Raw genomic sequence first — 144,179 nt, forward strand, 5'->3', positions numbered from 1 at the left:
TGCACCATGTGGGTCAGCTCCCTGGCTGGGGATTGAACTCAGCCACTGCAGTGAAAGTGCTGAGACTTAACCCTTAGGTCACCAGGGAGGCCCTGGGTGCAAGGCTTCTGACATACTCTATCCTGGTGGTTGCAAATGGTTTGCTTTACCTTCTGACCTCAGGTAACTAACTGGTAATGTTTACATCAACACTGTGATTATATCTTGCCGTCTTTGTCTTCCCTCATCAACATGCCCCTTCTCATCTTCTATTTTATTAAACATTTCCTGTGAGATTCTGCCAGAGAGCTGCTTGTTTCAGTTACTTTGATTTTCTTTTAAGAAAAGTAAAATTTATGGAAATCCAACTGGTTTTGACACAGGAGCCATGACAAATAAAAACATCCATTCCTCAGTGAATATAAATCAAGGGTTCTGACATGCTGCCTTTGACGTGAACCAGGGCAGCTGTACTCTGGAGGATACAGGTGTCAGCTCCCACACAGCAGGCTGCAGCTCTTCACTGGGCTGTGAATCACCCAGAGGTGGCATCCGACCGGCAGTGTTGACACAGAGCTCCTCGGGAATTTTTTTCTGGGATTTTTTTTCCTTCTAAGTTCAGTCAATATTGCTTGATTTTAGTGTTTCTTTGGCCCAGGTGCTCACTGCGGAACTAAAAGGATCAGCTTGAGATTTTCTGTTAACCCGTAATCCTTGCCAGGGGGCGTCAAAATGGCAGCATCTTGGCCAACACCACACATGAGGGCTTCCTTTGTTCTGTAGTTGATGGAGTCGGGTGCTCGAGGGGACTTGAGTGGGCTCTGCAAATTCTTTGCTGCTGCCGTCGGCATTGTGGACTTCGGTGTCCTGGTCTAAGAGCAGAGAAAATAATGCCTTTTAAGCAGAAACCTCTTTAAAGCCTTTCTCTCCCTGTCATCCTTCCCCAACCCACCACCCCACCCCGCCCCCATCCCCGCCCCCAACTGCCCCATCATCTCTAATCTGGGAGTAATTGAGACGCAGCTTTACATCAGTACGTGCTGCCACAGGGGCACCTGGTTTCGGTTGTTGGCATCAAAGCTGAAGGACCCAGTGATTATCACCAGACTAGCAGCTTTGGCTGATTTGAAAATACACCAAGTCATCTTCCTGGGAGTGCTTCACGCACCTACTTTCCTCAAAGTTGCTCTGGCTTGTTAGGAGATGTAGAAACAGCAGCCTCGCTGCAAAGTGAGGCTTCAACTAAGGGGACATTTTCTTCGGTGAATTGCATTGAACAAACATCGATTAGAAGCCCGCTGCTCTGAAAGCGTTAGGCTACGTACTGAAGTTTATGTGAAGATGGAACGTTCTGGCCTGGAAAAAGAGTAAGAGACATTTGTTTAGAGTTGTTGAGTGCCAGTTACTGTGCCAGGCTTTGTATATGTATTTACACATTGAACCCTCAAAATGCAGGCATGGGGTGAAGCTTTAATGTTGAGGATCGATGCCTAGAAACATGAAGTTATGTACCCAAGGTCACATGGTATAAATCCATTTGTTTGTGCATTTATCAGTCAAATTATGGTGCTTCTTTTATGTACCAGGTATGAGGATACAAAGATGAATTAGCTGCAGCCCTGCCCTCACACTGGTAACAGTCTACCTGTTTGCCTTATTAATTCCATGGCAGGCAGATGGACGTAGCAGGAGTAGGGGGCTTGGGTTGGGGCACTAGGAAGCCTGACTCAGAGTCCACACTCTTGCAGTGATGGGAGACAGACACAGAAAAGCCCCCTCCTCAGTCATGTTCCTTCCTTCAAAGGGAATCCTCCAGTGTCAATTGCCTGCAGCCTCTCTTCTGTCTGTGGGAGGCAAGATGGAGAGCACTGCACCTGGAAGACACAGTGGTCAATCTAACTCAGTGTGAGACTGCCAGCGAACACTTGATGATCTAGATAGCTTTTCTTGTGGTCAGCTCTCATCCTTTCTCTCCAACCTGCTTTTCACCCTGAATCCTCTGTCTTTGGGGTCATCACCATCCCATCCACCCAGTGCACCAATTTAGAAATGTTGCCTCATCTCAGCTACTCCCTTTCCACCCAAATGACAGGGATTCCACATTAGAATCTTATCTTTTGGTTGGTGCTCACCATATCCCTGTCCTAAATTGGGCCTCCTCATCATCATGGAGGCAATTACTACCAGGACCTAGATGACCCCCCCCACCCAGCACCCTCTTTCACCCACCACAGCACTACGGCCACACGGCCACAAGCATAACTTTCTTAAAAAGCAGATTAGATCATGCCCTTTCCAAACTCATACATCTCAACGACTTTCAACTGCTTATTAGAATGGAAAGAAAATTGGTGTATCAGGTTCTTTTAGCCCATCTTGTCTCCCTACCACATGCAATCTCTCCATGCACTCCTCTGCCCCTGCACACATGTCACCCCTTGAGCCTGGGGTGAGAGTATCTCCTTCACTGCAGCCTAGGAAACACCCACTCATCCCACAACACCCAACTCAAATATCCCCTCCGATGCATTCCTTTATTTTTCCAGAAGACCTACTCTTGCCCTCCTCGGTGATCCTCCAGCCCCACATTTATGCCTTTGTCTCAGAGCTCGTTGTAATGTATTGAAATCACCCCTCCACGTAAGTCTTCTGACTGGACACTAGCTCCTCAGGGGCACCAAATGTGTTTTATCTTTTATTCCCAACATCTAACTATAGGTTCTGCTATGTACTAAGTGCTCAATGAGTGTTTGTGCTGTGTTGCAGGATTTCCCAGAAGTTCTTTTGTCTGTGTACATTGCCAGAGGCCTTTGGTGCCCTGGTATTCTCTCTTCAGTGGGGTAACAGGAAGCAGAGAAACCCAGCAGAGAAGGAAGCCTGGGGGCCTCTCCTTTATCCTTGGTCATAATTGTCCAACTTCAAAATAAATTCTGTAACACACCTAGTCACCAGGCTTATCATACAATCAAAGGGCGTTTGATGTTGTCAGTTTAAGTAAAAAAAAAAAAAAAAAGGTAGTAGATGCAGAAGTACTCCTACACCACGGGGGTGGCAGCAGCAGTGACACAGGGAGGACCTTCCGTGACAGGCGTCTGATCACCTACATCAGATGCTGAACAGCACTGGGCATTATCTGGGCCAACAATGTTCCCATGGTACAAAGCCCAGATATATTTTAATGGGCCGATGTTAGGTTGGGCTAATAGGGGGCGGGGTGGGGTACCACTTCTAAGATTAACATTTATGGCATGGAAAGATGCATTTTTAGATTTTAAATAGCACCTTCCACCCAAGGTATTGGGGTGAGTCTACACTGAGAGCAGTAAAAACAGGAAGGGGGAAAAAAAGTGTTACAGATCTAGCCTGATATACCGTTAAAGTTCTCAGGCAGTGATAAGCACGTATCTACATTACATGGCTTCTCTAAAATCTGCCTGAAAACAAAATTAAAAAAAAAAATGAAGCAGAAATTTTTGTAAATTCAAATTAGGAAAATTGAAAATGCATGAAATTTTACCTGAAATCAGCTAGAGGTTTGGACCTGTCCTGATTAAGTTGATTCAACAAAATGCCTACAAAATAAATACATTGCTTATAAAATGGATATAAAATTTCCTACGAAATTATATAAATCTGTATAAAATGGACTTTTTGTGGTTGTCCCCAGCATCAAAAAAAAAAAAAAATGGGATCTCTTGAAATCTCATTATTTTCCTACTTAACTAACCCTAACTTCAAACAGTTTAATTTCCATTTTAAGGAAAATTATTTTCCAATTGACATTTAGTCAGAACAGGTGCTATTATGTTCATAGCTTTTAAGCTATTGGGACTTTTACATCTGGATGCCAGAGCTAATGAGAGGCATTTTCTCTCTTTTCTATCTGTCTTCACTATCTGAAGCACAGTTTGAAGCTTCTCGGTATATTTTGTAACTCATTAGTTTTTGGCATCCTTTATAACATAGTGGCCAATATGATTCATTCTTTCTTTGAGCACAATTAGCTGTGAAAACAGATCTTAGAACAGACTCCCTCCACCCCCCAAAGGATTATTGAAGGTAGGAAATGCAGGTGATTATCAGAGCTTGCTTTGATACAGACATCCTGCTCTTCTGCTAGCCCTTTGAACTAACTTTGATATGCAATAATTAAGAGGGATTCAGCCCCTGGAGGAGAAGGCGCTGTGGCTCTGCCTCTTCGCTCCCTCTATTGAGTCCTTGTTTTGAACTATTGATCAAACAGATTTGGAGGGATTTGTTGAAGCCTGTGTGGGGTAAGAAGGAAGGAAATGAGGGAGGAGGAGAGATGAGGGGGCGCATGTGGCTATAAATCGTTTCAGGAGGAACCTGCTGGTCAGACATTGCTCATCCTCTTTCACACACCTTGCAGACGAAGATTTGCTTCTCTTAAAAAAAAATTAGCAGTTTCAGACGGCTTGCTCTATTTCATTTTGGCGAAAACTCCACTGGGAGTTTAGAGCAGTCTGATTTCAGAGGAGGGGCCGGGGAAGCACTGAGAAGGTGGAGACCTGGCCACTGAGAATGGTGGTGGTGGTCCTGCTGGGGCTCGGCTGGTTCTGCGCTCCCCTGGGGGCTCTGGTTCTGGACTTCAACAACATCAAGAGCTCTGCTGATGTGCAAGGCGCTTGGAAGGTAAAGTGCAACTAGGAGAGCATCAGTGATGGGGGGTGCTGGCTTTGGGTTTGAATCATTCAAATTAATGTCTGAAATATCTAGAAGTGAACTGGATTAAGGAATTGGGAGGGCACCCTGGGAGAATCTGCTCTCCTTAGAAATAAATAACGTATTAACTAAACAAAATGGCTTTGGGGGGTATTCAGTTATACATGTGTCCATAAATCAGGGAGTAAACATTCAGAAATTTTTACCATGGCTCTGGACTTAAATACTTAATATCTTGTTTAATCTTCTTCACATCTTTAGATAAGCATCACACCTCCTACTTAAAAATGAGGTGAAATTTAGCCAAAGCCACACAGCCATGAAATACGGGCTTTAGAATTTAAACAGGAGTAAAGGCACATGGTCTTGTCACCTGCTTGCCTCGCATAATTGAATTGTTTTAGGAATCCTTTTATATATATATTTATGTGTGTGTGTGTGTTTGTCTGTGTGTGTGTATAAAAAGGCATCAATTGTGGGTAAGAAAAACTGGGTTTTGGTATCTGTTTCTCTGTGCAGATGAGGCATCATTAAAAATCAAAGGACAGTTAACTTGAATAAGGCTCATTGAGGTGTCAATGGACAAATGGATGCCATGATTGATGTGACTCCCTAGAGTGAAAATCAAATAAGAATGCCACATCCCAACATTATAGTTAAACTGCAGCAGTTTCTGTATGTGTGTGTGTGTCTGTGTGCCTATGTGTATCTCAAAAGGTTTGTATCATTTGTAAGACACACATGGGAAAAAATTTTCTTCCATTTTCACAAGGAGTATAAGAAAATTAAATTCTGAGTTTTGAAGGTAGGACAGTTTTACAAACACAAATAACCATCGCACCACATGGGTCCCCTTGCTGGTGATTTGTTCTTCCCTTTGTAAGAAAGAAAGCAATTATATTGAAATGAAAACACTGCCTAAGATTAGTCACAGCATTCAAAGTGTCTACTGTGATTTAATTTCATCTGCCTTCTGCCCTTGATTAAAGTCATCGTTGGATTCTCCAGCCATGTGACAACATTTCCCCTTCACAGGGTTCACAGTGCATGTCTGACAAGGACTGCAATACCAGAAAATTCTGCCTCAAGCCTGAAGATGAGAAGCCGTTCTGTGCTACCTGTCGAGGGTTACGAAGGAGGTGCCAACGGAATGCCATGTGCTGCCCAGGAACACTTTGCATCAACGGTAAGCTCACACCCATGTAGGACCTCTGGCTTCTGCGGAACATGGTTTTGAAACTGAGAATAGCATCTCAATTTGATAGGCCAGAATACTTCAAGACAGGCACTCACTCTTTAAAGGCTTTCAAGATTCATACTTGAAGTAAATTTATGCAACTGCCTTTCTCTTAATGCATCAAAATAATTTCCTGGCAACACATTTTATAAGAAACTTAGAGACAATGATTTTAAAGGGTTTAACTTGCAATCTTTCAAATTTTCCATTTTTCACTTGGATTCCATTATTATTTAATGAACTTTGTCACATGTGAGTCTATAAAAAATATTTCGTGTGGGCCTCTCTGGTAGCATAGGGGTTAAAGTCTCAGCACTATCATGCTATTACCAGCTACTGCGGCATGAGTTCCGTCCCCAGCCAGGGAGCTGACCCACATGGCACAGCAGACCTCTCCTGCCTTGCCCCTGCTCCCCACAGCAGTGTATTTCAGTGGATGTGCCTGTTTTGTTCCCCACTCTGTCTCTGGTGAATCCTCACCCCTCCGCCCCAGCACCTCTGGCCCATACCCCAGTATATGCATAAATAGAAACAAATCTTTTAAAAAAATTTAGCGTGTCTGTCCCAGAAATCTAGAAAGCTCTATGTAAAGTGAAGGCAGAGGTACTGCCAAACTCTATATCACAGTATGATCATGAGCATGTCTGTGGTTTTTATTCCTTGAAGTTAATACCTCTAACTACAAATGGCTGTCTCTCAGATGTTTGTACTACCATGGAAGATGCAACCCCAATATTGGAAAGGCACACTGATGACCAGGAGGGCATAGATACAAAAGGAACAAGTGAACATCCAATTCAGGACAACAAGCCCAAGAAGAAGCCAAGTATTAAGAAATCACAAGGCAATAAGGGTAAGAGCAGCATTCTGTTACTTTTTTTTAAATTGAGGTAACATTGTATTAAAACATTACATAAGTTTCAGGAAGTTTTTAAAGAACATTTCTACTTCTAGGTTCTTAAATATAGACTGAAACTGCCTTTATTCCTCTCCACCCCAGAAATAACTGGGGAGAGAGCACGTTCTGTTTCTTGTTTCTAATGCCTTTCTGTAAGCAGCTCCTGAGATCACCTACAGAGCAGTATATAAGGTAGCAGCCCGCCAAGGGAATAGGGAATAATGGACTGATTAGCAAGGAAACCTTTGTTTACTTAAATTTTACACACACATTTTTACAGCCTACAATTTAATAACTGACAATTTTCCTTTCTAAATCCTCAGGAAGCAAAGTAAAAGAGAAATTAAAGTAGACACATTAAGTTTTCATCCTTGTACAAAATATAAACTCCACTAAGACATAACTTTTTACAAAACGGCAGTCTCAGATTTCAGCCATTGACATAAAGTAGCCAGAATATTTGTAGGTGGTGAAGTGGACATTCTTCATCTTCAGGTTATCTAGTCCCTTTGTAAATAATGGTCTTTTTGTGTATAAATCCCATTTTATGAAACACTGACAAGTGATATTTCATTTCTGAAGACTGAAGTCCCAAGTTTCTTTTATAAATATTTTAACATTATAAAGTGTTTTAAGATTGAAATGTCTTAACTTTATAAAACAATTAAGTTTTTTAGGTAAGGCTGAAACTTACATTTTATTAATGCTTCTAGCATATGCGCTAGCTCTGACCTGCCTGATGTTCCTATTTTTACTTTGTGGATACCAATCCTATATCCCATGGCTTTTTCCCAGTAGCAAGCCCCTCTCCCCCAGTGCTTCTCACCATTTATTGATAAAGCCCATATTAATCTTGTTACAGGACAAGAGGGAGAAAGCTGTCTTAGATCTTTTGACTGTGGACCTGGACTTTGCTGTGCTCGTCATTTTTGGACTAAAATGTGTAAACCAGTCTTATTGGAGGGACAGGTCTGCTCCAGGAGAGGGCATAAAGATACTGCTCAAGCTCCAGAAATCTTCCAGCGTTGTGACTGTGGTCCTGGACTGTCTTGTAGAAGTCAAGTGTCTGGCAATCGGCAACATGCGCGGTTAAGAGTATGTCAAAAAATCTGAAAAGCTGTAAATACTTCATAATAAAGATTCCTTATTGTATTCAAGCAGAATGGTTGGACATTAATTTTTAAATCTATCTATATGAATATATTTTAAAGTCAAATATATTGTAGCAACTGAAATAGGTAGCGAGCGGTAAGATGATGCTTGTAATAAATGAAACTAATTTTGCATTTTTGTCTAATTCTGCAGAAAAGTAATATGGTTCTCTAGCAAATAGTGTATTTTTCCTCTAAACCCCTATTGCTTTCTTTCTTGGAAGGGAAATGCCAATTACAAAATAATTTGGCTAATAAGTAAGATTCAAAAGATATTTTTCTGGTCCTTGCAAGTTACAAAGCATTTACATATACTTTGTTTTCAATAGCTCATGATTTGATAATCTTCTATATTTTATATTTATATTTTAGATTTCAAAGCTATAGCTTTCAGGGAGTGTTTGAACTTCAAAGTTACCTTGTAGGAAAACTAGGGCAAAAAAGTGAAATTTTTGTTTGAAGTCTAAGAGTTCATATTATAACTGTATGGGTACCTATTAGAAGTGGTTTTGCCTAGGGAAACTCTCTAATAGATTACAACCCATCATACGCCTGTGTTCTTTTATTTAAGTTTTAAGTACATATTACAAAATTGAATATGGGCCAACCAAAGGAAAAAATTAAATTTATGAAGGTCCCTAATTTCTAAAAAATAGTGAACCATCTTCCACAGAGGCTAGCCTCTGGGGGCACCTTAACTGACTAATTTGTAATCAGTAAATAGGAAGAAAGATAGTGGGGATAATGTGGTATACTGTATAAGGCAGAAAATGAGAAAATAAAAAGTCCCATCAAAAATCTGTTATCATATTATCTCTTAATTCTATTAAGCCCTTAGTAAAGTTGGATTATGAACCTAATATGTAAATATAAACATATTTGCTAATAAAATAAGAACAAGATCACCTGATAATAGTACATGACATTTTATTACTACAATGCAAGCTAAAGCATGAAGCGGAACAATCATTTAAAAACACCAAAGACCCTTACATAGCAAAGGTTAAGAAATAAATTAAGACTCCTATTGAGCTGCACCCGGGAGTAAGGATAGGCCTCATTCACTTCGATCCTTGGGTTCACGGTATTTCCACTGGATATAGTCAAAGATGTCTCTCTCACTATCCACTGGCAGGGGTTCTCCAGCAACTCCTACAAGTAAAAGGAGAAAAAAAATTGGGGAGAATTTGAAATATAAGGTAGAGTTGTATGGATTCATTTTCAGGAGAAAAAGGCAACGGTAACTAAACCACTGAAAAACAGATATTGACCACTGCCATTCCCCCATGTGAGATTGTGTTTCAGCTTCATCACATGTTACCAGTGCTACAAAAGGAATCAAAATGTCCCTACTATGGCCACCTAATTCATGATTTTGCTCTCTGCTGCATCTCCATTGTAGCTAACATATGTTACATGAAATATTCTAGTTACTGCCCTCACTACTCTCAATGTGTTCCTTGGATGAGCAGAACTGGCATCAGCCGCAAAATTATTAGAAATATAGACTCTTGGGCCTCACACCAAGACCAGTGCTCAGAATCTGCGTATAATGAAGCCCAATGTATTTGTATGTACAGTGACAGGTTAGAAGCTCTGCCCTAGTCTACCAGAGATGAAAGCTCTGTTTTATACTTTTAGGACACAATGACAAAATCTTTATTTTCCTAGTCTCTATTAGGAAATCACAGTTTATTGTAAATATTAATAAGATCTATAAAGCATAAATTAAGCAACTGTTACTCTTTAAACTTGCAAAGCATGGAGCAAAAGATGCCAAGTTTGTACTGGCACTAAAAGCAATGGTACCTGCAATGGCTCTTCAGATGTCTTGGAGATATATTTAGAAAATCAAAATCACACTTTAGATCAATAAGATTTTTTATTGATCATCACAAAAAGGATTTAATCCATTTTTAATAGCGCCAGAAATAACTTTTGTTACTATTTCAATTGAGCACCTGAGAGCACTGTAAGGATTAAAGTCCCCTTTGCCGCCTTAGGGACTAACAATATAAAGAAACTACAATTAACTGATGTAGTTACTAAAGGCTTTTTAAAGAAACCAAAGTTGCTAAACTTCTTTGAAAAGTTTTCTCCAGATGACCAGGATTATCTCTAGTGTACACACAAATGCTCACCAGTGACTCCCAGGGGGCGAATTGTGTATTCATTGATTGTGAAGCCCTTTTCTAGGGCATGAGTTCGCATATTCTTATTGAAAATATCACTCCCAGTGAAATAGAGAACACCACAGTAATACTGATCCTTGGGTATCAACCTAAAAAATAATTAAACAGAAAGACAATCTTTTATTAAACATTTCAAATTTGGCAAAAATAGGGCTCTTAAAATCAATACAGCACAAAACATCTAAAATAAGTCTATGTCTCTAGTAGCTTAAGAAGAGACTATCATTAGGTTGACTATTCAAATCACCCTAACCTTGCAATTAGTTTAGGTTTCAGTAAACTATGCTCTGCAAGAGGAGTGGAGAAATGAAAAGTCCTATCACTCACTACAACTAACCTTCCCTAAGAGGAAACTTTTTTTTTGAGCTGTAGAAGGCATCATGGTGAGATGCATATCTAGAGAAAATAAAGGAGGTTCTGCAGACAGCCATTGCTCTTGACAGTTTCAAGATAACACTGATTTTAGCAGGAAACATAACACTTTAGAATGAAAAGAATTTCTAGCCATTCATGTGAATTTGAAGATATACAGAGTGAGAAGGGAAAAGGAGGAAAGAAGGAACAAGTTAATAGGTCAACAACACATTTTGAGTAATACCTGATATCAATTCTCCTGTGCGGATATTCGTTTTCATCATTTTTAGGGGGAAGCTGGCAAACACCCTAAAATGAATATTTTAAAAGAATGTTTAAAAGATGATTTTAAACTCAAGGCTCAATTTTAATTGTGTTGTTAAATGTGAGTTTATTTTTGATTTGAACAGAGAGGTGGTTTCGGGATTCCGAGCTTGTCTAATTTAGCAGCTTTTCCATGCTATGCAATACATAATACTATGTGTTATTACCTTTTTATTATTCTTGACAACTAAAGAACAACATGAAACAACAGGCAAGGATCCTAGTTACGAGGATTTGGCCTTTGTGTGATTCTAAACAAGAAGCTAATCCAGGACACTATCAAACAGGAAAACAGAGATCAAAACAGAAAACAGCAAATTGAAGAGAGAAGTTGTTGGGGAAAGAAAACAAACAAAAGAGCTATTAGTAATATTCTCAATTAACAAAGATATTCCATCCATGAAATAAGGGCAGAATACTATAAAAAGAGAATACTCAGGGACAAGGTTTAAACCAGAATGAAAAAATATGATAGAAGTAAAAAATCTGAAATTGAAGAAATGTCTCTCAGAAATTAGGACAGATGGAAAATAAGGAAAGCGTAAAAGCTAACAAAATTCAAACAAAAATTAAAGGAACATTATCTTCTTTTTCTACAATTGAGATTTCATTAATGTTCTAGAGTTTTCAAACAAAAATTATCAAGGTCTGTTTTGTTATCTTCTATTTTTCTTGTAAAATGGAAAAAAATCTAGACTGGTCAACAACCTCTAAAAATATAAAAAGAACTATAAACATCAACAAAATTTAAATTAAGAGTTTCAGATGGCACATTCTACAAAAATACACAAGCAATGGGTGTCTGGTCCGAAGAACAGTGGAGTTGGTATATATACCACTAAAAGTCTTTTTCACTCAGTAACCTGGAGAAATTAAAATCTAAATTGTGTATTTTCTTTAGCTGTTCCAATGACTTCATGATTAATGAAACCTGTTTATCTTCAAAATATGAAACCTACCTTCTTAACAAGTCCCAACTCAACCTTCAAATGGATCAGAAACGATTTCCATCTGGAATTAGCATGAGATATTACCTTGCGGATATGGATGTTTGGATGCCACAGGCAATGATCTTGCTGTTTGTCACATCAGTAATAGGATTTCATCTAATGGCTTTGTTCCTTTCCTCAAGGCTAATTTTATTTCCTGCACTTTTTCTGAAGTAGTAATGTTAAAGAATTTCTCTGTATTATTTTAAATTCTTTATTAGAATGAGTGGATTAGTTTTGTTTGGCATTTCAGTTAGGTAGCCCATGCTGACTGTCTGCAATAAAGCTTCTTTTATTTTCTTAAGGCAGTCAGTTATCTTCCTATTGTCCCTTGAATCCTTACTGTGGGTATTTCAGTGAAAATCATCCACAGCCAAATCTGAACCAAATGCTGAAACTTGAATTGTACTCACCATGTATGAAATGAATAGATATCTAAACGGAGAGTAAATTTTTCTTTTTTTTCTCTTCCAAATGTTGTTATACTCACAGGAAGAACACCTCACTTATCTAAAGACCATAATTTCACAAAAAAAATTTCCATAATAACCCTGGCTTACCTAAGGTTTGATTACTATTAAAGGAATTTATGTTTTGAAGATAACTTGAAAACCACATGGATGGTCCTATCTTTAGTTAGCGGTTATAGCAACAAGAGGTTTTGAAATCAAGTGACTACTGAGTGAGAACGGTTTATTTCACTATATAAACTGAATTCATTTTGCAATCTATTTTATTTCAGAAACCTAGAGATCTTAAATTCTCTGGATAGGTCTGCTATCACTATTCATATACTTAGGATCACCACTCTAACTCCTGCCTGGCTATCTCTTCCCCATTATCTGCTTGGTTAACTTCCTTCCCTTATTTGTATTCCCAAAGGGCTGCTCCTGATAATCTTATTTAATACTGTCTTCTGCATTCCCATCACCTCATACCATGCTCTCCTTTTTTTTTTAATAGTACTTATTCCAACATGCAATCTACCTTTTTATATGTTCATTGTTAACAACCAGTTCCTTTGTACCTCCAAATATAGGTTCTATAAATTCATAATAAATCACAGCTCCTAGTGCCACAAATTTAGTAGAGGCTTACTACATATTTATTCAATTGATTGTATCTTCTCATCCTACTGGTATTCATTCTCCCCAATTTTTTCTCTCATATTCCTATCTTCTCTCGCTTCTTTCCCTTCTGCTGTTTCAAATTTAATCCTTAGTAGGTTGCCATTCTCAATGAAATCGATTTCCAGACAGAAAAGTTATTATATCAGTACAGCTCTCTGTACAACTCTGTGAAGATTCAATATCTTCAAAGATACTTGTACAGACTCTTCAAAGTTTCCTGTATGTTACTTAATTTGATCTGTAGAATAGTCCTTTGACAAATGGCAAGTATATAATTTTATAGATAAGAAAATTAAGGCCTCATGGAAGTAAACTTGCCTAATATCACACAATGAAATTAGTAATGGAGACAGAATAAGATCTTATATCTTCTGTATCCAAATGTATTTTACAATGCAACAGACTAACCCCCTTCTTTGCAACAAGATACAAATCACCTGTTACTGCCTCCAAAATTGATCTGAAAGATGAAAGATGACCTGGAGTGCTTCTTATCCTAACAAATACTAATTATAAATGTTAAAACAGCAGGCCCAAACATGGCAACTTTCAAGCTTCAGGGAATACATGAGTCAATGGGTAGTATCCAAACTGTATACACAAGCTATCCACTAAAATGGTTTCCTATGTCACAAAGGGCACAAAGGACTTAAGTTTCTTACTCTTATTGTCATCTGGGTCTTCTAAACTTTAAAAACAAACAAAAAGCCCATTTTCATATTTTTTAATAATCGGTTTTCTTCTAGAAATCGATCTGGGGGATTTCTTTCTGGCAAAACCTAAAAATGTGCTGCTAGATACATAACTAAAAGATAGGAAGGCAAGATAGAGCAAAATTTTCCACAGCCCCAGCCTATGCTGGGATGGAAGAGTGGCCTGAATTTTTCCCCTCTTACATGTGTAACAAAGTCTGATGAGGCCTACTCTGTAGTGGCAACTGGGTTTGCTCTTGTACTTCCTAGGCAAAGGGCTTCTCTTCTTTGTGCAGTATCCAGGATAACCCAATTCCACCACTGTCAGCAGCTCTTCATAGTCACACATATTTGGCTACCGCCTACGCTTTTCTGGGTCTACTCAGCCCACTAGCTTGTAATTTTTCCTTGTATTCTTTTAGCTGGATTCCTACAGCTCTGTTAGTTTTCCTTTAGATCTCGTTTATCTTTTTTTTTTTTTATAGAGGCATGTTTTATTTATTTGTTTGTTTTGTTTATACATGCACTGGGTACAGTCAGAAGCGCGGGAGGGTGAGAGAATTCACCGGAGCCAGAGTGGGGAGCAGAGCAGGCAGAAGGACAGAAGCACACTGCTGAGGGGAGCAGTGGGCGGCAGGAGAGGTCTGCACGCCATGTGGGACCCTCCTCATGTGGCCGGGAGCAGCTGGGGATCGCACCAGCGCTGCAGAGGCCGGGGCAGCTTCACAACGCCCTAGATCTCATTTTTTTTTTTTTTAAAGCACAGCAGGACACTATTCAGACTATTATTGTATTACTGGTTTTATTTCCTCGTTGCTAACTCCAAAAACCATCAGAGCACTTCTCAGATAGGGAGTCCCAGTGCTTTTCCAGAGACAATGACTGCAGGAAGTGAGTTAGGTTAGAAGGGTCCACAAAATATGCCTGTGATACTTTATTATGGAAAAAATTTAATATATCTAGCACATCCTATTTTTTATCTGACTGAATGATCTTTAAATGTAAGATTTATGCACATTCATTTTAAGTGAATTAAAATCAATCTAAGTTTATAAAGAATATTCATGAAGGGGCCTCCCTGATGGCCTAGGGGTTTAGTCTCAGTGCTGTCACTGTGATAGCCTGAGTTCAGTCCCTGTCCAGGGAGCTAACTCGTACAGCACAGACCTCTCCTGTCTCGGCCCTGCTTCCCTTAGCAGTATATTTCAGCATTTACAAACCTTATTTTTACTGACATCTAATGTGCGTACATACATTTAGGCACAGAGTAAGAGCTCAAAACCTGATAGATTTGGAGGAACAGATCATAAATTTAATTCCCAAAGACTGACTAGAATTATTACCATTCCCAAGTTCTTTTGAAAACACTGATGTGGTCTATGGTAAAGGACTATGGGTTTTTTTTTTTTTTTTAAGTTTTATTTCTTTTTTTTTTTTATAGAGGCATGTTTTATTTATTTGTTTGTTTGTTTGTTTTGTTTATACAAGCACTGGGTACAGTCAGAAGCGCGGGAGGGCGAGAGAATTCACCAGAGCCAGAGCAGGGAGCAGAGCAGGCAGAAGGACCGAAGCACAGTGCTGAGGGGAGCAGCGGGCCGCAGGAGAGGTCTGCGCACCATGCGGGACCCTCCTCCAGTGGCCGGGGAGTAGCCGGGGATCGAACCGGCGCCGCAGAGGCCGCGGGCAGCTTCGCAACCCAGCGCTCAACCGCTGCGCCACCGGGGAGGCCCAAGGACTATGGGTTTTAAGGTGGGTGTAGAGTGGTAACATACATCGGATGAGCTATGAACCTATATCCTTAAATCATATATAGTGCTGTAAAACAATGCTACCTCAATAAAGGAAAAAAATGAAAACTTAAAAAAGGAAATCATTGATAAAGTGTGACCTACTTAGGCAACATACTCTCACAGCCTATTAAAATTACCATGTTTGAACTTAATGACGATTTTTTTGTGTATATGATTAAATATACATTAAGATTTATCATTTTAAACATTTTAAAATGTGCAGTTCAATGGCCTTAACTGTATTCACATTATTGTACAATCCACTTCAAAATGTTTCATCTTCCCCAACTGAAATTCTGTAGTCATTAAATAACAACTTTCTGATTCCCATCTCTGCCCAGGGCCTGGCAATCACCATTCTATGATCTAAATGACATGACATTTCTATTATCTTTCTCAATCATTTTCTTCTACTTTTGGCCAAATTGTTGCAAATCTATGAATTGAGATTTGCTGATTTTAGCATGTCCACTCTCCAAAACACAGTGTCTTTCCTTTTGGCCATATAACTTGGGAAAGGGAGGACACAGAAAAAAGGGATCCAAATGATGTATTTAAGTAAGCATTAGAATAAAGGTAATCCTTTACTACCTTCATCCTAGATTTCCATTTGCCTTCCTGTGGGTTTTTAAACAAAGGGCCATTTATAAATCTGCTTTCAATCTATTTGCTATTTGTATTGAATATTCAAAATTTAATTTCCTAGGATGACTACAAGATTTTGACAGTTCATCTTAATGGGTTTCATTGTGAAAATCTCTGAAAATATCCCCAACTATTATTAACTTCTCTACTATTGCTCCACGTTTCTTCCCCTTTGTGTTCTATCTTATATACCTTAGTTCCTTTCTTTCTTTGGTGTTGTAACAGATTAATACTCTTCAGAAAACTATAATCTCACTTAAAAGAATTCTGAGTCGGGCCTCCCCAGTGGCACAGTGGTTGAGTGCTGGGTTGCGAAGCTGCCCGCTGCCTCTGCAGCGCCAGTTCGATCCCCGGCCCCGAGGTGAGGGTCCCACATGGCGCACAGACCTCTCCTGCCGCCCGCTGCTCCCCTCAGCAGTGTACTTCGGTCCTTCTGCCTGCTCTGCTCCCCGCTCTGGCTCTGGTGAGTTCTCTCACCCTCCCGCGCTTCTGACTGTACCCAGTGCTTGTATAAATAAATAATCTTAAAAAAAAAAAAATGCAGCGAATATGACAACATGTGTTTTTCAGGGAAAAACTTTCTTTATGTCAACATAATTATGGATATTTAAAAAATAACATTATGTTTATTTATGTTGGGGGCACAGATTACTTACAAGCAAAGAATTTATTTATTTAATTTTTTTTTTTAGCTTTGAAGTATTTTATTAAAAAGTTGGTATTTATACATAAACTGCTAAGAACTTAAAATTCATCGTAACATTTACTTCATTTTTTGGCTTGACCTGCTAGTAAATCTTTAGCTTCATTGATTTTTGCTGCTATGTAAGGAGATCCTTCCTTGTCTGGGTGATTTAAAAGCATAATTCTTGATGAGCATCTCTTATTTTCCTTTATTGGCAGTAGGGCTTACACCTAATATTAATGCTGCTTCCCATTTTGTCATTTTTGGTTCAAATCCACCTCTGTAATAGCCACCACTGAAAGCAGATTTTGGTAGGCTTTGAAAAACTTGTTTTACTTGAGGCTCCATATGTTTCATGGCTTGCAAAACAGCGGCCTGCAAATCCTGCAGCAGCAATGGTTAGTCCAACTGCTACCATTGTACTGGCCATGGCTCTGGCTCAGCTCTCCTGCCTCCACCGAGAGCGCGGCTCATCCCAGACCAGAGGCTGCCGCCACCAGCCCCACGTCCCCGCCAGACACCTGCGTGGCCACCACTGGCTGGCACAAGCCCTGGTGTAGGCGCTCCGGGAAGTACCCAAGCAGAGAATTTAAAACAAAATTGTTGACTAAAATACTCTGAGATCAGTATTTGCTAATTCTTGTTCTCTAAGATCTCATGGATATGCCATTTATTGACTAATACTAAGTTACAGAGGTTACACACTTAGAATGGTTCCTGAACAGCATCCAAGGTTTTTGTTCAGATTTGTTAACTCAAATGAGTACTTACCATGAACTTTGTTTCACCCTTTGACAGAGTATCTGTAATAAAATGGACCTTTTGTAACTGCTCCACAACACGATGTAACAGCTTTGGCTACAGAATTGTAATTAGGGAATAAGAAAAAGAGCAAACTCTGTTACAGCAAGACAACAATTTTAACATGAGTTTTTTGATTATCAGGAAATGTCTAGTTTTCCTATATCCTAGAGGAGTACATTTTTCTTCTAACATAAAATCTACCTTATTAAATGAAACTTTTTTTTTTTTACACTGCTGAGGGTTAACAGCAGGCATGGCAGGAGAGGTCTGCACGCCATGTGGGACCCTCACTGACAGCCGAGGATGGAACTGACACTGCAGAAGCTGCGGGCAGCTTCACAGCCCAGTGCTCAACCGCTGCGCCACCAGGGGAGGCCCTTAAACATTTTTAGAAACCATTTTTACCAATATCATATTCCCAAATAAGCATCGATTGTAATGCAGTATTATTTAGCCATAAAAAGAAGGTAATTTGGGGGCCTCCCTGGTGGCACAGGCAGTTGAGTGCCACGCTGTGAGGCTGTCTGCAGCGTCTGCAGCGCGGGTTCGATCCTGGCCTGCTGGTAAGAGTCCCACATGGTGCGGCAGACCTCTCCTGTCTCGCCCACTGCTCCCCTCAGCAGTTGTATTTCGTCAGTCTGCCTGTTCTGTTGCCCGCTCTGTCTCTGATGAATCCTCTCACCCTCCCGCGCATCTGGCCTGTACCCCGGTTCTTGTATAAATAAATCAATCTTTGGGGAAAAAAAAGAAGGTAATTTTGCCACTTGCAACAATATGGATAGAACTTGAGGACATTATTCAAAACAAAATAAGTCAGGGACAGACAAATACCACAGAAGTTACTTATATGTGGAATCTAAAAAGAGAAAAAAACAACCAAGCTCATAGATATGGTTGGTAATTGTAAGAGGCAGGGACTGAGGGCTGTTTTAAAGGGATAATGGTGATCAAAAGGTATCAACTTCCAGGTCCTCCCTGTTAACCTAAGGATTAAGGTTCAGCGCTATCACTGCGAGGGCCTGAGTTCAATCTCCAGCCAGGGAGCTAACCCACATATGACATAGCAGACTTCTCCTATATCACCCACTATTCCTCTCCCCTTAGCAGTGTATTTCAGTAAATCTCCCTGTTCTGCTCCCCACTCTGTCTCTGGTGAATCCTCTCATCCCCTTCATTGCTGGTCTATACCCCAGTTCTTCTATGCATAAAATAATTATAAATACATCTTTTTTTAAAAAAGGAATCAACTTCCAGCTATAAAATAAGTCATGGGGATATATGATGTACAGCATGGGGATAATAGCTAATACTCTATTGCATTATCTGAAAGTTGCTAAGAGAATAGATCTCTTAGAAGTTCTCATCATAAGGGACCTCCCAGGTGGCGCAAGGGGTTAAGACGCAACCTATGAAGCAATCCACAGCCACTGCAGCATGAGTTCGATCCCTGGCCAGGGAGAAACCCACATGGCACAGTGGACCTCTCCAGGCTCACCCACTGCTCCCCTTAGCAGTGTATTTCAGTCAATCTGCCTATTCTATTCCCCCCTCTATCTCTGGTGAATCCTCTCACCCTCCTCCACACCTCTGGTCTGTATACCAGTTCTTGTATGCATAAATAAATCTTTTTTTAAAAAAAAGTTCTCATCATAAAAAAATTTGTAATTATGCATGTGATGGATGTTAGATTTATAGTGGTTATACATATGAAATTAATATAATTTCATGTCAGTTGTATCTCAACTAAAAAAAATTTTTTTAAAAGCTGATTCATTTTTCAAAGCTATATTCCAAAATAAAAAATATTTATCCCTCATGGGTTTCCTAACAGAGATAAAGTTTCTCAAAACTGTAGTTTTAATAGAAAAATATTCCCGGGGCCTCCCTAGTAGTGCAAGTTGGTTAAGTCTCAGTATTATGAAGCTATCGGCAGCCACTGTAGCAGGAGTTCAATGCCGGCTAGGGAGCTAACCCCCATGGCAGGGTTAGCTCTCTTGTCTCGTCTGCTGCTCCCCTCAGCAGTGTATTTCAGTCAATCTGCCTGTTCTGTTCCCTACTCTGTCTCTGGTGAATCCTCTCACTCCTCACACCTCTGGCCTATACCCCAGCTCTTGCATGCATAAATTAAATTTTTAGAAAAAAAAAGAAAAGAAAAATATCACTTTATTAAAAACCTGACTATTGTACTGAGCATTTCTAAAATATCTAATAACAGATTAATATTTTATTAAATTTCATTTCTTTCAAATTTAGATTGTCCTCCCAATTCCTTGCAGAAAAGCCATGTGTGTCCCTTTCAACAACTTATTTGGCCTTTTATCTTTTACAGAATGCAATCAGTACAAAATACTCTGACTTTCCAGAAAGACAGAAATAAAAACTTACTGATAAATTATCTATTTCTCATTTAGAAAAATGATATTCATTGCTATGTAAGACTGGTCACATCTGAATTCTGTGGTACCTGTTTGGCTGATTCAGAGGTAAAGCTTGGATGGGTTAGAAGGACATCCATGTCACCACTGGACTCTGCACCTGTGTTAACAAGGATACATATGGGATTCTCCATGTAAATTTATCAATTACATAAACACAGAATCAAGGTGATGACACACATAGAAGAGCCTTACTTCTTACAGCCTAACTTTCTATTTCACTGTGCTTCATATTCAGAATTACTTAAAAGATTTCAATTTTCTGTCCAACTATTCAGGTATATTGATGTAAACAGCAGAATCTGGGATAACAACAGTAATTGGCATTAGACAAAGATTGCATACATTTGTTAAATTTCATGTCTTAAAAATGTACCTTATATACATAAAATATATGCACAATAAAAAACATTTGAAAATAGCTTTAAAATACATCTATGAACACTGTGTATATAAAAATCTTAAACTATATACTCTAACTCTGTAAAGGTTAATCAGAAAACACAACTCAATTCTTATAACTGAATTCATTTAATGAATATTAATAAATGCTACTCTTATGGTATCATGAATAAGAACACAGCACTTATCATAACTTAGGCTTTTGTTTTGACCTTGCTCTACAACTACATAAGTTCACCAGGTTGTATACTCTTGTTGAAACCTTTCTTTTACTAGCATACTATGAAATTTTGTCTCCATTTAGATGTTTTTTTATTTTACTTAAGATGTCTTTAATTTTTTCAGTATTGCAAATGAGGACTGTTTTACTAAGTCTTTGTTTCCTTGTCACTAAACTATTAAAAACTACTTTGTAAGCATTGTACAACTAAATAAGGACATATGTAAAAGCATTTAGACAGTAATTGGCACATGTCATAAAATAATCCTGTTGATAATCCTTTATTTTCACATTTAAAAGTATAATAAAAGTATAATAAATGCAAAACATACTTTTGGTCACTTTTGCTGTATCTCTAGATCATCATCCTATATGTCAATAACCTTAACCAGATATTTACATGGAAAGAAGACTAGGGTCTCCCCGGTGGCACAGCAGTTGAGCGCTGGGTTGCGAAGCTGCCCGCAGCCTCTGCAGCGCCGGTTTGATCCCCAGCTGCTCCCTGGCCACCGGAAGAGGGTCCCACATGGCGCGCAGACCTCTCCTGCCGCCCGCTGCTCCCCTCAGCAGTGTACTTCAGTCCTTCTGCCTGCTCTTCTCCTTGCTCTGGCTCTGGTGAATTCTCTCACCCTCCTGCGCTTCTGACTGTACCCAGTGCTTGTACAAATAAATAAATAAATAAATAAATCTTTAAAAAAAGAAAGAAAGAAAGAAGACTAGACTGAAAGTGCGCAGATAACAGCACATTATGGAAGATATTTTAAAATGTCATTGTCTTCTTCTTACTTATTTTTGTTAAAAGTTAAATGTCTTTCACCATTCACCCGCCGAAAATATTGTATTACTAGATCTATTTAAAAAAAAACAGAAAACAAACTAGTTGAGCAAGAAAATGGAAACAACCAAGGATCCACTAATAGAGGGCTACATAAAGTATGGAACATCCACACAATTGAATGTTTTGCAGCTATAAAAAGAATAAGGGAGTGCTCTATAGACTACTGTGAAAAGATCTCAAGGATATATTTTTTAGTGAAAAAAAGTGTAGTACTGTGTGTGCGTGTGTGTGTGTTTGCCTTTGTGAAAGAAAGGGAGAAGAAACCAGGAATATATAATATATTCTGCATTTAGGTATATTTACATTAACAGATATTGAAAGAATACACAAGAAAATAGTTATAAATGGAGCAGTGGTGTAGGAAGTGAAGAGAGTAACTGGGGACAGGGTAAAGGAAAGATTTCCTAGTGAATACCTTTTATGTATTAAAGCATATAACTCTATAACCTATTCAATAATAAAAGTAAAAATGAAATAAATATTAAAATCCAGAAAAGCTGTCATATTCAACTGAACATATAATTGGCTTGTTGTGCTTCAAAGTCTATGTTTTAAGATTATAGATCTCAAGGCCCTACCTAAGGAGATTCTATTTAGTAGGTTTGTGGCAAGGTACAATGTGTGTGTATGTATGTATGTATATATGTGTGTGCACACATACATATGTACACATACACACACGTATTTTTTTTTTTTAACTTCCTTGGTATTTCTGAAGCACAGACAGACCTGAATAGCTGGTTAACTTCAATCCCATATTTTGCAAATATGGAAAATGTATGTGAGAGATTTACTTAAAATCATGTAGCAAGTAGATTTGGCCTCAGAACCCAGGTCTCTTGGCCTCAATCCAATGTTCTACTTTTCAGCAATTATGGATTTAGTCCTTTTCTCTCCCCAGCTCTAGATTCTAAAGCAGCTATTTAGAGCATTTGTGATAGCCCATCAATTACTTCTTTTTTTTTTTTTAAGATTTATTTATTTATTTATACAAGAACCGGGGTATAGGCCAGATGTGCGGGAGGGTGAGAGGATTCACCAGAGACAGAGCGGGGAACAGAACAGGCAGACTGATGAAATACACTGCTGAGGGGAGCAGCGGGCGAGTCAGGAGAGATCTGCCGCACCATGTGGGATCCTCGCCAGCGGGCAGGGATCGAACCAGCACTGCAGAGGCTGCGGACAGCTTCACAGCATGGTGCTCAACTGCCTGCACAACCAGGGGAGGCCCCCATCAGCTACTTTCTAAGTAAAACTCCAGAGGCAGTCAGAGAGTCAGTCAGATATCTATTCCACAGTTTTAAATGAAGTTTTCCTATTCCATTTTTAAAGTTAATATGTTTAAACTGATACTACCCTTCCAAAATTTTCAGCCAGTCAGAGACCAGGATTGTGTGGTTCTCATTTTGCTCACATTCACATAGTATATGGCTTTCTTCTGAAGAGCCTGATTGCCATCTGAAATTGGTTTTGAAGTTGCACTTCTGAGATACTATTCTTAGAACCATTATAAAAAACTTAGAAAATAAAAAAGCAAAGATAAAAAAACTACTCACATCTTCACTAATATCTAGTTGAATAACCATTACTAGGATTCTGATATACCTAAAATTTATAAATTTTCAGGATGATAAAAATATCTTCCTATAATAAAATCAAGATGAATTTCCTTTCACTTTAAATACATATCCCCATCTATAAACAAATAAACAGCTACCACCACTGGATCTTAGTAAATTTATGAAGTAACATAAATTACACTATTTCTCATATACATTAGGGAGTTTTAACATGAAGGCATGAATAACCTATTAAGAAGTATGTTACCTCTTCTGAAACTGCCACAGACCGTAGCAATGTACTCAGAATCCACTTTTTTAACTTCATTTAGTACAATATCCTAATAGAAAAAAAATTAAGTCAGTATTCTAAAAATGCCTTTTCACCGGTGTCATTCTCAATTCTAATCAATGAATACAATTTAGCACACTCTTACTTGCATTTGTAACATCTCTTCACGAGGAATTCTTTTCTCAAAGTCCTCAAAATATCTATAAAGACAGAATAAGTAGATAAAATATTTTTATGAAATTTAAGTCTTAAAAATTAAATTCCTATCATATTAAGTATGCTTATACAAGATCATTACAAAATCGAGACTAAAATTCATTAAGAAGACAACAGCAAACTTCGTGGGGGATGGGGTATTTCCTAACTTGGATCAAAATCCTTAAGTGTCATCATTTGTGACATTCCAGATACTACATTTAAACTTATTTATAAACTTCATGTTCACATGCCAGGAGTAAATAAGTATCTTAGGTTGTTTCAAATAAGACTGCTCTCTACTGGCAAGTCAAAGGATTACAGTCTATTGCTCTTATCGGCTAAATTAATATAATTGAAATAGTCATGGAAGACATGGAAGAATAGACATGGAAGAACTCGGATAATCTTATGCTAAGTGAAATAAGCCAGTTCAAAAAGCCCATCTGTTGTATGATTTCATATGAAATCCCAGAATAGGCAAATCTATAGACATCGAAAGTAGACTAGTAGTTCCAGGGGCTGAGGGGGTGTTAAGGATGTGACTGAGGAGAAATGGGGAATGCTAAAGGGTATAGGGTACTTTAGGCACAACAAAAATGTTCTAAAATTAGTTATGGTGATAACTACAACTCTGAATAAACTAAAAACCATTAAATTGTACACTTGAAATTGGTGAATTACATGGTACATGAATTACATTTCAATGAGGTTGATACAAAATAGTTTTTCAACATGAAGTGAAATTTAAGAATGATAAAGGATCTGCTAAAAACCAATTCCCACAATAACCAAGTTCTTCAGAAGATCTCTACTGACATTACAAATACCAGGAAAGTGAGAACTACAGCACTCAGGTCTCTTACTGGCTCACAGTTTTTCAAGAATAAGTTAACAAATATTACAGTAAGGCATCAATTGAAAGTTCATTAAGGCTATTACTATTGTATCAACAACCAGACAATATAACACCAGAAAAGATACATGCATATAGTTGATATACTATAAATAATCAACTAGAAGGATTATATTTGGTATACAAGATAATTACTGATGCTGATATACAACATGCCTACTAGTTATTCTTACACTCCTAGTTAGATTTTGGGTTATTTTTCCTTTTGTCTTTTCTTTTTAAAATTTTTCAGGTTCATGTATTCTCTGGATACACTTAACTTTTTAAGAGCTACATTGAACCTGTTTTATATTCTTACCTCAGACCATGCAGTACTTTGATAATGTAAGCATGAAATAAACACCCAAATTCAGTTCTATGTATTTTAAGAGGAACCTCCCAGCCAAAGTAAAAGAACAGGGCAAATACCCCAAGCAAGCAAACAAGCTAGAGAGCAAAACCAAAACATATGAATATAAGCATATTCTCTATGGAGTTTGCAATAAATCTTAGTATTTCTGAATAGATGGTTGTGCTTAGGTAAGTGTAGAAACTATTATAGTGCATGGAAGAATGGCTATGAAAATTTTACTTTTATAACTCAAGTGTCAAAAGAAAATTGCTATCTTACTTCAGCCCAATTCGCTGATGATGGTTCAATTTATCTTCATTTTTTCTGAGATCTATATAGAAGATAATGTTGAGATAAAATTTAAACATTTTTGGAAAAAAGTTAAGATCAGCAGTCAGTTTGACAATACCCTGAAATGATTTTAACTAGGCAATGAAAAAATTTCAGATATTAAAAACTAGATAGAAATGATTCTTCAAATCAATGGAGTAAAACCCAACAGTTGATCTAAATGTCACTTATATTTACTAAATATAAATTTCAGTAAATTTAATGAATTAAAATTTCAATTATAGTTATATGGAATAGTGGATAAAATACACCAGGATTATACCAAATTTCAATAACTATAGCAAAAAGCAACCATATGAGAAACAATATTGTCCAAATTATGGTTAGTAGCAGCAGTAGTAACCATCATTTCTGAAAGTATTGCTAGTTAATATTAAGTTCATCCCTATTGCTCATTTGTTCATTCAATCCTTTATTCAATTAGTATTTATTGAGTATAGCTTTGTGCAAACACTATGCTAGCAATCCTGCTGAAATGAGTATTATCTTTATGTTTTACTTTAAAAAACTGTCATCATAATATTACATCCTAAATCTAAAAGTGACTTAATTCCTTTGTTGTTCCTTTACTGGACAACAGCATAGGAGTGACTCTTGTTAAAGAAACAGCAAGGTAACAGCAAGGTAAGTATTCTCAAAAGCAATTCCTGTAATCACCCTTACATTCACAAATATAGATTCTCTCTAGAAATATAAAATGGAGAAAAATAAACACTTTTGCAATATATGGAGCACTTAATATTCACAATTGTGTGCACACAGAAAACACTAAAGTATATGATTGAAAAGAAAGCACAAAAAATTTGTTACATATATTAATGGATAATTATAATATTACATATCTGTGAACTGTGAAATAATGTAAAATTTATTACAGATCTTTGAGGGATGTACTAAATGCCCTTGAGAAACACTTTTGACCCCTTTAATCAATATTTCACTCAGATAAACTACGTATCTGAGAAGCAGAAAAGCAAGAACCCTGAGATGCTGTATTCAGTCTCTAGCTATGTGACTGACACAAATTCTTAATTTAGTAATATTACCAATTGATAAGTTCTTTTAAGAATTAGTTACTATTTTTAAGTACTTGCTAGGCACCGACCACTCCAAGCGCTTTATCTATATTATTGCCTTATATCACACATTTCAGCAGAAATTATGATTTTATTTTGTAGCTGAGAAACCAAAGCACCCCAATCTTCCATCCTAATAAAGAGGTGAATATTGGTTTCAAACCCAGGTGAGTCTCCAAATCCTTCTGGGTTACTTGCAAATAGTTGAAGCCACAAATATTAAACATCAAATGCAACAGACATATTATAATGAATCTCTCCATATATAGATTATGTACTTTTGAAAAGTATGAACAGATTAAATTACATTTTAAGGATTGTTGTATTATCTTCAAGAAAATGTTCTGCAACCATTTAACTTAGGTTCTACTTTCATCTCTTTTTTTTTAAAGATTGATTGATTGATTGATTGATTGATTTATACAAGCACTGGGTACAGTCAGAAGCGCGGGAGGGTGAGAGAATTCACCAGAACCAGAGCGGAGAGCAGAGCAGGTAGAAGGACCAAAGTACACTGCTGAGGGGAGCAGAGGGCAGCAGGAGAGGTCTGTGTACCATGTGGGACCCTGCCCCCTGGAGGCCAGGAATGGAACCACACTGCAGAGGCTGCAGGCAGCTCTGCAACCCAGCGCACAACCACTGCGCCACAGGGTAGGCCCTTTCATCAAGTAAAGCAAAAATTTCTTTAATTAGGGCCTCCCAGGTGGCCTCAGGGTTAAGTCTCAATGCTATCACTGCTATAGCCTGAGTTCAATCCCTGGCCAGGGAGCTAACCCACATATGGCACAGCAGACTTCTCCTATCTTGCCTGCTGCATCCCTTAGCACTGTATTTCAGTAAAATCCACCTGTTCTGCTCTTCACTCTGTCTCTGGTGAATTCTCTCACCTCCCCCCTCTCCCTGCACCTATGGCCTATCCCCCAGTTCTTCTATGAAAAAATAAATAAAATCCTTAAAAAAATACCTTTAATAAGAATTGAAGTTCTCTTATAGAATCTTTCTCAATTTACTCATAACTTGGCTTTTAGGCTGCAGTGTGTAGAAAATTGTCTAAAATTTTATTAAAGAAACAGACAATTTATTGCCTTTAATTAAACCAAGAAGCTACTTCTTGCTCTTTATTTTCTTTCAAGTTATAAATAAAACATGTTTAATATAGGAATATAAACTATACTATAAACCTATTCTCTACTGCAGATTTAAAATCTTATGATTTGTATGTGCTAACTACAAAAAAGATTTTTCATGTTTTAGTTTGCTAGAACATTCAATGGTTTTTCAAAACCATACTTTTTTTTTTTTTTTTTTTTTTTGTGGGACCCTCGCCAGTGGCCAGGGAACCAACTGGCACTGCAGAGGCTCTGGGCAGCCTCACAGCCCAGCGTTCAACCGCTGCGCCACCAGGGGAGACCCTTAACCTGTAATCCATGACTTACTGTGTATACTCACCTTCTAATGTTTTAATTCCTTCATCTACAAACTTTCTTGCAGCAGATGGACTACAAAGAAAGAAAAGTATTATATTCCAATATCAAGTGAAATTTAGGATCCTTGTACCAATAACCAGTTATGTCTTCTCTTGTCAAACAAAAAGTTACTATTGACTTGCTAAAATGTTGCATAGTTACTTTGGTATTGTTTGATTTTTTTAATCCAAAGAGTAGAGTTCTTGAAGCCTCAATCTAGGTAGACAATCATAAACTTCAACACAAAAAATATTTCTAAGCAGCCTGGTGTCATAATGTTCCAGCACTTTATTCATAAAACAAAGACATAAGGCACTTGAAAACTCTTCATTTAAACAAGAACCTATTATGTACCAGATTCTAAGTGCTGAAAATACAGCAAGAATAAGGAAAATACCTACATTCAACTGGAAAGAGAGACAACAGATATATAAATAAGTGAGAACTTCGAGTATTTTATATGACTTCCCAATGAGTCATGCTCATTTTCAAAATATTAAGTTTAAGAAGCTAATAGATTTTAAAATAACTTTCATCAATATGTTGTCATTTAAAGGAATAAACATAATAAATCTAAAAGAGTGCCTCATTCCATAAAGATAAGGGTTAAGTAAAGCATTGCAGCCTTAATATTTTATATGTTTATCCAGTGTCAAAGAAGGCCCCTTTGTTCAAATTTTGCTTAAATTTTAAGATAAAGAGTCCTTCATTAAGAACTGCTGAGTGCTTATTCCAAATTCATAAGGTGCTATGTTAGGTGCTATGGAAAAAAGCTTGTATACTTAAGATTAGTGTAATGCTCAAAGAGGCATAATCTGGAGGTAATAATAAAATGTACACAGAACAAGTGTCAGTAGAGTTTGAGGAAGTACAGATTATTTTTGGCTACAGAATCAAACTAGTTTGACAAAGGAGGTAACATTTGTCTAGGATGGGGCTTATATAGTAGAGGAAGCATCTGAAGAACGGGCCTTAGACATGTAAACAATAGAAGAGCACAGAGGTGGAAAGGCACAGATTCTGAAGCGAAAGTACATGCACTTTAATTTGGCTGACATAAAAAAACAACTAACCCTACTTACTATTGTGTTGGTTTAAAAAATGGTTCTTACCCGATGCCAGTAACTCGAGTGAGGAAATTGATGGATGAACTTGTATCATCCTGTCGAATCTTTAAAGAAAAAAAAAGTCTAACAATGATTTAGGAATGCTTTGAGGACTCGAATGATCTTATTGGAAATGCAAATGATCTTTTTAGAAATACACCATCTGCTAAGAGACTGGAAGAGTTTTTATATTTTCCTGACAACCCACACAGATGTATTAATATAACTTAAGTGGTTATAGGTGAATTACAGAGCAGCATATGATGTCTCATCTCTAATTTATCCAATACTTTTAAAAGGCTTAATCATAAAAGACCAGAAGTTATCTAATTACTATCATCAGGATGAAATAAAACCATAAATATGCTTGGGAAAGTTTAAGCACAGACATTCTAAAAGATAATAATCATTTAGTCTAAGTTTATAATCTCCCTTCTGAATGGTACTAAAAATAAGGAGCTTATTTTATCATAGATGCTAAGTCACTTACATGCACATGAAATAAAATAATATTTTACTGAAACAACATTAAAATTTTTAAAAATAGAACATCGAAATCCCTAAATTTCACTCCTCTCCTTCTAAGTCTCCCCAGGATAACATCAATCACCCTTCAATGGTGCTCCATGATAGTTGCCATAAAGATAGATACTATAATCAAATAAGCAAACAAATAAGTAAAAATTTTACCTTTTCCAGTTTACGCAATTTTCCAGTTGCTAAAAACTCATCAATCTTTTCAGCAATTTTTGTTCCTACTCCAGGCTACACAGAAAATTTTAAACATAGAAGTCATGTAAATATGCTTAGTGAATCACTAAAAGATAAAGTAAAAAAACAGGAAATGAAAAACAAATGATTGTTTTGAAACTAAGGAAAACCAAGTCCTAGTAAAAATATTTTCTCTCACAGACAAAATGCTTAAATATTGAAAAAAGGGAAGTCCTAAAAGAACAAATCTAAGTAACTCTGCTTTTATTGTAGAAAAATTAAGAAATAGGGCCTCCCTGGTGGCGCAAGGGGTTAAGATGCAACCTAAGAAGCTATTGGCAGCTTCTGCAGCAGGAGTCAATCCCTGGCCAGGGAGCAACCCACATGGAGCAGCACATCTCTCTTGACTCACCCACTGCTCCCCTCAGCAGTGTATATCTGTCGCTCTGCCTGTTCTGTTCCCTACTCTGTCTCTGGTGAATCCTCTCACCCCCACCCCCCCACCGCACCTCTGGCCTATACCCCAGTACTTGTATGCGTAAATAAATAAATCTTTTTTTTTTTTTGGTGGGACCCTCACCAGTGACTGGGGATTGAACCGGCACTGCAGAGGCTGCGGGCAGCCTCGCAACCCAGCGCTTAACTGCTGCGCCACCAGGGGAGGCCCATAAATAAATAAATCTTTAAAAAAAAAGAAAAAAGAAAAATTAAGATATAAAGTTGCATAAAGAAAAATATTAAAAAAACATGTTAACCTTATCACCTTGAAAATTAAAATAACATGTAACCTCATCACTTAACTTCTGTCATATACTGACTTCTCTTTATTGAGTTATGTATGAGGTATAGATATATACATACTTTTTTCTTACAAAAACAGAATCATGGGGCATTTTAAAGTTTTTTTTTTTTTTTTTTTAACTTAAAAATACATCATGGCTGATGCCTGTTAGAATACCCATCATCAAAAAGACAAGAGATAAGTGTTGGCAAGGATGTGGGAAAAGGATCCCTTGTGCCTTAAAAAATTAAAAACAGAATTATCATTTGACCAGCAATTCCACTTCTTGGAATATAGTATATCCAAATCAAACAAAAACTATCTCAAAAAGGTATCTACGCCCCCATGCATATAGCAGCATTATTTACAAAAGCTAAAACATGGAAACAATCTAAGTATTTGTTCATCAATTGGTAAACAGATAAACTTGTGGTAGACACAGACACATACACACACACCACACATACACACACATATTCAGTCACAATTATTGTGACTGAAAAAGAAGAAATTCTACCATTTGTGACAACATGAATGGACCCTGAAAATATGCTGAGTGACAAAGACAAATGCTGTATTTCACTAATATGTGAAAATCTCAAAAAAAAAAAAAAATACACAAAACCCCCAGCACACTCATAGAAAAAGAAACCAGACTTGTAGTTACCAAGGTAGAGGGTGACAGGAAGGATTATAGGGGAGAATGGGAGGAAGATAGTTAAAATGTATAAATTTCTTGTTATAAGACAAATAAGTACAGAGATGTAATGTGCAATATAATGATTATAGCTAACACAATTGAATGATGTATAGGAAAGTTATAAGAGTGGGAAAAAAATCATGACAAAATTTCCATATTAATAAATAAACCCAACTACAATGGCTGGCTGCCTATTAATGTATTATAATTTACTTAATCAATACCCTACAGGTGAATATTTAGATGGCTTCCAAATTCTGATATAACAACTCTCTCATGAACTTCCTCTAGAGCAGAAGTTATGCTTTTGCACACATCAGTATCACCGTAAAACACAAAATGCTAAATCCTACTCTTAGAGTTTTTGATTCAATAGGTTGCATTTCTAATACGTTCCCATGTGATGTTGATACAGCTGGTCTAGGTAACCAGTGGGAATCACTGTTCTAGAATTGCAAAATCCAGTATGAAACGAGCTACATGTGACCATTTTAAGTTTACATTAATAATAATTCAACTCATCAGTTACACTAGTCACATTTCAAGAGCTTACAAGTCAAATGTAGCTCATGGTTACTGTATTGGACAGCAATGTTCTAGAATATAAGCTGAGAGCAGAGAGCCTGTCTTCTCAATGCTTCATCCCTAGTACTTGGATGAATAGCTGGCACAAAGGTGCCCAGAATTGATAAACTAATGAATCCTTATATACACATATCTCTATTGGTATCCTTTCAATCAATCCCTCAAAATGGAATGGTTGGAACATAGATTATATAGATTTGCCAACATTTTGCCAAGCCATCATTCAGAAAAGCTGTAAACTACCAACATTTCTACCAGCAGTAAATAAGTGTCTTTTTCTCCGCCACATCTATTTTCATAATGCTTATTTTGATATTTCAACATTCACTATAGAGGGCTGTATTTTAATTTACATCTCTAATAATGAAGTTGAACTTTTTTCACATTTTGGTCTTTTTAAACATTCAACATGCATAATAACATGTGTGTCAATTATTTCCTACTATCTCTCAGCTCTAAGTTCACCTTTCTGTAGTCTCAATTTATTTAACATTTAATCAACGTCCCAAGACTACTGAATATAGATTCAGCTTTGCAAAAACAGCAATTACCAGAAAGAAATGAACAAAAAGTTCAGGGAGTAGATTAGAAAAAGAATAATCTCAGGTTTCTCACTTCCTATGTTAAAAAGATACGTACTGACCTAAAGCAATTTAGTCCCATACTATTTTCTATACTTAACAATAAAGAATAAAAAACAACACTCATTCTGGAAATTTCAAATTTCTAGAATTATTGAGAAGCATTAAAATGTATCACAAACTAAGTCCTATGATTTATCAATAAAAATATAGTGAAAAGGAATAAGGATGAGATTTTCATATTGTTTTATGCAAAAGGAGTTTTGTGTTCATTTTAGAATCACAAGTTCAGATTGATGATGAGTGCATCAGAGTTTGTCAGACATTTTCTTCTAATAAATGAGTAGGCTATTTGCAATTAACATTATTTGTAATTAACAAAAAAATTCAATGGTGACAAAGGGGAACAAAATGGAAACAAAAGGGGTTCCATTTTGCTTAAGATTAACAGTGTGTCAATTCAGCAAGATAGAAACTCAGAATTTAAGTCTAGTGCATTTATAGCTTGCTTTGCTAGTCTATTTGAGGAGGACACACAGATGCTGAGACTTGTGTATGGCACAAAGGACTTAAAACCTATACACCAGAGCATGATTTGTACAGGATAATAATTTCAAGATGAAGATATAGCACATGATTAATGTGGATACTCTGTCACGCAATCATAAGATGTACAAAACATATGGTAATGTTATGATTCTGAAGGGTGAAAATATAAGGACAGGATGGTTTCCACTTCTGAAAGTTCTTGTGACATAATTAAGGCCAATCAAGTATTACACCTAAATTCTACAGGATTATTGTGAAACACACTGGATAAAGAACTACAAAAGAAGGAGATATCAGGACCGAACTAATCAAAAGTCATGTCAATTTTACATCTTCAACAAAAAATGAATAAAATACAGTTATTAATTTTGAGGAACTTAACATCTTTTAGTGATATTTAGATGAACAAAAACAATCTGACTATCAATAGGTAGACTTTCCCAGCAATATCATCACAAATTACTAAGAGAAGTAACTTGCTAGAAACTGTGACACTATTCACACAGGGTCTCATAGAAATCACAGAGAACAAGCCTAAATGCTGTAATACACACAGGGACCAGTCATGTGCTTATTGGAAGGTAAAGTTTCTTTGAGAACAGTAACTTTCACTAAATCAGTTAAGTTACAGGTTGGATTGGGGATCAGGAAAAACTGGGGACCAACATGCTAGTGCCACTATGTCACCATACCCTTCTTGAAGACTAATACACAGCTGAAATTCAATGTGAGAGTAAGCAGATGTATAAATGTCAAAGTAGAGAAAGAAAATCGAAATTAAATTAAAATACTTTTAGGGCTTCCCTGGTGGCCTTGGGGTTAAGTCTCAGCACTATCACAACAAGACTTTTGTGAAACACAATGGATAAAGAACACTACCTGGCCTGAGTTCGATCCCTGGCCAGGGAGCTAACACACATATGGCGAAGTAGACCTCTCCTGTCTCACCTGCTGCTCCCTTTGGCAGTGTATTTCAGTAAATCTGCCTGCTCTGCTCCTCATTCTGTCTCTGGTGAATCCTCTCTCTCACCCCCCGCACCTCTGGCCTGTACCCCAGTTCTTCTACAAAATAAATTTTTTAAAAATGCAACTATAAAAAATATATGTATTTTTAAAACCACTTTCCCTCTCCCCCTCCAATAAAAACACTAATCTTGAAAAAGTGTATCTGAGATAGCACTAATATCACTCTAAGAATCAGGGCAATGAAGTCTATTTGTGTGGGCCAAGGCAGCGCCAAAGCAAATTTAGTTTTGTGGGAAACCACCAAATTCACACATGTGTGAACTCGTCAATCAATTTGCTCACTAAACTTACCAATTTCTTAGCTTCTGCTCCACTCTTTATTTTTTGTGGGTATTTTGCTATCACAGATGCTGCTTTTCTACAAGAGGGAAAAAAAGGAAAATTAATTAGAAGTTCAGTGTGGTCTTAACTTTTCTTACACTAGAATATACATACAGCAAACAAGCAGCTTAAACTTTTACCAAGATAACTAAGTTTCCATATCCACAAAAAACTTAAAAAACTCAGAGGAGCTGACAGATTACCTTAACTCTAACTTCTGTATATTTTTTTAAAATTCTCGCATTTGTGGATGATTTTAATTGTATATGTAAAATTAGGGAGATTTGGGAAACCAGTAGCCTTTCCTTTTTGGCAATAGCCTTTCCTTTTTGGCCTTTCCTTTCCTTTCCTTTTTGGAATATTTCACTGGGTCTTTAAAAAAACAGCTAATTTGGGCCTCCCCGGTGGCGCAGCAGTTGAGCGCTGGGTTGCGAAGCTGCCTGCAGCCTCTGCAGCGCAGGTTCGATTCCCGGCCCCTGGGGTGAGAGTCCCACATGGCACGCAGATCTGTCCTGCCGCGCCCGCTGCTCCCCTCAGCAATGTGCTTCATCAGTCTGCCTGCTCTGCTCTGCTCTCTGCTCTGACTCTGGTGAATTCTCTCAACCTCCCGCGCTTCTGTCTGTACCCAGTGCTTGTATAAACAAATAAATAAATCTTAAAAAAAATAAACACCACCATATCTGATATTTAAAAAAAAAACAAACAGATAATTTTTAGAAATTGTTCACAGCTTCTTTCACAAAAATGTACAACCTACTAGATTCTGCTAGATACCAAACTGGGTTACGGATGACTATTTCAAATCCATGGTTTAAAACTGCATTTCCCTGTGCCCTTGTTCTAGTTCTTTATTCCACTGCTCCCATTTTAGTTCTGCACAAGCAGTGACATGTGATTCTTGCCTATCTCCACCCATATTCAGCTCAATAATCTGGTGACAGAATGCGAAATGTAGTTCAGCTTTGCTGCTGATAAAAAGTCATATTACATCTAAGTCTAATGTGCTGAAGAGTCTTCGGAGATTTGATATTTAATTCAACTGTAGCACATATAAACGTTCAGATTTGGATTTCAATTTCTCTATTAGTATATTATTGATGATGAATCTCAAAAGGAAGGTTGTAGGGCAGTTTGTAGACGGAATTGTTTTGGTAAAGGCAAGGAGTTCCAAAAAATTTAGGATGGAATATCTTTCTGATTTCAAAATCATCAAATGTGAATGATAGTACAATCACTTAACACAGGAAGTCATAAGAGTTAAGGAAAGGAGGGATTTGATGAGTGAACTATACTGAAAGAGCCAGGAGTTGAGTTTAGCTTGAAAGCGTAGAGATAAAGGGAACATAGACTTAGAATATAGGCTTAGGAGAAAAGCCCAGTGAGATACAGATTTAGAGTCATAAATGATATCTGAAGCCAAGAAAGGGAAGATTCCCAGGAAAGTATGAGAGTGAGAAAGAGCTAAGGGCAAGCTTCTGGGAACTACCAACTTTAAAAGGTATAGCAGAAAGGTGAAAGTACGAAATGTTGTGCCATCATAGAAGTCAAGGGTAAAATGCGAAAGGAATACTCTAGTGGCGAGTGCTACTATGAGTCCAATAAGATGAAATGTAGGTGAGAGCACATTCAGAAGTAAGGTAGGACGGGAATTATACTGTGATAAGGAATGACCAGGGATGAGGCATTCTGGGAAGGTACACAGATTACTCAAAAGGTTAACTCTAAAGTGGCAGAAGAGAGTGTTCTTCTAGCCAGAAGGAAGTTATGATGATTGCAGGTGCATGTGGGAATAATGGTTAGAATAAGGGCCCCGTGGTAATGTGAGATGGACAAAGATGGGATCCAAAAAGATGACAGGACCAGTCACAGGAATCAGATGGAAAGATCTGATTCCTTGAATCACCATCTATTCCACACCTTCTAATGTCTTTATAACTTAAAATCACACTGCATTTTCAGTAATTCATGTTTAATGATGGGAAAAATATGTATCAGGCGCCACTTATTTTCAAAAAGTGGAAACTGATCACAAATGATCCTCCAACACTCTTCCCAAATTCTCCCAGAAATACAGCAGTAAGGTACCACCAAGAGTCAACATCCTTGGCCCGTACTTTACCCACTGGACCCCTCAGTCCTCTTGATTGCCACACATGCCAGAACGCATGCTACCAGAAAATGTTGCACCGTCCCACCTGTAAGCATTGTACTTGTGGATAGCCTGGTTCACGTTCTTCTCAAAGTTTGCCAGTTCTGAAAAGGCAACAAGAAGCTCGGTAAACAACAACCATAACAACAACCCATAAACAAATGGGCACTGAGATTCTCGGAAGGGGGACATGACAACCTCTTAAGTGGCAGACCAGAACACCACTTCTTCATGGGTCAGGCCAAAGGCAGCCCAGCTGGTGACGCAAGAAACCCCAGCAGGACTAACCAAGGGAAGATTCGCACGGAAGACGACCCGCTGCGAGGGGCGGACCTCATCTCCTAGGCTGTCGGGAGGCGAGCGAAGGACGGGGCTGGGAAGAAAGGAGAAAGCCAGCTGCCCCCGGGCCAGTACGAACCTGTGAGCATGTCGGTAATTCCCCCGTTGAGAGTCTCCTGTGGCGCCTTCCGTTTGCTCATGGCGGCCTGCACCCGAGGTACTCTGAGCGCTCAGAGTCCAGGGCTGGCCCCCTCTCCCACCTTTACCGAGGGGCCGGGACTTGGAGAGGGGGGCAGGGCCAACCCAACCCCAGCGAAAGCCAGGGCAACCTGCAGAACAATGGCTGCCTGTGACAGGGGGCGCGGCGCGCGGCGCGCGTGGTGACGTCACACGCTCGGGGCGGTGCCGGGGCGTGGCTCCAATGGCGCGCCCTCGGCGGGGGAGGCCGGGAAACGGGGCTAGAGCTTGGATTTGGTAGGGTGAAAGTGGGCGCCTCCGAATTGCATTTCAATGGGCTTCCTGTGAGAAGACTTGGATTCTTTTTTTTTTAATTTTGTATTATTTATTTATTTAATTATTTATTTATTTTAACATTTATCACTTTTAAAATTTTTTAGACAATATTTGCTTCCCCACCCCCTCAGGTTGAGTCCCCAAAGAATCTTCTTCCCCAAGGCACCCGTGCACCATCACCTCAGTCCCCTGTGCTCCTCCCTCCATCCCTCCCTCTCACCCCTCTCCCTCCTCCTCCCCTGCAGCATGTCTCTGGTTTGTAATTGTCTGTTTTTGCTTTGTTGTGTTTTGCACTATTATTTTTTTTTATACTGATGTCTTATTTGGTTCCCCTATATTCCTGCTATAAGTGAAAGGACCTGGATTCTTATCCTAAGATATTATCTCTGTTTTCCCAGTACAGTTTCTCTAGAATCCTCTCCCTGGAGTAGGAGAAATAGTCCGTTTTTGATTCCGATGTCAAAATTTGAAATGGTCGAGTATGTAGGTGCGCTGGAGAATAGAATACTGAAGCGAGTGTTCTTGTGCGTATATCTTACAGTAATAGTGGATGCATCACGTGTTTTATATGTGATAAGAGGCTACATCAGGGCATGCTTATAGTCCCAAATTTCTGTATGAAGTCCGTACACACCACCCTTCAGTGCTTCTCCTGTACTAGGGAGCAGCAGGGCCCTGAAATGAAATACGCAAAATATAGGAAAATCTCCCATACAAAATTTGTCTTTAGTAGATAGGCCAGCCAGCGTCAAAAGATTTTTTTAAATTAAGATTTATTTATTTATTTATTTATTTATACAAGCACTGGGTACTGCCAGAGGTGAGGGAAGGTGAGAGAATTCACCAGAGCCAGAGTGGAGAGCAGAACAGGCAGACTGACGAAATACACTGCTGAGGGGAGTAGCAGGAGAGGTCTGCTTGCCATGTGGGTTGCTCCGAGGCCGGCAGGGACTGAACCAGCGCTGCAGAGGCTGCAGACAGCTTCAAAGCACTGCGCTCAACTGCCTGCGCCCCCAGGGAGGCCCCCCAAAAGATTTTATATTTTATTCTCCTGCCTGTTATGGTAGGGACCAAATAGAAAACAAAAACATTAGGAAGGGAGAATTGCTTAAACTAGATAATAATCAATAAAATTATAAATTGACCTGTATATGAGAAATTTAGTCTGCTTGAGAAATGGAAATGTGATATCAGCAAGATTTATTTTACAAGTGTAACTCCTGGGGTTCATACTGAACTGATTATTCCAGGCAATTGCTTTATGTGTAAGTAAAACTAAAAATTTATGACAAAGTGAGACACAATTGTTGTAGGAATACCTGAAGAATGTATAAAAGGAGAAAAGAAAATTAAATGATCATCTCATCATCTAACTTAACCACTATTGATATTTTAAGATGTATCTATCCAGTTTTTTCTAATCCAGTCTTTTAAAAATTCCTGTCTTTTTTCAATAATGTAATAATGAGCTAGATAGAATTAGCAAGGTTCTGGTTGGTTTTTATTTTTAAAACAACATCAGTATATGTCTTAAGTTATGTTTATTGGGCATTTGTATTTTTTGGTGAATCTCCTACTTATATATCCTTTGTTAATTTTCCTAATGGGGTAGTTATTGAAAGACAGATCTTTTATCTATTACTAACCTTTTTTTGTATATTGTATTTGTGTATTTTTGTAAATATTTGTATCTTTCCCAATTTATCCCTTGCCCTTTAACTTTATTCTTCTGGGTGGTTTTTTTTTTTTTTTTAATTTTATTTATATTTTACCTCACTCTTCCTTTTTGTACAATGCATGCATTCTCTTTTCAGGTGTACTCCCTTCACCAGTTCACCCATGCACTATCACCATAGTCCCCTTGTGTAAGAACACATTCTTTTCTGCTGTTTAACACCTGAATTCCCACCTTCGTTTAAATATACAATTTCTCTTAGTATTTTTCTCCACTTACCTTTCTTTCTATCCAATCTCTATTCCAGGTTATATTCATATTATTTTGTTCTGAATAATGATCATCCTTTATTAAATAAAAAAGTTTGCATTCACCACTGCAACTTTAGGGAAATACATTTTTTTTTTTTAATGAGTATTATGCCAACTTTTAAAACATCAGTGCCGGAGACCAAGAAAAATGATCAATTTTCTGTCCTCATCTTCTGTATCAGCCAGTAATATTTTATTCACTTAATCACTCTCAAAATAATTTGTTTTCAATTTCCTTGTAAGATAGCACATGCTCTGGGTTTTTCCTTTTTCCTTACTAGCCACGTCGTGTGTGTTTGTGTGTGTGCATGCATATGGTGTATGTGTATGTGTGTTTGTTCCCAGTTCCTCCTCCACTCTCTAACCTTTATGGGAAAGTGCCTCAGGCCTTAAACTTCTAACCAGTTTTTCCACTTTGTCCAGTTTCATCTTTTTAGATACCCTGTCTAACTTAAAGACTCCTAAATTATGTTTCCTATCCTGACCTTGCCCTTGAGCTCCAGTCATATCCAAGTGCCTACAGTATACATCTTTATGTAATTTAAAACACGACAGGATTAAATCACTTTGGGAGTAAGGATAGATTAGAGAATTGCCGGGGTGGGAGTGGGATGGGTGGAATGGCCTCTGAGTAGCTTTGCAATCATGGAATCTGCCAAGAAAGCTAGAAGAGGCACCAATGAGGATGGCCAAGATTAGATTAGGTGAGGAGTGTGAAAACTTCCCATTAAGAATAAACAGCAATGTGTATATAAAGGAAATAGAGTACTACATGGAAGTTGGTGGAATGTGAGATTAGAAACCAAGAAAAAGGTCAAGTGTGCCAGATTATGGTAGTGTTTGGGTGCTGTAGGGTCACTGGAAGGTTTCAAGTAAGCCCGCTGCTCCCCTCAGCAGTGTATTTCAGTCTGCCTGTTCTGTTCCCCACTCTGTCTCTGGTGAATCCTCTTACCCCCAGCATCTCTGGCCTGTACCCCAGTTCTTGTATGCATAAATAAATAAATCTTTTAAAAAATAAAAATAAAAAGGAAAAAAGACTCGATGATTTTGGACTTGGATCCAGTAGGAATGAAGATTCGGATCACTCTATCAAGCAAAGAATTCCAACCAATTGTGACTGAGGAGAAGAAATATCCATAGAATGTGTAGTGGGAAAAGCCATGGCTAACAAAGCCTCATGGAAGGCATAGATACCAATTATAGAAACAAGGACTGCAGTAGGTCTATGTATTTTCTCTTTGCTTGTTAAATGTGTGCTACCCATTTTCTTCTCTCTATATTTTATGTACAAATTATTGAAGATAAACTTTAGAACAGTGTGGCTGAATTTGGGGAGTAATAAAAATAAAGAATGATAGGCACAGTGACTGTTAAGTCTGTGCATGCATCTTTCAACTTGGAAGGAGTGAGGATTTTTCACTTCACTTTTATGAAGGGTTGCCATATCTTGCTAGGTGGAAACAAAAAAATCATATGGAAGTTTAAATGCATGTAGAAGGATGCTTACGCAAGTTGAGTAGTCAAAGGCATGGGCTGTGCCACCTCTGGATTATCTCTCCTTTGGCAAGTGGTACATTTGAGCTTTGTTAGAGGGGACACTAGGACACTGGAGGAAGAGGGGTAGTCTTTCTGGCTCTGATGTGTTCCTAGTAGCAGTTCCTGGAGTATATGGCACCCAGCAGGAAGATTCCCCTGGCATCCTCTAAGGTTTGGCCTCCTACCACCATCCATGTGGGCAGTTACTCAGTGAGTTTTGGGGTGTGTATGATACCTTCCCCATGGACACTTTCGCAGTGAGGTCGGCCAGCACAGCACCTCTCCAGATTGCAGTAGCAAGCAGTGGTAAGCCACACTCTCCAATAAAGTCAGATATCAGTCTGGGCAGTGTGGAAACTTATCAAGATTTGCTTGTTCCTTGCATGCTCTGCCTCAGCCATTGGGATAGTGTGTTTGCTCTCTATTGCTGTTATTCCTGTGTTCTTAACCATTTTCCTTTACTCCTTTACCCCTTAGAAGCCAATTTCCTGTTCTATTAAACTTTCCTTGTTAAAGGTACTATTTTCATTCTCTTGACTGGACCTTGGCTGAAAGAATTATGATAATGGCATTGTATTTATGGTATTTTTTTTTTTAAATAGAGGCATGTTTTATTTATTTATTTATTTGTTTGTTTGTTTGCTTGTTTTGTTTTATGCATACACTGGGTACAGTCAGAAGCCGGGAGGGTGAGAGAATTCACCAGAGCCAGAGCGGGGAGCAGAGCAGGCAGAAGGACCGAAGTACACTGCTGAGGGGAGCAGCGGGTAGCAGGAGAGGTCTGCGGGCCATGTGGGACCCTCCTCCGGTGGCCGGGGAGCAGCCGGGGATCGAACCGGTGCTGCAGAGGCTGCGGGCAGCTTCGCAACCCAGCGCTCAACCGCTGCGCCATCGGGGAGGCCTGTATTTATGGTATTTTTTAAAAGAGGACTAATCTTTTAGAGATGCATACTGAAATATGTTTGTTGACATGATGTCTGAGATTGCTTTTATTAATAGATCAGTAGGTGAGGAAATAACATGGTTGTTCATGTGCTAATATTTGTCGATTCTGGGAGACTAGAACATAGAAGTTAATTATACTGTTTTGTCTTATTTTGTCTACCTCTCAAATTCTCCATAATAAAAAGTTTTTTTTTTTTTAAGATGTATTTATTTATTTATACAAGCACTGGGTACAGTCAGAAGCACGGGAGGGTGAGAGAATTCACCAGGGCCAGAGCGGGGAACAGAGCAGACAGACTGATGAAATACACTGCTGAGGGGAGCTGAGGGGAGCTGAGGGGAGCAGCGGGCAGCAGGAGAGATCTGCGCGCCATGTGGGACCCTTGCTGCCGGGGATCGAACCTGCACTGCAGAGGCTGCGGGCAGCTTTGCAGCCCAGAGCTCAATCACTGCGCCACCAGGGGAGGCCCTAAAAAAAGTTTTAAAGAACACAGCAGTTTGTGCAGGAGCACAACTTCCCATGGGAACCATCATGCCAACAAATTAGGAGGCAGTTGTGTTGGTAAAAATCTGGCTGCTGCCCCACTCCCATGGCCAACTCCTCCTGAGAAAAAAGTCACTAGAGACTTCTTGACGCTCTCAAGGTCAGATTTAATATCAGCTTATTAAAGCTCTCTTTGCCTCTGTTTCCTCATGGATAAAAGGATAGTAATAGTATTGACCTGATTAGAACTGTTGCGAACACTACAAGACTATATTTTCATAATCTGAAATCTATCGTGTTATAAGAAGTACCATTATTTTATATACCAGGAAGGAAAGAAAGCTATCAATTAAACTGTGGCACAATGTCTTAGCAATAATTTTGCATGATAAATGGATTGGTCACACCAGCCTCTTGTCACTTTGACTTTTTTCCACTATTTTGAGTGATTTGGCCATTTCTCTTGCCTTCAGTTACATTGCTTGGCATGTGTAATAGACCTATGGATTGTATTTTAATAATAAGTAGGTGGCCTCACCTACTTATAGGTATATTCCTTTCTTAGGACCCATAAGATACTGATTATTACTTAGAAGAAAATATGGGCTTATGGTCATATCTTCATAAGAATGGTTTGAGTAACGTCAGATTTATACTTACTCTTCTGTTGCCATGCCTTTTTGTGTTCATGATAAATTTCTATTTCAAATAGAACAAAGGTACACTCCTTCTGAAGATATTACCCTTTAAAAAGTAATTATAGTCAACATGAGTAGTACCAGGTATACACAACACAGCTGAAAAACATGTATGACCAAGTTCACGCATGCAAATGAAAATGTGACACCATTACCACCTTACTTACTGTAATTGAAACATGCCATTAAGGGCCACCCTGGTGGCTCAAGGAGTTAAGTCTCAGTACTCTGAAGCTATCAGCAGCCACTGTAGCATGAGTTTGATCCCCAGCCAGGGAGCTGACCCACATGGCACAGCGGACCTCTCCTATCTCGCTGCTGCTCCCCTCAGCAGTGTATCTCAGGAGATCTGCCTGTTCTGCTCCCTACTCTGTCTCTGGTGAATCCTCTCACCCCTGCACCTCTGGCTTATACTCCAGTTCTTGTAAGCATAAATAAATAAACAAATCTTCTTTAAAAACCCAAAAAGCAAACATCGTGACTTTTTAAAATAAATCAATTTAATAATATTGCTAGATGATACGAGAGGCAGGCACTTTTCTCCCACCCCACCACCACCCCACAGATGTGTCCAAGCAAGGACAGGAATTGAGGGCACAGTGGTTGGCAGGGGAGTGGTTGACAGATAGCCTTTTCTTCTCTCCTCCGTGACAACTCACCCTACATAGTCTTTGGTGGGATGAAATATGGAAGAGAAGTTGCTTTTTCATCCTGACTCTGGTAAGTCACCCTGTGGCTAAAGGACTAGACAAGGGGAACTTCAGATTCACTATCGTCTTGTCAAAGTTGTAGGTAAAAGAAAAAATTTAGCAGCAGTAAAATGAAAAGAGGAAGAGAGAGAATAGATCAGACTCTGTCTGATTTAAAAGTATGTTTTAGAGAAGCCAGATCCAGATGAAACACTGTGAGAACAGGTGGATCAGGGCCTCTGGGGGTCAGGAAAGGACAGGCAGGCACCAAGTGCCACCTATGCTTTGTACTGAAAGAGTCACATTAGAGATTTGCATAGTAGTCTGTGGGGCAAACCATATCTTGAGTTCTTTTTTTCAGAGCAGAGAAAGTAGCTGCTGTGGCTTGGTCACCCCTAAATGCCTGGCATTAACATTTGCTGAGCCTCTGAAGTGGAGGACTTCCAGTGTTCAGACAGATGGTGGGCAGTGCCCACAGAGGGCCATGCCCCATATGTATGGTGCTATTACAGCTGCTGGGGAAGTGAGAAGATCTCCGTCTTTGTGCTGATGACCTTGGGGACATCCTTACAGCAGGTCTCTGTGGAGAGCTTGGGCTGGCAGTCCCATCAGGGGTCAGGGTCACTCACAGTCATGGGGCCTGCTCCAGGCTGTTCTGCTCTTTCTCCTCCGTCTGTAACCAGCTCCAGTCTAGAGACTGAAAGTCAACAGGCATGTTAAAAATACAGCACCCCATGTTTCCTTCAGCAGCACATATACTAAAAAAAAATACAGCAGCCCCAATACACCTAAGGTTGTTTCTTCTCTAGGAGACAACCATACAACTTAGAAGTCAACTTGAATCCTTGCTTTAATAACAGTCTTTTTTTTTTAAAAAAAGATTTATTTATTTATGCATAGGCATACAAGAGCGGGGGTACAGGCCAGAAATGCGGGGGATGCGAGGATTCACCAGAGACAGAGTGGGGAAAAGAACAGGCAGACTGATTGAAATACACTGCTGAGGGGAGCAGCGGGTGAGTCAGGAGAGGTCTGCCTCGCCATGTGGGTTGCTCCCTGGCCGACTGGGGATTGAACTCATGCTGCAGAGGCTGTGGATTGCTTCATAATGTGGTGCTTAATCCCATGTGCCACCAGGGAGGCCCCACTTTAATAACAGTCTTATTACTGTAGGGTACCCTTGAGCACCAGCTACAAATTCAGAATTGGATGGGATCTCATCTTTGGACTGGTTTAGAGTCACGGAGCTTCTGTGACTCTGGAAACTACAAAGGCAATTTTAGTATTCCTTGTGGTTCACAGCACTTATTCTCACTGTGGGTAAGCAGTACTGACAGCTAATCTCAGCTAGTGATTCCAGGTGAAATCACCAGATGAGACTTCCTTTTTCCCTCTGGCAAAGTACAGATAAGCAGTGAAAGGATCAAAATATACTATGCCAGGAAGAGGAAAGGCAGCATGAAAGATCTAGAAAGCTCCAAATTGGAGAAGGATACCTGAATAAATAAGAGGTGATAACAATTGGCCTGGGCATCCTTTGATACTTCCAAAAACTGAGAGGTTCGGGGGGGCTAGCAATCGATTGCATTGGGAGGAATAGGTCATTTAAAGACTTAAGGGAATGACTTAGGATCGGGTCCTTTCAGTAACTTAAGTTTTGTCTTAATGTAACTGCATTTTGACTTGTTTTTCTTGAGGTCAGCATCCCTATAATTAGCACTACCTATTGCTCAGCTCTAAGTCCCTAATAGGCAGGGTTGTGACAAGCGCTTGCTTTATCCTCAGAGTCAGAACAGAACCCCCTGGCCTGTATACACAATTGGAGAAGGACAGAAAGACCTGCTGAGAATATTACCTTCCTCATAAAGATTAAGTATTGAAAGGATGAATGAGATAATGCACATAAAGTACATTAAACATTCAATAATTGTTTATATCATTATAATTATAATGGAGAATAATAAATATGTACTAAGAAATCACAAATATATACTGAGATGGAGGAAACGCTGGGTTGCTTTTCTAGTTTCTTTTCTCTTTTGCTGTAGAAAAAAGGACGTGAAACAGCTAGAATTCACACAGGCCATTACCTTTAAACTCTGGTCCTGTTCTTTCATGGTGTCTTGAATTGCATTTTCGAGCTGGGCACAGAGAGTATGTGCTTCGGCCACCAGTTCTTCACTAAAGAAAATGATTGAATTGTTAGAAAGTGATCATTATTTTTTCAGAGATAATACTGTTTGACACATGCTAAAGACCATTGGAAAATACTTTAAAAATTAGATTGCAATAATTTTGATGCTCAAACGTCCTAGCACATTCATTCATGTCTGCAAACACTTTTCAGCAGCCCAAATTGCAGTCATAGTCATTAGCATTGTAACAGGGTGGTCCCCAGGAAAGGGGGAGGTTCCCTGCCCCACCCAAGGGAGGGTGGAGCTGAGCAGGAAGAAGAGAAGCAGCAGAAGAGACTGAGGAAGGAAGCAGGATGGAGCCAGAAGGAGACCTGGAGGAGGCACATGGAGCCTAGAAACACTTGAAGAAACTGCGCTTGCCTTTTGGTTGTGGACTGGGTGACACAGATGTGGGTGAGACCCGTGGGGAGGTGACAATGGCAGTTTTTATCTTGATGTTGATTTTGCTCTTTTCCTTCCGGGCTTGTGTGGTTGTTTCTGACCCTTTTCTGTGGGTCCCCACTGGAAGATGCTTTAGACTTGTGGCAGGCTTTGGGGCCTTGCTCTGCGCCATTTCCATATGGATGGACTTTTACCCACGAGGGGACGGGTAACTTTGGGTGCTTCATTTAGAAACTAGACTCTTTGCCTTTCCGGTATTGTTTCCTAATTAAAGTTCCTTCCCATTAAAGTCTCCTATGTTTTGTGTTGATGTGGCGGATGGCAGAACCCATTTAGAATAGGCAGGTTTGCGGGGTTTGGGCTGCCCCTCTCCCTGTCCTATAACAGCATCACTGTTACAACATGAAAAGGTCCCTGTTTAATAAAAGGGTCAGACATAAAAAGAGCTCTTTCTGACATAATTAGATAGCTGAATTTAATTCTCTCCAAACTGCCAAAATCCAGATACCTCCCAAATCACCTATTTTCCAATTTTTGAAATGAAAACAAATATATAGACTAAGCAATTTCACCAAGTTCCCACAGTTCCTTGAGACCAGAAGAAAACTTAAATTCTGTAAATTTATTTCATTTAATTTTCTCTCTCTTTGATAAGAAAGCACAGGTGAGAAAGAGGAGAGAAAAGGGAGAATATAATAAATCGCTGATCCTTTTCTCATATCACCTCTACAGCATGGAGAGACAAAGGGTAACCTGTGCTCCTGGGTGACTTCTCTAGAGCTTTGCGGATCTTACTGGAGAAAACATGCCAAGTAGAGGGTGGTGCCCTGGAGTTCTTCTCACTGCAAAATGTGACTCCAATGCAATGTATGAGCCACAGAACCTTGTTTCCATCCTCAAGGGGCTCACAGTAGGCTGGGGAAATAACTAATAATCTAAGGTTATGTCTGATTAAGTACCAAAATTGTATACTATGAACTCCCAAAGGACAGGAATAAGATCCTGAAAAACAGCATTATTCAGAGAAATTTACATGCCATAAATGTTCACTCGTTTCAAGGATGTATTTAATATTTTAGTTAGTATATTTATAGAGCTGTGCAACCTTCACAATAATCTAGTGGAATATTTTCATCACCCCCAAAGTCCTGTACCCATTATCAGTCACTGTGCATTCCCTCTCCTACCTACCCACAGCTATCATTAATCTAGTTTCGATGTCTATGATTTGCCTACAGGATCTGATATTAACCATCTTCAGGGCTTAGGACCTGGCACCTAGGAGGTGCTGGATAAATGCACGTGGAACTAAACTGGAAACAAAAGGTGGTCCAAGAAGAGAGTGATGATGGCTGTATATGAGTGTGGTCAGGACTTTGGAGGAAGTGAAAGCAGATGTGTCCCTGTAGCTGCTTCAGGGAAGGACAACTCTGAGCTGAGGTTCTCACACTTGTGAGTGCACCAGCATCAGCCAAGGCTTGTAATCACGAACTGCTGTACCCACACACAAGGTTCTGCTTGCTGCATGATCTGTTTCTAACAAGTACCTGGATGCAATAGCTGCTGCTGGTGCGTGAAAGACTTTAAACCATCTGGGCTGGAGGAAAGAAATTATACAGCACAATGTGCCAGCCTGGAGATACTCTGAGAGGCCGCCAATGCCTTAAGAGGCTCAGGGTGATCCTCTAGGAGTAGGAAGCCATGATGAGTTACTGATCAAAGAATAGTTTCATCAAATGGAATTCTGGGAAGACTAACTTGAACAAAGAGGGCTTGGGGCACCAGACTGAAAGCAGGGGGCAAGAAGCCTGGTCAGAAAGGGCAGAAGTGTTCTGCTTCCCACCTGTGAATGTGGTCCAATCGACAGAAGGGAGAGGAAGCGATGGACAGGGGATATGAGGCAAAGGGAGGAAAAGGGAACTTGGGAGCCCCAAGTGGTTGTGGGGGGAAGGAGGGGCAAGGGGATGAAGTGTGAGGAAGGGGGAATTCCCTCCCTGCAGGATTTGAAGAACAGATAATGACCAGTGGGCTGTGCAACGGCTTGGACTGCCTAGCACTTTCAGTATTCTCATTAAGCAATTAATAACCCAACCCTTGGACAAGATCTCTAGTTAGCAAGTTCCAAGGTTAACTGTGAGGGCACAATACCATGGTGCCTAGCGTATGTAGGTAACACAAAGAAAAACATGTACAAAATTGTGAAACACATGAAATGGTCTGTTTATTCAATAAACATGACCTGGCATGCCCCCAGCACTGTTCAGGATGACATACCTTTTCTTGACTGACTCAGGTAAGCTGTCAGGGGCAGTGGAAGGTTGGGACATCGGCTGACTGGAGTTACTAAGGCGAGAAGTGTTCATGCTGTCCGGGCTTCCACTGACAGGACCACGAACCTTGCTCTAAGGGACAACATCAATAAAGAAAGTCAACAAAATGACAGAGCACAGATGTGACTCAAATGTTGCAGTCACACCATGGTAGTTTCTCAGGAACAATTTGCCCAAAGATACTAGCTCTCCTTAGAGAATATTGGTCAACATCTCTATCTGGGACAACATCTGAGAGTTTGCTTTTCGGTGTAGAAAATATTTCTGGATCTACAGGTGTAAAGGGAGATTTGAGCACCTATAACAGTAGGCTTTGTTTCATTAGTTTGTTTCATGAACTCTTAGAAGGAACTGAAAAGGAGATGTTTATACTCTTCCAAATGGAAGACTGAGTCACACGCAAAGGTTCTAAGTAACTTTCTGTGAATTGTACCATATGTGAGACAACTGAGAAGTCAAGCAAAAGTTCTGACTCCTGGGCTGCTGCAGCCATACATCCCCAAAGCCAAGATGTTCAGCCAAAGGCTCCAACTACTTGTACCTCCTCATGTGGAGCCCACTGCTGGGACCTACTGACTGCTCTTAGCCCCTCAAACTCACTTCAGTCTCCCAACAGTGGGACCCATCCTGGCTCCACAGCCTGCCTCCCTGGTGAACATCAAGGTCCAATCAGGCATTCCCACACACAGTGTGCCCCGTTTTTGTCCGTCTGCCAGGTCTTCCCTGCTGATCATGACCTGTGTATACCCAGCCATCCACCTCTTCCTCACTTCTGCCTGTGCCTGAGAACATGGCAGTAGCTTTCTTGTGTTATCTGGCTCCCCCAATCCTTCCACCAGCCTGTCCTGTAGCCACAGGCACTGCCCAGCTCCAGCCCCACCAAATGGCCCTCACACTCGGTAGTGAGGTCTGCCAAAGTTGCATATTCATTCTCCAGCTACCATCAGAGTGATTTCTCTAAAACTCAAATGGGGTCATGCAATCCCCATACTAAAGTCCTTCACCACGCTAAAGTCCTTCAACATGAAAGTGAAAAATCCCGCTGTTTCCGCTATGCCTTTAAAACAGGCTGTGGCCTATATAAGCCAGCCATTGCCCACCTACATTCCCAGTTATGCCCTTTTCCCAACACCTCCTTGCCGGCCCATACCACCCGAACATACTGAACATACCACATTCTTTCACACTTCCCTGCCTTTGATACAGCTTTGTCCTAGAAAGTCCTCAGCTCCACCTAGTCACCTACTTAACCCTTAGTCATCCAAAATTGAAACCGCATGTCCTGTGAACATTTTCTGTACAGCCCTCACCTTTTAGACTGAGGCTAGTGACCCTCCTCTGCCTCATGCTACAGCTCGTCCTTACCATGGGGCATGGGGTACAGTTCAGTGGCACTATCCATCCTAAATGGCTATTGTTTACTTCCTGTCTAAGCCGCTCAACAAATTCTGAGCTCTTTGGATCAGGTGCCATGCTTTTTGACCCCCCTGTGTCTCTAGTTTTCATCACACTGCTGGGTATACAGGCAGCACTCAATAGGTGTTGAATGAACGAAATGCCCAGTCAGACTATCACCTGTGAATGCCTTAACTTCCTGCTCTTTCTCAAATCCTTTGGCCTTGTCATTTCTCCTGCTTTCTTTCCCTTCTTCCTTAGAGGAAGAAATGTCATTCACCGTTTTCTAAGGCAAATCCTCCCACTCATGCTCATGATGTTGACCTTTCCCTTGTTCTCAGGACTCGAGATGGAAAGTCTCTGTCCTTTGATATTGTGACTCCCCTGAGACATGGTCTTCTTCTGCTTGGTCTGCAAGTATGCTTCAGCTTCCATGACTTAGAAACTAACTCCACCCTCATACCCTGCCTGCATCTTATGCAACTGTCTTCCCATTCTCCTCATACTCTTAAAGGTTAAATTGCTTTCTTTTCACCCTCTGATTTTTCTGCAGCCTTCACAGCAAGGGTCATTCCACCATCAGCTCAGGCTTCCATGGCATGGATTTTACCTGGCTCTTCTTTTTCTGTCCTTGGCTCTTTTTTTGGTGTGTGTGCTATATTTTCTCCCTGGGCAACACCCAGTGGAATCACAGAAAGTATAAGACAGTGGGCACAGAAAGTATGGACTGTAATACTAAGCAGCAGATACAGATGAGGGTGAACCTCTCCTGACTGATATGCTTATAACAGGTTGAATACAAGATCCCAAAAGGTTAGTCCAGGTCCTAACTACAGGAACTTGGAATGTGAGTCTCTTAGGAAAAAGATCTCTGCAGATATAGTTAAGGACCCCCAAGAGGAGACTATTCTAGACCAGTGGAATGAGAGCTATATCCAGTGACAAGTGTTCTTATAAGAGACACCCGGAAGACAGCCTCAGAGGTCATGTGAACACAGGCAGGGATTGTACCTGGGGCCACCATAAACAGGAAGAGGAAAGAATAATTCTCCCCTGGAGTTTTAGATGGAGCCCTATAAATACCTCCAAACTGAGAGATAATACATTACTTTGTGGTAATTTATTAAGTAGCCACAGGAAACACAAAACAATGGGTCCAGGCCCTTCTCACTTCCCTCCTCACTCTTAAGTCATGAAGAAGGAAAAGAGAAAACCAGGCAGCAGCAGCTGAGTGGTTTGTAAGAGGCTCTGCACTCTGCTGTGTAGGGCGGTGCACAGAGTGGAAAAGTCCAGAGAGGCAGGAGCCTAGGGTTGTGGGCCTGGTCAGGGGGCTCACTCACACAAGCGATCTTCAGGAGATTCCAGAGCTCCTTCTGCCGCTTCTCCTGAAGCCGAACAACAGTCTTCTCATCCTCATTCATTAAACTCACCACCTCTTCCACCTTGGGCAACAATTCTAGAGCTTTCTGCTTGCAAACCACAGTTTTACTGTGAAGAATAAATACAATCAATTCCAATGGATAAAGTGGAAGAACATAATCCCTGGCAATCATGAACCCAATAGGTAGCTGCGGAGAACAGAGCTTCCTGGGGTAATGAGATCAGCACAGGTTGAAGAAATGGGCTCACAGGCAGCCTTGGGGCTTTTCCACACTCCACCCTCCATTCTCAAGGAAGAATGTTGGGGTTTATACCTGAGCTGTGTATAAATTAATCGTACTTTCTTCTCAAAGCCTTGAATTGCCTGAAGTAGCAATCGGACCATTTCCTGACTGTCACCTTCATTTCGTTGGTCTAAAAAGAGGAAAGAAATGACATGATTCTTCCAGGTGACTGGTAGAGAGGACCAATGCCTCCAACCTGAGACAACACGGAAAACCCCCACTTACCTCTGGGTTTTTCCCTTAGTTTTCTGTAAAGCTCCCTTGCTTGCTCTTCTCTGAAATACACAAAGAAGAAGCTCTGTCTACATCTGAACTCAAATAAGCACATCTGAGCCACTGTGAGCTAATTCCTGCTAGCAGAATCACTGATTTCTAGAAGCAAGACTGGCAATGTATCTTGACAGGAGAAAATTATTATTCTTGGTGATATTATAGGTGCTACCTATAATGAGGCAACAAGCACCCTCACTCTCAGAACTCTAAGGTTTAATGAGTGAGAATCTTAAGGACAGGAATCCCCATTCTTCCCTGGAATTCCCTGTCAGTGTGGCTTCCATATAGTGGTTCAAGGTACTCCCAATGAACCTGAGCCCAAAGAACATGGCTGCCCCCTGAAAACTCAAGTGCAGGGCAGATGCAAACACAGTGAGAATAGACATCTTCAAAGATGACTTTCACTTGAACACCAGGGGGGAATAAAGGCTTAAGTAGAGAAACTATAGAATACACATAATCAAATTTCTTCTGTTTGGACCTCCAGCCCTAAAAATGCCAATAAAAGCACCAGAGGACACTACTTAGCCCAAATGAGACCACTCTTGAGAGGCTGATGCAGTTGGCCTGCTCCCTCCACCCCACCCAGTGCTGGGGGTTGCTGGAGTAGGGCCTGGGTTCAATTTCCTTCTGTAGGCCTGCTGGGCCTAGGGGCCTCATCCCTTCCTGGGACCAAGGCCAAGCATCTGATACAGACTCAATTTCCAGATCCAAATCTCTAAAACAGGCCCTTTCTCTGCTCTACTTTCTCCAGGGTTTATGAAGTACACCTCAAATGTGTCCTCTGAACTGACCTCACAAATTTGTGAGGTTAGAGTTGTTTGTTTGTTTGTTTGTTTTTTTAAAGATTTATTTATACAAGCACCGGGTACAGTCAGAAGCATGGGAGGGTGAGAGAATTCACCAGAGCCAGAGCGGGGAGCAGAACAGGCAGACTGACGAAATACACTGCTGAGGGGAGCAGCGGGTGCAGTAGGAGAGGTCTGTCGCGCCATGTGGGACCCTCGCTCGTGGCCGGGGATTGAACCGGTGCTGCAGAGGCTGCGGGCAGCTTCACAACTCAGCGCTCAATTGTTGCGCTACCAGGGGAGGCCCAGGTTAGAGTTTTTATTGCCAGTTCCCAGACAAGCTATGGCTCATAGCAATGGTGATCTGCCTTTGCTCATCTTTGAAATGCCAAGATGATTCACCAGTGTGGGGGTGGGGAGCAAGCTCTACAGGAGAATAGTCTCACAGAGCTTCTGTAAGAACCACACGTGGACTCTTAGATGGTCCCAACACTCATATGCAAACTCTGCTTGGAGCACCTGTGTATTCTAGGGGCAGTGTGAGAACCCCACCCAGTTGGTACTCACAGGTCATCCAGCGTCCCCCCCTGCTTCCGCCCCATTGGGCTCCTCTGCAAGTCCACAATGTCTGTCTGTAGGGCCATCATCCGTTCCACCAGATGTTTTACTTCGTTCTCCTAATGAAAGAGCTGTGCTAATGTCAACTGACATAATAAGCTTTCTGAGATGCAAGATTTGGGGGGAACCCTCTAAACTCATGGCAGACTCTCAAATGACTGGAGAGAAGGATACAGACTTTGGAGACAGAATGACCTGGGTTTGGGTCTCAAGTGTACACGTTCCAGCTGTGTGACCCTTGGGCAAGTTACCTGACCTTTAAGTTACAGTTTTCCTTCACCCTAACACAGGCTTCTACATGGGCCACTGTAGGGGCCACAGGCTACAGAAGATCAAGTATGTAAAACATCTGGCACACAGATGCCCAAGTCACAGGCCTTTCTTTTCTCCACTTTATCCATTCCAATGACATCTTATGTTTGACTGCCAGGATGGAGGTGGAACACTCTCACCTGTATTTACGTTAAATAGGAATTGTTTATATCACCAGTAACATCCACTTTTAAGAATGCATATCAGTATTAATTTATACAAGGAAACAGAGATGCAGGGGTCAAGGTCCTTGCCCAAACTCACTGGGGAAAATATGGAAAAGTCCAGAAAAAAGCCCCAGAGTTCAAGGTTTCCAATTTTTGTGTGAGATTCATCATACTTCCCTTGCCTTGTCTTGCCTTCATCGTTAACATTTTTCAATGACATCTTGCTTTACACTGTCCTAAGATTTTCTGCTTAGGCCTTTACTTTCTTATGGGCTTAGCATTCCAACAAGATTAGCCAAAAAACTTTGAGAAGAGGCATGTTGATCATTTGTCCCAGGCCCCTTCTAACAGGAAGGCTCCCCCAGTCCTCTACTGGGACACTGGACATCTCACTCCTTATTCAAATCTTTGCCAGCTCTATTGTGAGCTCCTAGAACTGTTACAGCAGGCTCCTTACTGGTGATTCTCCAAGTCTCTTTCCAGCAAGTTCTAATTTCGTCAAAGAACAGGAGGAGGAAAACTTGATTTCTCATATACAAGAGCTCGATGTGTTCGAGGAGGAAGTGGGAAGTGGTAGTAAAAAGCCTCATCCCTCTTGGTAAAGAAAGAAACCTAAAATGGGTGTCCTACCCGCCCACAGAGCTCCACAGCCTGTTCCATTTCCCTCCAGGCCAGCAGCAGTTTATCTGATGCTGGAAAAAAAAACAATTTAGGAGGGGAAAAAAAAGAAACACAAATGAAAACACCACAAAAACAAAACAAATAAACTCAATTAAAAGAGGACAAAAGAAACCTCAAGGAAACAAAAAATGGAATGGAATGGTCTCTCTGAACTCACTGCAAAGAGTACACTCACTGATCCCAAACTCAGTTTGCTCACTGTACTTCTCCAGGTCAATCTGGATGCTAGTTTTAAAGAAATCCAACTTGGCCTTGAGCTGCTGAGACATGGAAGCCATGGAATTCTTCATCTTGGAGAGGCAGCTGTTATTCCGGAGGAGATTCATCCTGCAGAGACCACAAGAAACACAACCTTGGGGCATCTTTGGGATCGAAATAGCATTCCCTGTACAATAATAAAACGTCCTCAAACACCCAGGCAGGTCCCTGCTATAATTATTATTGAGAGTATTCATTATAAACATAAAGGCAATTTCCTAGCACTCAGCAATGTATGAGGTTTTGCACCAAAATTGGAATTAGGCAAAGACCTACACAATAACCTAAAACAGTCATATCCTAGTCAGCCCCAACGTGACAAAGCAGGGCAACCCTGCTAATTCAAACTGCAGTGCACTTCTCCAAGTTCCACACATCTGTCCTAGGATTGGCTGGCCCCACCCTTGGTCTACACTCTTGCTCCACGTGCTAACCTCACTCACCTCATCAAGACTAACAGGGCCTCCCTGCTCAGCCAACCATGTCCCGCCAGCCAAACCAGTGTCTCCCTGTTGTCCCTCCTAATTGTTGCTTCTGGGCCCCTGCCACCACCTCCTCCCTGTAGCAAAAGCCACTAAGCAATTTAAACTCAGTCCCAAAATGCCTGGCACAATACATGGCAGCTCGCTGTCCCTGCTGCAGCCGGTTGCAGTCCTCCTTGAGGGTCTGGATGCTGTGCCACACCTGGCCCCACACTCTCCTCAGCTGGAAGAAAGGGAGGTTCTTCTTGGGCTCTTGAACTATAACAAGAGACACATGTAGTAATTGTCAGAGAATAACTTCCTATGATTAACCACATCCAGCCTTCCCACACACTGGCACTTTTATGTTTTTAAAAGTTATGTAACTAAGATGCTAATAACATAACTCTTGGGTGTTATGCCTGGCTATGGCCTCATACATTTTTGTACCCTATAATAGCACAAGCAGGTACTAGTCAATAAATAGCTGTTGATTTGAAAAAACACTCTGTGAACCATATTGATACACTCACATGTATACAAGCGCCCATATTTTCAACAGGAACTCATGTTCTCAATATAGAGGTGATATGAAGTTTTCTGATGATACAGCTTCACAGCAGTATTGGAAAACAATTAAATAAGCAATAGCTTGGCGATCTCTAAGACTTTGGGTCCTTGATATGTTTATTCTAAGAGTTGTGTGTGTACATGTGTGTGAATGAAGAGTAGCAAACACCTTAAAATGTCCACCTGGGGCCTCCCCGGTGGCGCAGCGGTTGAGTGCTGGGTTGTGAAGCTGCCCGCAGCCTCTGCAGTGCTGGTTCGATCCCCGGCTGCTCCCCGGCCACCAGAGGAGGGTCCCACATGGCGCGCAGACCTCTCCTGCCGCCCGCTGCTCCCCTCAGCAGTGTGTACTTCGGCCCTTCTGCCTGCTCTGCTCCCCGCTCTGGCTCTGGTGAATTCTCTCACCCTCCCATGCTTCTGACTGTACCCAGCGCTTGTATAAATAAATAAATCTTTAAAAAAAAAACTAATTTAAAAAAAAATTAAAAAAAAAATGTTCACCTGACATTCCTACAGAACAGTACTACACAACAATTCAACACAGGCAGTTCTCTCTCTTTTTTTTTTTTTTAAGTGATACCCAAACCATTAGGGTTTTATGTTAATCTCCATTCTTTTTTTTTTTTTTTTAAGATTTATTTATTTAATTTATACAATAGCTGGGGTACAGGCCAGAGGCACAGGAAAGTGAGAGGATTCACCAGAGACAGAGCGGGGAACAGAACAGGCAGACTGACAAAATACACTGCTGAGGGGAGCAGCGGGTGAGACAGGAGAGGACTGCCATGCCATTGGGGTTTCTTCCTGGCCAGCCAGGAATCGAAACTCGTGCTGCAGAGGCTGCGGACAGCTTCCCAGCACTGCGCTCAACCCACTGCACCACAGGGGAGGCCCCCACAAGCATTTCTATTTGTACCAACAGGGGGGGATTTTCCAAATAAATTAAGTGAAAAAGACAGGTACAGAATAGTATATATAGTATGCTACCATATGTTTGAGGGGGAAATGATGACTATATAAATATATGCATATATTAGAAATATATCTTATAAATGCATAGAACTCCTCTGCAAAGATGACCCATGAATTTGAGAGCACCAGTTTTCCTGGGAGAGGCTAGGTAACTGGAGAGAGAGTGACTTACTTTCCACTGTATATTCTTTTGTGCTTTTTGATTTTTTTGGAATCACATGCAAGTATTAATTAAAAATAAATAAATAATAAAGAGAATTAAATAAAATCACTAAGTGATTCAAGATCAGTGGCTGGTAGGCAGTATGTCTTCTGTTTAAAGTTCTGTGTATGAGGCTGAAATGAACTGAAGTCTCTATACTCTTTTTTGTCAGGCTACTCTTTATGTGTCCCAAGTAAAATAGGTGCCCCTGGGACAGGGTAAGCTGATCTCCGTGTGGTCTCTCCCCAGTTCACATCTCTACCTCGTGTCTCATCCTAAACATTATAAGTGATTATTTAAAAACAAAACAAAAACAAATGATATTCTTACGGATACAGCTGACGCTCTCAGGTTGGGGTCGTGGGGAGATTTGAGTCTCGTACGTGATTTTACTGTTGTCAAAGAGAAAAACGAGATCCATATCTAACGTGCGGCCCTCATTTAGCTGCAATGACACAAGCACAAAGGAGATCTCATGGCTCCAATTCCTCCTTTTCAAGTCATAATGAAAAGGCAGCGGAGGTTTCTCACTGCTCACTGCTGGCAACGTCTTCGGCCTGCAAATATCTAGCGGTCACGAAGCCTCTTTTTGTGTATTCCCTTCCCTATTCCTTTTACACTCACTATCCCAATAGTCACTTTATTTACAACTTACTACGCTCCTTTTTTCTTTGTCTTTACTGTGCAATTTAGACATTCATTGTCTCCTTGCCTAGCCATTTGGTTGCTTCTCAATTTTATCTGCTCTTTTTGAGCAGGGACTGTGTGTGCATTGCTGCAGTGGTCAGCATAGTTCTGTGCACAATAGGTGCATCATACTTAGTTTTGGTTGAGTTGGAAGAAGAAAACATCACTTTGGCAACAAAGAAAACATCACTTTGACAACAAGAAAGGTACTTTAAAAGGTCTAGAAGCAAAAGTCTGCTGTGGAGTGACTTGTGTTCCTGTTAAACCACACTTAGAACCTGGTATTCCAACTTAAAAAACAGGTAGGTCTCTGCACAGGGTGATTAATAGATTGCTTGACAAGGTAGAGCTGAAATCTGAAAGCATGCTTAGTGGCCTTGCAGCAAAGTCAGGGGAAAGTGGCATTTTGTGGGGAGCCAGGGTTACCTTGCCGTCAGAGATGCACTGTGTGGCTGGCTTGTCAGGGATCAGAGCCAGCCCAGCTTCCTGCAGTAACTCCTGGTCCTCCTCAGGGATCCCTGTGTCCTGCTGTATTCTGGCCTTTAAGCTCTGCAGACTCTCGTCCTCAGTCACTGGGTAGGTATGAATGGTGCCGGTGACCATATTCAAGATATGAACCAGCTGCAATACAACCCAAATATTATTGGAAAAAAATCCATCTTTTGAGAGATAACAACCTGTTTGTCTAGGCCCTCTGCTGCTTCCAACACTTCCCTGTCACACAAAGCAAGGGCTGAGCTTGAGGAAGGAGCCTCAATACCATGGCTCATATACTCCAGTCTTTCATATTCTTGTTTGTCCAAAGCTACCTTAACCAGCCACACCAGGGAGCACAGAGGTCCTACCCACTTCCTCATGTAAAGAGATGCTACACAGGCATCTGAATTCCTCTCCAGATCTGGAGTCCTCTCCGATAGCATTTCTTGTCCCATGGGAACCTGACCTGTTGCCTCAGGCCTGACATAGCTCCTGGCTCACCTTTAAATTTAAGATGTCATCCAGGGCCTTGAAGCAGCCGTTGGGCCCATACCCGGGGTCAGTGCCCCTCTGTCGGGGGTGCCACATCAGCATCAGCTGCAGCCACTTCTCCAGTCGTTCTGCAAGGATGCTAAGAAAAGCACAGGGTAGCACACACCTCCACTGCCATCCGTGTCAGGTGCATGTTGGAAAGTGCACTTTAACAGGGACAGAGAATGCCAATTTGAGAGGAAAAGGATTTCCAACCCAACAGCTTCTTATTCATGTGCTTATCAACTCTCCTGATCTACCAAAATACCCCTTCAAGTCAGGGATTTCATAACAGATGAGTCAGTAGACTGAGATCCAGCAAGCTGATCTGTGAAGCTTTTTTCTGGTTATTGTAAGTAGTTCTTTTTTTCTAATTGAAGTAACACTGCATGAGGACTTTATGAGTTACAATGTATATCAGTTACAAATCAATGTCCATATATACTACCTCAAGCTCACCACTCAAAGTCCAAATCTGCCTTTCACAGAACTGATCCCTTTCCCCTGGATTTACCCACCTCCTCTCCCCCTTCTCTTCTGGTAACCATTAATTGGTGTTAGAGTTTAAAAGTTTATTTTTGTTTTATTTAATTCATCTGTTTACTTGCTTTCTCTATATAGCACATGGGTAAAATCATGGTTTTTGTCTTTCTCTTGACTTATTTCACTTTTTCATTAAGCATAATACCCTCTAAGTTAATTCATGTTGTTGCAAGTGGCAGGATTTCATTTTTTTTTTAACAGTTGAATAGTATTCCATGTGAAGGTTTTAAAATGCACTTTATGGGCATGCCTGACCTCCAGGAGATCCCCCCACACAATCTCGACCCCATGTTGCTGGATTTAGTTAGTCACCCTCTTAACAGCACTTGGTGGCCTCATGTGACAGAGTTCAGGTTTTCTGAGGTGATAGCTAGCCACCTCTCTGTGCAAGCCCTTTCCTGAAGCTGACACAGCTACTCACTGTCTCCTAAAACATGCCTTGTTCACCTCCATCTTTCCCCTTTCAACTTCCTTCCTATTTGTCTATCCATGTCTTGCACATCTTTCCAGAAAGTAGCGGCTCATGCACAGTCATTCCACATCACTCTAGTGCACACAATCCCTCTCTTCCTGTCCTTTAAAAGCTCATGGTAGGGCCTCGCCTGGTGGCGCAGACCTCTCCTGCCACTCACTGCTCCCCTCAGCAGTGTACTTCGGTCCTACTGCCTGCTCTGCTCCCAGCTCTGGCTCTGGTGAATTCTCTCACCCTCCCGTGCTTCTGACTGTACCCAGTGCTTGTATAAATAAATAAATAAATCTTTAAAAAAAAAAAAAGCTCATAGTAATTATCCATGCTTCTCAATTGTGTGACTGCCTTATATCTTTCTTTTGTACTATTACTCTGGTATTATTTAATTGTTCAGACTCTGGCTTGTAGACTAGGTTATAATATTGTTCAAAGATTAATTGGTTGACTATGACTCAGTATTAGGCCACATAAAGTGTGCAAAGAGAAAAAGTGTAATTCCCTACCCTGAAATAGCTCTCAGCTGACTAGAAGATAAACCTTATGAAAGACCAAATGTAATTACAAGGTAGAAGTTACTAAGGATAATAAGAGGTAGAGATAAATTGCTATGTGAATTTAGAAGAGATGATTTCTGGATGGGGGGAGGGATGGGAATCTATTCTAAGATTAAGATTTATATGTCTAGTTCTAAGTCACAGGATGATATCGGATAAGCTATTTAAAAGCTATCAAATAGGGCCTCCCTGGTGGCGCAAGGGTTAAGATGCAACCTATGAAGTAATCTGCAGCCATTGCAGCATGAGTTCGATTCCCGGACAGCCAGGGAGCAACCCACATGGCGCAGCAGACCTCTCCTGACTCGCCCGCTGTTCCCCTCAACAGTGTATTTCGGTCAATCTGCCTGTTCTGTTCCCCACTCTGTCTCTGGTGAATCCTCTCACCCCCACCCCCCAACACCTCTGGCCTTTACCCCACCTCATATGCATAAATAAACAAATCTTTAAAAAAATAAATAAAAGCTATCAAATATTACCTCAGATGTACTCTACAGAAGGGGAAGAAAAATATGTAGAAGAGAAAGACCACTGTACCTTACCTATTAAGATTATTAGGGTAGGGCAGAGAGCTGGAAAACTTCACTGTGCCGCTCAAGTCTTCACTAACAACAATGTCCATCTCACTCTTCTGCCGGACTTTGGAATGCCTGCAAACGTGTCGTCTTGTTAATTACAACCCGTAAGTTGCTTAGTGGTCAAGAGCCATTTCACATTTGTAGTACATCACTTTACAACTGTACAAGGTGCCCCCAGCTCATGATTTAAACTTTTAGAAAAATGGCCAATGCATTTGCATCGCGTGAGGTCAGCTCTTTCAAGAGCTCAGTTCTGGCTGGTGCCACCTGAGTGGGCGGTAGTTATACATCTTGTGCTCAGCCTCTGTGACTGAACTGCTGGCTCCTCATCTCATCCTTGGCTTATCTGACTTTTCTCTATTTTCTCATTTTATCTATGACAAACTCATGCTTTCATAGGGAATAAAATGATAAGTTCCAAACTAAGATTACTGCATACGTATTATATTCACATGACATAAACACAACATGTGCACTTGCTCTAAATGTATGTGGCTAAATATTTCCCATATAAATGAATCTTTACATTCTCCAATTTGGAACACATATTGATGCAGCTGAAAGCATATTTGAAGGAAAAACATTTTTTAAATCAACTGCTTTTGAATCTTCTTGATAAGATGATATCACTTGATAATGTGATAAGGAGAATCACTTAAATTTGAACAACACTTCATAGATAACTACAGACTTTGACAGTGAACATGCACGTCTTTGCCATAATAACCCCATGTTTTTAGTTCCCCAGTCAGTGGTTAGGAAATGAAAATCAGGTCATTTGCTTAAGGTCACACAAGTAGAGTCACAGAACTGGGGACTGAATTCCAAAGTCTGGTGTTCTATTTACACTATATGAATGTTCAAATTTCCTTTCCAAAAGACATCTAGGAAATTTGAATTAAAAATGCTTTATCTTCCAGGCAGTTCTCACTGGTAAGGGCCCAACTGGAGCATACAGGTAATCTAAAGGAACTGGCATGTGGCAGAGGCTGGTGGTCTACGGTTCTGACTGAAACTGTGATTTTGGGGAATCAGTTCTCCTAAGACTTGTCATTACATATAGGTGGAATGATGCTCTTATGGAAAACTTGGTCTGTCAAAATAAAAGGCTATAGTAAATCAATGCTTACTGCTTAGGTCTTAAAATGTATTTCAAATTGCATTCATTCTGAAATTACTACCTTCCTGCCATCTGAGATGAGCGTAGACATTTAAAAAGCTATTTATTGCATCAAAAAGCATATTAGGCAGGCCCCTCTCACAGACTAGTTCATTAAACAACTCCCTCACTGATTTCAGAAAAATCCACTTAGAAGTGGGTGCCTGGCCTTCCAGCACCAATGAGGGCAGTTCTATGAAGCAGATTCTGCAGACAGTGATAGACATTGTGAAGATGCTGAGCCATTGGGGATATGTTTTTCAAAGATCACTTGTTCCTTCACTTCTAATGAACTTTAACTCAAGTTGTTGTAAATAATTGAAAGGCTCAATGTTTGAAGAAATGTAGTAATTCCTTGGTGAAAGACACTACAGATACATAGATCTTTTTTTTTTTTTTTTTTTAAAGATTTATTTATTTATTTATACAAGCACTGGGTACAGTCAGAAGCGTAGGAGGGTGAGAGAATTCACCAGAGCCAGAGCAGGGAGCAGAGCAGGCAGAAGGACCGAAGTACACTGCTGAGGGGAGCAGCGGGCGGCAGGAGAGGTCTGCGCGCCGTGTGGGACCCTCCTCCGGTGGCCGGGGAGCAGCCGGGGATTGAACCGGTGCTGCAGAGGCTGTGGGCAGCTTCGCAACCCAGCGCTCAACCGCTGCGCCACCGGGGAGGCCCCAGATACATAGATCTTTAAAGTCATTTTTATCATGGTTACATTACTAAGTGTAGTATAAATCAGTGAGTGATTTCCTTAATCAGCCAGAACCTAAGCAGTGGAGTATTGCCTGTTTTAAAGGAAGCCCCCTGAGGGGGGCATTCTTTGCCATTTCACCAGACTCCTCCAGAGAAGGTCCTGGGCTCCTCTCCTGTTTGTATTTCCAATGCCTGGCATATAAATGGTGACTGAACTGGAAAGCCATCACATGAAACTACTTTTCTGGAATTGACTCAAAGGCTGCATCTTATTCTTACAAATAAATATTTTCATGATGCAAATACCTATCCTTTGAAAGAGTTAATGATTTACTATTTCCATTAAGGCATTTAAAAAACAGAGTCAGTGAAGGGGCCAGAGTCAGTGAAGGGGCACCTCTGGGTGCTCCTGGTGGTAATGCAGTTTATAAAACATTTTTGTTGATCAATTCACTAATAAACATCAAAAACCTTGATGATGTGGGCCTCCCCAGTGGCGCAGCGGTTGAGCGCTGGGTTGCGAAGCTGCCTGCAGCCTCTGCAGCACCAGTTCGATCCCCGGCTGCTCCCCGGCCACCGGAGGAGGGTCTCACATGGCGCGCAGACCTCTCCTGCCGCCCGCTGCTCCCCTCAGCAGTGTACTTCGGTCCTTCTGCCTGCTCTGCTCCCCACTTTGGCTCTGATGAATTCTCTCACCCTCCCCTCCCACGCTTCTGACTGTACCCAGTGCTTGTATAAATAAATAAATCTTTAAAAAAAAATAACAAAAAAAACCTTGATGATGTATATAATCTTTGATCTATTAATTTCATTCCTAGGAATTTATCATGGGGAAATAATTGTGACTGTAACAGGACTTCCCTACAAAGGTTAGTGTTATCTTTGTAGGACTTCCCTACAAAGGTTAGTGGGGGATGAGTTGAATAAGCTGCTGTATATGGCCAGTCAGTAGATATTACAAATAATATGCAAAAGCACCAAGAATGTTCAACAGTACATTTGAAAAGCAGGTTATAATAGAGCATATGTAATAATTTATTTATTTTATTTATTTTTTTAACAGCATAACACACATGAAGAGGCTAGAAACATACAAAATTTTTCAGGGTGGTTGTTTCTGGGTTGTGTGAAGGAAAAGTTCAGGTATAAGAATGTTTTAAGAGCATACAGGATATCATTCATATTCTGCTGCTGATGATGTACAAAAGGAATAAAATACACAAATGAAAACAAACAAACATATGCCAATTTGCTTTTATGGGTACAAAACCCCCTGGGCAGCATGGCAATAATGAATTACATTGGGGGCCTGTGGATGGGAGACAGGTATCAGGTGACTTCTGTGTGTGCTTTTTATAGTGAAGTTTGAACCATGTGAACTTATTACAGCCCCAAAGAAAAAAAGACAAACTGGAAAAAAAATTTTTTTAACAACAGGAGCATCATTTAAACAAGTGTATATGCTAAGCAAAATAAGTCAGAAGGAAAAAGAAAAATATCAGATGGTTTTACTTTGAAGTGGAATATAAGGAAACTGAACAAAGGGTCAGGAAAAAGATAAAACTTGCAGGCTGACCATAGACGGGAGGCATCCAGCGGAGGAGGTGGAGGGAGAGGGGCCCAAATAGGGGAAGGAAGAGCACAAGGGGTTATGGTGATGGTTCATGGATGCTGTGGTGGTGGGAGATTTATGGGGACTACACCTGAGGGGAGAAATCAAATATTGTACAAAAATGAGCAACAATGTGAGGGAAAAAAACCTAACAAAAAAAATGTGTAGTCTCTTAAGTCCTGAATGAAACTTAACTGATTGAGAATATTAACTTTAAAATTTCAGCAATGATTAACATATATATAATAATTCTATATATTTATAATTAAAAAAATAGTTAGACTATAAAAGAATAATTTTTAAAAATGTATTTGTATCTTTTGATTTTTTATTTGAAAATCTTTTTTGTCATTTATTTGTTTCCCAGTTCAAGCTACTTTCTTATATTTTAAAAGAAAAATTTATATTGCAATACAGTAAAATTTGTGAATAATAAATGTTTGTGTAAATTACTCTTGTCTGTCATGTGTATATATTCTTTGTTTTTGCCTGCACAGAATTTTCTTTTTTTTAATTTTTTTCCTTTTTATTAATTTATTTTTTCTTTTTAATTTTTTTATTTTAACATTTATCATTTTTTACATTTTTTAGACAATATTTGCTTCCCCCACCCCTCAGATTGAGTCCCCATAGAATCTCCTTCCCCGAGTCACCCCTGCACCATCACCACAGTCCCCTGTGCTCCTCCCTCCCTCCCTCCAACCCCTTTCACTCCTCTTTCCCTGCAGTATGTCTCTGGTTTATAATTGTCTGTTTATGCTTTGTTGTGTTTTGTACTGTTATTATTATTATTATTTTTTACACTGATGTCTTATTTGGTTCCCCTATGTTCCTGTTATAAATGAAACCATCTGGTATTTTTCTTTTTCCTTCTGGCTTATTTCACTGAGCATAATTCCTTCTAGCTCCATCCACGTTGTTGCAAATGGCATGAGTTTTATCTTTTTTGATTGATGAATAATATTCCATTGTGTTTATATACCACATCTTCTCGATCTAGTCATCTATTTTTGGTCATTTGGGTTGTTTCCAGGTTTTACCTATTGTAAATAGTTCTGCAATAAACATAGGTGTACAGGTGCTCTTTTGGATCACTGTTTTTGTGTCCTTTGGCTAGATCACTAGGAGTGGAATTGCCAGATCATATGGTAGCTCCATTTTTAGTTGACTGAGGAGCCTCCAGACAGCTTTCCACAATGGTTGGACCAGTTCTGCACAGCATTTTCAGTGTCAGTGTGCATATTTAAACAATAGTTTGTAAATGGACTGATTTGTTGCTACTGAATATGCAAAATATGTGGTGTTACATGTAAAGGTGTAAAAACCCAGAATCCATGTTGACACATGCGCTTACTGTTCTAGGTTTTAGAGCTTGGACTGCCCACATGCAGGCAGGACTTTCTCTTTGGGAGACAGACACAGATGTCTCACACCTGGCCTGGGGCACCAGTAAAAAGGAAGTCATAGGTCATGACAAAGACAGAGGGACACACTCCTTCCCTTAGGCCAGGACTCACTCACCACTGCACAGGCTGCCAATTTGGGAGGAACGGCCGGAAGCCCGTGATGCACTCAAAAGCCAGGGTGCCAAAGCTCCAGTAGTCCACAGTCACCGTGTACTTCTGCTGCTCCAGCAGCTCTGGGGCCTGCAAAGCATATGGCCAGGACACACCTGAGCTGCGCTTATTGTGAGAAGCCATCCTAGGAGGGAGCAACAGGCCTTCATGTCCTCACTCTTCCCTGCCTACATCCTGGAAACACTGGCATGTCCACTCAGGATGAGAATGTGACCACATGTTTAGCTAGTGGGATAAAGGATTTCTCTGAACCTCATTCACCCCTGAGGCTGATGCAAGGGCCTCTAGGGGCATTCTTAGAAGACCTGACTACTTTGAATCCCCTTCTCATGGGGCTGTATAGAGAGAGGAAGACAAGATGCACACAACAAAGGATATATACACCAAATGCATAACACACCATAATACATGCATTAAATGCTGACCAAGTCTCATCCACCTAGTAACATGTGGTCAAATGATGGGATGGAAGATTTACAGTGAGACAAGAAAAAGCCAGTTCAAATGCATGACAGCTGCCCAATCAAAGACTTAGGACCCCAAAGAAAGCTTTGAAACACAAGTGGAAAGAGGACAGGGCTCAGTTCAGAAGGAGGCTCCTCACATAAGTAGCTGAGAGGATGCACTCTGAAAAGGGCCATCACAAGCCAGACATGGAGAGAGGACTGCACAGTCTGGCTGAAAATGCAACACTCATAGAGGGCCAAGGATTCCAAACCAGAGGAAAAATTTGGAATGGTCAAGTCAACCACCATGTCTGGTTACGAACAGAAAGTGCAGCTCCCGTAAGTGACATGTGACTGAGTGTCCTGGTTGGAGCATGGGGCCCCCATGCTCCTCTGCTGAGGGTTCCAGGAAACCCAGCAGGACCTCCAAAATTATATCCCATGGACACAGGCGCTTGAGTCACAACTGCCATGAGTCACCACTTGGAAACCTTCTTTCCATTAAGCAGGTGACAAATGACAAGAGCTCAGGGCCTTAGTTGATGGGTAGGCATGTTAGCAGTGTAAATGCACTCAGAAAACTTGAAGGACTTTTTTTTTCTTTTGGAACTAACTAGTTTGACTAGCCTAATAGCTTTCAACTTTGCTTAGTTTTTTAAACTACAAACACAGTCAAATTCAATCCAAGTTTTACTCATTATTACCACCCCAAAAAGGTCTATTACTAAATCTTGCTAGGGATTTTTTGAATCATTCTCTGCATCCTCACTGCTACCAATGGCTCTGAAGTGCTTATTACAAGAGCGTCCATATCATAGACTCACTATTTACTCTTGTTCTGTGCAATTCATTGTCCATACTATATAGAGAGGTCTTTTCGAAAAGGAAACCGGATCCCTCTCCAACTTTAATTAAAACTCTTTGGTGTCAGTGAGAATGGCACATATTAAAAAAACTAGCAACAACAAATGTTGGCGAGGGTGTGGAGAAAAAGGAACTCTTCTGCACTGCTGGTGGGAGTGCAAACTGGTCCAACCACTGTGGAAAGCTGTGTGGAGATTTCTGGACCTACTAAACATAGAGCTTCCATATGATCCAGCAATTCCACTCCTAGGTATTTACCCAAAGGACACAGAAACATCAATTCCAAAGAACACCTGCACCCCTATGTTTATAGCAGCACTGTTTACAATAGCTAAGCTTTGGAAACAACCCAAATGCCCAAAAATAGATGACTGGATCAAGAAGATGTGGTACATATATACCATGGAATATTACTCAGCATTCAAAAAAGATAAACACATGCAATTTGCAGCAACATGGATGGCGCTGGAAGGGATCATGCTCAGCGAAATAAGCCAAAAAGAAAAAGAAAAATACCGGATGGTCTCACTCATAGCAGGAATCTAGAAAACTTAAATAAGGGACCAGGAAAATGAATATAAGAAAGTGAAAATCAAAATCAACAAAAAACTATGAACCAGAGACACTTTTAGGGGGGCGGGGGCAGGAGGGGAGGGATTGGGGTCAGAATGGGGGGGCTGCAATTGTATGGGGAATATAACAATAAAATTTATAAAAAAAAAATAAAATGTAATTAAGAAAAAAAAAAAATAAAACTCTTTGGTGTCTCTCCTGGGGTTTTAGGATGAAGTCTAAAACGTTAACTCAGTCAAAAAGGTCCTGCACAATCGTTCCCCACCCCCTCTCCAGCTTGAACTCAAGCCATTCTCTTCCTTTCCTCTGTACTTCCAGCTGTACTTTCTGATCTCCCACCACACTTACTATCCCTTTGCCCAGAAGTTCCTCTCCCTTTCCCTACCTCTATCCCCTTTGCTTGGCACCTACTCATCCTTCAGTTCCCAGACCAGGCTGGGTCTTCCTCATAGATCTATCCAATGACACCCCATACTTTTCCTTTGTAGCACTCACCACAGTTGTAATTTCTTAGTTATTTGTGTGTCAGGATAATACTAGCTTTCTTGCTAACCTCCAAGCTCCTGAAGGCCAGGGAAATGCTTATCTTCCTTCCCATTGCATCACCAGCTCCCAGCACAGTGCCTTACACAGACTGTAGTCCATCACTTGAATGAATTAGTGACTCAACTAGACCCTCAATATTCAGACCAAATAATGTAAAGGCAGGGTGGGAGCTCAGAGATTAGACTCCTCAGTGGCCTCTGAGATGCCTCATGGAAACTGAGGACTCAATAGATCAGAATGAAGCTAGTTCAAGCTCTCTATTTTCAGCCAGAACACTGAAGCACAAGAGGTAGGATTTGTGCAAGGACACACTAGCTTCTCTTCTGACATGAGAAGGTGAACATACCCTCCCATAGGGCCTCTGTTTGCAAAAAAAGAAAAAAAAAACAAGTGCTGACTTGAACGATTATGATAATTTCTACACATCTAGGAAAATTTCAAAGAGCTGGCAAGACGTAGATGCTAGAAGGCAGGGATAGAGAGAAGCCCCATAAACATAACACTTCAAAGAGGAACTGATAAGCACAGGTAAATACCATTTCTTACCAGGTACTGTAGAGTCCCCACAAAGGAGGTGCAGAGACTGCCCTGATCCAGTTCCTTGGCATATCCTAGGTCAATAATTTTGTGTATTAACTGAAAAAGAAATAAAAAGGAGAAGGAGAAATCCAAGGGTTATTAGAATATGTTGTCCTCCTGTAAGAATTCTGATTGCTTGCCATTACAGCAGAGGCTACTTCTGAGCTCCCAGGTTGTATTAGACCCTAAGTTGCTCAGAAACACCAAAAACATAGGGGAATGCCCTAATGTGGTGGATTTAGGACAAAAGAAAACACACTTAAAAATGCTGAACAAAAGCTTCCTTGTTCTGTGAAGGTCAAAATTAACATACAGACCCCTCCCCGCACAAGATTGCTAAACCTGGACTTTATGAACTGAAAAACCAGGCCAATCCTATCTTACTAAATATCACTAGTTCTCAATCTTAGAGCCAAAGGAAGAAGGAGTGTGAACTGGAACAAAGGTGAGTACTATGACAGTCATGGGTCAGGCCTACGATGCTGACGAAGCTTTATTAGAAGAGATTGGGTGGCCCATGCGTTACTACTCAGCTGAGAACCTTTCATCACCCCCAGCTGAACAAACAAGGTTTTGAAAGAGCACAGCACCAAGCCCAGGCAGGAGGGGAGGTCACAAGGAGCTCTGAGGAAACTTTGGTTTCCACCTGGCTTTACAGGCCTGTGCCTGCACCACTGCCACATCCAGAACCAACTTACGGCTGGTTTCATTTCAGCATCAAAAGCTGAGGCTCTCTTTTGACCATAGAGCTAAACATCCAAAGGGGAGGAGCTGTGAGGAGAGGGGAAGAGCACAATGGACTGTGGTGAGGGACTATGGGTGTTTTGGTGGCGGGAGAGCAATGGTAAACACTTGAGGGGAGAAATCCTGTACTGCCAAAATATTAACAAGAATGTAAAACAAGGTTATTTTATTAAATAAATGAAAATAATAAAACGTTGAGGGTCTCAAACAGATGAAAAACAAAAAGACTATTTCTAAGAAGTGTTATTCCCAAAACTTGGGGGTGGAGGTAGGAAGACAAACATTATTTTGCTTATCAGATTCCTGCAACTGGACAATTAACAATGTGATCCATTCAAACTTGCCTCAATCTGCTAGCAAGAACTTTTTGCTGAATTGTTTCAAATCAAAAAGCATTGCCAGAGATTCAAAGCAAATATAAACTCAAGGAAAGGCAAATATAAACAACCACTCAGAACATGTTCCTTCTCTACCAGAGCAGCTTCCCAGGGGCGGTCCCCAGAACATTCCAAGTCCCAGGAGGGTCACTTACTCTTTGCTCTCCCTGCTGCAAGACAATGTTTTCTGGCTTTAGATCCCGATGGATGATTCTGTTTTCATGAAGGTATCTAAGTGCAGAGGCTGGGGGGTGGGGGAAGGAAGGGGAGTGAATTTTCATTAATTCTAAAAAGTTTTTCATTTCAGAGTCACCCATCCCATGACTTTCCTGACACATACTCTGTGCCCTGGACATGTACTCCACCTTTCTTTCAGAGCATAGACTCACAGGGCAGGGGGTGGGGGGGCGGAGTCTGGGGCAGATGCTGCTCAGTGAAATGAAGGGGCCTGGCCACCGGGCAGGACTTGCAGGACTTGCGCTACAACAAGAATCTGGCTTATTCATGCGAAGAACTACTGGCTTTGCCTCCATGAGGTCACCAACTACAGTACAGAGCAGTGGTTTTCAAATTGTGTTGCCCACACCAACAACCATCTACACATATTAGGAGTGCCAAATTCCCGGGTATCACCTCAGACCTATTGAATCAGAAACTTTGGGGGTGATCCCAAAAAATGTGTTTTAACAAGCTGTCCTAGTGATGCTGCTAAAGTTTGAGAAGGAAGAGATCTCTAGTCTAGAGGCTCAAGCATCTAAATTCTGCAGGTGGGTAAGGGAGAAGGCCCTCGGGACATAGTGCTTTTGGGTCATCTGACCTCTCTAGTTCAGAGACATAGGTCCAATAAGGTCAGAGCTGCAGGCTTCAAGGAAGGAGTGGGGAAACCCTAGAAAAAGAGAGCAGAGCATATTTCATACACCTGACTGTTCAACACATATGTGAGGTGCCCAGTTTTTTGCTAGGTTCTGTGAAGGACATAAAATAAGGGACATGCTCCCCAACTTTTCAGAGCTCAGATTATGGTTGGGAAAGAGGAGCCTGCGCAACACTGGATGTGAGGTGATTCGATGCCACAACTTCTGCTGTGAAGAGATTAATGACATTACACAGGGCTCATGGCACAGAGCAAGGGGGTCAATCTATAGCTCAGACTCCAGGCAGGATGTGATTTTTAACCGTAAGAAAGGTTTCATAACTTTAACAGAAGTCCTAACTAATTGTACTACATGAAAAGAAAATGAAATAAGTAGTGGAAAGAGATCAATTTATCTTTATTTGCTTGAAATGACTGATAATGATTGAAAACTGGAAAGAAATTAGTAAGTTGTCAGGAAACAAAACAAACCAAAAGCTTTTCTCTCTTGGCTACATTCAGTGGAAAAGGAAAAAGAAACATCCCATTCTCATTACAAAAATTCTAAAATTCTGTGGAATACATTTAGCAAACAAAAAAAAATTAGTGTTAAATAAGGAAAAGTACATGATATAAGCAAAAGCAATAAAAATTATATAACAAGATTTTTCAAGTCTTTAGCAAAAGACACTGTACACAAAATGAAAAGGTTAAAAAAAAAACTGGGGGGGGGGGGAAATCTGCAACACATATATCAAGCACACATACCTAATGGACAAAATGTTCTTGCAAATCAGTAAGAAAGCCAGACAGAAAAGGGGTCAGTTTACAAATAAACACAAATGACAATTAGGCAAAAGGTTGCGCAAGCTGAAACAATGAAATGTCTTTTTACACCTCTTCTACTGCCAAGAATTTTAGATGAGAAATTAAAAGAACTCCCTTCCTTTTCTGGAAGGAGTAAAAATTGCTGTGCATTTTTGTGAAAAAAATATGGCGATATCTATTACATTTGAAAACTCACTATTGTTTGACCCATTATTCTCATCTCTGGTCATTAACTTATAAAATCAAAAGCATAATAATAAACAAATAAGGATGCTTATGACATAGGTTGGAGTGAAATAACTAGAAGCAAGCTGAAGTTCATCAATCAGGGAATGGTTGAACAAGTTCTGCTAGATCCACATTATACTAAATAACTATTTTAAAATTATTTAGGATGACACTCTCTGACTCAGAAGGATGCCATTGATGTACTGACAAGTTGTTTGACCTGATTTTTGTTAAAAATAACAAAAGGTAAAAAGCAATATAATACCAAAAGCGGCTTTATAATGAGTCCTCCCTGTGTTACCACACACACAAACTGAGAACAAGGCGGGTTCCACCAGGGGGTGGCATCCAGCTCAGCAGCCAGGCGGTGACTGTGACACTGTGCTGGACAGGGGAAGAGGCCTTCCACAGAAACCAAGTGGCCAGACACACAGCGTAAAGACTTTGATGCTGAACATTTCCTTTAAAACACATTCACACATCCAACTGAGAGCTCAACAACTGACTTACATCTTATTAAGTGAATTCCATTGAGAAGATTACATTACATTTTTAAAAAATCTTAATACATCTTCCCTTTTAAATTCAGCCTTTGACCACAGTGTTCCAATATTTTGTATTTGTACCTTAAAATGGTAGATTGGCTGAGGGCCAATGAAACTCAAAATGACATGAAAGATTTGCTGCTTTGCATGTGTGCTTAAAAAATTCCATTCCAGGGGACTTCCCTGGTGGCGTGGGGGTTAAATCTTCAGCACTATGAAACTGTGGGCAGCCACTGCTGTGGGAATTTGATCCCCTGCCAGGGAACTAACCCACATAGCATAGCAGACCTCTCCTGTCTTGCTGCTGCTCCCCTCAGCAGAGTATTTCAGTAGAGCCACCAGTTCTGCTTCCCACTCTGTCTCTGGTGAATCCTCTCACCCATGCACCTCTGGCCTACACTCCATTTCTTGTATGCCCAAATAAATAAAACAAACCTTTAAAAACAAAACAAAAAAAATCCACTCCATCTCCTTCTCAATTTTATCAACTCTTAAACACCAATGCATCTTACCAGCACTCTCATTTTAATTATGGAAAGAAGCAAAGTGTAGTAAAATATTCTGATAACTGCACAAATAAACCTTGCATTCAGGAAGGTTGTTACTATTGAACTTGAACAAGTGTTTGGTAGAGAGCATGGCTGTGCAATAAGGTGAATGTTTGTTCACTGACTGACTACCAAAAGACCTGCTTTGGTAAATGATAGGTGCGTCAGAGTGTAATATATAGAAATGTGGGGTAGTTTCTTCAAAAGCAGAATATATGAGAGTTGGGACTCACTGTATTTTGAGCACACATGCTCAGATTAAGACAAGGCCTCCGAAGCTAGATATGAGCATCTCAGTGCAAATAACTAAGGGCACAAGCAGGTAAGATGCCCCATGAAGCCCCCCAATGAGGAGGAAGAACATTCAGTCAGACTGAAAGCACTATTCCCTGTGCCACACTGATTCAGAGTTGCCAACAGATCTTTAATGAGGAAGGATGACAAGTTGGCAACTGAATCCACTGACAACTATTAATAGCTGTCTATTTATGACAAACAATTCTTACTTCCCATTAGTCACTTATTCTCAAATACTTTTGTCATTTAATAAGGTCTGGAATTATAGAATCCTAGAGGTATTTTTTTTTTTTACAGGCTATCTTAGTATTTTTTATTAAGGGCTATAAAAATATCCAGAGAGATAAATAAATGTGATGCAGTGATATATGTCCTAATATGAAGAACTTTCTTTCACTGCATTGTTTTCCTTCACAATGGCCTTCAAATCACAGGAGGCAGTGATTCCTTGCCATTTACTCTTCTTTTATTACACACTACAGAGTTTCTGAATCAGTGTCCCGTCCTCAGTCTTCTCATTTATAAATCAAATTCATTTGCAATCCATTGTTTACAGGGAGCGTATTTTTTTCTGTTCCACAAAGAGGACTCTTTTTCTCACAATTGGATCATAATGCAGTAGAGTTAGTTTCTCCCGTAGTCGGCTTCTCTTGGTATTGAAGGAGTAACCTGTCCCAGCCTCGCTCCTCATTTTCACCAGAATGACTTTTGACTTGCTCTTGGCAAGGGAAACCAAGGACAGGAACATGGCGACGCACCCCGACCACCTCCGTCCCCTACAGGTATTTTTTCTATGTAGTTTGTTGGTCTATGATAGATAAGACCTAAGTATCTTTCAGAAAGCTTAAGTTCAGCTTTACTGTGCTGTGCTTTGCAAAATGGTATCTCAAGAGCAGTGGCATGAAAATGAATCAAAACTGTCTCAAGCCAAGAGAAACTAATTTGATTTAAAGTAGATGGAGAATTTGGGATTAAGAAAAACAATGCATCTGAAAGTTTCTAAAAATCAGAACTCCTAGTGATAGTGATGATACACATGTATAAAAATTAAAAATCACTCCATAAAGCATAAATACCTCAAAGTTAATTTCTCATGTTCTAATTCAAGAAAAGAGTTATACATGCACTTCCTAGGACAGATGCTGCACAGAGGCTCTGAGTCAAGGTTCCTCCCACAGGAACACAGCAGCCTCCTTCCACTACTGCATCCAGGTTGCTATCAGCTTTCTCTCAGCTCAGGAAGTGAGGAAGATAGAAGTACATAAGTGAAGACTGTGACACTCCTGGAGTTCTGATTAAAGAGCCAGAATCCCAAGTCACACAGCCCTTGAGATGTTCAGATTACTAACCACAAATAAGGGGATAGATAGAGGAGCTAGACTTCCATGCAGGAAAGAGGCTGATGAGGACTGTGTCCATGAATGCCTACACACTCACAGTGAAGGGATTACTAAGCTTTCTTGACAACGTTTTTGTTTGGGATATATTTCATGCAGGAGGAGTGAAAGATAAGGGGACAAAAAAACTGAGACAAAGATTAGGAAGAAAAGCTAGTCATCGACTGGTGGTTTAAGTCACCAGTGAGTAAGAATGGAACAGAATGTTCATTCACTCAATAAAAATTGATTGTGTGTGCCTACTATGTGCTAGTCACATTGGTGTCACTGAAATTTCCAAACAAAATATGGAGAAAGATGTCAGCCCAGCTAAACATTTCTAGTTAAAATACTCCCTATGACTAATCAGCACAGTACCAAAGCAGCCACAACAACTGCTAAAAGTGCAAACTCATTCTTCTATTTATTAAACAAGTACTTAAAAAGTGTCTTCTATTTTACAGGTATTGCAGAAAATGTGCCGTCGAAGAAAAGCATTTTCTTTATGAATTGCACAAATGATCTGGTGAAAGGGCCCTAAGCCCAAAAGTCTGTCTTCATTGTCAAGAACAGGCAGAGATCACATAATAAGAGTAGAGATGCAAAGTGCCAAGTGAGTGGAAGAAGCAACAAGGGAGAGGAATCCCATGAAAGGGAGAACAGGCATGAGTGAGTGGTCAGGGCAGTCCCCACAGAGGGCACATGGCTAAAGCTGTGCCCCGAAAGACAAGAAGGCTTAGAATGTTGACGTGTCTGGGAACAGAATTCTTAATAGGATCAGCATGTACAAAGATTACCAGGAAGACTGAGAAATGGGTTTTAAGAGCCAGGTACAGGTGGTCTTTGACTTAGACTTTTTTGACTTTATGATCACAAAAGTGATATACATTCAGCAGAAATGTACTTTGAATTTAGTATTAGGCATTCTGTTTTTACTTTCAACTCAAATTACAGGAGACATTTTCAATACTTTATTATAAAAAAGGCTTATGTTACATGATTCTGTCTAGATGTAGGCCAGTGTTAGTATTCTGGGCATGTGTAAGATAGGCAAGGCTAAGTGAAGCTATGATGTGCAGTAAATTAGGTATATTATATGCATTTTTTACTTACAATACCTTTTAAAATTCTCCTCCACTTTATTTCTCATTCCAACATTGACCTAATGAATTTCTCCTGTTCTTTTTAAAGAAGTAAAAAATTAACCTTAGCAATTGGATTCTATAGGGAAGGGCAAAGCTATGGGCACCACATTAGATTTGCTTGCCCTAGAATTCTGGGGACTTTAAAAAAACTTATGCACCTTATACTATTATAAGGATTTAACCCATCGTAAGCTGAGGAAGGTCTATACATACTAAGTTGGCTACAGTGGACTGGGAGAAATACAAGGTTAAGAGGCTTGGCGTTGATCTAATGGTGGACTATGATGAAAGTGTCCTTTCAAAAGCATGAAAGAGGGGCTACCCTCGTGGCACAGGGGTTAAAGACAGCACTATCAACCTATTGCCAGCCACTGCAGCACAAGTTCAATCCCAGCCAGCCAGGGAGCAACCCATATGATGCAGCAGACCTCTCCTGTCTAACCCACTGCTTCCCTCTGCAGTGTATTTCAGTAGATCTGCCTGTTCTGCTCCCCACTCTCTCTGGTGAATCCTCCCACCCCCAGCACCTCTGGCTTACACCCCAGTTCTTGTATGCATAAATAAATAAATCTTAAAAAAAAAAAAAACAGAAGCATGACAGAGGGGTTAGTAAAACGGGGATAGGGAGGCCAGGTGTGAGGTCGCGACAGTAATTTGCTATGACAGTGAATCAGTGGAGGCAATGGGAATAGAAAGGGAAAATGGGATAAGTAACATGAAGGAAGGGTGAAAGGACTTGGAGATTTTTTTAAATGATAGGGAATGGGGGCCTCCCTGGTGGCGTGAGGGGTTAGGCACCAGACTATGAAGCAAAGCGCATCCTCGGCAGCACGAGTTTGATACCTGGCTGGCTAGGGAGCAACCCACATGGTGAAGCAGACCTCTTCTGACTCGCCCGCTGCTCCCCTCAGCAGTGTATTTCAGTCAGTCTGCCTGTTCTGTTCCCCACTCTGTCTCTGGTGAATCCTCTCACCCCCAACACTTCTGGCCTGTACCCTAGCTCTTGTTTGCACAAATAAATAAATCTTAAAAAAAAAAAAATAGGGAATGGGCCATGAAGATTCTGAGAGGGGAATATGCTAAGAAGAGATGAGATTCAAGGTTGATCTGGGTATGGGCCCTCCCTGGTGGCGCAAGGGTTTAAGACACAAACTATGAAGCTGTCCGTAGTCACTGCAGCATGAGTTCCATCCCCCGGCTGGCCAGGGAGCTACCCACATGGCGCGGCAGACCTCTCCTGACTCACCCACTGCTCCTCTCAGCAGTGTATTTCAGTCAGTCTGCCTGTTCTGTTCCCCACTCTGTCTCTGGTGAATCTTCTCACCCTCCCACATCTCTAGCCTGTACCCCAGCTCTTGAATGCATAAATAATCTTTTAAAAAAACAAAACAACAACAACAACAACAACAACAAAAACAAAGTTGATTTGGGCAACTGACTAGAAAATGGAGCTAGTGACGTAATAATGGGGATGTCAGAAAGGAATCCAGTTTAAGGAAGATGTCTGAGAAATCAATTTATAACTTAGCTTGGCCTAAGATTTTTGGGAGAGATACCCTATAGACTTGGATTTAGAGTTAAGGATGGAAATCAGGGCTGAATAAACAGATTTTAAACAGATTTTAAAGATTTCATTGATAGAGATGTCCTGAGAGTGCTCTGGCAAACAGAATACTGGAAACCAGTGGGCAGTGGGTCAGTGTAGGTGCAGAGAAGGGTGAATGGAGTGAGAATAACCAGGAAGCCTCCAGCTAAAGCTCTGGGCGAAAGATAATGATTTGGGCCTCCCCTGGTGGCACAGTGGTTGAGCGCTGGGCTGTGAAGCTGCCAACAGCCTCTGCAGTGCCGGTTCGATCCCCGGCGAGGATCCCACATGGCGTCAGACCTCTCCTGCTGTGCCCGCTGCTCCCTTCAGCAGTGTATTTCGTCAGTCTGCCTGCTCTGTTCCCCACTCTGGCTCTGGTGAATTCTCTCACCCTCCCACGCTTCTGACTGTACCCAGTGCTTGTATAAATAAATAAATAAATCTTTAAAAATACCCCAAAAGATAATGCTTTAAGTGAGAGACAGAGACACTGGGGAAGCAGTCAGGCTGGGCCAGTGGAATGGATGTCAACTACATTCTGGGGCAGCCACTCTGAAAATCAGCTGCCTGAATCATGAAAGTGGAATAAACAGTTAGAAGGGACCTTTGAGACAGCATTGCCCAAATCCCTCTTTTTAAAGTTGAGGGCATGCAGGCCTAGAAAGTTACACAGTTTACATAAAGAAGTGGAAAGAGAAATGGGTCAAAAAGGCTCTTGCCCAAGACTACTAGGAGAGTGGAGAAGCCAGGACTGAAATCCAATTGCTGTCTCTATTGTTATTGTTGTAGTCATCAATCTGGTTGTTTATACTTTCCAACACTTTATGGACAAGTGTTCTGAATTTATGAGATCAGGTCATCATCTTTTGTTATAAATCCACATAAGAAAAACACTAAATAGAGCCCAATTTCCTGATTCCTAGAAAGGAGCTCTCCCTTCCTTAAAATCCTGTGTTCTCTTTGAAATTCCCTGTGCTCTTTAACATTAAATAACTGAATAGGGGACAGAGATGGGGACACACAGAATGAAAACTCAGGGAATTAAGACAGACAAAATAGAGGTGGGGTCCCTGAATTTTCAGAGGACAGGATGGATAATCAGTCAGCATCATCACCTCACCCCTAGGGAGTCCAAGAAGACTGACTGAGATTTAGGAGCCCTTGAGGCCAGTGCTCTAACACAACTGGCCCACCAGCTGACTGAGCATGGCAGGTCCTACCCGTTAGATGGCAGAGAAGTGAGCCCCTAGGCCATGCTAGGCTGCCTCGGTGTTGAGTCTCAGGAGTCTGTGCCTCTTCTGCCAGAAGGAAACACACAGAATAGTATTTTCCAAAGGATGTTGAGTAAGACTGCTTAAACGGAGTCTCTTTAAATATATAAATTTCCTCAAGCTATTTTAGGGCCACATTATGTAGAAGTCTAGCTCATTTCCAGCTGCTTCTGCACCTGTCCTTGGATGGCCGACTAGCATCACAATGACAGCCTAACAAGCTTGTCCTGGGGTAGGAAACACGGGGCTCCCCCAGGTGACTTCTAGGCATCTGTTCACTTTCTCATGTATAGTTTGCAGTATCCTCTTAGACAATTTAAAGTTCACCAGAAAAATCTCACCTATGTCTATCATCTTGATGCTGCTCTGAGCGAGCATCTCTGGGTCATTAGTGGCAAGGAAGAGGTCAACCTAGGTTTAACCTAGAAGAGGAGGCAATAAATCAGAAGTTCAAGGGTGGGTCTCTGCCATTTATCAGAAGTTGACAGGGCAACTCCGACAAAGGGCAGTTGGGGCCAATACTTGGAACAATCTGGAACAAAATAGGCTCAGGAAATGTTTTAGATACAAAAAGAGTATTGTTAGATGAGCTCCAAGAAAAGATTTTGAAATCCGGCTCAGTGATAAGATCCATACAAAAGAAATAAATTTGATGACTCTTGTACACAAGTTGGAAATGTGAAGGAAAGTAAAATACAAGTTTATTGGCACCCACAAAATCTGGGGTATGACTGCATCCAAAATGTGACAAAGAGAGAAAGAGGGGGGCATTTCCAGGCAGACAGCCTTATAAGACAACCACCTATCTAACTCACTGGCTCCCAGTCTTGGGTCCTTTGCCCAAATTAGGGTGAGTGAGGTATTTCAAAAGGGATGCTAGAAATCAAATCCAGAGGGGAAAGCAAATGAGAAAGGAATTATACTTGTTGACCACATATAATACCATGAGCAGAGTACTAGGCTAGGAGCTGCATGTCTATCATCTTATTTTACCCTCATAACAATTCTGAAGTGCATAATGTGCCCATTTTACAGCTAATAAAACTGATCTTATAAATTAAGAAACATGCTAATGTCATACTGCAGTATGTGGAAGAGCTGCTATCTAACCCGGGAGTGCTAATGAAAAGTGGACATCTGTTGCTGTTTCTAAAGTAGGTCCTTATTTTAATTTCCTTTGGGATTTACTACATTCATTTGATAATTACCTATACAGAAATTGCCATATAAGGGAATACAATTCCAGAGGCTGGACATAAAGCAGTTCCTTCAAGAATTTAATTCCAGTATACTAATACCTCAGAGCCTCATTAGTCCCAATTTGGGAATCACAGAAAGGAAAGATAGGAACCCAGTAAGCTAACAAATTTAGTATTCATCCACCTGCAGGAGAGTTAAACCACACCACATAAGCATTTGGAAGTTTCCCTGTGTTCACTATCCTGATTTTCATATAACTTACACAAACACATACACATACACACCTAGAATAGGTAATACAAAAGCTACCACATAAGACAATGGTAACTGAATATAAAATGTGCCCAAAGAAAACAACCAGAGTAATGTGACTAATATCATTGGAGGGTCACTTGAGGAAATAAAGAAAAATTATATGAGGAAGTACACAGTGATAAGTACTTCAACCAATAATTTAAAGACTTTCTTAATAACCAAGTATTGAGTACACAAATAATCTAAAGAGTAAAAAAAAACTATTTGAGAATAACATTATGAAAAATGGCTTGAAGATTTAACCAGAGAAAAACAAAGTTATACATGAAGAGCAAAATAATATTTCCCAATCTATTAATCTGTCTTTAACCCAACTGACAAAAAACAAATTAATAATTTGGCCACAAAGGTAAAAGACACAATCAAGTAAATGTCTAAGCAAAGTGTGGATTGGCAAGATGTCAAGCAGGCAGAGGGTATTCTCAGTCTATGAATGAGTCTCTCTGGGTAGACAGAGGGCCCTTCCAGTAGACACACGTGGACCAAAGCACAAAGGAACATCTCTGGCCAGTGGCATGTGCCCATCCATATCATATAAAACTGGTCTAATCAGGGGCCTCCCTCGTGGTGCAATGGGTTAAGACACAACCTATGAAGCTGTTCACAGCCTCTGCAGCACGAGTTTGATCCCCGGCTGGCCAGGGAGCAACCCACATGGCGCAGCAGATCTCTCCTGACTCACCCGTTACTTCCTTCAGCAGTGTACTTCGGTTGATCTACCTGTTCTGTTCTCCACTCTATCTCTGGTGAATACTCTCACCCCCGCACCTCTGGCCTGCACCCCAGCTCTTGTATGCATAAATAAATAAATCTTTAAAAAAAAAACTGGTCTAATCACCCTGGACACCTTAAACCTACATATGTTATATGTCAACTATGCCTCAATAGAGCTGAGGAAAAAAAACCCAAACTGGTGCAATGTCAACTTGCTCTCATCATGAACTCTGCCCAAAGGACAAAGACACAAGATATAGAGGGAGAGGGAATTTTCTATGTCAGATTGTTTGGATCCTAATCTTAAATATGCCACTGCTTGAGTTTTCCCTTTCATTTCCTTCCTGCCTACATTCTATGAGAAGCAGCACAGAGGAGGAAGAGGCAGCCCATACCAGCAAGGCAAGGTGTTTTAGAGACTGGAGACCCACCTGTCCTTCCAGACCAAGTTAGAGAAGACAATTTTACACATATGGAAAGATAGTAACGACTGGGAATCTAGACAAAGGGTGTATGAATTTCACTGCACTACTCTTTCAACTGTTCTAGGTGTTTCCTGTTTCTCTAAGAAAAAAAAAAAAAAGTTTGAGCAAATAACAAAAAAAGCTCAAAGAGTTGAGGTGTGAGACGGAAGGAAATGTAACATTCCCCAAATCTGAGAGCAAATACTTGGCAATCAATTGAAAAACTCCAAATTTTTGGGCTCTATCAATTTGTACCAACAATTTTGGAGATTAAAAAAAAGAAAAGGCATCCTAGGCTAACCCCTGTTTCACTTCTGATGTCTGTCTCCCTTGCTGGAGCCACGTGCTGGCTGTGTTCCTCCAGAGCAGGCCCTGGGTTGGAGATGTTGCACCTGACCTCTGCAGACTGAGCTGGCTCTCTTTTTCCCCAGGCCAGGCCAGCCTGGCCTCAAAGTACACAGATACCCTCATCTGAGGACACCAACAGCACCGCAGAATTAAACAAGGTCGTTTTTCCTACACCTGCGGTTGTAGGTTGTAAAAGAGCTGCCCATGTAGAAGTGGAAAAATTCATTGCCAAGGAATGAAATTCATTCATATGACAACCTATTCCATCACTGACCGTTCCAGGAAAGAAGGGAGTGGAGCTTTTTAATGGGAAAGGAAATCTGCTCTTCTATGTAAATGGCAGTTCATTTCATGACTTACTCCGGAAGGAAGGGAAATCTATTTGAGTTCAGCGCCTGCCTGACTAGCCCCTTGCTGACCTCTCCATGCCGCCACCCGTCCCCCCAACTGCCCCTTCTGAAAGAAGGAGAGTACTCCTCCTCTGTGTTCTACCAGCCTCACCAGGACTCACCAGGGGCACCACAACTCTCCTGGAGGGCCTGGCCTGACTGGAACTTACCAATGTCACTCAGCAAGGTGAGGATGGCTCCTTCCCGCAGGCCACAGCAGTTCTCAAACTGGTTCAGGTACTGTCAAGAAGGTGAAAAGAGGAAATCAGAGTGAGTGGCCCCCAACCCCAACAAGCACAAAAGTGTGTCTGGCCAGCCCGAGTGCAAACCCTGACCTGAGCTTTGGGGACCTGGGCTGGTAAGCACAGGGGCAGCCGAACTGGAAGGAATTGACCAGAGGTGGAGAAGGACCAAGAACTCATGTACTCATAACCTAGTCCCCACTGGTGTCTGAGTCACCCTACGATGAGGGATTTCCATTCTGGCCTGTGCAGCAGTTCTGAGGAAAGCAGGCCAGAGGCAGCTCAGCCGCAAGTCCACTGCAGCAGGGAGCCCCACAGGGGCAGGGGGACACAGTCCCTGAAAACCACCCTCTGATTGCTTCTCTGACATCTGACATCTACATGGATTCACTGGTGGGGAGATGGTAAATGTAGGGAATATTTAATGAGCTCCTACTAGTGCTTGGCACCATGCTAACTTGGCATGGACTAGCTCAGTAAAGCACTTCCTGCATTGTCTCACTTCATCCTCCCACCACTGAGGTAAACACAGCTGGAATTTCCATTTCATAGGTGAGGACCCGGCAACTGAAAAGGTTCAGCCATCTGTCTGTCCCCACAGGCACATCTGGAATAGGAGGCCATGTCCATCTGAGTCTCCAGCCCACACATTTGTCTCTTGCCCTCCTGGGACTCTCAAGGTATTGAGGGGTTCCATATGCAGTGGAAATTGGCCTTAAATGAAGATGATGGAGAAAATTTTCCAACTGGAGCTCAATGTCTTTAACTAACACATAACTGCGAATATCCAAGAGCTTGTTTTCTGAGCCAGACACCCAGATGTCACTCTTTCTGGTGTCTACATTTGGTCTTGTGCTCCCCAAGTTTATCTTTCCATGCCTGGAGGTGGCATTTTAAAATTTGTAGAGGGCAAGACAGGATACCTCATTTGGAGAACAAGGAGACCAGGGCTCTGGACAGCAGTGCCCCCTGCCCTGCACCTTTGGGTAACAGCAAGGACAGACGCCCCTGGGGAAGCATTTGCTTCCCCCAGATCCTGCCACCCTTAGATCATCCTGCACCCATGCCAGGTCAGTCATGCTGAAGTTCTCTGCCCTGGCTGACTGGCTCTTTGCTGCCTAAAAGATCAAGTCTGGAGTTCCCTGCCCAGCTTCAGAGCCCTCCATCACTGGACATATCTCATCTACCTCCCATGCTGTCCTCTAAGAACCATCCACTCAACTATAACATGACTTTATCTCCTTAAACAAATACAGCTAGTAATCAGATGATTGTCAAAGGTTAGGAAAATAAAGAGGAAAATCAATGTGCTGTCAGGCTTCCCATTTCTTAGCCGTTATCAGTGCCCTACTGTGGGTCATGTCAAAGACTGCTCACATCCTGCTGTGCCACCGCCAGGATGTGCCCACCTCCCACGGTGGAAGTACCACTGGGACAGACTGACTCTCATGGAAAGTTCCCTTCTGAGAAAGAAGGTAGAAGGGGCCAGAACACTGTACATAAAGCTGGGTGCAGGAACTCATGCCTGAAGACCCTGCACCCCACACCCCCATCATCATGGCCTTCTTCTACAGTGAAGGGTTGAGATACAAAAATAACTCTTTCATTCCAACTGTCTTTTATTTGCACAGTTTCACAGATGCATGATGAAGAGTGACTTGGTACACAGGAGCTGGGACCTGAGCGCCACTCTACAGCTGTGGAGGGACAGGTAACCCACGTAACCTCTCTGGGCCATGTCAGCCACCCCTCGCGGGGCGGGGGAGTCATATTTGCTTTACTAACGTCACAGGGTCATTGACAATCAACATGTAAAAGCAGGATGTGCGACACTGTTTTAGAGACTCCTGGAAAGGTGGATGCAGACAAGTGTCCCTGCGACCAGGGAGGGGTGCCACTCGTCACCTACCCTCAACCCCGGAAGCAGACAGTCTAGCGAAGCTCATGTGGTGAGAAGGAAGCATGCACAGCCCAGGGGTGAGTCAGGGGTGCACTGCAGCCCCAGCCCAGTTCCCTGAGTATATTCAGCCAAGGCCCTTCCTGCTCCCCTGTGACCCTTTGTGCAGTGCTGCCACATCTGTGGAGAAAATCCTCCTAATAAGGACAGTGGTGACGCCGACACTGAAAGACCAAGGTGGCCCTAACATGCCGAGTGAGGCAAAAGTTTGTCTTGGAGTCCATCCAGTCTTTCCCTGTCCTCAAGACCTGATGACTTTTTCCTTGTCATTTAGTAATCCCTGTGCAGAACGTACAGCTCGTTCTCGTCAGAGCCTCTGATTCAATCTCTTGATTCACACCGCACACACCAGGCATGGAACAGGGGGATTTAAGAAACAAAAGCAAACCCACTGAAGTCAGCGGTGGCTCCCTGAGCTTCCTGATAATGAAGGTGCTGAAAGGTCTCCTCACCACTCCCCGCCACCCGGGAAGCCTCACCCTTCGAAGATCTCCTCCTTGGCAGTACTCCATGGCCAGCAGGGGCAAGTCATTGGGAGCCAGGTTCTGCATCCCCTCGGGGACATCCCGGGCAGCCACCACATTGGGGTGGTTCAGTCTAGGAAGGAAGAGAAACCAACTAGTAAGGGAGGAACCCAAGCTTTGTCACAAACCCATTTCCCTCTCTGCCCTTGTCTCAGGGAAGCTCAGCTCACAACGAAGGCCTAGAACAGCCAGGAGTCCTGGGAGTAAGCAGGAAGACAGGGATTAGGGACTGGTGATGGAGCTCGGTGCTCAGGCAGCCAACACTCATCCTACTCTACTTTCAAAACCATGAATTTGGGCCTCCCCAGTGGCGCAGCGGTTGAGCGCTGGGTTGCGAAGCTGCCCGCGGCCTCTGCGGTGCAGGTTCGATCCCCGGCTGCTCCCCGGCCACCGGAGGAGGGTCCCACATGGCACGCAGACCTCTCCTGCCGCCCGCTGCTCCCCTCAGCAGTGTACTTCGGTCCTTCTCCCTGCTCTGCTCCCTGCTCTGGCTCTGGTGAATTCTCTCACCCTCCCACGCTTCTGACTCTACCCAGTGCATGTATAAACAAAACAAACAAACAAACAAATAAATAAAACATGCCTCTATAAAAAAAAAAAAAAACACCATGAATTTGATCAAGGACTCTGTGAATGATCATGTGCAACTAAATTTTCTTCAGAGTACCCCAAATAAAGTCCTTGCTGTACTTTGGAACTGCTTCTCATAACAGAGAAAGTAAGATTTCCAAGCCCATGCCATTCCAGTGGGGATAGGCTTGAAGAGACAGCACCTGTTTGAGGTTTTCTAAGCCAAGTTGGTTGCTAATTTACCTAAATGCTTCCAAGCAGGAGCACAGCATCCCCCCAGTGGGTGGACAGACACTGTCTCCACACTGGAGGAACACGGATCAGCACTAAGCTCATAGCAACAGAGAGCCATATACCATCTTGGAATTGGAAAGAGAGAAGGAAAAAATGATTTTTGCTGCAATGAATAATTTACTGGAATGACTTTTTTAAATGATTTAACATAACAAATAAAACTCACGAAAAAACCCAATGTTGGACTGACTGCCCCTGCATTCAAAGTCATCTATCCGCAGAGTCTGGCTGGGGTCTGATAGAGAGACTGAGACTGAGGACTCTTCCAGATGCAGCAGGTGGGGATGTTGCTCCAAAGCTCAGTGTGTTCCCTCCCTCTGAACTTCATCTCAGTGTCCCCTGGCCCCCTAGGCCCTTGGCTCCTGAGGTGCTTGTTCCCTGCCCTGGCAGCTCTGTGGCTCAGGGTGATGGGTCTTCCCTCACCGTCTCATGATCTGGATCTCCAGACACCAGCGCTCACGGTTCCGGGGGCTGAGCTCCTGCCGACACTGCTTGATAGCGATCTGCTCACCAGTTTCCTGCAGAGAGAATGTACAGCATGGGGAGGGTCACCAAGCCAACTAACAGACATGCAGCGAGAGCTATGGGTCATATTCAAAATGCTCTCCCAAGGGTGCAACGCACTGATTGAACCTCAGACTCCGAGGCCACACAGGTGTCCACTGAGAGATAGCCCCCATCACCTGGCAGCTCTGATATCAGTCTGTCCCCACCATCCCCACCTCTCACCCTGCTTTTCTTCCTCCTTATTTCTATCCATCAGACTCCACACAAAGGCCTCACTCAGTTCCATCTCCTTTACAAAATCTCTGCTGACCATTCCTGCCTAAGAGAGTTCTCCTTCCTCCAGCCCCACCTGCTGTCGTGCTAGGCCAAACCATATCACATTGTTCATATTAACTCTTTCTGTTAGGGGGAAAAGGATGTCCTAAAGCTTCAATATCGGGACTGCCCTATAACATTTCCACCTACACACATGGCACTTCCATGTGGCTTGACCTAACAGTTGATGCCACATTGGCTTCATATTTCCTGTATCTCTTCTTTTTCATGCTTCTCTCTGGAGAGAGTTCTGTGTCTGCGGAGAGAAGACACAACAAGCACAGTAAAAGGAACCCAGACTGTTTCAAATTTCGACTCAGCCACATACTAGCTCTGTTACCTTGGGTGGGCCACTTGGGTCTGACCCAGTTTCTTCATGTATAAAATGGGAATTCTGAACCCTACCTTTCAGGGTTGTCATGAAGCTGGGCACGAGGCAGCATCCAGCTTACTGCTCAGTGGCACTTCTGGGGGTAGACCCAGGTCATAAAGGTGCTCCTGGCATCTAATGTCTTCTGAAGTGTGGTTCTAACCTGCTTTCCAGCTGCCCCTCCCTGGCCCCCACCCCCAGCATCTCACTGCAGCTGGACTAGACATCACTCAGCCTGCTCTTCTCCAGTCCGAGCTCCCCTGGCCCTGATGCACAGGCACTAGTCTCCCTCCTCAGGGAGCTCCTGCCTTCCTTGAGACAGGTAACTCCTCATTGCACACAGCCACCAAAGACTTATTTTCTGCAGGGTCATAGGGTTATTTTCTCTTTGTGAAGTCTTGTCCCTATGCATGCACTTTCAACTCTACTCTAGTAACCCACACAGTAGCCTCAAATTGAGGTTTCATGAATGGAAGAAAAGGCAACAAACATATTTTTGTGAATAACTAACTGATGGGCTGGGTCCTGAGGATTAATTCTTCCCTTTTCCTTGGTGGTCTAGGAACAAAGGTGGAGGGCCCTGAGGCTGCGGTATAGGTGGCAGCAGGGATCATGGCACTGGCCACCATAATAATGAGGTCACCACTCTGCTGCTGTCACCCCCTCAGGCACACGGGGGGCCTTCAGGGTATCTGAGGAACAGCACCAGGCCATGGCTTTGGTGGCACCAGCTCCCAGGCTCACCATCAGTGAGCAGGCTGTCTTCTAAAAATGCCCGGCGTGTTCTGTGTGCCAGCGGCAAAAGCCTCCATGAGAGCCCCACACCCAGTGTGCACCTGGGGAAGAGAAATGTTCTCCAGGAGGCCAGAGTACATCCAGCATTCCCAGTGGTACCAAAATTCCACAGCTGCCCAACTGGAGGATGTCCTAGAGGCCCTATCAAACTATTTTCTCATTTTATGAAAATACATACTGAAGACTCAGAAGTCTTATAAGTGTAGCCAATTTCCCTGGTACTAGGACTTAAAAGACAGTGGGGGGCTGTGCCAGCCCTCCAGTGTGCCCAGGGCTGTCCATAGGGTGGTAGAACCACATCACTACCACACATTTACCAAACTAGCCATGGATTCCTGCAGAAATAAGGACCCAGCCAGGAAAAGGGGAAAAAATGGAAATCTCCAAACACACACAGTTGTCTAACAAGACCACAGAATCATTCATCAATAAATCATTCCCTAAAACTGACATTCAAGAACCAAAGCCTTCAGAATAAGGTGGAAGAATTTGATGACCTGTATCCATTCAAAGCCAGAACACAGATAAAACACTGCTGAGCTCCTCTCAGAAGCTACTTTTGTTATGTCCTCATATCAATGTGGTCAGGTTCTCCACCAGGCAGATATTTAAAAAAAGAAAAAAATTCTGTAGAGATATACTTCACATACCATACAATTTATCCACTAAAGTATACAATTCAATGTCTAGCCCTAAGCAACCAGCAGTCTATTTTGGGTCTGTATGGATTTGCTTGTCCCAGACATATCATAAAAATGTGTTCATACAACATGTAGTCTTTTGTGATGGCTTCTCTGTCACTTAGAATGTCTCCAAGGCTCACCCTTGCTATAGCCACATGCTTACTTTTGCAATGACACCACATCTACCCACGTTAGTAGGCACTGTCAACCAGATTCTGCATTAAGAATTGCTCTTACTCTTTGCTATTAAATCCTGATCTTTGCCCTAGATCCTGAGACTCTCTGAAGAACAGCTGACCTTTCAAAAATCGCAAATCCTATTGTTGTGGAACTAATGAAGGCGTCAAAAGAATGTCATTTCTTTAATCAATGTACAAAAAGATTTTATTACGTCTCAAATGTCACAGCCTCTGCATCACAAACTTTCCCATTCCTTTATTCTCAGAATGATTTGAATGTGGTTTCAAGTTTCACTTCCCATTAATGTTCAGACTTAGATACTTCTGCCAAGTTCAATGTTAACTTCATCAATAGTGGCTCTGACATCCTGTCATAGATGCTTGTTTCCAGTCAGGTGGGATCCCCATAGACACATGGTTTGTGGAAGACAGAGTTCTACCAATGAGAGAGGACTGATGGCCAGTCTATAAAGTGAGGTAACATTGTTGAGAGCATCCATTCAGCATGTAATGTTTTGATGGACAGTATTATAAGCAACAGGCTAGAAGACACAGCAACTCACAGTCTGTTACCTCGAATGACTCTGAGAATTTAAATGATGATTTTTAAAATCTGTATCAATTTTAGTTCAACACACAGAATAGTGCTGTTTATTTTCTATAGCTGCTCTAACAAATTACCACACATGTAGTGGCTTAAAACAGCACATATTTTTCCTTATAGTTCAGAGTTTTCCTTACAGATCAGAAGTCTCACTAGGTCTCACTAAAATCAAGATGTCAGTGGTGGTGTGCTCCTTTCTGGAGTTCTAGGGGAGAATGCAGTCCCTTGCTCTTTCCAGCTTTTAGAGGTTACCTGCATTCATTGGCTCATGGCCTCATCTACCCTGAATGACTATCTGAGCCTCTGTTATATTGTACACTCTGGCACTGACTCTCTGACCCGCCTCCTTCTTCTATTTTTGAGGACTCTGTGATTACACCTGACCCACACAGATAATCCAGGATAACCTTCCCAGCTAAGGTCAGTTAATTAGCAACCTTAATTTTATCTGCGCCTTAATTTCCCTTTGCCATGTAACCTATGTTCAGGGGATTAGAACATAGACATCTTGGGAAGGGCCATTATTCTGCCAATCATAAATAGTACGCTTGGGGCCTCCCTGGTGGCACAAGGGGTTAAGATGCAGCACTATGAAGCTATCCGCAGACACTGGAACACAAGTTCGATCCCCGGCCAGGGAGGTGACTCACATGGCGCAGCAGACCTTTCCTGTCTTGCCTGCTGCTCCCTCAGCAGTGTATTTCAGTGGATCCGCCTGTTCTATTCTCCACTCTGTCTCTGGTGAATCCTCTCACTCTCCCATACCTCTGGCCTGTACCCCAGTTCTTGTATTCATAAATAAATAAATCTTAAAAAAATAGTATGCTTAATTCCTAAAAATGATCGATAAATCTGACCCAAAAGGTGGATTTATTAAGTGGCTTAGAAAATATTTTAGATAATCTGTCTGTCTATGCATAGTTAATTGTAGTCTTTTACTTAACATAAATGTTGGCCCTAACACACATTTGTCACCGACCCAATCCAAAATCCAGAAATAATATTGATCTGGAAGACTGATATTGAAGATTTGATCTTGGCTTCAATGTCCAAACTTAAAGTAAAAGGAATGAAATTAGTAATATGAACACTGAACAAGCCATGGAATAAATGGACATAGAGACCAAAACCGACTTTCTATTTGGCTCAGCTTAGTTATCTGGTTGCAGGGGAAATCCTAACTTCCTAGACCTGGGAATACCCCAAATAGATACAGAAACACTTTGCTTATATACTGGCCCTTTAGAAAGTCTTCTAAAACATCCCAGTTTTCCCACAAGTTTCATTTGAATGAATTTCTGTTGCTAAAAGCCCATCTTCTCTAGAAAGCAACTCAACTAATCAGTACAGAAACAGACTATGAATACTGGTTTTGAATATCTGTGAACTTTCTTCTTCACCAGCGATGAAACTCAATTACCAATGATTGACTTTATTTGGCCAGGAAGCTTGAAGCATCTCAGCTCGATCCTATGGAAACTTGATTTAAACCATTCAGTATCTAACTTCTAGTGAAGTGGGCCCCTTGTGAGGGACAAAATTTAAAATTGGTTTGTAGTTTGAGAAAATGCAGAAAGGGCCAACAGGGTTATTTATGCTGATTGCAGTTGACTATGATGTTCTTAGAACCTCTGATTCTGTCTTTTTCATATGAAAACATAAAATTTGTGCATAAATGTGAGTGTGTTATAAATTATAGAAAGGTGGTTGAGGACACATCTTTAGAAGTTTGAGAGTTACTGAAAGGTGCTTTAGCACAAGCTAGCCTCAAGGCCAGTCTGTAAAGTTGCTGCCTATCTCCCTAAAGCTAGTCATCTTTTAGTGACTAGGGGAAATTCATAGGAAGCCAAGAGGTATACTCAAACCCTTAGCTTAGAAAGCCTGGTCTCTTGTTACCATAGTAACCATCCCACAGGCCATGATAAAAAGGCAATTAGTAATAACCTCCTTGTTCCTTTTCAGATCCTCCCCTCCAAGTTTCAAAAAGAAGTGCAAAGTTGGGCCTCCCTGGTAGCCCAGGGGGTTAAGTCTCAGCATTATCACCGCAGTGGTCTGAGATCAGTCCCCAGCCAGGGAGGTAACCCACATATGGCACAGCAAACCTCCTCTGTCTCACCCACTGCTCCCCTCAGCAGTGTATTTTAGTAGATCTGCCTGTTCTGCTCCCCACTCTGGTGAATCCTGCCAACCCCCGCACCTCTGACCTGTACCCCAATTCTTCTACAAAATAAATTGATTAATTAATAATAATAATAAAATTAAAAAGAAGACATGCAAAGCTGGGCCCAGAGAGAGTCTATGGGCAGAGTCCAGGGCTCAGAGTCAAAGATCCCAGGCCTAACAGCAACTTACCCCCAACTCAATGATGTTGACCAGTCTATACTGAGACAGTTCTTCAACCTACTCTTCCCAATGTAAACACCCAACGGACACAGAGAACACCGAACTTACCCACAGGAGCTCAGGTGCAAAGTATGCAAAGGTGCAACTCCCTTTCCTTTGCCTGTAAGTATGTGACACTGAGCCCATTACTGAAGATTCCATAAGACACAGATGGCTCTGCCCCCTTTGGTGCTGTCAGAATGAGCTGGAGTGCCATGTACACAGTGAGTCCTGAGTAAACAAAAGCGGTATCGCTCCCTTTCTCTAGCTCTAGTTAGAACTGCCTTCTCTTTTCTCAGACTGTCTATGGTCTACCTCCTTTCAGAATCCTGCTCCTGTTCCATTCCTCCAGAAGCCTCCTCTCCTCTGCACATTCAAGAGACAGCACGGATAAGCACACACCCAGTACAGCTGGCACAAAACACTCTTGATTAACAATGCCATCATTATTTCCACCCAACTTGGGGCTAGTAGTTCAACATATGTAATATATTCCTAAATACTCATTTTATTCTCCATTAAGGAGAGGTTTACCTCTTAGTTCCTATTTCCCTCAGAGAGCTTATGAATGTTCAAGACATTCTTAGCGAATTGACTGACTAATGTCATGAGACTTTAAGACACATAGAAACTGATTCTTCAGCTTAGTCATGTCCAGTGACATGACAAGTAAAAGTGAGTGCCTTCACAGAAGAAATAATCATTAACACCTAATTTTTTTATACCTTTATAACAGTATGACCTTGGGACCTACAACAGCAATTACCAGCCTCTGTCACATCATCAAAGTGCACAGAGAATACATTTGCGGGGCACCCTAGGATGTCTCCAGATGCTTCCAGGGAGTGGCTGTCCCATGTCCTGCCCAGATGTGCTGAGAGCTGAGGGGATTAATACTTTAGCATCCTCAAAATCCATATGGGACATTACAGCCTAAAGCCATGAAGCTGGCCAAGTCACAGAGACAGGATTAGAGCCCAGGTCTGCATGACTATGTGTCATGTGGTTTTTCACTCTTATTCCTGAAAGAGGCTTTAGGCTGATGTCACTTAGATTATCTCCTTCCCTCCTATCCAGCGTGCACTGACAGCTGGTTTGTGCTGACCATTAGCAAAAGATTTAAGGGAATATTGACACAGCAAGGATTGTTAAGACCCAGGCCTGCTAAGAGAATCAGTGAAACTGGGAGACACAGGGATGGTATAATTTGGTACACTGCCCTCCCTCACTAGGAAATACTCATCTTAGAGTTCTTTGTTTAACAAAGACTTAAGTGATTTGTCCTCCAAAGGAGGGTTTTTCCCTTAGTGCTGCAAAATGAATTAGACTAACTGTGGAACAAAGAATCTAAGAAATACTGAGAATGATCTAGGGGTGTTCCCTAGCAGGGCATTGCCAGTGCCAGTGCCAGTGCCAGGGATCAGTAAGAGCTGGATGCTAAATTCAGTGGCTTGAAATAACCCACTGCGGAAACTGGTATTTGCTACTGATGAGAATGTTTTTTTCAGAAAGGTAATTTCCCAGCACACCACTCCCTAGGCCCACTTCAATCTGTCCCTGTGATTTGAATGGCGCTCCCTTCAACAGCTTCCCAGTGCTCAGATCAAAACAAAACCTCCTCAGTAGGCCTTATTCTTATCTCTATACTTCAGCTTCTCTGGCATCTGGCTCCTCTTCATCGTCCCTTCTGTTCATACTGGCCTTTCAACCTTGCCTAGTTGCCATGACCTACCTCTCCCCCAGGACTCTGATCAGGATGCTCCCTCTGCCTTGATCTCTCCTCCCACCTTCTCTGTCCCACCAAGTTCTACCAATCCCTCAGACATCCACTCAAGCACCACTTCTTAGAAAAGTCCTCTCCAACTCAAACTGGTCCAGGACCCTGGTATAAGGTCTCACTGCACTCTCTCCCATTCATACTTACTACAGTTAGGAGTTTACATTTGTAATTATTGATAAATGGCTCTTTCCCTTTTCCAAAAAGATCTTTTCAAAAACTAAGAGGATTTTAATCACCATTCCTTAGTAGACAGTAAATAAATATTTTTGGGTTGACTGAGTGAATGATTTTGTGCACCAAAAAACATAAACATTTAACAAAGCTATTCCTAACGGGGGAATTGAAAAAAGCCAAGAGACAGACAGAGCTCTGGCTGACCAGGAACTTAGAGCCTTAACAAGACACTTCTACAAGTAGGCCAAAGGGCAATAGATGAGGCATACACCAAATGAGTAGAGCTGAAGGAATTCAATGAAAGATCAAATTCTCCAATTCCCATAGAATCAAGGAGTCTTTAAAACATTTATGAAAGATAGCCGAGAGCTGATCCTGGTAGAATGGAAGAATTTACATAAAACCACCCAAGGAAGACAGGCTTGACCCAGAGGGCTCAACCAATCAACCTATTGGGAGCCAACATAAAGAGGTAATACTAGTAAGAGATGCTGAGACCATATGTGAAGGGACTTCAAATAGCAGAATGAGGGGGTAGGTTTTTTAAAAATTAAGAACAAATTAAGATTTTGAATCAGGAAAGGAAATTAAAACTAGAAGTTCTAGAAAACTCTCTCTCTCTCTCTCTCTCTCTCTCTCTTTCTCTCTCAAACACACTTATCTAGAAATTCAGAAACAAATTCCATCTAACAATAGCTTTCCAATCCAGATAGCAGATAGAGGTCATTTTGAGTTACAAATGGTACAGAACTCTGTTTGAAGGAAAGCAAGATGTCTCTGGTTCAGCTACAGAGAGATATTTTCTGTAATCAAGACTCTACGAGCTTCTAGAAGCAGCCTATCCCAGGTATATGTGGGACCACAGAGTGAACTAGCTCTTCTTTTGTAATGCTAGGCCTACTTTCACTATGACTAGAACAAATTCGAGCCAGTTGTGTTTCTAAGGAACTTCAGTCATGGGGTTTGCTGGAATCCTAGTTTCCCAGGAAAGTATAAGAACTTGATTACTGGCAGAACTGTACTCTGCCCATCATCTCTTGCCCCACATTCTTCCCGGAGTTATTCCATACACCCAGAGCTGACAAGACTCAAAGGAGGCCAACAATGCCTTCCAACTACCTGAGAAAGGATGGCAGCAATCACAATGACCCTCAGACACAGTTGGCATCTCTTCAGTCCAAAAAAAGTGGTCAGCAGTCCTCGTGATTAAAAAAGCAGGTGTCTTCTTTCAAGGATCACAAAGGTGTGAATTTTGGATCATGAATCTAATTTTAGCTACTTGGTGGATGTGGGTTCCCTAGAGCCGTGGTCTCCAATTTTGTATATTGTACCCCACCGATTACCCAAGACTGAAATAAAAAAAAAAATAGAGAGAGAAAAATGAAGCATTTCTGATACCCACTACATGGCACCCTTCTCAGATCATTTATCAGAAGGTCACATGCCACTTCAGTATACAAGGTCTCCTGAGGAAAATGGGTGTTCCACAGGCAGGCATGAACAAAGGGCTAAGGAAACATGGTGCAGGTTGCATGTGCCCGCCCTGCTTAGGTAGAATTATAGGTTGTATTATTCAGCTTTAGTAAAATAACTCTCATAAAGTGGATGAGTAGCTTAAAGAGATTCCTGCAGAGAATTTCAGTACCTGTAACACTTGCACAAGCAACACTTCTAGTTTAAGAAACTATGTCAGACACATAGGGTAAAAACAATGAGAATCTAATCAGATCTAAAAAGAAACTAGTCCAAATAATCCCAAACTATAAGAACTATTTGAAGTAAGGATTTTCATTCACGAGCCTTAATGATTATGCTCACGTTCACATGGATTTCCTCCAACGATACCAGGAAGACATCATATTGGTAAATATTTAAAATATTTTTAAAACATTAAAAAATTCATTATTCTCATCCTTCAAATTTTTCTATTTTGTTTTATTTATTTTAATGATTTTATTTATTTTTGTGTAGAACTGGGGTGTAGGACAGAGGTGCTAAAGGTGAGAGGATTCAACCCAAGACAAAATGGAGAGTAGAATAGGCGGATCTACTGAAATACACTGCTAAGGGAAGCATGGGGGAAAACAGGAGAGGTCTGCTGTGCCATGTGGGTTAGCTCCCTGGCCAGGCATTAAACTCAGGCCATCACGATGGGCTTTCATGGTGGTAGTGCTGAGACTTAACCAGTAGGCTGGCCAGCAGGGAGGCCACTTTTTGTTTTATAACATGTCATGTATTACTACACAATATATTAGTACATGATAGCCTAATGTTAGGATAATGTTAAAATTATATTTTAAGCTTAAAATATAAACTGAGGCTGCAAAAGTAAATTAATTTTGAGTTTTTAAGGTGAAATAGTTACTCAAGCTTAGAGGCCACTAACTAACCTAGAGTTAGTTTGGCGGCCCTGAAGTCCTCTTCTTTCTGCCATTCTTACTCTCTTCTAAGAAGTCACTGTCTACCCTTATTGGGCCCCTGCCTCTTCTCAGGTGCACAGTGCCCCTACCTGGTTGTGCCATCGGATGACGTTTCCAAATCCCCCAGTCCCAAGTCGTTCTTTCATCTCCCAGGCACCGCACGTCTGGGTCGGTAGGGAAGGTGACCAGCTCATATTGATGCTGTGCTAATTCTGTAAGTAATTTGAGGCGGAGGGGACAAAAAGTTGTGATTAAGAAAAGAATGGAACTCAAGAAGATGGAAAAGTAAGCGATATCACTGCTCTTCAACTTGAGAAAAAGGAAGAAAAAAAAAAACCTGAGGTTTTTATTTTGTACATAACCTAGTTTGATTGGTTTGTTTTTGGTTTTGGTAAGCAACTTCTGCCTTTCTCACCTTCCCCCACCCCCACCGCTGCGGTCGAGGAAGCCAGGAGGAAAGTCACTGAAAGGAGGTGATGCCCACACCCCACGACCTCGGAAGGGGATCCCCATCCTGGACTCCAGCAAAGGGCGCCCTGGCCAGCGGGCTTTCTGCCCGAGGTGGCAGGGCAAGAACCTGCCCCTGCGCTTCCCCACGGTCACGTGCGCCCTCACACTGGCCGCAGGACTCGAGGCTCTCTCCACACCCACCCACCTCGGGGCCGCCTCCGGGAACCTCCCCGGCCGGGGGCGCTGTCCCTGGGCCTTCCTACTCCGATTCGCAGAAACGCCACCAACCCCGAAACCCCTGACTTTTAAACCCGACAGAAGTTTCTTCAGCATCCGCCAGAGAGGAGGAAGGTGCGAACCCGCCGGGGCTGGGGAGCCTGGAGGTCTGCGATGACACCTGGGGGGCCCGGCCCCGCCCGAGGACTCACCTGTCGGCGGGGACGCGGGGCGGGGAGCGGCTCCCTGGGGCGGGGGACTTGGGAGTTGGGGCGGCAAAACCGGGGGGCTCTGGCACCACCCCGAAGACATTAAAATAGGGGAATCTTAAACTTGTCAGCCCCGGCGCCACTTCCTCAAACGCTTCCTGCTCTGACATCACGGAGCACGTGGGCGCGGCCAGCCCTTAAAGGGGCCGCGGGGGGCGCCGTCCAGGCCCGGCCGCCGGCCCCTGGGACACCCGCGGCGCCCTGGGGGGAGCCAGATCTCCCCCAAAGGGTGACGCGGGAAGGATGATTGTGGCTTCTAGCCAACTCTGGTCGAAACTGGACAGGCTTGCTCTGTGAGATAAAAGAACAGCTCTAGATTGAGAGCCAAAACGCCGGAGTTCTCTTTAAACTAGTGACTTCAACCTGAAGCTGTTTGGGGTAGGGGTGATGGGGATTTCCTCACCCTGCCCCTCCTGGGGTGATTTTGACTTGCTTCCTAGACTTTTAACTAGTTGGAATTTCCCGCACCCCCGCTAGGACTGATTTAGGTACTGTTTACAAGAATTACCATTAGCCCTCTGTCCCCATGCTGTCCTCTTCTGTCTGGAGGTTATTTGGCTCTGTATCAAGAATGATAAATCAGGGTTGTAGTCCTTAGAAGTGACATATTCACTGCACTCTTTAAAAAAAAAAATAAGGAAAAAGAAAAGAATCTGGCATTGTAACAATAAATTGCAGGTTCAGCCCGGATAATGTAGGGAAATTGTAAGAGAGGCTCTCAGCCTGAGGCAAGATCTTTTATTATTGAGTTTCTCTGAGCTGTGGCATTAAATTAACAAACAAGGGAGGTGTGTGTGTGTGTGTGTGTGTGTGTGTGTGTGTGTTGGTATATTTACTTAAGCAGGAAAAAAACATTAAAGAAAGCCTGAAGATAATAATTCACATGTATAGAAGGCTCCCAAGTGCTGGGCACTGTCTAAACTCTAAGTAGACTTCCTCATTCAATCCTAGACAATGCTACAAGTTGGGCAATACTGCATCATTATCCCCTTTTTACAGAAGAGAGCACTGAAACACAGAGGGGGAAAGTCTCTATCCCATAGTCATTGGCTAATAGTGAATGATCTGATACTCAAATCCAAGCAACTGGTTTTGGGATCCATACTTTTTATATTTGGTTTAAAATGGAATGCTAAGAAGTTCAAAAGGAGACAAATCAAATCTTGAACCCAGATACTGCTATTGACTACCTCTGAGACAATAGGGACAGTTACTGAGCCGTGCCAAGCATCCAATTTTCTTCTTTAAGATAGACAATATCAAGTTATCCTATGAAATTGTCATTTTTAAATGTATTTTATTTTTATTTATTTATTTTTTGGGGGGGGACCTTCGCCGGCGGCCAGGGAACAAACGGGCGCTACAGAGGCTGCGGGAAGCCTCGCCCAGCGCTCAACTGCTGCACCTCCAGGGGAGGCCCCTGGAAATTGTCATTTTTTTAATAAGTCAAAAACAGTCAACAAAGGTCAGCAGTTTCATCTGGTTCAGCCAAAGAGCAGTAGGAGGACAAGAGGGCACATGGGCAGAGAAAGGAGGTGTCAGTAAGGTTGTTGTGAAGGACAGATGAGGTCATGGTAAGCATGGTGCATGACATAAAGGACACTCCTGCCTGGACATAGACCAAACGCTGAAGTTAACTCTTGGGAACGTTGTCAATCCAAACAGAGGGGTCAGCAGTGCCCAGGTGCTCTGGACACTCTGGGCTGCTCAGTATTTCTTGATGTACCCTCTTCTCTCCTTGCTGCTTAAACATCACACTCAGCCTCAAAGCAGGAAGAGAAAAGAACATGAATAAACAGTTGTAAAACACTTAGAATAGTATCTGACATAGTCTACGTGCAACATAAGTGTTTGTTTAATAAATAAGTTTTAAAATGAAACATCAAGTACCTTTATGTGCTGGGTCCTGTGTATAGTCTATTTCCTGTGTGGCATTATAAAAGGTTTCTCGTTAAACCTCTGAAAATCACTGTCCCTGAGCAACTTGGTGAGACATCCAATAATATGCCAAAGGTTTGCTTTGCACCACCATAAGAGTTCTCATTTGCTCAGCTCAAAATAACTTGGTTTTCAACTGAACATAAATCTCTCAGTTAAAGTGACATGTTACTAGATTTTTTTTTTTAATTAATGATGGCTCAGAAAGGAACCTCTGGATCTTATCATATCCTAAGTTTATTTATCATCTTAAGCCCTGTTTTCCTTCCAGAAAAGACATGTCCATTGCCTACATCTGGTCTCTATCTTGCGCTACCCGCTTGAGCAGACTTTACAAAAATATTTTCAGATGCAATTTTCTTGCTTTGAGGCTGAGTATACTATTAAGCAGTGATAAATCAAGAAATATCCCAGCAATCCCAGTGCTTAGCATAGTCCTACTCACTGCTAACCTGGGGATCCAAGCAATTTAGCAAAGGTACCTAGAATCGAATGAGAGGAGGACTAGGCAATGAAGATTCTGGCGCTCATTTGTTCTGCTCTGAAAGCAGTGCCATACCAGTGATAAAGTTTCTGAGCGTCATTTATTTTAAAATAAAGTCTTCTCTGAGGTAAGCCAAAGATAACTATGCTCTTAGTCTTTCTGTGTTATCGAAGACGAAAACTCTGCTCTCTCACCTAATAGCAGCCAGACAAAGCAGCATTGAACTCCTTTGAGTGAGGCAAGGATTGTTTTCTGAAGAATGTGGGAGCTGAGTCATAGTAAAAGAAACCAGTGTAAAAGATAAGAAGATAATAAAACAGATCATTTGAGTTGGGGAGGATTTCTTCAGCCCCAGAATTCCCAGAGTCAGCTTTGGTTCAGGGATTTCAACAAATTCCATCATAATCCCACCCATTTTGTTTTATCCCAGCCCTGGAGAGAGATTTGCAAGTCAAGGCTTGCTCCTTCAACAAACAAAAAATATTCTGCCTGAAAAGTTGGAAAACTCGTTTAGTGGAAAAACATAAAGGAACTGACCTTTCTTCTAGGGGAACTGGTGAGAGAGGGGTGTACTGGCAGAGGCTGAAAGTGAGAATGAACCTCTGAGCCCTTTGGGGCACAGCACTGAGCTGGCTGCAGAAGAGGAAGGGAAGAACATGCAGATAACTTATTTCTCTGTGAATGAGACCTGGGCTGATGAGAAAACTTTTGAGAAAGACCAGCCAGGCCATCGACCTTGGGTGAAACACTGAAAGCTGAGGATTTGGCCCCTGAGTCATCCTCCCTGGAGAATTGACAGCTGGGAGGAAGAAATCACTTCGCAGGATCCCTTACTTTTTACACACATCTCTTTTTTTTGCCCCCAGTAAATTCAAATCAAAGAGGTCACCCCTCCCTGTGGTGGCAGGGAGGTTGTGGATATGGGCTGGGTGTATGTGTTTATATCACCTGATATAACCTTAGTTCTGAGCCCTTCCTTGTGATCTGTGGAAGCAGAGATTTTGTCAACTGCATCCCTAGTGCCTGGTACATTATAGGTGCTCAAGAAAAACATATTGAATGAATAAGTGAATTGGCCAGTGCAAAGACTGCACCTTTGGGCATTTGGCTTTTGGGCGTATGTGATCGCTGGAATCTGCGAGACATGGATTCGAATTCTGACCCTGTGTTTGCTTGGCTTTTACTGAGCATCACTGAGCTTCAGTTTGCTCATCTGTGAAAGGAGGGCTGATAAAATTCACTGGTCATGGTTACATGGTTTAAGTGAGGTAACATATATAAAGTGCCTGGTACAGAGCCTGGTGCTTATTAGGGCCTCTTTGAATAGTCGATGCTGTTATTTTTAAATGGAATAATTCAGAAGACAGCTGAGATCCCTGTCCCATCTTTGGTGGATCTGTTGAATTGGGCTCCTCCCCTCTTTACAGTGTGAGAGAGCCTGTGTCCTTTCACTTTTCACTCTCCAGGTATTTGACGTAAGAAGTGGGTGATGGCAGGTGAAGTAGGTGGTGTTCTTAGTCACCTTGAATTCTGAGCTCCTAATTTTGCTAAACTCTTAACCACTTCTTCTAAATCCTCCAGGCTGCCACACTGGGCATTTTGTTACCACACTCTATTCTAGTCCTTCAGAGAACTTACCACTCACTGTTTTTTATAGAGTTCAGTTTTATTGAATATGTTACATACAAAAGACGTTTAGTCAAAAAGACCAAAGCCCATATGATCACTGTACCCCTCATTTTCTACTTGCTTTGCTTCTAATCTCTTATCTCTCGCAGCTGCAATAACAGAGGAGGGAGCAGGGCCTCCTGTGGAAGCAGAGCCACCACTGCAGAAAAGCCTTCAACACTGATGCTGACCAGGCCTTTGCAAACAAATCTGGCCAGAAAGGTTCAACATTTACATGGGCTGCTTTAATGAGGGCATTGATCTTATCCTTCTCAGCTGTCACCACATCATCGTGCAGGAGGTAGTAGATGCAGTCAAGCTCAAAGACCGAGGCCCTGGTACAGATGACTGCCAGGCTGCCAGATTGTGTGCAAGTCACCAGTGGAGCGGAGCGAGGTCTCACTGCAGCTAGTCCTCGGCGTCCCTGAAAGGACCAAGCACTTTAGCAACAGCAATAGCAAGGGACTCTCACTAATTTTAATATCATATTAGTTTATTGTTTATTGCCTGCCTCCCCCCAATACTGTCAGCTTCCTGCCTGCCTAATTTGTGTCCCACTGTTCACACATTACCTTGCACAGGCCATGGTGTAATAATTATGGTGATACTAATAACAATAGCGCACATGTATGGCCTCCAGTATGTGCTCTCTGTATTTATTTCTCTATTGGAGGAGTTTGTTCACTTTATGGATTGTTTTGCTATCTTGGGCTTGTGGGACCTGGTTTTTGGTCAGGCATGGAAGTGAGTTCTTTTCCTCAAATTCATCCAAATGATCATTCTACAGGGGATACATAAAATGTATCAGTGGCGGGCCTCCCCGGTGGCGCAGCGGTAGAGCGCTGGGTTGCGAAGCTGCCCGCGGCCTCTGCGGTGCCGGTTCAATCCCCGGCTGCTCCCCGGCCACCGGAGGAGGGTCCCACATGGCGCGCAGACCTCTCCTGCCGCCCGCTGCTCCCCTCAGCAGTGTACTTCGGTCCTTCTGCCTGCTCTGCCCCTCGCTCTGGCTCTGGTGAATTCTCTCACCCTCCCGCGCTTCTGACTGCACCCAGTGCAAGTATAAACAAAACAAACAAGCAAACAAATAAAGAAAGAAAAACATGCCTCTATTAAAAAAAAAAATCTTTAAAAAAAAAAAAATGTATCAGTGGCTGCCCGAATCGCTGATAATACTAAACCCTAAATACACTGTTTTTTTCCTGTGCAGACATAAACATACCTATGATAAAGTCTAACTTACAAATTAGGCGCAGTAAGAAATTAACAGCAATAGCTAACAATAAAATGGAATAATTATAACCATATACTGTAATAAAAGTAATGTGAGTTCACACTTTCTCTCTTAAAATAGTTTGTACATAGTATTTCCACAGGTCACTGAAATTGCAGTAAGCAAAACTGCAGATGGTGGGGACCACCAAAGGCTTGGAGAGATGGAAGGATGTGATGTTATTCACATCACAGCATAAGCAATTTAAAATTAAACTGGACAACTTCTCATCAAAAGTTCCCATTCCTACCGCCAGTCTCTCGCCTTTCCAAAACCTCTCCTCCTCTGCCCAGCTCCTCAAGTCTCCTCCTCTTGAACAAAGAACCAGATCCTTTGCAATTTCTCAAGCAGGGCAGCAGCTCTCCTTACCCATAACCCCAACCTCAGTTAACTCCCCCACCCCATCCCACCCCCACACATACAGGAGCTTGCAGGCAGGAGCTCTGGAGTGGCCACACATCAGTCAACTTTGATTCTGAGGCCTTAGGGCTGTGCCGTTTCCAGGTGAGGGTCCAACCAACCAGCTCCTAGGCTGCTGTTTCTCCTTCTCCACACTCAATAGGACCCCTTTAGGGCCTCCTCTCTGCGTAACCAAAACCCTCGGCTAAATGTGGAGCCATCTACTCTATGTCTAACTTGTTTCTCTGTCCCCGCTTATCACCACCTCTGTCAGAAAAAAAAAAAAAGAACTGTGGTGCTCTGATATGAATCATGCTTCCTCTTTGAAGGTAAAAGCAGGGACAGACTATGCTTGGTTTTAAATAACATTTGTTTCTCTCTGCTACTGCTACTACACAGCCAAGCACCAATCCAGTCACTTCTCACTGGGTGGCTCTTCCAAGTAGGTAAAAAAATGGCAGCGCTCAGGATGATGAGGAGTGGAAGGGGAGGCAATCTGTGGACAGGCCTGATCATTTTATTACCAGAGGATGTCAGTTAATTTAAATACACAGGTATCACTTCTTCATCTTTTGGCTAAGATCAAGTATAAATACATAGGCAATCACTTTACATGGTTCTTAAAAAAGATTTATTTATTTATGCATATAAGAACTGGAGTACAGGCCAGAGGTGTGGGGGTGAGAGGATTCACCAGAGACAGAGTGGTGAGCAGAACAGGCAGATCTACTGAAATACACTGCTGAGGGGAGCAGCGGGTGAGTCAGGAGAGGTCTGCTGAGCCATGTGGGTCACCTCCCTGGCTGGGGATTGAAATTGTGCAGCAGTGGCTGTGGATTGCTTCACAGTGCAGTGACCTAACCCCCTGAGCCACCAGGGAAGCACCCACTTTACATGATTTTGGTCATTAAAAAAAATCAGGTTTGGGCCTCCCCTGGAGGCGCAGGCGGTTGAGCGCCCCAAAGTGAAGCTGTCTGCAGCCTCTGCAGTGCAGGTTCCATCCTGGCCAGCCAGCGAGGGTCCCACATTGCGCGGCAGACCTCTCATGTCGCGCCCACTGCTCCCCTTAGCAGTGTATTTCGTCAGTCTGCCTGTTCTGTTCCCCACTCTGTCTCTGGTGAACCCTCTCACCAGCGCATCAGGCCTGTACCAGCGCATCAGGCCTGTACCCCGGTTCTTGTATAAATAAATAAATAAATCTTAAAAAAAAGTCAGGTTTATAGAGGTATTATTTACAAATAATAAAATTTACCTATTACAAGTATGCAATGTAACGAGTTATTTTACAGCTGCATACAGCCTTGTAACTAGAATGAGAATCACTTTGTAGAACATGTTCATCAACTCAAAAATAACAATTCCTTCTGCCCCCTTGCTATCCACTGGCTCCTCCACCTCCTGACCCTCGACCCCCCCAACCCCCACCCTCCATCCACTGATCTACAGTCATGATAGTTTTGCAATTTGCCCGATTTTAGCTTCACTTCTTGGCCAGCATCTCTGGAGAACTGTTAAGGTGTGGCCAGACTGCTGCTTTGGGCTGGACTTCTCATGCCTAGGAGTCAGAGGCCAGAGATGACCAAACAACTGAAATGATTGGGCAGGGACCAGGTCAGCAGCTCCAGAGTAACGCATGCTGAGCTAATCCAGGCGGGAAGGACTGCTCATCAGCCAGCCTGAGAGCCTGTGCCAGGAATGAGGAATGGAGAAAAAAGGGAAAACCGTGCACAATCTAGAGGGAGGAGGCCTGGAAAGGCTGCACAGTCTGCAGAGATGGGAACTTGAACTGAAGACTCGAACTGTGTTGCAATTCAACTGTCACACCCAAATCCATCCTGAGTCCAGGAAGCTCTTTGTACTTCCCCTTGCAGGGGGTGTCTGTTCCACCTTCCTGCCAGTCCCAACTTCTCCTTTCTGCAGGAGGCTGCAGGACTCCCAGGGCTGCCAGATCAACAGCCATATAAAATAAGCCTCCAGGGCCTCCCCTGGGTGGCACAGGAGGTTGAGCGCAGCGCTGTGGAGGAGTCCGCAGCCTCTGCAGCGCAGGTTCAATCCTGGCTGGCCGGCAAGATAACCACATGGTGTGGCAGACCTCTCCTGTCTTGCCCAATGCTCCCCTCAGCAGTGTATTTCAGTCAGTCTAACTTTTCTGTTCCCTGCTCTGTCTCTGGTGACTCCTCTCAGCCTCCCACACATTTGGCCTGTACCCCGTTTCTTGTATCCATGAATAAATAAATTTTAAAAAAGAAAATAAAAAAATAAAATAAACTTCCTGGATACCCTCTTCCTTCCCAGAGGTCTGGGGCTCCATCTGGGTGCACCCTACTCAGCTCCCCTATGCCTCTATCTTCAATTCATGCCCTTTTCTGAGAGTGGGATTCTTTGTAGGGATGTTGGGATTTTAATTGGAAAAAGGAAAGGAAGAGAATAAATGAACGTGTATTGAACATCCTTTACCAGAGGGAAGGAAAAATTCAAATAGTAAAACACAAAACAAGTAAAAAATCACTCACTAGATCTTGATTCCAAGTCTGTCCCCCCAAAGCCAGCATTGTCAAATGTTTCTTGTATGTCATTTGCAGAGGAAGAGGGAATATTATTTTATTCTGCACCTCTCCTTGATCACTACATAATCTGCCTTAAGCTCCTACAGTGCCAGCATATAAATTCATTGTGATATAATTTCAAATTTACAGAAAATCTGCAAGGTATACAGGAGAAGGAACTCCTTTACACTTAGGTTTATTCCTTGTGTATTAACATTTTCTCTGTACATATTATTTTTTCTGAACTATTTTAAAGTAGAGACATTGCACACCTTAACTTTAGCTTCCTTGGTGTGTATTTGCTAAGAATAATACTTTCTTTTTACATAACTACAGTTCAATTATTAAAATAAGGAGACTTAGGGCCTCCCCTGGTGGCACAGCGGTTCCCCGGCCGCTGGTGAGGGTCCCATACGGCGCGCAGATCTCTCCTGCCGCACCTGCTGCTCCCCTCAGCAGTGTACTTTGGTCCTTCTGCCTGTTCTGTTCCCTGCTCTGGCTCTGTGAATCCTCTCACCCTCCCGCGCTTCTGACTGTACCCAGTGTTTGTATAAATAAATAAATAAATCTTAAAAAAAATCAGGAGATTTAGCATTGATACAAAATGTTATCTGACTCACAGTTCATACTTAAATTCTAGGAGTTGTTCCAGTAACTATGTAGCTATATTTCCCTATGTAGTTGTTTTCTATGATTCTAGTTGGTTTTCTATCATAGAGAAGATGGTTTTTTAAATTGGTACTCTTCAATAAAGAAGAGCTTTTCAGGCCTCCCCCGTGGCACAGCAGGTTGAGCGTAGCGCTGTGGAGCTGTCTGCAGCCTCTGCAGTGTGGGTTCGATTCCTGGCCGGCCAGGGAGATTCCCACATGGCGTGGCAGACCTCTCCTGTCTCGCCTGCTGCTCCCCTCAGCATTGTATTTCGGTCGTCTGTCTGTTCTGCTCCCCACTCTATCTCTGGTGAATCCTTTCACCTTCCCGCACCTTTGGCCTGTTATCCAGCTCTTGTATAAAAATAAATAAATCTTTTTTTTTAAAAAAAAAGAGTTTTTCTTTCTCTGCCATTTATTTGTGTGTTGGTTAATTAATTTACACTAGTATAAACTCTTAAACTCGTATTTTATTCAATGTTATAATCAAGTGCTATTATTCTTACTGATTTTGATCCTTAAATCATCCCAGATGGCCTATGGGAGCCACTTTGAGCTAACTCCAGTGTCCTTCTGGTATGTTCCCGTGATTCTCAGAGCACTTTCTAACATTCTGGCACAAGATGTTCCAGGATCATCTTACACTTTCCTTGCGACAACACTGAAATCAGCCTCTTCTCAAAGCTCCTGGTTAGTTTTTGTGGAACATGGTTTATGTAGCCCAAGATCCTAGTGCTGGCAGAACATACATCTTCACCTGAGTGACTTATTAGCTGGTCATTACCCCTTTGTGTATATGTAACATGACTAATATAACCAGTTACCTGTTAATGAACATCTGGAGTATTACCAGTTTTTTGCTATTACAAATTGCTGTTGTGAATATTCTTATACACACACACACATATCTTGGCTTGCATTTGGTAATATACTGTACAGCAAATGTCTAGCTCCAAATTTCCCTTGACAGAATTAAAAGGTGTACTGATTCACACATATTCATCAAAGACGCATGAGTGTCTGTGAACCCAAATATTGCTAACTCTAACCAGGAATACTATCAAAATTTTAAAATTTTTATCAATTTGCCATGGTTTTGAATGCATTCTTATGTTACAGTGATTTTTTTTAAAGATTTATTTATTTATACAAGCACTGGGTACAGTCAGAAGTGCACGAGGGCGAGAGAATTCACCAGAGACAGAGCAGAGAGCAGAAAAGGCAGACTGACAAAGTACACTGCTGAGGGGAGCAGCTGGCGGCAGGAGGGGTCTGCGCGCCATCTGGGACCCTCGCCTGGCAGCTGGGATCGAACTGGAGCTGCAGAGGCTGCAGGCATCTTTGCAGCCCAGTGCTCAACCACTGCACCACCGGGGAGGCCCGTGTTACGGTGATTTTGAGTATCTTTCATTTGTTTGCTGGCGATATCACCTCATAGTTGTTGGAATGATATCATCAAAAAGACAAGAGATAACAATAACAAATACTGGCAGAGGTATGAGAACACTCATGCACTGTTGATTTAGTCACCATAAAAAGCAGGATTAAGATGACTCAAAAAATTAAAAATGGAGCTACCATCCTGAAAAAAAAGAAGGGAATGGAGGCATCACACTCCCAGACTTCAGACTATACTACAAAGCCATAATCATCAAAACTGCAAGAACAGACACACAGACCAATGGAATCAAATAGAAAATCCAGAAATAAACCCATAGATTTATGGTCAACTAATCTTCTACAAAGGAGCAAAGAATATGCATTCGAGCAAAGAGAGTTTGTTCAATAAATGGTGCTGGTAAAACTGGGTTGCTACATGCAAAAGAATGAAGCTTGACTACTACATAGCACCATGCACAAAAACCAACTAAAAATGGATTAAAGAACTAGACATAAAACCTGAAACCATAAAATACATAGAAGGAAATATAGGCGAAACACTACATGATACGCACATCAAAGACATCTTTACAGACACATCACCCAAAGCAGTGATAGTGAAGGCAAAGATAAACAGCTGGGACTACATCAAATTAAAGAGCTTCTGCACAGCAAAAGAGACAATAACAAAAACAAAGAGAAACCCCACCAACTGGGAGAACATTTTTGCACACAACACTAATGATAAAAGACTGATCACAAAAATCTACAAAGAGCTGATGAGACTCAACAAAAACAAAGAAAATAATCCAGTCAAAAAATGGGCAGAAGGGCCTCCCCGGTGGCGCAGCGGTTGAGCGCTGGGTTGCGAAGCTGCCTGTGGCCTCTGCGGCGCCGGTTCGATCCCCGGCTGCTCCCTGGCCAGCGGAGGAGGATCCCACATGGTGCGCAGACCTCTCCTGCCACCCGCTGCTCCCCTCAGCAGTGTACTTCGGTCCTTCTGCCTGCTCTGCTCCCCGCTCTGGCTCTGGTGAATTCTCTCACCCTCCCGCGCTTCTGACTATACCCAGTGCATGTATAAACAAAACAAACAAACAAATATAATAAATAAATAAATAAAAACATGCCTCTATAAAAAAAAAAAAAAAAAGTTTAAAAAAAAAAAATGGGCAGAAGAGCTAAAAAGAAACTTCTCTGAAGAGGAAATGCAAATGGCCAACAGGCATATGAAAAAATGTTCAACATCACTTGTAATCAGGGAAGTGCAAATCAAAACTACAATGAGATACCATCTTACACCAGTGAAAATGGCACATATTAAAAAAACTAGCAACAACAAATGTTGGCGAGGTTGTGGAGGAAAAGGAACTCTCCTGCACTGTTGGTGGGAGTGCAAACTGGTCCAACCACTATGGAGAGCTGTGTGGAGATTTCTGGACCTACTAAACATAGAGCTTCCATATGATCCAGCAATTCCACTCCTAGATATTTACCCAAAGGACACAGAAACATCAATTCCAAAGAACACCCGCACCCCTATGTTTATAGCAGCACTGTTTACAATAGCTAAGCTTTGGAAACAACCCAAATGCCCAAAAATAGATGACTGGATCAAGAAGATGTGGTACATATATACCATGGAATATTACTCAGCATTCAAAAAAGATAAACACATGCAATTTGCAGCAACATGGATGGCGCTGGAAGGGATCATGCTCAGCGAAATAAGCCAGAAAGAAAAAGAAAAATACTGGATGGTCTCACTCGTAGCAGGAATCTAGAAAACTTAAATAAGGGACCAGGAAAAAGAATAACTATAAAAAAGAAAATATCAAAATCAACAAACAACTATGAACCAGAGACAGTCTATGGGGGGGTGGGCAGGGAAAGGAGGGATTGGGGTCAAAATAAGGGGGTTGCAATTGTATGGGGAATATAAAAATAAAATTTAAAAAAAGAATATTAAAAAAAGAATTAAAGGGCCTCCCCGGTGGCACAGCGGTTGAGCGCTGGGTTGCGAAGCTGCCCGCAGCCTCTGCAGCGCCGGTTCGATCCCCGGCTGCTCCCCGGCCACCAGAGGAGGGTCCCACATGGCGCGCAGACCTCTCCTGCCGCCCGCTGCTCCCCTCAGCAGTGTACTTCGGTCCTTCTGCCTGCTCTGCTCCCCGCTCTGGCTCTGGTGAATTCTCCCACCCTCCCGCACATCTGACTGTACCCAGTGCTTGCATTAAAAAAAAAAAAAAAATCTAAAATAAAAAAAAAAAGTAAAAAATAAAATAAAAATAAAAATGGAGCTACCAAATAATCCAGCAATTCTACTACTGGGAACATATTCAAAGAAAATGAAAACATGGCAGCATAATTTACAATAGTAAGTCATGGAGACAATCTTAAGTGTCCATTCATAGATGAATGGATAAACAAGTTGTCTCACACATGCATGTGCGCACGCACACACACACAGAGGAATATCATTTTGTTATAAAAAAGAAGGAAATTCTGCCATTTTCAACAACATGGATGACTCATGAGAGCATTATGCTAAGTGAAATAAGACAGAAGAAGTACCATATGCTCTCACGTATATATGTAATCTAACAAACAAGAAATCAAGCTCATAAATACAGAGAACAAATTGGTGGGTGCCAGAGATTGAAAGGTGGTGGGGGAATGATAAAGGTGTTCAAAATGTACAACTTTCTAGTTATAAGATAAATAAATACTGAGGACGGGCATCCCTGGTTGCTCAAGGGGTTGTCTCAGCATTCTCAAGCTATCGCCAGCCACTGCAACATGAGTTCTATCCCTGGCCAGGGAGCTACCCACATGGCACAGCAGACCTCTCCTATCTTGCCTGTTGTTCCCCTCGGCAGAGTATTTCAGTGGATCTGCCTGTTCTGCTCCCCCCTCTGTCTCTGGTGAATCCTCTCACCCCCTGCACCTCTGGCTTATACCCAGTTTTGCATGCATAAATAAATAAAAATAAATATTTTTTTAAAATAAGTACTGGGGATATAATATGCCATGTGATAGCAGCTAACATTGATGTATGGTATATTTGAAAGTTGTATGTATGTTGAATGTACTGTGGCAATAATTTTACAATATATGTAAGTCATCATCATGCCGCATCCCTTAAACCTATATAATACTGTATGTCCAAAATATCTGGAGAAAAGATATAAAAATATACCATAGATTTAAATGTAAGAGCTGAAACTATAAAAGTCTCAGAAGAAAAGATGGGGGGAAGTCACATGGCATTAGATTTGGTAATGTTCTGATATGACACCAAAAACACAAATAGCAAAGGAAAAAATAGATAAACTGGACATCAAAATTGATGTCCAATTTATCTATTTTTTCCTTTGCTATTTGTGAAAAAATAGATAAACTGGACATCAAAATTGAAAAGTTCTGTGCACCATCAGCAGATGTGGCACTGGATTTACAAGTCAGAGGCCATGGAGGGATTTGTGGAGTAGCAGACACTGCAGGGAGTGGTAACAATGACCAGTGACCAGGTAGCTAGGATGATATCCGTGTGGACAGTGGCAAGGGCCAGCATGGGCCAGAGTGCTCAGCCAGTTACATTAATTTTCAGCCACATTCCTAGGGCTTTCACTATATCTTCATTATTTTTTATAGGATTCCCACCTCCTTCATATATTCACTTGACAACATTGACTTTAGTAGTACTAATTTTTCTGTATTTTTCAGTGCACTCACAGTCCATCTGTTTTCTCTTCACATTAAGTTCATTTACATATGATGTCAGGATGTCTAGTCATACTTATTAGGAAGTATCGGGAAAAGCACATCTGCTCCATCTTCCTGGAAGCAGAAGAACCTACCCACATTCACGACCATCTCTATGGGATAAATTTATAAGGAAATCTAAAAAAAATCACAAGTGGCTTCTTTATCAATGAGAGCATCATCAACACTAATTCAAACACATGAAGGTTGGTAGTAGCAAAGTCCTTATAATCTCCCAATGGTTTCTATATTATTTACTTGGAAATTCATAATATTATTTATCTGTATCAGGATTATGAACATACTACCCATTGACAAACCTACCTTTCCCCTCAGGTTAATCTAATTGGGGCAAACTTATAACTAATGCTTTTTTCTTTCAATAAAGCATTACTGTTTTGTAGGTTCAATTTTAGTAATTATAGCTTTCCAATTATATGAGTCATTATGATATAATGTAACATATATATCATTTTAACAGCATAAACCATCTTTTATATATAAACATAATCACATAAATTTACATGTCATCTCTCCTCTATAACTATCACTAAACCCGGAAATTATTCTTTGGCTCAAGCATTGTCAACACAAATTAAATTAAACCTTGGATTGTGAAAAGAAGCTCACTAATTTTTACTAAGAAATGTTTTAAGAATTTCTAATTCCTGTTGCTTTATGTAACATAGGTTTTTTTTTTTTCTTTTAGGTTTTAGATAATGGTAGTTAGATTTTGGTTTTAGGAGACAAAAACCTTGTAATGGTTCAAATTAAAAGGCATTAATATATTTAATACTTTAAAAATAATAATTCTGATGATTACTGTTCCTGTACTAGTCACACATTCAAGCGTTCCTGCCCCTAGCCTTACATTTACTAACGCAGGTCAGATGACTACTGTTTCAAACCTAAATTGAAAATAATTCAAATATTTAGGCTAATCATAAATGATTACTGATCATTTGATTTGATTATATTTCACTCACCTTTATTTTGGCTATTTATATGTATGTGTGCATATATATATATATTCTTGAATATTAAAAATATTCTTTTTTAAATTGAGATAACATTGGCTTTAATCACTGTGTAAGACTTAGGAGAATAGGTTCACACCTGCTCAGATGTATATTTTGATTGTCCTTTTAATAATATGGTTGATTCTGAAATTTTCAAAAATGAATAATATATTTACTCAAATGTTATTCTTTTTTATGATCACTACATTAAATTACATCTAACAATATCTTCAAACTCTGTACTGTGTTAGAAGGCAGAGAAGATATGTTTTGATATTCACTGGTTAATGATGTGTTCAAACAGATACAGAACAGTATCCAAGCAGAGCTCTGTCATTTAAGTTGAAAAAGTCAACTTTGACACAGGTTTTGAAAAACTTATAATTAACTCTGCTTTATAAAATTCTAACCAATTTTTTAATTATCAACCCTGCTTGGCTACACATTTAGGAATACCTGAAGCACCTGAGAAATCACTCCAGTTGGCTTTTGGTCACAACAGTCTTCTAATAGGAGAAGCCTTCACCTGTTAGCACACTTACCTCATTCCAGGTCAAGAGTAGAAACAGGAAAAGGGATCAAAACAGGGGAGAGAAGAGCATAAGTGACTATGGTGATGGTTCACAGGTGAAACGGTGGTGGGAATTTTATGGGGAATACACAATGATGTAAAAGATATAAATAAAAAAATATTTTAAAAAAGAGTGGAAACAGTGTACACTAATATGAATCTAATAGCTCCTACAGAAGATAACACAAAGTGAAACAAAACAAAGCATTTCAATCCAAAATCTCTGTTTATGAGTCTAGACATCACTACTTATGGCATTCAAAATTTTATGAAAAAATTGTTTTAAAAATAGTTTTGTTTTTTCAACATTGACCTGCAAATAGGACTAATAATAATACCAAGTAGAATTAATCAAATCTACTTTAAAAGAAGATATACAGGCCCTTCTTGGCGGTGCAAGGGGTTAAGACATAACCTATGAAGCAGTCAGCAGTCTTGGCAGCACGAGTTCCATCTCCTGGCCGGCCAGGAAGCAGCCCACATGGCGTAGCAGACCTCTCCTGGCTCACGGGCTGCTCCCCTTAGCAGTGTATTTCGGTCAATCGGCCTGTTCTGTTCCCCATTCTGTCTCTGGTGAATCCTCTCAGCCCCACCCCCACCTCCGGCCAGTGCTCCAGCTCTTGCATGCATAAATAAATAAATCTGCAAAAAAAAAAAAAAAAAAAACACTTTACTACTAAAAAAATAAGATAGGCAGATGGCAAATAAACATATGAAAAGATGGTTTACATCTTATGTCATTAAGATATTGCAAATTGAAACAACAATGAGATATCACTACCCACTTGTTAGAATGGCCCAGATCCTGAACAGTGACAGCACTAAATGTTGAAAAAGATGTGGAGCAACAGGAAATCTTTCATTCGTTGCTGGTAGGAATGCAAAATGGTACGGTCACTTTAAAGGACAGTTTGGCAATTTGTTGCAAAATGTACCCAAATGAATTGAAAATTTATGTCCACACAAAAACCTGCACCTGGATGTTTATAGCAGCTTTGTTCATAATTTTTAAAACTTGGAAACAATCAAGATGTCCTTCAGGAAGTATATGGATAAAAAAACTGTAATGCATCAAAACAATGAAAATTTATTCAACACTAAAAAGAAATGAGCTATCAAACCATGAAAAGACATGGAGGAAACTTTAGTGCGTATTGCTAAGTGAAAGAAGCCAATCTGAAAAGGATACATACTGCATGATTCCAATTACCTGACTTTCTGGAAAAGGTAATACTATGGAAGCAGTAGAAAGATTAGTGGTTGCCATGGGCTGGGAGGAATTTAGGGGGTTGAATGAAAAGGTGGAGCACAGAGGATTTTTAGGATCGTGAAGTTATTCTGTATGATACTATGCGGTAGATTTGTTCCAAACCCACAGAATGTACTAAGAAGGAACCCTAATGTCAACAGTGGTAATGATGATAATGATGCAACCTAGGTCCATCAGTTGTAACAAATGCACCTTTCTAGTGGGTGATAGTGATGGTGGGGAGGTGTGCTAGTGGAGGGCAAGGGGTTTATGGGTCATCTCTATACCTTCTGTCCAATTTTGCTGTGAATGTAAAACTGCTCTTAAAAAAATCTATTTCTAAAAAAATTTAAAAAGTTTTTTTTCAACTTTCTGCCTAAAAAGAGTAAAAATAATAACATGAATTGGGATTAATCCAAAGTAATTAAAAACCCCTTATATCAAAACTACGTGTTTTTTTTCCCCCAAAGCAATTTTATTCGTGTGCTTTGGCTCATAGCTTTAATGATGAACAAGACGTTTCTAAAAGAAAAGGCTTTGTCTCATCCTTCCTTTTCACTCTGTCATCTTTAGTATCTGATAGCCTTGCTTATTCAGTTGAGTGATTTCCTAATTTTTAAAAATTATCAATTATGAAATATTTCAACCTTTGAGAAATAATATGACAGTCACATATTCACCACTAATTGAAAAATAGATGTAAGCAAAACTTTAGCCTTGCTACGGAATAATGGTTATCAGAGGGGAAGGGGGAAGGAAAGGGTAGAAGAGGTTGATGGGATGTTGGAGAATGGTGAATGGACATTTGGTGGTGTGTGTGGTGACAAAATGTAATCTGGGCAACTACACAGGGATGTAAACTAATGTTACCTTAATTTAAAAAAAGTTAATATTTAGCCATATTTGCTTCATGGGCATTTGTAAAAGACAAGGTACACTACACTTCCATTGGGTCATAACACCTACTATTTGCAAGACTTCGCACCATATGTACCATCTCACTTTTTTTCCTTGATCAGCAAACTCATGAAAATTCAGCAACCCTGTTGAAAAGATACTTCTTGGTCCTGGCCTATCACTCAAAGCAGTTTCTAAGCTGAACTGCAGATAGCTGGCATCTGGTTTGTTTCTTCTTCAAGATCTTGCAACTTAAAGCTGCCCTAATTCCTCTTCTATAAAAAAAAAAAACATAGCAATGAATTAATAATTAATTGATTCATAGTCATGCATAACTGCACCATTATTGGTTGGATATATTTTGCTTTATTTTTGTTTTAATGTAACCTTAACATGCATACAGAAAGTGTGTAAGTTGTAAGGGAACAATTTGACATCACTCAAATCACATGTATCTTTTTAAATAAGAGGGATACTAGAGTCCAGAAATGATAAAAAAAATTTTAAACATAGCACCAGGACCTCCCTGGTGGTGCAGGGGAATAAGTCTCAGCACTATGAATTTATCAATAGCCACTGCAGCATGAGTTCTATCCTGGCCTGGGAGGTAACCCACATGGCGCAACAGATCTCTCCTGTCTTGCCTGCTATTCTCCTCAGCAGTGTATTTCAGTAGATCTACCTGTTCTGCTCCTCACTCTGTCTCTGGTGAATCCTCTCACCCCCTGCACCTCTGGCCTGTACCCCAGCTCTTGGATGCATAAATAAATAAAATAAATCTTTAAATAAAAAATAAACATAGTACCAACTGGCAGCATGTAAATAAATGTTATTCACTTAAAGTTTGTGAGACAAAAGATAAATCCTTATTTTATCAAAAGTAAAATATAATAAAGATATATACTTAGACATACATAGAAAATGAAATTAATACGTTTATTGCAAATCCTCTTGCCTCCGTGAATTACTTAGCTCTATTACTAATAGCTTGTTAAACCTCTAAAGAATGATTAGTATTCACAACAGAAATAGCTATTAGTCTGTATTAAAAGACTCATTTTTAAGTATAAACAATGCTGAAACCACTAATAGAAATTTTACCTTGGTTTACAATTACGTAAATGACTTGATATTTATGCTTCAAAACAGATACAGCCCACAAAAACCTTCTGAGTTAATTTATTTTATATTAAATTACAAACTAACATTGGAAATGCCCAGCTGGCCTTGTTCAGGTCCCTGAAAACAGAATGGTTGGTTCTAGTTTTATTGTCCATGGTCAGCAGAGTGGTATTCAGGAGACCCCAGCATACCAAGAGAAGGGGCTGCAGGTCTCAGAAAGTTGAAAGGTCTTGGCACCAGGATTGTCATAAGACAATGAGAGTGCCACATCTTATTTGACCATATCCTCATAAAATCCCAGTGATGTTTTTACAAAGTCAAGCAATAAATGAGGATTTCGTTAAGCAATCCTTGGAATAATAAATTTTATGTTAGTTGTTGAGTTTATAAGATTGACCTAAGTCAGTGCTCCCCAGTGTTAAGCATGTCTAAAATTTAAAAAATGAAGTTAAAATTCAACAAGATTGTGGATGGTTTCAGCTGAAATAAAAATAGGAATACTTAATTTTTGTCCATGTTTGGCAGAGGTGGGAGGGTGGGAGAGTATTTCAAAGATACAGAATAGTTAAAAGAATGGTACAATAAAAATCCACATACTCTCACCCCTATTAAACAATTGCTAGCAATCTCTTTCTGTTTCTGTCTAAGTAGATAATTAGTTGACCGCCTGATAGACCAATAGAGTGATAAATTAAATGATTGATTATATAGATATATAATACATAGAATTTATAATTTATATATAAAGTATATAATTTATATTTTATAATTATATAATATGTAGTGCATATATAATATATAATTTGTGTTTGTGTCTGCTGTTTATTTTGAAAGTAGTAGACATCTTGACAGGTCATTGTAAATATTCTAGCATGAGCCTCCCATATGTAACTGCAGTACTATTATCACATCTAAAAAAAATACCCTAATAGTCATTTCATAATTGTCTCTATATACAATTTATACTCAAATTTCTTTAATTTCCCCAAGAATTGTTTTTATAGTTTTCATTGCCTTACAACTTCTTGTACCATGTTCTTCAGTCTCTTTCAGTCTAGCAGCTCCTCTACCCTTATTTTCCCATCAATGACCTTGGCTTTTGGATGAGTCCAGGACAGTTATCATGTGAAATGGTCCTTAGTCTGGATTACCTAGATTTGTGTAATTGGTCCTTTAATGTCATTGAGTTTTCTCCTCTCTCCTATACTGTCTATGAACTGGAAGTTAGGCTTATAGCTCTCCTCAGGCTCAGGTTAAACATCTGGAACAAGAAATACTTCGTGGGTGATGATGTATGCTCTTTGCACCACTGCAATCAAGTTGTCTTACCATTTGTGAGACTAATTTTGATCACTTACTTACAATGGCGACCATTAGATCTCTTCATTTTATAAAGGTCCGTTTCTCTTTGCAATTCACAGTTAATCTGTGGTTGGTAATTTGGTTCCATGAAAATATCCTGTTCACAAACGAGCTTTCACCCAATGGTTTTAACAACTATTGACCACACTTGAGAGAATAAATTACCACATTTGGGATTGTAAATTGGTGTTTTTAAGAAAATGGCTTTAATGTTAGAAAATATAGAAGACAGGACCCTGGTAAGAATTTGATACTTTATCAGGTTTCATCCTAAAATAAACAGCATTTTTTTGTCACATAACTGCTAGTACTGACTTAAAACTCAAATGTATGGTTCTTACATCTCTTCGAGAGTCAGTATAATTGGTATTCTCATACAAACTTCAGCTTAAGTACCCACTATATAACAAAACCTTAGTTCAGTGGAAGAGGAAGCACAAGTATAGTCATAAAACCATGAGGAAAAGGTGCATCATTGGGGGTAAGAAGATGAGTTACATTTTCTAGAGTGTGGTGTTTGTAAAAGTCTCTACTGTTAAAATAGTCCCAATGAGGGCCTCCCTGACGGCGCAGGGTTAAAGACAGCACTATCAAGCTATCCATAGCCACTGCAGCACAGTTCGATCCCAGGCCGGGAGCTGATCCACATGGTGAGGTAGACCTTTCCTGTCTCACCCGCTGCTCCCCTCAGCAGTGTATTTCAGTAGATCTGCCTGTTCTGCTCCCCACTCTTCTGGCAAATCCTCTCACCCTCCTCCCCCCAACTTCTGGCTTACATCCCAGTTCTTGTATGCAAAAATAAATAAATCTTTAAAAAATATAGTCCCAAAGAGGATTAACAACAGACTATACAAAACAGACCACAAAATACAGATTCACAAAAACAGACCATAAGCCTCTTTCCTCAATGAAAAATCTGTATTTCATAATGTGATGTATTTTATTAGCACTTATGAAACAAATGAGCCAGAACATAGTAAACAGACTGTAAAGTGTCCCAGCATGAATCAAACTGGAGCTCAATGTAAGCACCCAATTTCCTTGGGGGTGACTTAGGGGATACCTGATTAATTTGAACTCACCCTATACTTTTTCCAAGTCAAATTAAACTGTGCTTAACATTTCCTAAAACATTCATATTCGTAAGAAGCAAAAAACCCAAGATTTTTAAAACATACTATAAGAAAATGGCAAAAAAATAATAAAAACCAGCAAGAATCAAAAATTACATTGTTGGCATAAGAAATGAACCAGAACCATACACCTGAAATCTTATCAGTTTAAAATCCCGTAACTAAATGAACAACTCATGAACAATTTATAGAATGATGTCATCTATGTCGCAAAACAGTGACAAGATTTATTAGAAGTGGGAAGAGGCAGACTCCACCTAGAAATAGTCAGCTGCTGAAAAGGAATTTAGAGTAAACTTTCAAGAAATCTTTAGCAATAATAAACTCAAGTTATTTTAACAGAAAAAGAAGATATAGGACTTTTGAAATAGGAAGTATTCTTTGTTAATAAATGAAAATATCAAAAACTCCTAGCTGGCAATAAAGAAGTCACTAAATAAATAACTTAATTCTTATGATTAAGTAACATTCTGAAAAATCTACTGGACTAGCTTAGGTATTTGTAGAAGAAATAATACTTACATAAGTAAGAAATAAGAAAACCAGATTTCCTAGCATATCCTCAGTTAAAGGAGAAGTAGGATAGAAAACTGGAAAAACTTGGGCCAGGCAGAGGAGGCCTTGGGGTCTAAAGGTGTTTGTACATTCTCTTATAGGTAGCAGAGAGCCAGTGAATATTTCTGAGCAAGGCGGCAGTCTGAAGAAGGCATTTGGGGGAGATAACTGGGAGTGGTAACTAGTTTGGGGGCATGCACTGAGTACCAGTCTCTGCACAGGCTGGTGAACACTCTCTAGCTTCACAACCACTCAGCAAAGTGAACATTGGACTGTTTTTCAAAGAGGAGTCGGTTCGGAGAACACGTAGCTCACCCAAGGCCACAATGCTGGCAAGTTGTGGAACTAAGATTCAAAACAAGCGTGCTGATTCTGAATTCCTTGCTCTACTCAGGAAATGACCACTTGCCACAGCTAGAAGCATGGAAACCTTTTTGTGTGTGTGTGCTGAGGGGTGTGCTGGCTGAGCTGAACACCAGATTTCTGCTCTTTCCAGGGGAGCAGTGCAATGAGGGCCTCCTCTTCCCCCTACCCTTTCCTTGCCATTTTACTAGTGTATGAACTTGGAAGTCTCTCTAAATCTCTCAAGGGTTGGCAAAGGAATGAAGAAACAGAAGACAAGATATACATAGCCTATTAGGATGGGAATTTCAGAGGTGAGGTATTTGACTCTGATCCTCCAGTGTGTCATGAAAACATTTTTCTACTCTCTCTTCCTTCTTGACTATGTAGCTACCATTGCTTGCCATTGGAAACCTACCTAGACCACTGCCATTGCCTCTAGAAGCAAGGAAAGTGTGGCTGGATACACTCAAGGGAAAGACTTAGCAAGAGGGAGAGGTTTGTGGGGGTTGATAATGTTCTCTGCACTCAGAATGCACGTGGATCCAGATTACATAAAGAACGTTGCTTTAGAGGTTATTTAAGTAATAGAATTAGGGTTAGTGACCATTTCTGGGTACAGTTACAAGATCACTCCTTGAAGTTTCTCAAATTTAAATATGCATATGAATCACTTGGGGATCTTAATAGAATGAAGGCTTTGATTTAGTAGCTTGGTGTAGGGGCTTGTAATTCTCCCAGGTGATGCCGATGTTGCCTCTCCAATCCACTGCAGGAATAAAAAGGATCCAGTTTCTGTAAAGGACAAATTTTATAAAATGGCAAAAGGTGTTGCTGTGGCACAAGTGTCAAGAACTAAATAAAAGGTCTTTGTATAAATGTTATAATTCAACATCCATTGTTTAATTCAATAAATATCTATTGAGCACCTACCAAATGCCTAAGGTATGTCAAATCCCTAAGAAAGGGAAAAGAACTGTTCTTGCCAGTTATTCTAACTTTCAGAGGGTAGAAGCAAAGAATCAAAATATTCAGCAACTAAGCAACAGAGTAAACTAGGCCCAGGGCAGGAATGAGCCAGGGATGACTCCTCAGCAAAAATCTCTGGAATTCCTCTCACTTCATGACCTCAGGCTGAACAGCACTGGAGTGTGGCTTCCAGGTGGGCCTTAGCCAGGATGAAGGGAATGGAGAGACAAACAGTGCCACAAAGGAACACCCTTCTGCCCCCTGGGAACCAGGCTTTCCCTGACTCCCAGCCAAAGGATGGGAAAGGCCTTGCCCTGCTGTCCTTCCTATCTGCCTGATAGAGTGAACCTAATATACCTTCTTTCAAGATCCAAGTCTCACATCACGCATGGTTTAACTTTTTTTCCCATGACCATCTAAGTCCCATCAAATTCTGAGAAATCATGGTATCCTCTAAACCTTCCCCGCTGATGGGGGAGGTCACTGCAGGGGGAGCAGGGAGGAGAGGGCCGCAGAGTGGAGACTGTTTAGGGCCTGGTACCCAACACATCTTAGTTGGAATCCTAACTCTGTGTCTTAAGGGAAGCAGTGCTTCAGGCACATGTTACGATTCATAATACCAATCTCATTGTGTTTTGTGAGAAGGAAAATGAAATTTTTTATGTAAACTACTTAGTAATGGCTGAAAGCTCATTTACCACTCTGCCCTGTTCCGTCCCCAAGTCCCTCAGTGAGAGTGACGACTCTTCTCGTGACCAGGCTTTACCAGGTACTCACTTCTATCCTGTACCCCCACATTCCAGTGCAGGGATTGGCAAAGTACAACCCATAGACCAAACCCAACTCACCACTTAGTAAATAAAGTTTTGTCAGAACTGCCACACTCATTTCTCACATGTTGTCTTGGTGGTTCTCATGCTACAATGATGGACGTGCATAGTTAAGACAGAGACCCTCTGGCCTTTTCCCAACAAACCCTTTCTAGAAACTTGTTATCAATGGCCTTCCCTAGAACACACCTGTCTCCCCTCACTAGACAGTTAGCTGCCTGAGGACAGAGTGAGTGTCACTCACCCCAGCATGCTCAGCAAGTCTCACTGCTTGGCACGTAGCCAGAATCCAGCCGAGGTCAGAGGAGTGAAAGACCAAACACAGAAATACATGAAGGCCTGTGTCTCCTCCTGTCTGCCTAATCTAGGGTCCAAAGAGCCAACTTTAGAGGCATAGGATTTGTTTAATTGAGATGGGGTTTCTAGTAAATATATCAGGGTGATATAGTGAAATAAAGTAGCTTATCTGGATCCTGAAAAGCTCCATCCCACATGAGAGAGTCATGCTCCCTCTAAGTACCCCTAGGTTGTCCCTGAACTAAAGCAGACTCTCCACACAGGAGAACAGTGATGAAACCAGGCCGTCGTGTGCTGCTGCCTGCAGGAGTTACACAGCCAAGTTCCCTAAAGAAAGAAAGGGATACAGTTTGTTATGAAGTGAGAATGCCTTTGTGCACTGATTGACTAGGGCTTTGCCTACTTACTTTGGAAGAAGGTCATATGGAGCCTTTCTTCAGACAGACAGCATCCCTTACCCTGCAGCCATATTTAAGCTCTTATGATTACACCTCTTTGGGACTCCTTGACCCAGCCCAGCCACCAACTGGCTGAGTAACTATATGTCCAGAGGCATTAAAGTGCACAGTAGAAGCTGAACCAAGTGAAATCTGAAACTTCCTCTAGTTCTAGAATTCTGCAAATCTGATTTGTTCTACCTTAAGCTTTGGGAGTACAAGATTACCTTTCCACTCGCGGGAGTAAGGCCCGAGGATCTCAATGCAGAGAAAGACTAGTGTGGGTTATTGAGAAGTAGAATGTTGTGGCCACTGGATTTGTCTTCCTTGTACCCCTTTCTGCTTCTTCTGGTACCATACTTCACCCCACCCCCAAGCCATAGAGGGAAACACATGAACCAAGTTGGGCCCATCCCCAGAACCTTTCTTTGTAATGGGTTATAATTAGAGCCTGAAGCTATAATCGCTGTGTTCCCTGGAGGAGTCTGAGAGGAGCTGTCATGAGTGAGGAGAAAGATGATGAACAAAGACCCAAGGGCAACTGCTTTTGGATTAGCTTAATGGACATCTAGGTCAGAAAATCCCCTTCTCTGCTCAGGATAATTCAAGGGCCCACACACCTCACTAGCACATGGAAGAGTCCTAAACTCTTCACAGAACTGCAGGCAGCTGCCTACTTTGGGTTCAAGGACCCCTTCCCTTTGTCTCTGGGAGAGTATGGTCTGGAAGTTGGCCCTACTGAGCAACATTGCATTGTGGGTACACAAGCCGACCTTGAATTCTTTTTTTTTAAAGATTTATTTATTTATGCATACAAGAACTGGAGTACAGGCCAGAGGTGTGGGGGTAAGAAGATACACTAGAGACAGAGTGAGGAACAGAACAGGCAGATCGACTGAAATATACTGTTGAGGGGAGCAGCAGGCGAGTCAGGAGAGGCCTGTTGAGCCATGTAGGTAGGTAGCTTCCTGGCCAGGAATCAAACTCGTGCTGCAGAAATTGCAAATAGCTTCACAGTACGGCGTCTTAACCCTTGCGCCACCAGGGAGGCCCCAGACCTTGAATTTTGCTGATTAAATCCTGGTTCTGTCAATTACTTGATTTAGAACATGGGCAAGTGACGTCAGCTCTTGGTGCCTCTATTTCCTCATCTACAGGATGGGTGTAGTCATACCACCACCTCCAGCCCTGAATGTATGTGAAATGCCTACGCATGGGACATGCTACATAAGAGGTGGCCATTAATAGTCCCCATGCTAACTTCATCTTCTTTTTACTGAACTATATACATATTTTTAATTATAGTTAGGTCAAGGAAGGCAGAGGTGGTAAAATATTTGAAGCCTTGTCAGTGGTCACTCTGTGGTTCTGGAAGTGGCAGGACCCAGAGACATCACCCTTTACTGTATCAAGGTCTATGCAGCTCCACAGACCCATGTGTTTGTGGATGGCAGAGTCACTTCTAGACCCCAAACCCCTGGGAAATAAGAATGAGTGTTCCTGGTCTCCACTGTCTTCCCTCCAGTGAGCATGTTATCGGGGAGTCACTGTTCCCTGACTTGTCTGTCGCAATTGAGGAAGTTGGGGCCATGGATTGAAACTCATTCTCCTTTCAGTCTGTGAGGGCACAAGTACATTAATAAACACTGAACTTTTTGTCCAACTCCCAGCCGGGTAGAGTCACTTCAAACACATTTTTGTTTATTGTTTTACATTGAATCATTTATAGGAATTCAGCATTTACAGACCATTTCCTGTTTAGGCAAAGTGCTTAAGGGAAATGGCACGGAACAGGTTTTCTAGCTCCCTGTACTGTGGACCCCAGACTGTCAGCTCACCAGCGTGGCTGGCTGATCCGGTGTGGCCCCATCTTCCCTGGTTCTGAGCCTCTTGTCATTAATTTAATTATTACATTAAATTAATAGTTTATGTTTGCACAACATTGTCTCTCAAATTATCCTTTCACCCCCTAATAGTGTTGGATTTCATTCCTATTTTACAGATGAGGAAACTGAGTCAGAGAGCTCAAATTTGCTCAGCTGTATGTGGTACATGGTCTCTGGCCTACTTTGACCTCAGGACCAGGTTAGAGCTGATGCAGCCTGTCCTGATACAGCCTGTCCGACACATGTGTCTGTTCATCCCACCTGCCTCCTGCCCCATCTCTTGGCTGCACAATGGTGTCCCCAGCATGACCCCATAGCTGCAGGCAGGAAACCTGTTCCGGCTCCCACATCCTCACTGAGCTCAGGCCAGGGGTCCCCACCGCCACCATGGGGCATGCAGCCCAGTGAGAGGTCGCATCTGCAGACACAACTTTAATGACTCTGGCAAGGGTGCGCCTTTGGCATCTCTGGGTATGGAAAAAGAGCGATTTGTCCCAGGCCGGACAGGGCGGAGGCAGGTGGAGAGGGAAGAACTCCACCACAGCTGCAGTTTCTTTATGCCATGCCTTCCCCTGACCAGGAGGCTGAGGCCATTTCAGACCAGCGGTCCTGGGGATTCCCAAGTGGAGCACGGGGGCTGAGAGGCCAGGGAAGATGCGTGGGTCATGAGAGGACTGGGAGGAGGGTCTGCTGTCCCATTAATGAAACAGACAAGCTGGAGGAAATACTATCCACAGTCTCAGGAACATTCTGCGGAGACAGGAGCCTCATTTTGGGGACACAAAAACCACAGGGGTGGTGTGTGCTACAGGAAGCCACTTGGCATGTGAACCTACCACAACAGGATCCCTTCTGGCCAACAAGCCATCAGAGTCTTTTTCTAATGTGGTATGGGCTCTACTGCTGGCTGGACAGACAAAAACATCAACAAACTTAATCCCCATTTGAGCTTCCTAGGAGAGGCCGATACTGACTTCTCTATTTGTGCACTGACAGGTGGTCCCTCTGCTGTGTGGGGTCTTGGCAGGAGTCCAGGTTTTATTCTGGTTAGCTTTGTCAAGCTTCCTCATGCACTAGAGAACAACTCTGTGGCCACAGGCACGTTCTCTCTGGACCTCTGTTTCCTGCCCTCTGAACTGGATAGATCACCTTCAATGTCCCTCCCACAGCACAGCTATCACATTTGTGATCAGCATACAAGAGCTTGGTAAAAGAAAGAGCACCATATAAAATTAGTTACCAGCCATACCACATGGTGTTTACAAAGCAGGCTCACCCTGGAAACATCTGGTCTTCCTTAATTGAAGACTTCTCCCTCTCTTTGTCTTCTCTGCCAGCAGCTAAGGTCCGCTGGGTGTCCTGAATGGTGGGTGGTACCTTGCAGGGCCATGCCAGCAACACTGTCCTGCAGGAGTAAGCTCTTCCTTCCTCGGTGATTAGATGATCCATGGATCCTCCATGATCCATGCACCCAGCAAGCTGCTCCCCTTGTCAGCTTCATGTTGTCCCTCAAAGACTTCCTTGTATCCTCCTCTGGGTTTACTCTGCAGTGTCACCTCTCCTGCCCTCACCCCTGCACCCTCTGCTAGTCTGAATGCAATCACCCATTACCACAGCACCATTAACATACCAGAAACATTTATTCCAAATCAAGGTTTGGGCCTCAAGTCTCTTAACTCCACAGAGAGACTCACCTACTCCCTTGGTTTTATTAACCAAGGGAGTGAACCTACAGTGAAGGACAATTATTTGGGGATTGAAGAACTGTAACTTGGGTGCACAGTTTTAGGTAGAAATCTAAAATGTGCCCCAAGCAGAGGTAAAAGTTACGGGTTTTATGGGAAGGAAGCGGTTAAATAAAAGAGTTCATGTTATCAAGCTTAAACTATGCTTGGCATACATAATTGGTTACTGTTCTATCCTCTGACAAAAGTCCATAATCATCAGTCTTTGTTTTATACTAATGATGTGTCATTATTTTACACCCTTGTTTGCTTTTTCATAATATAGGATTTCTCCCCTGAGGTGTGGTCACCATAATTTTCCCACCTCCAAGGCACACACAATCCACCATAATCCACTGTGCTCTCCTCCCCCCACTGTTTTCTTTCCCCACCCCACCCCAACCCACCCCACCCCTTCTCCCTTTCTGGATGCCTCAGATCTATGGTCAGCTTTCCAGGACTGATTTTAAAGTTTATCTTTATCTGATCCTTTGTTTGGTTTCTCTGTATTTCACATATAAGTGAAACCATGCAGTATTTCTCTTTCTCTTTCTGGCTTACTTCACTTAAGATAATCCCTTTCAGTTCCATCCATGTTGCAGCAAATGGCAGTCAATAGTATTGTGTGTATGTGTGTGTGTGTGCGTGTACACGCACGCGCACGCGCGCATCACAACTCCTTGATTCACTCATCTGTTCTGGGGCATTTTGGTTGCTTCTATATCATCAGTCTTTGTGATTAAGATGTTTTTTCCTGCTGACTTCTCAAGAAAACATCCATGAAACAATTGCTGTTTGGCCCAGCCCAAGGGTCTTTGACCTAGTACAAACAGAAAAAGAACACCACGAAAGGAACACCAACTTGATTTTAAAATGGACTTACTTAAGTGTGTTTTTAGGTTTCGAATATTATTTCAAAACAGTTGCCTTTCAAATCTTTAGGAACAACCTCTTCTGGGTTATTAACCATTTGGGGAATGTGCATTTTAAAAGCTCGCATCAATCATAGCATCTTGTTCTGTTTATAGTCAATGAATATTCTTTATGTTTTAATTAATTAATTAATTAATTTTTAAAGATTTATTTATTTACGCATATAAGAGCCAGGGTACAGAGTGCAGGGGGTGAGAGGATTCACCAGAGACAGAGCAGGGAACAGAACAGGCAGATTGACTGAAACACACTGCTGAGGGGAACAGCGGGTGAGACAGGAGAGGTCTGCCTCACCATGTGGATTGCTCCCTGGGAGCAACCTTGTGCCACCAGGGAGTCCCAATTTATTTATTTTTTAAATTGAGGTATAGGTTTACAGTGTTGTATAAATTTTAGGAGTGCTCACTCCTTCAAATGTATGATGCTATACCATGCCCACCACCGATAGTCTTCTACCACAATTCTTCAGGCTCCTTCCCATTTTACTCCCAATCTTACTCCCTTCCACTCTGGTAACTTCCAGGAAAGAAGAGGGTAGGAGGGGAGGGGAGAAAACAGGGGTTAGGAGAGCACAATGGATTATGGTGGAGGACTGTGGGTGTTTTGGTGGTAGGAAAACTATGGTGACCATGCCTGAGGAGAGAAATCCAAGGGTTTATTTTTGTTTTGTTTTGTCTGTTCATTTCCTTTGCTTCTTTATATTTCATCAATAAGCTAGATCATTCAGTATTTGCCTTTCTCTTTCCCATTTATTTCACTTACCATAATCCCCTCCAGTTCCATCTATGTTGTCACAAATGGCAATATTTCATTTTTTATGACTGTGTAGTATTCTGTTCTTTATCCACTCATTGGTTGGTGGGCTCTTAGGTTATTTTCACAGATTGGTAGTGTTTTTGTAACCTGATTTAGTTTTTGTAGTGATTTTGCAAACTGATTTAGTTTTTTGCATTCCAGCAAAACTTCCATATTAGCCCAAATAAATAATAGCTTGAGAGTGAGTATGTGCCCTTGATCTGTTATAGTTGTAAGGGCCTTACAATAGTAAGGAGGGGTTCACTAAGGTCTTTCCTTTAAATTGGAGGATTTATCACATTATTCAGATCATAAGTGTTTCGTGGTCTGTGTTCTGGCAGTTTCCTTCAATTTCTAATAAAAGCTGTGTATTGAGCCACTCGTGAACCAACACAGTGAGAGATGATAAGGGACATTTGGAATGCGATTAAAACCATTAATCTAAAATCAAACAGGAAACCTTGTGCCCCATAGATAAAGGAAAGCTGAGGGAAAATATTGATCTCATGTTCATTCAGATTGGTGCAAATCCCTCACAGGGGGGCAAATGTATATTTTAGTCAGGATGAGGTAAAAGCACACCTCATAAAATATGCATCACTTCCCTGACAGGAGGAGAGGGGGTTGTGGAAAACTACACCAGAACCATATTCACTGGGTAAGAATGCTTGACTCCGGAAGAAAGTAGCCGGAGCAGAATGCTATAATACTGCAGGGGGAAGGTGGGTCCAGAGTAAACAGTATGTGCCTGTCACCCTGAACACAGGGTGCCCCAGCTGATGACCAGAACTGATGTGGAGCCTCCTGGGGTAAGTCACCAGATGGAATCCACCTCCTGACACAGGAATGAGCTCATTTGGTGGCTTTCTCCATGAAGTTGTCCCAGATGGCAGCTGGGACCTAACACCTTAGGGTCAGCCTGGGGGCAGAACTGAGTGGGTGAACTTTGTCCCCTTGGTTTTGATTATTGCCGCTATTGTATTTTAAAACAAAAAAAAGAAATGACCAGAAAGGCTGAAAAGAAGCAAATCAAGTACATCACAGAGACTATGTGGTTTGGAGGGAGTGGGTCCAGCAGGGTAGACAGAAGCAAGGACACCAGAGCCTACTACTGCTCACAGACACCACACTGGGGCACTTCACTGTGTCCTCAAAGTTAAAGTTAAGGGATTAGAAAAGCTCAGTGTTCCTACACTTAATTGATCACAGATACCCTTTAAATCATAAGATGCTGATAGAATACCTAAAGATACTAATTCGATTGGAGAACCTTGGAGAACCTGGTTATGAGTAGATAATGGTGGATGATTTCACAGACCAGTTAATCTCCTCCCCCTACCAAAACCCCCACAAAAGTTAGACTCTTACGTATAATATGTGTACCTATATTATTCTTTTATAATATTAGAAGTGGCCAAATTTTGCATTTTGAGAATATTTTTTAAAAAGAAAAGTTTTGGCTTTACGGAAAAATGGAGCAGAGTGTGCTGTTTTCTCCTATATCTTGTTCTCTCTCACCCCCAGTTGTCCCCATTAGTATCTTTTAGTGTAGTAAAAAGGCCCTTAAAATAAAGAATTAGTGTTGATTTTTTTCATGTGTAATACTACTATTACTTAGAATAGAGTTAGAGAAAATGAGAGAGATGTGCTCTTTGGGGTCCCTTTCAGCATCTTCAAAAAACGAGTGAGGGGTTTTCCCCTGCAAAGAAGTGATTTTCCACTTGAGGATAGACACAGGAAAGGTGTCTAAATGAAGCTGCCAAAAATGTTTCTGCAAGGGCTTATTAAATCACCAATAGCGTGTCAATTGTCTCAAAGCCTTTTGTCTCCCATGTTAACATCTGAGCCACAGGATACCCAAATATGAATGAGTTTATTGCTCTCATGCGATACACGGAAGCTAAAGCATGAAGCTACTACCTAACTAGTCCATAGTCTCGAAACCAACTTTAGAGGAAAAGAAAAAGGCAAACTTCCTGATTTTATAGGGGCAGGCTCTTCCCAGCAGCTCGCCAGGGTGCCCGCAAAGGTGCACACGTGCTCATTCACCCCTCCTAGATTACATCAGGGTTTCACCTCAAAGCTCAACAGGTGCAGCTTTGGGACCAAGGACAGGAAGTTCTGTTTAAGGAGTCTACCTCAGAAACTCCATTCCCTCCTCAAAGGAACTGAGTGAAAATGAGATGCATTCAAGAAAAGATGAAATGAATTCATAGGAAACACCATAATAGGCTAAGGAAAATCCCTATCTTCTGACACAGTGTTGTAGACTAGCCGGCTGTTCCAGCACCAGTGTCAGAGAGAAACTACTGCACATGTTCAGGCCGCCCAGGGCCTGTGCAGACAGGAAACTCTTCATTAGGCAATTTAGGGGCTGCAAAAAAATTAACAAAAATGCAGCACTCCATGGACTTCCCCGGTGGCGCAGCGGTTGAGCGCTGGGTTGCGAAGCTGCCCGCAGCCTCTGCCGCGCCAGTTCGATCCCCGGCTGCTCCCCGGCCACCAGAGGAGGGTCCTGCATGGCGCACTGACCTCTCCTGCCGCCTGCTGCTCCCCTCAGCAGTGTACTTCGGTCCTTCTGCCTGCTCTGCTCCCCGCTCTGGCTCTGGCGAATTCTCTCACCCTCCCGCGCTTCTGACTGTACCCAGTGCATGTATAAACAAACAAACAAACAAATAAATAAAAAAAAAAATGCCTCTATTAAAAAAAAAAATAGTTTAAAAAAAAAATGCAGCACTCCAAATCTTGACTTTGTCTTCCATTCTTATAGACATAGGTGTGGTATTTACATCATTTATATCACAGTTCATTTACAAAATCATTTTCTACTTCTTTCAGGAAAGGTAATTTTATGATCTGTTTTGATAGTCTATATATCAAATTATAGTATTAAGGATGCAAATTATATATACCTCTTAATTAAAGCATATCAATCATCATAATGACTACACAGTATTACACTATATATCGAGTTCCCTAATTTTGAACAATGCTATTTTCAGTGCTATTTTAGACAATCAAATGTTTTTTGCATACTGTTTTCTTGTATGGGGGAGCTGAAATTTTTATTTCATTGAGCTCAATATTCAGAAGTAGAATTGCTACTCTCAGAGAATAACTGGTTTTTACCTTTCTATTTTGATTTCAAACTTACCAAAGAGTTGCACTGGTCCTCCCCTGGTGGCGCAGCGGTTGAGCGCTGGGCTGCGAGGCTACCTGCAGCCTCTGCAGCACTGGTTCATTTCTCCGGCCGCCAGCGAGGTCCCACAAAAAAAGAAAGAAAGAAAGAAAGAGTTGCACCAACAGTACAAAAAACTCCCATGCCACCGGGTAAATGTTAACAAGCATAACCATGCGTGGGGCGCTTCCTAGGGACTCAGCCTGTCCTAGTTGATGTTTCTCAGTGTTGGTGTGGAATTCCCCTCACTGCCACAGTACCCAATGTAACTTTCCGTGTCTGGATGAAGGTCTAGACGACATATGCCACAGAACACCCATTTCAAACCCACTGTGGTGTTTCTCTCCTCTCAAAAACTAGAGATCCCCAAATTAAACCCTCAGAGATAGTACTACCAAAGTTCTGGTATCCTGTCGCAAGCCACCTTCCCATAAGCCTCTTTTCTATCTTTTCTTCTGGGGTTCCACAGATATGACATAATTAATTTCACACTCAACTGGTTGGGGTCTCAGGGTGATCCTTGATCTAGTGCCTCTCCCTCTGTCCTTGATGACAAACCCCCCCCCCACTCCTAACCTCTCATCCCCCCCATGACTCACATGTTCTTTGGGGAGGGGCCCACCACAGACATAGTGCTGGGTAGGAAAGCAGTCGGAATATGTTTTTTCTGTGCCCACTTTGTCTCCGTGTTACCTAGGCCTGGGTGTCATTTTTCTTCCTTGAAAGCAAAAGGCTTTGATACAATTTTCCCAGGATGTTATTTCACTAAGATTTCTTTTCTACTTTTTTTCTTCACACACCCCACCCCCAGCAACATTCCCTTGACTAAAATCAAGGCTCCCATTGTCACCATATCGCCTCCCACACCTACCTCCTCCTTCTCAGGCTTCCCTGGGGTCTGTGAAAGGAAAAACAAGCTTGTATTTACTAGGAGCACAAAAACCCCAATTCCAAGATTAGGGTATTAACTGGCCTGAGTCATTGGGAGTATTTCAGTAAAGCTCAGGAGTACCTGTGAGTGACCTGAAAGCCCTCTCCTCTCAATTTCCTATGCTTGATCCACCCCTTTCTTCTCAAGAACCCTAGCCTAACACCACTTCCCAGTCCCATTCACTTCCACACCCCAGGGGACCAGCAGCAGGTAGCCCCTCCTCCCAGACTACTTTGAAGGTTAATGCTTAAATTTGTACTTTAACTGAGGATTAACAACCTAAGGGCATGAATTTCCAAAAGGTAGAATTGTAGGCTCACCTTCCTGGTCACATCCTGCCTAGGCTTTAGAAGGCAACACCCACAGTGCAGTTTCTATGTGATCATACAAGAGAGAATCATCCCCTATAGGTGTTCAGATCTGCCTCATTACCATCCTGTTCCACCCCTGCTGAACCAAAACACATGGTGTCCCAGTTACAGGACAGGAGACAGGTCTCCCTGGGCACTTGGCTGCCCTCTGCTGCAGCCCTGTGCGGTCCTGTCTCGTATACTCTGCAGCTAACTCCATTCCCTTTGTTGCCACTTTTCTATAGCAGCTATTGGTGGAACTACTGTCAATGATAAAATATGGAAAAATAGTTTGACTTCAGCCATGAGTGCCTAATTTCCAACCTCAAAAGTCTCCTAATTTTGATAAAAATGAGCATATTTAGGATCAGTGTATATATCTAAGCTCTCTATGCAGAACTTGTCATACCGCAATTTCCTCTGCCAGCCTCTATTCCCTCTCCTGGAGTGCCTGTCTCAGCTAGACTTCAATCAGTAATATCAGATGCCACTTACTGAGCCCATGAGGTGCCAGAGATCTTATGTACATTGTCTTTCTAACTCACACGTGACCAGCACATTCAAAAGCTCAGCAGAAATAAAACTCTTGGCTGAGGTCATATCCCTCATTACTGGTATAGCTGATTCAAGCCTAAGTCTTTCTCTTACATCAAACTGTTGATCAATCATCTGCAAGGTCTTAACAAGTCAAACAGGTTGTCTGTTTTCAGGAGCATTTACCTTTAAGAGAAGCCTAGAACACCGGGGTGGGTGGATGGATGGGCCAGGGATAGAAATTTCAAGCAAGGTTGCCCCTGCCTTTATTCCACAGTCCCACTCAGGGACCTTGACCACTCTGTTACAAAGAGGTCAAATTATCTTCCCCTATTTTGTGGAGTTGGGACAAGGCAGGGAAGTCACCTGAAAAGCATATGTCAGGCGTAGATTTTTTCCACCACCCTGAGCAGGTAAACACTGGCACACATCTTCCCTACCCTTCAAGTGCCCTCCCAGCCCAACCCTCATCTCTGCTGGAGATTTCAGCAGACTCTTTCATCGCCTCCGGGTATATATTTGTTTAGAATTGTAAACCCTTCTTTCAGTGATGGCCTCAGAGGCAGCTGATCCTGAGGGCCCCTTTAAGGCCTTAATTTTTAAAATTTTTTTTTAACGAAAATTAATTTTATTATTTTTTGTTTTTTATCATTCTCTTAACAAAATTAATTTTTTGTTTATCATTTTTCATTTTTGTATAGTGTATGCTTTCTCCTCTCAGATATAGTTCCTTTAAAATTCCCATTCGCACCCCTCTTTAAGGCCTATTTGACAGGAATTCTTAGGAAAGTGAGATGATTGTTAAAGCCCTGTCCAACTCCCAGATTCCTGTGATTCGATGACATCAGGACCATGAATAATCAAAGTGGCCCAGCGCCAGGACGGGCTGCGAGGCTTCCATCATGTACTTCCTCCCGCTCTTTATAAAAACAGGCCCGGCCCTGCTAGCTCCCCGTGGCTCTGTCCACTGGGCATCCTCCGGCGGCAGAGAAGCCCGCCCACCCAGAGCCATCAACCCCACCCACAGCCTTGAAATTTAAAAGAGGCTGTGCCGAGCGGGGAGATTGGAGGAGATCCTGCAGGAGCCCAGGGCTGAAAGGAGATCATCCACTCCGAGGAAGTAGCGGTAGGTGGAATCCTGTGCCCCTCTGGCCGCCTGTCTCTTCTCTCTCTTAACAGTCTGGCCAACTGAGCCAGTGAAGGAATGACTAAAGGAAGGGACTGAGTTTGTAATCCAGTCAAAAAAGATGAACCAGACGGAGCCCAAAGGGAAATTTCTTATTGTGTCTGCGGTTAATTGGGATGGGCTGAAGCGTTTTTTGCAAGGAGCGGGGGAGAGAATAGGAGGAATTCTTTCTTGGAAAAGAAGTCCCTGCTTGCAGAGTACAAGGGGAAATGAAAAGAATTATGCAGAAATGCTCTGAATAGATCATGGGAGCCCGTTACGATTAACGGGCACTAAATGTAAAATCAGCTGCGCTCTGGACACCTGGCTGTCAGAGTCTAGAAGGTCCTGAGGAGGAAGGGGTGGTGGAGAGAATTTGATTGCCTCCCTTGCTGGATGAGCCCTTGGCGAAGCTGAGGCTGGGACTGGGGATGGGACTGAGAGTGGCTTCACTCCTGAGCATAATTAATTAGGAAGGCAGTGCTGGGCAAGAGAAGAAGGTGACTTTTAGAGCTAGGTTTCTGATCTGCTCCCACTCATTAGTGTTTTCCTCTGGCATTTGTCCACATGCAAGTGCAAGGTTCTCTTGAAGGACTTCCAGTTGCAGGAGGAAAATAACACCCGTGTCTTTTATTCCTAAAGTACTCTGCAGGAAACATATCAAGGCTCTCTAGATTTTCACTGTTATTATCGTTGTTTTCTTAACCTCACTGGGTGGGGGAGCAGGGAAGAAGGAAGGAGGAAAGATTTATTTGGAAGATTTATTTGGTTAGCCAAAATGCAGTAATAATGGTCATCTCCTACTGCTGATTAATGACTGGAAAAAATTAAATTTGTGTGCATGTTTGCAATCTCATGAAGAAAACCTGCAAATATAACTGTTAAGTGGAGTTCCCTCAAAGGAACTTACTAGCAATTCTTGCCTGTGAGCAAGACTCATCCTGGGATCTGGACACTGATTTGTCCAGAATCAATGTAAGATGGTCACTGCGAGCTGCTGTGTGACCTGAGCCAGGCTGGGGTGATGGGGCACCAGCAGGGACCCTGTGAATATGGAAACAGAAATAGCTCCATCCTACCCATCAATTTGTTCTACCAAAAACGTTCTCAGAGATGACAGGCTGGAATCTCTGGATCTTGTCAGGAACAAATGACAGTACCCTCTGCCCAAATGCTCAATCTCTGTCCAGGCTCCCCAGAATCATGTTGATTTATTTGTGACCCTGGTATCAAATTCTCCCAGGGTCTGTGCTGTGCTTGCTCTTGCTTCATCACTAGCAGGAGCAGTTTTAGCAGCCTGGGAGTAGCTGAGGAATAGCAGTGACTCTAGTTTGTATTCGTTGAGGCAGGACTTTGGGACTTTGATTTCCCTGGGACCTTATATATGGATGAGCAGAGCTGATACAAGTACATCTCAAGCTGTTGTAACAAGCAAGACTTTTGTAAATGAGTCACTGGCACCACAGAGCATTTGGGGAAACTTTCTGTCCTGGTGAGGCCCATTGCTAATCTGTCAACAGAAGTTTTTCTAGTTGTGATGTTTTTATAACAAATTCTGGGACCCTTTGCCTTGGATCATCCATCTGGAACAAGTAGAGCTTGCTTCAGGACTTCCAAAGCTTTTGGAGTATGTGCAGTTTGCTTTAAATCAGACCACTGAGGTGGCAATATGGTTCATTGCAAGGGTCATTAGCTCCAGGCATAATTCAAAATCCATGCACCTCTCTGAGAAAGGAAGTATTAGAACGGTGAGGAAAAATTGAGGTTTTGAGTTTAAATGTTTTACTTGTTTATTGGGCGTTTTGTATCTGTAGTCTCAGAATTAAACTTATATTTTCTGTGAGTGATTTTCAGTTCTGTTCTGAGAAGATGACTAGTATGGACAATGAGTGTCCAGAATATTCTGCCATTCATTTTTGGGGACATTTACTTTGTATGGAGAAAAGTTCTGCCCATAGTTTAGATTATAATGCTCATCCCAGTCAACCAGCTCACAAACCCATGTGATCGGTCCCAAAACACAGAGTGAGGATGATGTAGACTCACAGAAAGTTAGAATTAGAAAGCTTAGCCATCATCAGCCCTTGTCCATTCCCTATTCAGTGAGTGGTCTCCTGATATTGCCTTCATTGTCTGCTTACCTATAAGGACAGCACATTTTCCGGGTGAAATTTATACATTTTATATTTCATGATCCTACCTGGGAAATAGACCTCTAGAGAAGACAGATAAACCCAATTCTTGGGCACCTGAAAAATAAGACCTGTGACAGAAAGGAAAATGAGCTAGTTGCTGTGTAGATAGTAGGCACTCATAAACATTTTCGGAAGGAATGACTCAGACAAGCTCAGGTGCTGATCGTGATTACCCAGGAAATGCTAACCTGCTGATCTTCCTATAAAACTAAAACAACTGGATGTCCTTAGCAGCTGCCTGGTACTGTCCATGCCAACAGCTATGATCCAGAGGGTGACTCTTGGCCAAGCTCTCAGCCAAGTGCACAGGATGCTCTTGAAACTTGCACCAGTGGCCTGGAGAGGTTTGTTTGTGGATTTCTGATTCCACCTGGAACCACTGAAGTGAGTGCTTCAAGGTCATACTAAACTCAGGCACTGGGAAACCTTGCATTGAGAGCTTTTTCTGAATATTATATAGTCACATATCTTCTATTAACTTACAAGGAGGCATTAGGGAATCCAAACCCAACTCCTAGAATTCTTGGGCTTTCCAAAACAGTTTCTTCTAGGGACATCCTTGAAGGGAGAGTCTGGAATATGTGAATTATATCCATTGCTCAATGAAAGGTGTTTTCTCTGAAGACTAAGAGGTTCTGGCTACTGCCATTATTAACTCTGAGCCTGTCTTGGGGATACACTCTGTCACACTTAATTGCCTGCCTGACTCCTGCCTTTGTTCAACAGCTTATATAGTATCAATTCCAGACAGCCTACCAGTTCCCACCACACCAGCAGAAACTGAAATACCTCTCCTCCACACTGTCTTCTTCCCTTGTCTTTCCATCTACCATCCCCACCCCTGCTTATCATAGCACTTATCACATGACACTAAGATTATCTAGTTACCTGTCTGTTCCCTTCTTAAGCGTTGAGTTTTTAAGGGCAGAGCATATGTGTGTTTATACTAACGAGCTGCTGCCTGGGGCATAATAAACCTTTAATGGTAAATACACAGTGAGCTAATCATCACCTCTTTGTTCGAAAAGGGAGATTAGATTGAGCTGGGGCTGGAGGCCAAGGTGGGTGGAATGAGGGATAGATATAATACAGAGGATGGCCCCCAAGAAGCTTTTCAGATCCCTTTATAAGAGTCCTTTTCTCAAGCATTTAAATGTCAGCTGAATTCTTGAAGATAGTGGATGGGGACTTGGTGGCAAAGCTGATTATGAATAATATGAAGAGAAAGACAACCAGTCAACTTGACCTCAGCAGGCTGTTCACCACTTGTCACAGAAAAGAGAAGCAGTGTTTTATATTTGCCTCACAGAAGCATGAACCAGTATCTGCCACTTGGGCTGCAGAGAAAAAGAAATGTTATGGTTTTTTTTTTTTTTTTTTCCCCTGGGGAAATTCCAATTTCCTTTTTTTTCTCATGTAGGGTCTCTGGTTTTCAAACATCCGTATGGTCTGCATGGGATGGGCCTTATAAGTAGGCAGGGTCAGATCTTCCAGCTGTTTTAGCTGCTAATTCTGGCTTCCGTGTGAGAGTTCAGAGTAGTGCTGGCATGTGTGGTGTAAAAAATACGCCTGGGAAAGGCAAATAAGAAACAGATTAAAAACAGGATAAAAGATGCCACGTTGGCTCCTGTTAATACTAATATGTGCAGGCAGATGAAGGGCATGTCATTTTATATTAATTGTGAAGAATCTGGATTCAGGTTATCCCAAGATCCACAGATGATCTAGGAAAGGGTATTTGGTATTAACCCTTGAACATGGTGAGAGCACCATAGCACTTGGCATCCTTTATATCTTGAAACTTCTTGTTATTGATCCAGATAGAATCTGTAAACTTTGATGCTCTCACTTTTGAAAGAGGGACATGTTAGTGACTACAGTTAACCCTGCTGTGCTCCAGACCTTGAGTAGGACCTTTACCTCTTTCTTCTCTAAGTTCTTAACAGTTCAGCAAAGTGGATGTGATTAACTCATGAGAAAAACCAGAAAACCACATACAACCTGTACATGGCACAGGTGTCCCTCGATAACTAAAAGTGTGATGCTCCTATTTTGTTTGATTTTTCAGGTTATTTTTAGGATCTGGGAATACTTAAAAAACGTATTTCATATAAATTAATGGTCATGACATTCCCAGACCCAAAAACTAACTTCCCAAGTCATATTGTTAGGGGGAAAGGATGTTCTGAGCTAATCCCATACAGGCCTCAGGGGTGGGTGGTCCACAATGCCTGTATGGGTTTAGCTCAGAACATCCTTTCCCCCTAACAATACTAAATAGGAATGTTCTACCTTCAGGCAGCGGGGAAACCTTTAATTGGAGTTTAAAGCTGAGACACCAGAAGCCATTCATCTTGAGTTATGACGTGCTACTCCTCGCAAATAACAACACAAGTAAGGAAACTGGAATTTCCCAGCATCAGAACACAGTGGAAGTAGTGGAAAGTGTGTACGATTTTCTAGAACAACCGGGCCTCATGAGTGCTGACCCCACCTTTCACAACGGTGTGCCAACTTAGGGAAAGTCCCTTCCACTTCTCTCATCTGTTAAAACTAGATAGTAACATTACCTTAAATGATTCAATGAGTGGAAAGGATTTTGTAAATTCTGTGCTTTGAAAGTGGGAGGTATTGGGCCTCCCTGGTGGCGCAAGGGGTTAAGACGCAACCTATGGAGCTATTTGCAGCCATTGCAGCACAAGTTCGGTCCCTGGCCAGCTGGGAAACAACGCACATGGTGCAGCAGACTTTTCCTGACTGGCCACTGCTCCCCTCAGCAGTGTATTTCAGTCAGTCTGCCTGTTCTGTTCCCTACTCTCTCTCACCCCCCGCATCTCTGGCCTGTACCCCAGCTCTTGTATGCATCAATAAATAAATCTTTTAAAAAAAAGGAAAAAAGAAAGTGGTAGGTACTCAAATACCTGTTTAAGTGGCATTAATTCATGCACATTTCACAAAATATATGATAGTCACTTGTGCATAAGTACAGTAAAACACAAACATATTAGTGTTATGATACATTGAGAGTTTTCCATCATGTTTTTCCTGATACAAGTGTGTTGAAATCTAGAAGGAAACCGAAGGATTATTAAATTATTGTGTCTTTACCTTGCTGTGATGTTAGTTTTAGGGAGCGCAAGGAACATGAGGAAGTACTGCTGTTGCCTAACAAGACACACTTTCAGATTAAAATTAGATTGCAGGGCTTGTTTCAGTTCTGACAATGGGATTAACATTTTATTGCACTGACTAATTGAGTTAGCTTTTCCCAGCTGAAACTTGTTTTTTATTCACAAGAATCTAAGTTTAGGGCCTCCCTGGTGGCACAAGGGGTTAAGGAGCAACCTATGAAGCTGTCCGCAGCCACTGCAGCACGAGTTCAATCCCCGGCCAGGGAGCTACCCACATGGCACAGCAGACCTCTCCTGGCTCACCCGCTGCTCCCCTCACTCAATCTGCCTGTTCTGCTTCCCGCTCTGTCTCTGGTGAATCCTCTCACCCCCACACCTCTGGCCTGTACCCCAGTTCTTTTATGCATAAATAAATAAATCTTTCAAGAAAAAAAAGAATCTAAGTTTATTAGGCAAGGATTTCATTTTTTTTGTTTTTATCAGAGAAGGAGACCGCATGGACTACCACTTCCTAGGCAGAATTTCCAACATTCTTGGTCCCACCAGGTAGCCAGAATTACTGGGCAGAGGACGAGAGCCAAGGAGATGGTAATGTTGAGCACAGGTTTTTCTGAGCAGCCAGTTTAACATCATATAACTTAGCTGCAGGTCATATGCTTCTACTCTGAAGATTCTTTGGAGAGAATTCTTCCAAGGGGATTCTTCCCTGAGTAATTGAGTGGAGGATGCCAGAAGAGAATTCTAGTCTTCTCATTGGAATCAGTCAAACTAAATAAGAGCTTAAAAGAGTATAAAAGAGTTCAAGAAGAGAGAAGATAAGCATTGGCATATATAAAATTAACCTTTTGAAAAGTTAAGAACTACATGTATGATGGCGGTTTTTTGAAGTGGCTTTTGTTCTGAGAGCAGAGTTTCTCCAAAAAGCAGGACCTGTGCGCCAGGACAGAGCTACGATGCTAATGGCTCCTGCCCAGTTGCCATCCTGGGGTTTGCCTCAGAAACCAGACAAAAGACAGCTTTTGTGGAGTTCCCCCATTTTCCAAACTTCTGTGGCTCCTCCTCTCATCTCACTTTGTCTCTTGACTATAGTAACATCACTTTGTGGTTCCAAGGGTTTCTGTTTTTTTTATTTTTATTTTTATTTTTATTTTTTTTGTTGGCAGGCATCCTGAGCCATGGTGGTTGGGGGTGGAGGGAGGGTGTTGTTTGTTTTAAAATAGTGAGTCACTTTAGGTTATTGGTACTCTCGCAGACTGACTTACTCAGATTTCCAGAGAGCTTTGCAAAGCAATAATAACCCAAGAGTCCCTTTACCAAAGATTAAAAAAGCAAAACTCACAGAGTGTAAAATTTGATAACAGTATCAATTTACTTTTGTTTTTCCATTGTGATTTCCATTCTCTCGTGCTTCTGCTTTTTTCTCGCTGGGCAAGAGTATAACCTACAAGTCCTCGTTCTATAACATCTGGGGCAATTAAATTGCTTACCTAGAATCACAGAACTTGATTGACTGTACTTCTACAGTTACTTTATTACAAATCCCTTTATAACATGTGGCTCAATGTTTAAATAATAGCACTTATGCTCATTTGTAAGTGTTTAACAATTTACACACTCTTGATGTCATTTGTTCTCACAATGGAAACCACAGAACCTTAGTCCTGGAGGAAAATTTCACAGTCCAGTCCACTTGATATTGCGTCCCTGGGAGCAGATTTTAAGCCTAAAAATAAAGAAGCTTTTTTGGAAGGGCAGCACATTCATTGTACTGAGTCATTTGAACCTCCCATGAATGAGTTTATCAGTACCTTTCTGAGAGCAAATTTTTATGGTGGAAGATGGCAAAGATAGGAGGACAGGGAAAAGTGTAATAATGCCAAGGGATGCGCAAAGGCATTGAAGAAATGTCACCTGCTTTTCCCCAGTTCTTCCTGCAGCACCCCTACTGCCGCTGTGATGACTCCACCCAACACAGTGCAAACAGTTATTAACTGGTGTCTGTCAATCATCATTCCCCCAGTGACTACTGCAGAAATGACCTCTGAATTTCTGACTGGCATAATCATTATTTTGCAGCCCAAATGGCATGCACCCTTGGCTGTAGGGGAGTAACTGCTCCCTGGTTATCATTGTTCCTTTTTTACTTAGCATGGTCATCCATAGCCATCCATCACCCTCTCCTGTAAGAGCCAGTGAACAGATTTGCTCTGTTGCTGTAGCCAGCAGGACCCAACCAGGCTGCCAAGTAGGAAGGGCAGATGCTCTGTGGGACACAGGAAGCCGTCCTATAGGCTGGGTCCTGCACAGGTACGCATGCCTAAGCAGCCTTGCCATCCAGGCCATACTGATCTAGCAAACCACATGCCCTGTGTTTTTTTTTTTTTCTGATTTGCATAAGCCTTTTGTCATATGGCAAGACCTGCATCTGTGAAATATCATCCACCAAAGATGTCTTTTTGCAAAAGTCAACTTGTACAAGGGAAGTCAACTTTTAGGGAAGGACTGGAGACTCGAGATCTTGCAAACCACAGGCCTTAGAGCCATTCCACACTGCATGCATCTGGTGATTCTTTCAAGGATTTAGGGGTTCTGGTTCTGTAAGTGAGACCTCATGTGCTTGCTCTCTCCTCTTTTTCTTTCTTTTTCTCTTCCTCCCTCCTTGCCTTCCTTGTTTTCTCTCTTTCTCCCTCTCTCCACCTCTCTCTCCCCTCTGGCTTTTCCTCCTTTCCTTTCTTCCTCCCTTCATCCTGCTTTTCCATTTCTTTGATTCTGGAAAACTATTAACTATAGCCAAAGAAAGAGAAAACATGGCAAGCTTTTGCATTTATAAAGTTAGCCTCTCAGAGACCTCTCATGTGAGCCCTCAGCTACCATGTGACCTCATAGGGAGCACTTTGGCAATCAAAAAGTGCCTCACAGGCACTTCTCCCCTGGTTGGGAGCCTGAGGTCATAAAGTTGAAGTCTGAGCCCTGTGTCTGAGTCCACATTTCTGGTATTCGCTTTGTCCTTTGCAGGCACTGCCCCCAGACCTCTACACCCACCTCTTTAACAAAGGCAAAACAAGGACACTTTTATCCTCCCTCAAATCTTCTCCCTGTCTTGGGACTGCACTACTCGTCGGCTGCTGGGATGATTAATTTCTTTGTCATTCTCTTACCCCATTCTGCATGTCCAGTTGCTCTAGCTGCCTCTGTGCATTCAGGACAGGACAGAGCTAGCGTGGTGTTTTTATGAGACTCACTTGCACTGGATCAGCTCCAGCCTAGAAGACCAAGATGGGCCGGGGGAGATAAGGATAGATAGAAGAGAGACCATCTCTCTAACTCCCAGAAACAGAAGATAAAAATGCCTCTTTCCCCTTTTGCTGTAACCTTTGATTGCGAAAGTATTTGATGCGATGCAGCTGTTGGACTAAGTCACACTTCTTTCCATCAGGTCCTCCCTCCAACCCATATGTCTAGGGAATGAAAATGTGCTAACACTTCCCTTCTCACTTTGCAGCTTTCTACTTCTAGACTTGTGTTCCATTTGGGAGGACTCTGAATTCTTGAAATAAAACAGTAACTTGGCAGGCATCCAGACAAAAGATTCAACCACTCCCTGGGCTTCAGTGGGTGAGGGAGTAGAAAGGATTGGTGAGTTCAGCATGCAAGATGAAGAAAAGGTCCTTGTTTGATGGCACGTCATCTGCTCACTGACTGTTTCATTCAGAAATTCTTTATGAAATCCTGAGGGTTGAGCGCTCTCCCTATATCCTCAAGGCTTAGCTAAAATAATAAAGGATGGGATAATCTCTAAATTTGGGAAAGTGATTGCTATCAGGAAGGAGGAATGCATTTAAGAAGGTCTGTTTTTAAAGGTTGTAAGTAATGAAATAGAATTAAGAAGGGGAACTTAAGAGGAATTTGAAGTCGACCTGAGAAAGGGGAAATTTGAGGAATGCTAAGAAAGAAAATTAGGAATAATTCCTTGGGAACGGAAGATCCACCAAGGGGCTTCTGTTTTGCACGACCTTAACTGCCTCCTTCTGAAACTGCCTGAAATCGTGAGCAGGAGCAAGCTTCTGCCTCAGAGGGAGAAAAGTATCCCATATGCCAAAATAGAACAAATTCCCAAGCTCTCTGTTTCCTTCTCACAGGGTTTAGGGAGGGTATGCAGGTCAACAAGACCCTTTCTGAGCCCAGGGTCTGATTTTCTTCTTGGAATCACCTGATCCCTGCACCCTACCCTCTCCCCTTTGCCCTCAGCTCCATTTTGCCACCTCTGCCTATCACCAGCAGCCCAAGAAGAATCAGCCAGGCACAAAAAATATCCACACACACACACACACACACACACACCCTATCCTCCATGGACTTTTTATCTTGGCTCCCAAGGAAGCTGTGGCCTTGTTCCAACAGGAGAGTTCTTTGTGAAGAAACAAAGGAGCCAGAGCTAGGCCAGGATGGAAGCTCTGCAGGCCCCTCAACCAGGCCCTTCGGATCCACAGGACAAGGGGGGAGGGGGGACAAAAGTTGTTGTGACTGAAGGGAAATGAGTCAAGAGAAGAAATGCCCCGATTTAATTTTTGTGGACAAAGATGTGAATGGGCCTGCCAGACCACAAAATAACACCCCGACCAACTAACCTACTTTAAACTTCTGAGGAAAAGGCCGTTGGGAAAAGGCACTTGAAAACCAGGATTTTGGGTCCAGGAAGGTCTGAGTCTAATGACCAAAAACCAGATGGCTCTGCTCCTTCCTGCAAATCTATACTTTGCTTGTCTATAAAAAAGGAGACAGACATTCCGATGGAATGGTGGGAGGGGTGCTGGCTGGTCTGGAGGAGCCTTTGCCTTGTTGGACCAAGAGAGGGACATTATGAGTGGAAGAGCAGAGGCATCTGAGTTAGGCTGGCTCTGCAAAGTGCCGGCAAGAAAATCCCTATGGTTTCCTCTGAAAAGTCACCGTGTGCTAAATCTAGTCACCAGTGCAGGAATTCACTTCCAGGGAAGCCAAGGTTGTAAAGAGGGCCAGACATGGCCCTGCCCTTCAGCCCACAGAAATCTGTGAAGACCCATCTTCCAGCAACCCAAGTGTCCATGAAGGGACCCGACTCTGTCTGATCTCTCCAGACAGACAGAGGAAGAAATTCTGATGCACACAACGACATGGATGAACCTGAGGACACTTTGCTTAAGTAAAGCAAGCTAGTCACGAAAGGGCAACAGTTGAGATTCCACTAATATAAGAACCCAAATAGTCAAACCCATGGAGACAGAAGGTAGAATGGGTTTTCCCGGGAAATGGACTTAGTGTTTAATGGAGACAGAGTTTCAGCGGGGGAGGATAAAGTTCCGTGGCTGGGTGTCGGCGATGGTGGCACAACAAGTATATGTACTTAGTGCCACTGAGCTGTACACTTAGCAATGTTAAGGTGGTAAATTTTGTGGTATGTGTATTTCATTACAATCAAAAATAAATATAAAAAATCATGTTCCAGACACTTGTAACATTTCCTGTGGTAGAAGCTACTGCTGGAAGGACCTGGCCTCAATATAAATTTGCAGGTCCTTGAATTTTGTCATAATCTTTGACTGTTCACATTACATGACTTAAGTTTTTTTTCCCTTTCTTCCAGAATTAAAGGGACACTTTGAAGAAATGATGAACAAAATGAAGAGGCAGCTGTGGTGTGTACTGCTGCTTTGTGGGGCAGCCTTCACTTTGCCCAGACAGGTGGGTGTGCCCCATCTCTTTCAGATGTTCCTCCATGTGCCAGAGGCCCCGAGGGCAGATGGTATTGAGCTGAGAGGGTCAGCAGGGCCACCAAACCCACATGTGTGCACTCCCCTGTGTGGAGGTTGCCCAGGAGTTAGGTTGCCAGCAGTCCCCCTAGACCCTTATTCTGACTTAAGTAAACAGTTAATCCCACTCCCTACCCATGACTGCTCCTTTGGAGCTCTTTTTAAAGAGTGTGGTTGAATTCATCCATAAGGTACTTATAAAAGACGATGCACGTGCCACACATGAGCCATGGAAGTGGGCAAGGTGCCCTCACAGTCCAGTTGGTGCTGCTCACAGTCCAGTTGGGCCAGAAGCTGTACAACACATGTGATCTCT

General features: G+C 41.8%; 5 protein-coding genes and 1 pseudogene across 6 annotated transcripts in view; 2 read left to right on the forward strand and 4 right to left on the reverse strand.

Annotated features, from left to right (window-relative positions):
* Positions 1–4,521: 4,521 nt before the first annotated feature.
* DKK4 (dickkopf WNT signaling pathway inhibitor 4) lies at positions 4,522–7,910 on the forward strand (the record flags this gene model as incomplete). Its single annotated transcript, XM_084232179.1, has 4 exons — positions 4,522–4,632; positions 5,698–5,848; positions 6,600–6,752; positions 7,660–7,910. The coding sequence occupies 4 exons, from the start codon at positions 4,522–4,524 to the stop codon at positions 7,908–7,910; spliced, it is 666 nt and encodes a 221-aa protein (XP_084088305.1).
* Positions 7,911–9,005: 1,095 nt separating this feature from the next.
* POLB (DNA polymerase beta) lies at positions 9,006–36,622 on the reverse strand (the record flags this gene model as incomplete). The annotated part of the gene is made up of 14 exons (XM_084232454.1): positions 9,006–9,100; positions 10,090–10,229; positions 10,739–10,803; positions 17,521–17,607; positions 20,018–20,088; positions 23,276–23,348; positions 23,445–23,499; positions 25,021–25,072; positions 27,618–27,667; positions 28,747–28,805; positions 29,431–29,505; positions 33,965–34,031; positions 36,190–36,247; positions 36,562–36,622. 14 exons carry the CDS (start codon positions 36,620–36,622, stop codon positions 9,006–9,008), a joined length of 1,008 nt encoding a protein of 335 aa, XP_084088580.1.
* Positions 16,716–17,179, reverse strand: LOC311169325 (mitochondrial import inner membrane translocase subunit TIM14-like; annotated as a pseudogene). Its single transcript has one exon. The product of its transcript is annotated as a mitochondrial import inner membrane translocase subunit TIM14-like (transcript).
* A 7,282-nt stretch (positions 36,623–43,904) lies between the features above and the next one.
* IKBKB (inhibitor of nuclear factor kappa B kinase subunit beta) lies at positions 43,905–95,640 on the reverse strand (the record flags this gene model as incomplete). Its single annotated transcript, XM_084232586.1, has 21 exons — positions 43,905–43,970; positions 45,364–45,454; positions 48,124–48,251; positions 50,915–51,062; positions 51,269–51,368; positions 51,464–51,513; positions 52,867–52,976; positions 54,027–54,088; positions 54,253–54,404; positions 54,952–55,075; positions 56,868–56,982; positions 57,651–57,845; positions 58,203–58,332; positions 60,341–60,448; positions 65,360–65,484; positions 68,391–68,480; positions 69,700–69,788; positions 81,821–81,890; positions 84,329–84,446; positions 85,661–85,755; positions 95,536–95,640. The coding sequence occupies 21 exons, from the start codon at positions 95,638–95,640 to the stop codon at positions 43,905–43,907; spliced, it is 2,271 nt and encodes a 756-aa protein (XP_084088712.1).
* On the reverse strand, positions 73,394–73,591 carry LOC311169435 (large ribosomal subunit protein bL33m-like; the record flags this gene model as incomplete). Its single annotated transcript, XM_084231382.1, has 1 exon — positions 73,394–73,591. The coding sequence occupies one exon, from the start codon at positions 73,589–73,591 to the stop codon at positions 73,394–73,396; it is 198 nt and encodes a 65-aa protein (XP_084087508.1).
* A 48,080-nt stretch (positions 95,641–143,720) lies between the features above and the next one.
* PLAT (plasminogen activator, tissue type) overlaps positions 143,721–144,179 on the forward strand; it is a gene marked incomplete at both ends in the record, with an annotated part of 12,152 nt that continues 11,693 nt past the window's right edge. Inside the window, one exon of the mRNA XM_084232587.1 lies at positions 143,721–143,795. Within this exon, the coding sequence (XP_084088713.1) occupies positions 143,721–143,795 (75 nt within the window). The remainder of the gene's footprint in view (positions 143,796–144,179) is intronic.

Source organism: Talpa europaea (assembly GCF_964194135.1).
Source record: "Talpa europaea genome assembly, chromosome: 4".
Taxonomy (NCBI): Eukaryota; Metazoa; Chordata; class Mammalia; order Eulipotyphla; family Talpidae; genus Talpa; species Talpa europaea.